Source organism: Oenanthe melanoleuca, chromosome 6 (genome assembly GCF_029582105.1).
Source record: "Oenanthe melanoleuca isolate GR-GAL-2019-014 chromosome 6, OMel1.0, whole genome shotgun sequence".
NCBI lineage: Eukaryota > Metazoa > Chordata > Aves > Passeriformes > Muscicapidae > Oenanthe > Oenanthe melanoleuca.
Genome location: NC_079340.1, coordinates 20,060,772 through 20,198,298, shown reverse-complemented (window position 1 = coordinate 20,198,298; position 137,527 = coordinate 20,060,772). Strand labels below are relative to the sequence as shown.

Here is a 137,527-nt window from a genome sequence, read left to right as displayed (position 1 = left end):
GATGAAGTCTGCTGTGTTAAAAATCCCAGTGCTGTGGACTGAAAAGCCATTACAGAATGTAGGAAATGGTGACTTGATGTGGCTGTTGCAGTGGCAGCAGTCATTTTAATGCCACCGCGTGTATGCATCAGGTAACAGGTATATCAAGTCTGACCTGACAGCAACTCACCTCTCCCCTCATCTTTCTTTGATATTGTTAGCTGATTTCCCTTCCATATAATTGTCATTCACTGAATAGCTAAAACAAGAACAAAAAAACCCACACACACCAAAAAAAAAAAAACAAACCTAAACCTAAACCTAAAAATGAACTAATTCTTTGTCCAAGAACTCAGGGCAGTGTCATATTTAATAATGTACAAAGGAGAACTGTTGTCTGCCTACCTAACACAGAGAGTACAATTACTGAAATTGCACCAAGTAGGGTTAGAAACAAACTTCACGTACATTTTTTCCAAAGGCAAAGGCAATGTCCAAAATTCACAGGTTCAGTTTCACAGTTTACAGAATAGCAAGCTGAGGCAGACAGTAGATCCTTCTAGTCAAAGTAGCTTAACATGTTTTTGTCTTTTCCTAATGCTGTTTCTTTCCAACCTGCTTCCTCACCACTACACTGATCTTCGAAGTTCCTAGTCAAATTAAGATCAGAGCTCAAGCCCACTGTGCAGCACAAAATGATCCAGTTTAGATACACAGCACTTACTTGTATTTATTCACCCAAACTACGCTGCCTTTGACTTCTTCAGTTGACTCCATACATAACTCACCAGCTGCAAGGCTAGTGTGCATCTCTCTGCCAGCACACGTATCAAGAAAATTTATCTAATCACAGAAGCAATTGTTTTTAAGTAATTTTAACACTTAAAACATAAGTTGGATTCACGTTAGGGGTGACATGCCTGTGACATCCATGACTTCTTACGGTTTCACTGATAGCAATCTTCATTTTCACCTTAAGGAACCAGTAACAGAAACCTACCTGGGCTTGCGTACAATTTAAACCCCCCAAGATTTAAATTCCCCAGTCCTCTCCAAGCCTACTGTTTTATTTTGACAGTTTTCCATCAATACTTTGGGAAGCTGGCCATATGGTAAGAGCAATCCCACCTAAGACTGTAACTTCCAGCCTACAGAGATTCATTAAGAATCCAGAGGACAAAGCCTCGAGACATAATTACTGTGGATAATAAGGACCTTCACCTGTATACCCTCAGTCACTGTGGTTAGGAGGTCTTTTGTTTACATGTCCTAATATAAAGACTAAAAACTGTAAAGCATAGTCTCTCTTCACTATCCTTAAAACTGAAAGTAGAAAGTAAGCAGGCTCCTACTGGCTGGTAAAGTAAGTGAAGAATAGCTCAAGCCTTGGTTTTGCCAAACCCCTGGTGCCACAAAAGGCAGTGTAACTGAATAAGCAATAGCAGAAAACATTAAATTATTATAGCGACAAATCACATCCACCTGAAATAGAGATATGATGCAATTGCAAGCCTAAAATGGTGCTCTGCACCTCCCCATATCCTAACCTTCCTATAGGGTTTGTGGCAAGACATCAATATTTTCTATAAATGCTCAAAGCCATAAGCTGTAAACACAAGTTATAGCAAATTTAATAATGACAAAATCAATACAGATTAGGAATGTTCACCATTCTTAAACACCATATACATTATGAATATATACTGTATATTTTCAATCAATTTCATTCTGACTCACCGTATTAACACAATCATAATACATTTTATTAATTTATATGAAAAATACTTCACTAAGAAAGTAGACAAACTGCACAGAAATAGTACAAGTGTCATGTGCATAGCAATATAGCTTAAAGCATTCACATATGGCTTTGTTTAAATGAAACTGTTGGGGGAAATGGCCCTATACGGACCCATGGTTACACAGTCAACATAATGTAAACTGCTTCACATCTTTGAGGCACTTGCTAATAATAGTGTTCAATCCCTGAAAAACAAAATCAAGAGCTAATAAGTGAAAATAACAAAATTCTCAGGATAACAGCTGTGTGTATTCAAAAAGATTTTTAAAATTGGTTTTAGTAGTGCATGCACAGAACTGAAAAATTGGGGGAAGGGTGTAATTTCTGTGCAAGAATTATACCAAGTAACTGAAAAGTATAAAAATATTTACACATTTAGGGATTTTAAGTATGTACAGAACAAAAGCCCTGAAGACTCATTCTACAGAATAAAAATATAGCACGATAGCAGTAATAAAAATAATATATATTTTTATGGAACTGTATTTGCAGTTAGTTACAAGTTATTTAAACCACAAAGTTCTTTGATCTTTCTCAAATCTGATGGCAATAGGGAATACACTCTTTCAAAACACAAGCACTTTGCATACCTTTTCAACCTCAGTTAGAATACTGACATACAAAACAGAATGACTTGTGTATCCTAATCCAACTGATTTTCTTTTTTTAAACTTTCATGAACGGTATTCATTTTCTTTGCTCATAATCACTGCTTTAATGAATTCCAATCTCGAGTGGCCTCCATCAGATGCCTCTGTCCATGTCCTACCCACTTATCCTGATTGTCAAATATTCTACCACAAAACCAGCAGCTAAACTTAGCTTTCAAGGTATTATTAGAGGTAGTTTTCACAATCTGGTAATTGTTTTTGCTAGTCTTTTTCAGTGTCAATTTTAAGACAAATCTTTCTTTTACAGGGCTAATGGGTTTTATTGTCCTGTATCTTTTTTGAGAAAAATCATCAGTAGTTACATCAGAAGGATTGCAGAAGTCTGGCTGCAGAAGAGCTTCAACAGTTCTTTTTGATAATAAAACCTTAAGAACATGTCCCTTAAATTTAGCAATGGTTTTCATTACATTTACAACTTCTGGAGCATCTGCATCAGGATGATTAAGCACAACAACTGGTTGATTTCTCCGGGGGCATTTTACAAGCTGGTTAGAATTAAAAGGGAGTAATTTCAAAGTCCTCACAGTTTTTTTTGATGCCCTTGGTTTGTAAGGGCTACCTGACTCATTAACAATTTCAGCCCGATTCTTTTCCTTACACTTTCTGTGCAACAATGCTTTCTTTCTAGGAGGTTCTGGGCAACTAGCCTTCCTTTTACGTTTGAAGTTCTTGTTTCTTTGCCCACCTGAACTTCTAGACCCAGATTGTTTTAAACTAGATTTTAGTTTTGCAGCTCTGTTTTGGGTGTTCCATGTGGACTTCTGACAACCAGAGTTATTCCTCTTGGTAGCAGTTACTACTTGCGTACTCTCAATAGAACATTTTTGCAACTGAATCCCTGCAGATTTAGCAGAATAAACAGGTTCTACAGGAGGAACACAATATGCTGGTTTAGAGCTTGCCAAAGAGGCATTTGCTGGCATTAATCCACCTGGTAAGTTTAAGGCATCATTAAAACTAAGATTAGTTTGTTTCTGTGCTAGTGCAGGAGTAAGGAACTGCAAGTTATCCACCTGTAGTGAGGGCACCGAGTTTCTTACTGACTGAGTGCTATCAGACAATGTATCTGAAGTAGGAGTTTTAATTTTCAGCAAAAGCTGTTGTTGCATGGCTCCAGTTTTCTTTGGTTGACAATTTTGATGAACATTATCCTGAAAAAGAATTGGTTTATGAACTACAGGCTTGTTTGGTGTCATACATTTCAGAAAAACTCCCTGCTGTTCATCAGGTGAAAGTGCATAAACATGTTGTTCCTGTTTAATTTCCTGTTGTTTTATTGACTCCAAAGAACCAAAGACAGCATCCTGGTGCTCTGATAAAACCTTCACAGAAGAAGCTGCTTTCACAGACGACTCTGAGGAGTTTGTAATTACAAGAGGTGCTTTGAATGGCATACTATTCAACGAGTCATTTACTGTACCACATACTTCCCCATTACAGGAACTTCTTACATTTCTAAAACTGCCAGTTTTCCTCTTCACTTCTGAAGCTGACATGGTTATTTTCCCAAATTCTCTGGATGAAATTCCCCCTAAAACCTGAGAACTATCATTAGCGGCATTTGCAACTGTTCCAACTGTCCCACTAAAAGTCAAAATCATTCCAGGTCCTTTATTTGAAACAAAAGACACAGGTACATCTTTAGTAACATGCCCATCTGATGAACTGGTTGACGGAAGAGATTTTCCTGAAACCACCTGTTGTCTAGACTGGTTGGAAAGGTGGAAAGGAACAAAAAATCGTGACGGAAGGGACCGAACAAAAAGGGCTTTCTTCTGTTCCTGAAGAACAGGCAAAACTGGTGAAAAGCTGCTAGGATTCTGAGCTGCAGACAGTACTTTATCTTTCACTAACTGCTGTGTAAACTCATCTGTAGGACTTTTTAGCAATGTACCAACGCCCGGAGTTCTGGATAATTTGTCCACGTCCTGTGAATCAAGTGACGTTTTAGGTGTCTGTCTTTCTCTCCCGTAACATGTACCTTCATTTGTGCTACATCTTGTGTTCAACTCTCTCTTACATAAAGGGAAGGGTAAATTAGGAGGCCTCTGAAAACCACATGCAGTTGCAGAGCTTTTTAAACACACACAGGCTGCAGTCCCAGTCTCAGGACCAGAAAGCAGCTTATCAGAATGGAGTTTGACACAGTTATTCATCTTGCTGTGGAACTCTTGCTGAGAAGTTGTTTTTACTTTTAACACATCTTGCAGTAACTGGTTTATCTCAGGCGATAAATAATTAGCAGCCTGTTCACTTTGCAATGAGAAAACAGATGTGATTTTAGGCATTAAGAAAGAGTTAACACAATCAGAGGTATTTTCCTGGAATTTCTCAGCTATGTTCTGAAAGCCTTGCTCTGTGTTAGTGTCCAAATACTGTTGGCCATTATGCTTGTCCTCTGTAAAACACTCGCTGTCAACACCACGTTTATACTGGCTTTTAAAAGACACAAAATTATTCTTAGTGTTTATGTGTTTGTAAGTTTTATTAATATTTGATTCGGCTGACACAACTTTCTCTGCTTTTAAATCTTCTATCGATTGTGAATACGAAGATGCAGGTTCAGTTCTACAGTTTTGAAAAGAACCTATTTTGCTAAATTCTTTGTATCTGCCATCTGTTGACGTCCAAATGCTACATGGATTTTCCAAAGAGTCCATTTTGGAATAGTTGTGAAAAGACAACAACCCTTCATTAGATGAATCCACTGAGGTTGAATAATAGACATTATTAGTTCCATTACTATTATTCAGGCCACCATTTTGCATTTTTAGTTCAGGAAAGAAGGGTGTTTCCATAGGGTCATAATGAAGGGTATTGGTAATAGTGGGTGGTAATACCTGAGCATGACTTGAATGACGAAAGCTTTCCCATGAGATACTAGTTTGAGTGCCAACTTTTGTTACCTCTTCATGTGGAGGTACAGTTGAGTCCAGCTTCATTGGCAAATAATTTGGACTTTTTCCTACAGCTATATTAGAAGGTGCTACAGTTTCAGAAACACTCCTACCATACAATATGGAGTTATTTTGTTTTTCCACCTTTGTATTTCCTGAATGAGGCGCAGGACAAGAAAACGGAGGGGAGGTTAACGGATGAACAGAATTGTTCTTCAAGGCTGACTGATCAGTTACATGTGGTATAGCACCTGAATACAAGCCACGGGGATCAGCAGTCTGTAGCAAAGGCGTTGCAGAACCATCTTTAACAGAATCAACTTTCTGACCCAACAAATATTCATTTTGCTTACTTGTAGGTAGTAATTTTATAACAATATGTTGTTTTCCATCTACCATTTTAAAGCCCATAAATTTAGCACTGTAATTTGCTGGAACAGATATTTTATTGTTTTTAACCATCAATACTGTTGGCCCATGAACAGCATTTTTCAAAAATCCCAGGCCATAACTTGTGCCATCATCTGCCTTATTGTATTGTGCAGTAGTAGCAGAGAGCATTCCACTCATGAAATGATGCTTTTCTGTGTATTTAGTTTGATCTTTCTCTTCATTTGTTTCCACGTCTCTCATACACTGGTTCAGCTCCTCAGCATCCGTCTGAATTTTATTCACACTTCTTAGCACTTGTGTATTTTCTTCTCCAGCACTGTCACTTCCACTGCTTATCTTCTTCCGTCTCCAGAGTATTTTTTTTGATGCTCCCATTTTATACCTTCTTAACACAAGTTTCAGTCCTGCTGGAGTCTTTACTACTCTTTTTTCATATTTATCCTTTTCCAGTTTTTCTTTTGCAATGAAGTGGTCTCTGTGTAAAGCTATGATGTGTTTTAAAAGATAATCTTTCCGTGATGTGCTGTAACTGCAATAAGGACAACCAAAAGAAAACATACTGGTATGAACAAGAAGATGATTTTGGAGCTCCTCTTCTGTAAAGTTTTCTTGATGGCATTTTCCACATTTATAGGGAATCTCTTTATGTTTGTGAATGTGCTGAACAAATGTACCCACATCATAGGTAGAAAATCCACATTTTTCACACTGAAAGTGTCCATTTATACAATGCTTTGATATGAAGTGTTTTGTCAAAGCCAACAAAGTGTATATCTGTTCATCATTACAGAGCTCACATTTTACTAAAGTGCTACGATGGATGCGTCTGTGCTGTTTAAATGACTGAAAGTCATTAGCTGAGAAGCTGCACATCTCACAAGGATACAAAGGCAACTCACCATAGTGCAACAGCTGAAAATGTTTCTGGAGGTCATTCGGGCTGTATCTGATGTTATCCTTGCACTTTGTACAAGTGAAATTCAGTATCTTTGCTGCAGCTTTCAATCCTTTTTCAAATTGCACTTCTGGTTTAATTTGCAAGTGGCCTCCTTCTGAACAATTGAGATTGTTTCCACTAATTTTCTCTAGACTTAAGGACTTCCTTGCAGTTTGCTGCTTACACTGAAAAAGTTTTCTAAACCTATCAACTTCATGTTTCATTAATACTTCATTTGGAATGTTCACCTTGGGCAATTCAATTTTCACGTTTTTTAGTCCATAAGCGAGATTGATATCGAAAATTGCTGGTTGAATCGTCATACTTAAAGGATCACTCACCAGTTCTTTTTTCAAAGTAATGTCTGTAGAAAAATTCTTCATAGCATTGTGTTTTAAGAAACTGATTTGCTTTGTGTCACAAAAAAAGTGTTCCTGTTCAGATGACATGACTTTAGGTTTTACTTTTCTTTATGTGAATTCTTGAGATTTAGTTTACTTCCGGCACCAAAAGAGGCAACTGCGCCAAGTTATTCTCAAAGCTCTACAGCTTCCCCATTTCATTCTCCTGAAATTAAACAAGCAAAGCCAATAATTACTTTTAAAACTAATGCAATTGGAACACCTATTACAATTCACTAGAAAAATACCCGCCAATCTTAGAAGTTGTTAGCTTCTACAATATTAATTGAGGGATTAAAAAAAATAAAAAAGAAAAAAAGGATGAGGCAAAAAAAAAAAAAACTATTACACTGTAACCTTTGTTTGTGTTGGAGGTGTTTGTTGGTTTGTTGTTTGGGTTTCTTCCAAAAATATATATATATATATAAAAACTTGAAAAATATGTTTTAAATAACTTCTGCTGAAAGATATATGTAATCAAATTTTGGGTTTCTCCCACCTTCTAAGCATAAAGAAATCCAAAGACCTACTTTTTTAAGTGAAGCCTGTGTTTATTACTCATTTGGGATTTCACACAAATAAAAACTCTCCTTTGTGACACCGGTCACTAAATGAACCTAACTGAAGTACTAAAAACAAGTCCAAATCTACAGAATTTTATATTTTTATTACTCAAGTACTAAATAGCATTGAAGTGCTACTCTATTAGTAACTATTGTGCATAGAAAGGAAAGAAAGTAAAACCAGAATCTGACAAAAGATCTACTTCACTAATGGAGACATGACCTTTACCAACACCAAAAAATCAATCACACTGACCTAGAACAAATTTTTCACATGCCTACCTTTAGTACCACACATGTCTGAAGCAGTCAACAGATAAAAGTTCTCAAGTTTCTCATTGCATGTTCCTAGGTACATGTTAGTATTTTCAGTGCATGACTGACTACAGTACCCCTCTACGGATTAAAAGGCTCAAACAGTTATGGTCAGCATCACTGTCTCGATACAGATTCCATGTCAGTATTTCCATAACAGGCTGCATCAACAATTTATAGCAGCTCAAGTCTATGCTTGATCAAGAATAGAATCCTGCACAGAATGTTGACACAGAATCAGCAGAACTGGAAACAGCAGCAAAATTAACTTAAATTCTGAAAAAGCAACACTGGTAAGGAAGAAGTGTTTCTTCACTAGTATAACACTTTTTACTAAGGAACTTTTTCCATAGTACAAGTCACAAAGTTACTTTCTTCTTTCCTAACAAAAGTGAGTAAATTGTTAGCTGAAATCTGATTAGAGATTCTCTCTCCGGTGCTCACCCTGAAGTAACACAGACTCAGAACTCTTTAGCTCATCTTATCTATTCACGTTCAAACTGAAAGAACGATCACATCCTCTCCCTCACTGTGACTAAGTGCAAGGGCTGCTTCTAGATCTCCAAGCCATCATAGTATTAGCCCTAAGGTCCTTTCAAATATTTTCCCACAGTCCGGGAAAAGGAAGTATCTAGCATTAGACATGCAAATACCTGGCAAAGAAAATGGAGACTGAAAAATTTTCAAGTCCATGATCTTGTATCATGTAGCAAGAAGAGCAAAACACTTTTTTTTAAGAACACGCTTTAATGCATTCCTTAGGAGAAGATACTAGCACTTCTGTACAATACTTGAAAATAATAAACACAGCAGACTTCAACACTATACACAGACTCTAATATTAAGTTAATTCACTTAACTGTGCTCTCCAGATACGAGACCTACAAGACTTCAACTATATAACTGACATCCAAAGCAAAAAAAACCACAAGAAAACAAACCACAGAGACATACACTCCCTCCTCAGAATCTCTCCAAATGGAATCAGTTTGGGTACAGGACTTTTATTTTTCTTGTAACTCAGTGACAAATTCCCCATCTTCTACACAAAAGATTAATATGTGAGATATTATCCTACTTTGAGCCTTGAGAACAACTCATTTACGTTCCATTTCCACCAAAAGTGTACTGCATTAAAATGCATTCTCTTGCCAATGGTACACCTCTTATTTGAATAGAATCAAGCTGAACTTCCACATAAAGAATAAGTAACTAAACATTATTTGGATTTGTTTGCTTTAACAACTTCTTTAATACACAGGTGCAACACAAAGATTACAGGTTGCATGATGCAATACATCATCTTGATGATTAAAAGGTTATACTGCCAGACACTGAAACCTGATGTTTACAATTAAAGCTATAGAAACCAGAAGTAGAAAAAATACTGCAAAGAACAAGGCTCGGGCTTTCAATACCAACCCAATGTGGTCCTCAACTGGGCAACATTTACATTTGGCAAAGAGGCTCAATCCAAGATCTCCTTTAATTAATTAACATAATAACTTAAAACTTAACTTTGTTATTTTTGGGCAGCATGCAACTATCAACAAGCTCCTATAGCAGGACAAATAAAAATACTTACTTGAAACAACCATTAAAAAAAAAAGTATTTTTTTCTTAATGCCAGGGATCTTTAAACGTACATTTTCAAAGAAAACTAACTTACACATTAAGAAAATACTTGACTTCAATTCTTCAACAGCTGGGTTTTTTCCACACACACAGAAGAGGTAAGTATGCAAGACTCAGAAAAGGCCACAGTCAGGAGAAATACTAAAAAAAGTTCTGGAAACAAAAGGAAAGGTATTTTAAATTGTGTAAATACAAGTATAACTGAAAGAATAAGCTGAAAAGCACAAATGCCTCACAAATTTACATTATGTAGATTTTTTAATACATTGAAGACAAAAATATATACCAACTTTTCTCTCTCCCAAAGAACACCAAACGTAATACCAATACTGTATATATACACAATATAATGATGTTTATTATATCTTAGCTTTGTCACTACATCTCAGGTGTTCAGAGCTGGGAAGCATAAACACATGATAACTTAAAAACAGCATAGAAACAAGTGATTGGTATCTCTGTCCATCGAATTTTAACTTGAACTCAAAAGGCACTTATCTTTTCTAGACCAAAAATTTTAGTGGCAAAGACCTAATTGTAAGTTGCTATAAAGTTGTGCAAAGGCTTGGGAAGGAGGCACAATATTACATTCACAGTATCTAAAACAAGTAGATTTAAATGCAGATATAATGAGTACAAACATTGAAAATACCTAAGCATGTGCTACAGTCAACTCTCACTCAAAATCCCCAAACCACTAAGAACAAGAGTAAGTAACCACTTGAGGCTCTCAGCCACAATTTTCTTCCCCTAAAAATGCTGCAATATATCCATATTTTGTTTAAAGAAAGTACAGAGAGAAAGCTTTAGCTATATACTTTGATCTAGTGAGAAATTACAGATAGGAGTTAGACGCTGCTAAATTAGGTAACTTTTACAGTTCTTTCACTTTGAATTACATTCAAAATAAGTATCCTAGCAGGTAGTATCTTCAAGATTTCTGGAAAAAAAATGTAACTTATTTAAATTAAATAAAATTATACTGAAGCATACCCCAGGCCCAGTCCCATTCTACGTGCCTACAAATTTAGAGTGGTGCCTTAAACTCTCCCAAGACCTGGACATGCAGGAACTTTAAAAACTAGATCTTAAGATATTAAGAAACCCATAGAGCAGTTATATACAACCTGACCAGCACAACGGTGCTTTAGTAAATATAAAATGGAATTAAAAAAAAAACCACCGAAGCCCTCTCAGAGCTCACACACACAGACTGCCCGTGCCACAGGGCGAATCTGCCCTTTACAAACTCAGCAGCTGAACGCGGCGGGGACACGCGGCCAGCGCCAGCCCACCTGCGGGCTGACACTGCCTCCGCCCGCCCGGGGCCGCGGAGCCGGCCGGGGGCTGCGGCCGCCGGGAAGCGCCGGGACAAAGCGCGGCGCGGGACGAGGCGGTGGCAGCTCGGCAGCTCCGTCTGACCGCGGGCACAGCAGCGGGCGCTGGCGACACCGAGCTAGGCGCCTCCGTCCCCGGCTCCTCGTCGGGAGCCCCGCGGCAGCGCCGCCCCCGCCCGCCTGGGGCGCCCGCACGGCTCCGGGCGGCCGCGACTCTGGGCGCGCAGCCCGGCGGAGGGATACGGTCCCACGGCCGGCGCGGCAGGGCGGCTCACGAGGCCATTTCTGCCCGGTCCCGCCGCCCCGGGGCGCCCCGCGGCCCCGCCCGCCCCGGCCCCGCTGCCCCGCGAGCCTCCCGCGCCCGGCGGCCGCGGACTACTTAATGTCTCAGCCGCACCACAGGGCACCGTCCCGCCCCGCCGCGGCCGCTCGCGCCCCCTGCCCGCTCCGCTCCGCTGCGAGCCGCGCCGAGCCGTCCCTCCCGCACCGCGCGGGGCCTCCCCGCTCCCCGCCCGACGCCCCCCGCGCAGTACCTCGGGTACCGCCACCGCCGGGCGAGGCGCCGCCGGCCGCCATCACAGTTTCCATCCGGGGACTGCCGAGTGCGAGCCCGGCCGAGGGGCGGCCGCGGCGGAGGGATACGCGTTCACCTGAGGGTGGGCGGACGGCGGCCGAGGAGGCCCAATGGGCGGAGGGGGCGGGGCGGCGCCGGCAGGTCCGGCTGCCATCCTGCTCCTCATCCTGCTCCCTTTCGTCTTGCTCCTCCTTGGGTGTGGGCTTGGGCACATGGGCGCCCGTCCTTACCTTGAGTGGCTGTGTGCTTCTCTGTGCCAAAGGGCGTGTTTGGGCCAATGGCCGCCAATGGCAGTGGCAGGGCGAGCTGCTGCCCCTCACAAAACGCTGATAAACCGAGGCCTGGCCCGCGATGTCTGTGCCGCGCTCCAGACATGGGCTCGCTCACCTGCACAGACCCAATATATAAAGGGCTGCCTGTTGGAGATGTCCAGGACAATATACGTGCAGTTAATTTGTTTTAACATGCTCAAAATAACACAAAAATCCTTACAAAGTGCTTGTCTTGTTAGAGACACAGTACCATTTCTGCTTAGGAGTGGTGCCAACTGACCTTCCTGGTAGGAGCATGTTCTTCATGTTTGTGCCGAGTTTTAATGCTCATGGATGACCCCTCAGAGTAAGGTCACCAAAAAGTACAAAGTAGGAGTGAGAAGTAGGAAATTGAGCTGCTCCACAGCCAGAAAACAGCAAATGTCCATGACAGAAATAGACTGTAAAGATGAATTGTGAATGAAGAGGTCATTGAAAAGGAAATCCTTTGTCCACTTAGGGAACTGATCAAAAATCAAAAGCAAAGAGGAGAAAGCTTGAGCTTTTTACTTTGGGAAACCTAACTAGTGAAAAATTTAGCTGAGCAATTCAGCTAAACTTTTCTCCACAAATCTTGTGAACATTTTACTAGTTTAAACAAGTATTAAACTAGTAAACAAGTATTAAACTATTGAACTAGTTTAAACAAAGTTTAATAAGTGCAGTATTTACTCATGATTAAATATAAGAAGAAGGATGAGTGTTGATGTCTTTGGGTGTGTGTGCATATACCAAGAGTACATTAAACACAAACATATTTTTAATTTCTTGTTCCAATTGACATCACTTATTTTCCTTGTGTCCTAGACTGTAGAAGAGCATTAATAGAAGCCATTTTGGAGTTGATTCCTTGGCACTAAAAAATATCTTCAAGGAAATAATTATAAAATTGATGGTTCTACAACACCTAAATTAATCAATCTGTGCCAAAAGCAAGCAGAGAAAAGTATTCTTCTTTTTATTTTTTCATAACATTTTTCTAAGTAGAAAGGGGGGTTTTACATATCCATAGTGTTTTAGAGGATCTGAAAACTTAACTACAACTGAAGAAAGAAAAACAGCATAGTTCTGACTGAAATCCTAAAGTCAGAAAAAAATAACAGAAAAGAATGATCCATGAAAATCATTAGTCTAACAAGCAGCTACATTATCAAATTGGTGTTAGAATGCCAGTATTCCTAATGTGAAATTTAAATATATATCATATTGTCAGCTATTAGTCCCAATGAATTTACGTGTAAGATGGGAGCAAATATTATATCTGCATTATAAACCATATTCTTATGTACTGCTTGTCAGCTAGAGCTGCTACTCAGTGTTGCCAGAACAGCTGCAATGATCTTGTTTCTCCAGAAGACAGCAATTTCTGAATACGTCCATGAAAATGTGTAAAAGAATATGCCTGTCTTCATGGTAGAACTGAGTGTGCAATATTACAGGTAGCAGAGGCTGGAAATTCATGGAGGAAGGAACTGGGTCTAAACATACTCAAATGTAGGAAAATTATGTTTAGGAATTGACAGGTCTTACTTAGCCTTGTAGGCAGCAGGACAGTCTTTGAATGATTAGAAAGAAGGAATATTTCAAGAATATCAGGTTCACAGGAGTTAAAAAATATCTGTTGTGGTAATAACAATAAGTCTGAGTCATCTTACTGTTAGATGGTTCTTTCAAATTCTTGTAATGACTATAAATAGAAAGTGTAATCTTACAGGTAAATAGCACAGTACAAATGGAGGGTTCAAAGAAAATACATCCATTCTTTCCTGTTCCATGCCACTTCACTCTTGAAAGGTGCTAACTTGACTGTATTAAACATTTTACTGGTGAGTTCTTACATAAAAGCCTTTTGGTGGGGCCTTTGAGTTCATTCTTCAAGTCTAGTATTTTATATTGATGTGCTTAAAAAAATCTCCAAAATATGCTTGTCACTTAAATAAATAATACATTGGCTAGACAGAGCTCATTTCTTTCACAAAGTACAGTGTACTTCAAACAATGCTTATATAAATAAGTTGTAGGGCTGTATGAGAAGCTCCATATTTCTAAGATGAAGCATCAGTACACAGTGAAAATAAGAAAACTGCCTTTTCAAGCAGTTTGTAATACACTACATTATTGATTTTGATGTTGAAGTATTTAGCAATGTATGGTTGCCTATATGTCACTGCCAGTGACATATGTCACTGTAATTTTGACTCTGTATTTCTTGTGATAAATAGCCTACTTTTGTTTAGGGCAACACAGCAGGAAAACATAATGCTAAGGCTTCCTTTTCTAGATATATTATCTTATAAATGTAACAGCCTTAATGATGACAGCTAAAGGTTTCATTATTAGTATCAGAAGATCTATGAACTCTTTTCATGTCTTCACCTGTATGTCTAAAGCAGTAATTCAACAATGAAGGAAGTCAACAATTTCGTTTTCTTTGTGGATTTCATGGCACAAATCAGTCTTGGAGCTATCCAAATCATAATTGTTAAAACTTCAGGAATAAAAGTTTGAACGAAAAAAACAAGAGCGTTCAATCTAACAAGAATTTTAATTAATTTGTCTTTCCACAGGAACAAGGGTGAAATAGAACCACGCCAAAATTTGATGACAGTAAGTTTCTCAAGCCAGCTTGGGAAATAGCAGCATTTGCCATCATCTTCTACAGCTCTGTTGGAATCTGCTTTTGGCCAAATGAGGCTCTACTAAATAGACCCCGTGCATCAGTTCCCTCTGTTAATTATTTTAATACAGCCACCAGATGGACACATCCATTTAAGAGGCCCAGTTATAATGAATATCCTTATTCATACTCTTAATCTCAGCATAGCTTTTTAAGTACAATTTCTGATCACTTGCATACAAAGAGTCTGTTGTACAAGTGAGAACACATTCTTAAGAACTTATTGAATCTTCTTTGGAATCTTGTGGAAAAAGCATCTCTCAGCCTTCACAATATGTGAAATGAATAAGAGACTTTTTTTATTGTTATAATTTGTGAATAAGGAAGTGTTTCCAAACTGCAAAAGGAGTGTAAACAAAATGTGTAAACAAAAAAAAAAATTTAAGTTTATCTGTATTCTAGTTTATCACTGTATTTATAGTTCTACCACATGTGAATCAATTATTGATAATCTGCTGAAAGATGTGATTCACCTCCATGACTAGCTTGAACTAGAAGTTCTACAGATCTTATTTCTTGATTAGGCTATCACTGTCTAATCACTGTCACTGTCCTTGGAAAATGTTTTAATCTCATGAAAACTAAAGTTTGCACGGTTAAGTGAAGATCTCATTTGGCTCATAATAATTTTAGTCTCAATGTTTGCAAGTGTCTTCAGCATCATGAGCAGTCCACGCTGAAACAAGTTCAGACAAGCTAATTTAAAGCAGAAACTGGACCTGGAAAAGCAAGAGGCAAGACCTAGGAACCAAGGCTGAACAGATGAAGGGCAGATTAGGATCTAGCACTCAGTAGGAGGAACTAGGACAAGATCTAGAAAGCAGGAAATTGGATCAGGATTTTAGACAAGAAGTAACACTCAAGAGTAAGATTCTAGAGCACGATTGCAACCAAAAGGTATTAAGGTGTTCACAGAATATCTGACCCTATTTCACATACACTGAGACAGGCTATACCAGCCTCTCAGAGATGAGGCCACTACTCCTCTGAAAAATAGTTATGGCCAGATGACTAATGTAATGGATTAATATAATGTAATTCGTGTAAGAATTATATAGTAGTGTAAAGTAAGCAATATTTGTAAGAGCAAAGTAAAAAGCTAGAACCAAACCACAAAGTAAAGACACAGATCACTTGATTATATCATTGTAACATCCAACAAAAGTAGAATAGCTCAAATTAACAACTTAATAGACCTAGCTGCAGTGGCCCTGTCTAGGGAGGCACCCAAGCTAGGAGGACCTGATAAGCACCCTTGATTAAAGATAATTAACGCCATGGAAAAAAATACATCTGAATGCCCGGTTTCCCAGGTAAACTGAGATCGACAGGATCCATCTCCATGTCGCCTTCCCGAAAGCCAGGGCATGTCCTCATCAGAATTCATCATCTCCCAGGATATGGTTTTGTCCAGCCCAACGCAGTGAAAGAAAACTACATGAATATGCTGAACGACAAGAGAAGACAAAGACCTCTGCTCTGGGCAAGGAAAAACTGTATAAAAACTGGACTAACCAAAGCTGTTTTGTGAACATTTGGGGATTCGGAGCGATAGAGTTCGAATCACTGTGTGTTCACCCGATGCCGACCCCGGGCTCGGCATTGTCCCGTTTGATTGTGGCAATCGGGGACCGTGTTTCGGTTGCAAAATAAATATCGCTTATTTTAATCATATTTAATTCAGCTTGATCTCATTTTTATCTATAACACTAATAAAGAGGTGCCTGAGCTGAGTGTGGGAGATGTCTTGACTTCACAATTTTCAGTGGCAGCTGAGCAAGCAGGATGTCTTGAGTGACATGAGCATCTTCTCATCATCAGATAGTCATGACCCCAACACTTTTTATTGGCAGTCAGGTAACATGTGAGCAGTGAGCTAGATCATGATTGCCCAGATGGGACAAGAGAGGCTGGCAAACCAAAGAAAGTTTGAATCAAAGCAAACTGCAATAACGTTAATGCACATAAATGCTAAGGAAGTGAGATTAACCTCAAGCCTTTCTCAAAATGGGGAAGATTTTACTCTTGGCAGCAAACAAACTAGAAACCACACACCATTGCACATACTGTCCTGATGCAACATTGCAAAATACATCCTGGATACTGGGCTGGTGTTCTTTAGCAAGGCGGGTACTCATTTCCCTTTTGGAAGGTGCAGCTAAATAGAAATATCTAAACCAACAAGTTGTTGTTCTATGCCATAAGACATGGCATTATACATGGCATTATATATTTTATACCACTATAATTTCTGTCCATTTTTGCATTTCTAATAATTATGAATGTCTGTCAGTAAAGCCCTCTCATGAGTTTTGACCATCTAGATGCACATGTGCACACCTGCACACTTCAGGTCAGGCTGTTTACCCTCTCTGCTTCAGTGTGTCCATCAGTTGTGAAGGTGTGCACTCCTGAAGAATTAGATTATTTTGTTTTTCTCAACAGACTAATGGCTTTGTACATTCTTTGATATCAGTTAGGAGTTTCTTTTTCAAGAACTAGGTGACATTTCTTAAACAACGTATTTTTCTCATGAGTATTGACAAGATTTTCTGCATTTTAACCAGAGATACACACATACATTTCATACCAAATTAAAATGGGAGAAGTAAACAACATTCAGGTATGAATGTTTCTTCCTGTTGAATTCTGTGGAAATTGCAGAAGTATCTCCAAGCATAATAGGACAGGACTTGTTTATCCACTGGTCCTTGAACAATAACTTCCATTCCAGTCACTGCTGATAAACCTCTCCTAATAAAATACATACCAACTTTAAATATAATGGGAAACTAAATTCCTTTATTTTCTTCACATACCTTTGTACTTTTTATACCTTTGTTATATCACATTGAATTTTATCTGCATCTTCTAGAAATTGCTTTGAAAACTCATCATAGTATCAAGTTAGATATTGGCAGAAATCTTTCCCAGTTTATCCAATTTTCATCTATTTCATTGGCTCCCTACAAGGTTTCAAATTGATTTTTAATTATTATTCTTAGCCTAAAATCTAGAAATCTGTTTGTTTAATATGGTTTTGAATTCTGAAATTTTGTGTCATCTTGCATCTTGAATCTTAGGCCAGCAGATCCTCTGCTGCACTCCGGGTCTGACAAAGGCAGCAGCACAACACAAGAGTTTCTCTGCATAGCCCCACAGCTATGTAATTGCACTTAATAATCTGTAATTGCACTGCAAATAAGTCCCACTTCCATATTCATTCATCTTTGGCACTTTTGCTGAGATTTCTAATATCAAGTAGTAACTTTTGAAGAGTGGAGATAGAGGTTGAGCTCCCTTTATGTAAGAGTCCAGACTATATAGTACTGGTGTAAATTTGAAGTAGGAACCTACCATGGATAATCCTTCGTGTAGCATCCTCAACCCCTTGGTGAGCTGCATATTCTCTTTCTACCTATTTCAAAAGGTGTACTGGAGACTGCAGGTGTCAGGTTGCCTTTTAATTGTGCTCCATGGCTTTGGATTTCACTGCCTAATGGCAGGTGATCAGTTACACTGTGATGAGGTAGTTTAGCAACAGGCTAAAAAAAGCCATTTTTGTTTATCTAGCTCCTTAAAACATGTGTTGGCTATTATTTTAGTTCTTGCTCCCCACAAGGCTTTCCAAGCAGTTCTCCAGACTTGTACATTGTACCCATTCCTATTTACAGAAACAGGCAGACTGCTGGTGTGAACATGTTCATTGGTTTGTAATGAAGTGACTTTGTGTTGGAGAAACTAAGCCTTTAATTAAAACCAGCTGGCACTATGAACTGTTCCATGCTCCATAATACTGACCATGGGTTTCAGTTAGAGATAGAAAAAATCAGGGGGTTTCTTCATCCTACCTAAAAACTCTGGTTGCTGATTTTCCTCTTGGAATACTCCATCCCACACAAAAGATGAGTAAAACAACTACATTTAACAGTTTTGTATTCAAAATGCTGCAGTATTTACATCACAGAGAGTTTTACAAAAGGCAAATAAACCATGTGATAACCACCTTGCTACTGTTTCTGCATTTACAGTCAGCCAATTTCCTTGAGTAACAATAAAGATAAATAAATGCAGAGTCCAAACCTTTCAGCAAACATCGTGCTCTCAATAGCATACATACTGACAGTTGATAAGGAGGAGAGGCCAGATGTGCACAGTTTTGAAACATAAGAGATCGAGAAGTACAACACAGCCATGACAATAATATCTCACAGAAGCAAACTCCAGTCCTATTTGTTTTCTGTTTCAGTTATGAGTTAGCTTTGCTAATGCTATTTCGTTATTTCCCTCCCCATGAAATCTATTCCTCCAAATTAAGTTTGTCCACAATGTTTTCTTGGTGAAACTACAAAGATGAACCTGTTCAATATTTGCAGAAAGAGACTACAGTGATTAATTAGGCAAAAGATTAGGAGCAAAGCCAATCTGGGTCTTAATCCCAGCTGAGCCATTTATGTGTAACCTTGGGGAAGTTACTTGACCTTCATGTTTCTCACAAACTCTGCTGGAAATTTGATACCAGCTGGACCTCAGAGAATACTAGACATGTCTGCTGAACTCCTCCCAATTAGCATTGTTAGAATAATGGTGAGAAGGCTTGCATTATTATTGTGGAGGACTATGCACATAAATACAGCCAAGGATTAATAACCTCCTTTCCCTTTCCTGGCAGAGATAAACTAATATTAAGAGGTGGTCTGTGAGCTACATATCCTGGTCAATTGTTGGCTGCATCATACATTAAAATAATGGTGATTGTGAGGCAATTAGGCTTTAAAAGAATTCCAATTCTTACCTTGCAACCAGCATTCTCCTGCACTTCCAGAAAGGACATTTATCAGATTAACTGATTAGAAAGATTAGATTTATAGGCCCAGACTCTTAGCTGCATCCATGATGAACTATGTGCAGTCCTTTAATACTCCAGTTCTATGCCACTGGAAAAGACAAGTCCAAGAGTTCATAATCCCTTAGGTGAAGTACCATCTTGGCCACGTTTACCCCAAACAAACCTGCCAATGATCCTATGCCAGTGACTTTATATCATCAAGGAAATTCCTCTTGCTGGATGTATCCCAAAGTATTTTCATGCAACTTGGTTATTTTCCTGATCTGAGCCTAAATTTTCTTCTGTTAATCTTCATTCTATTATTAAATTTAGGGGGGAAAAAAAGAAAATAAGTGAAAGGAACCAAAAAAGAAAAAAAAAAAAAAAAAAAAAAAAAAAGGAAAAAGAAAGCAAAAATAAAGGGAATGGTGAAGAAATGCTTTGTGACTTTGGCAATAAAATTATATGAGTCCCACATAATCCTCAGGGGCACAATATGGGGTCCAGTATTGTGTAACCTCATTAAAGGCTTTGATGATGGGGCAGAGTGTCCCAAACCCTCAGCAAGTTTGCCAGCCATACTTGGGATAAGTGGTAGAACCAGTTGGTTGTGCTGCCATTCAGAGACACCTGGACAGGCTGGAGAAATGGGCAGACAGAATTCTCAAGAACTTCAGCTTGACAAAATCTTTGGACCAGATGATCTCCAGGGCTCCCTTCCAACCTCACCAATTCAGTGATTTTATGAGTTTGAACGAAGTAAATAAAAAAAAAAAAAATTAAGGATAATCCTGTTGCCTTCCTGGTCAATAGTTCTGCAAGAACTTAGAGTCCATAAATTTATGCAGTATCTATTTTTACATATGCTCCGTGGGATTTTATTAGAGATTAATAGCTAAAATTTCAAAGATAATTATGCTTGAGCAGAATTAAACATCCTTGCAGCTACAGATGAAAATAGTTGAACATACCTCTTTTCACTTCTTTCTCAGATGATCTTACAGAATTTCTCTCCATGGATAACAAAAAGCCTTCTAATTGCAACTCTAATTTTGTTCATAATGAATTATCTTACACTGATACCACAATTTGGCATCTTGTTTAGCTTTATAAAATGAAGGTTAAATGAAAATAAAGATTCTATCAATTTTTTTGAGAATTAGGTATCAAACCAGAAGCAGATTCAGGATAAAGGGTGAGTTGAGAAAGACACAAAAGAAGAAAGACTGTCAAAAGCCACTTGGATTTTGTTAGGAGCTACTGGTGGCAGAGATAAACTAAGACTGGTGATTGTTGAGGAATGCAGGAGGGGAACCACGAGCCATGGGTACAAAAGAGCTTTGTGTGATGGGGCATTGTGGTTGACAAATTACTTAGGCAAAGCTACTGAGACGAAAACTCCATTGAGGAATGTGTGAAACAGAGGTAAACTTGCTGATTAGGAGCCTGAGGGTGGAGAGACAACTGGGATGGGTATTGTGAACAAACTGGGGGGCAAGTCTGAGACACAGGGAAGAGTTTGGGTGTGAGACTGACACTACAAACTGATGCCAAAACTGAGTCAATATGTTGCAATCCGATAGAATCATTCATCAACGGGACTTTTAATAAAGCTAGGAAATTATGTTTATAAAAGTTACTTAGTCAAAATTAAAACTAAGTAAAAACTTAAAGAATAACAGAGCTAAGACTTTTAAACATTTTATTTCATCCATCTCAACAAAAATCTGTTTATTAGAGGAGATTTTTTTTTTTAAATAAAAAAGTGGTGGTTTAAACAGTAGTTGAATACAAGCTACTTGCAATCCCAGTGAGCAGAAGCACACAGCAGTTGAGTCTGCCACCATGGCAGTGGAGAACACTGTCAATATGCACAGTGAAATATCGTGCTGAATTCTCTGAAGAGTTACCTTCCAGTTTTATTAAATCAGGCACTCAACATGAATTTCAATTTGATTCTCCTCATGACCTAGATCCACTTCTTTACAAGGAAGACAACCCTTACCTCAAAGAAATATTGTGAAGATCACTGTCAATTAAGAGACCCATGAAAAAGTTCAAATTTATCTTTTGAAAAGTCTAACTAAACTGCAGTAAATAGAGGCAGGAATCCTGTAGGGGAAAAAAAAAAAAAAAAAAAAAAAAAAAAAAGCAAATCTGTTGGGATATGTGATCTGTCCTGCTCCAGCCTCCAGCCCTGTCAGATCTATTTTATATCCTTTCCCCACATGCAACCACATGCAACCAACCCTGTTTTACTCTTGCCCCACTGATTTCCATTTTGCTGACTATATCCTCACTTGAGAGTTTCAGCCTCATTCTACACATCCCTGTTGCTCTCCTTGAACATTTACACCCACAGGGAGTTCCTGGCACTCCCTCTTCTCATCTTTTGTCCTGTCGCCCCTCTCGTTACTCTGTTGCTGTTTTAGCCTTGGCTTGGCCCCCTCCTTTCCCCTTTCCCCTCTCTTCAATGCCGGCACTTTCTCACACTCTCAGCCCATGTTCCAGGGAAGAGTGGAGGCAGTCCAGCCCCGAGTGCTGCTGCTGCAGCCCCAGTTCTACAAGGCAGTCCATTAAACCATGGATTATCCCTCCTGCTGACACACTCCTGGGATTGCCGTGGTGTCTTCCCGGCTGATCCACTCTACCTTCCCCATGCACCCAATCGTGCCACATAAACCACAGTAAAAATTCTCATACATTTTCACAAGAGCCATGTTCTGTTTCACAAAACAATAAAACTGACTTAATGGGAATTTTTGCTTCAGAAGTGTAACTCTTGGAGGGATCAAAGGCTGTTTGGTGTCATTCCCACCTGGCACCCTCTTAGTGTGTTGTAACTGGGCAAGGGAGCACATGTGGTACTGCTTGGGGATGTGTCCGTAGCTGCTGTTAGGACCTATGGAAATTTGGTGTTGTCCCCCTGATATTAAATTGACCCTCAAACCTGGAAAACAGACTTTTTATCTACAACTCATATTATCTTCTTATTCTGGTGACTTTGTCATCCAGATACCCAAACCTCTGGAGTTTCTCAACCAGACTGTAGTTTACTTCTTCCATTTTTACCCCCAGTATAGTGATTTCACTTTCAATTTTTGACTACTGTTTTCAGCATAATTGTTAAAAGGGGGAGGGGGGAGGAAGAAAAAAAGGGAAAAAAGAAGAAGAGAGAAGGAAAAAAGCTGATCCTGGAACCTAAGTAAAGTTGGGGGTCTGCAGGCAGCAGATGGAAAACAAGTACAGACCTCTAGAAACAATGTGAAAAAAGGGTCAGCAGGAAAGTCAATGTAGCTTCCTCTATGGAAAATATATTTGCATTGACTTCGTTAGCTTTGTTGAAGAGAAAAGGCAAACTTTAGGCTGCAGTTTTTTCATTTCCCTTGAAAGTTTGCAAATGCAGATTTAAGGCATTTCATAACTATTTAATTTAAATAAATGACAAACAAATGGAAAACTAAATGTACTATGACTCTTCAAAGCCCCTTCTCAAACATGTATCTATACAATATCCAGCATAATGACATCCTTGTCTGTGACTGGGCATAGCTTCCCATGGCACCTCTCTGTTACAAATAGCAAATAACAAAACAGAAAAGTGACTTGTGAATATGTCCAAAATCTAAATTTAAAAAGTATGGTGAGATTTTACAGTGTAAACAAGTGTCTCAGGAATGCATTTAGATCTCCTCTTGTAAGAATTGAAGTATTTGATCCATCCCTTGCTCCCTCTAGGGTTACTGTCCATGTGGCTGAACCATGACCTGTCCACTGGCAATCATTTGTGTCAATGCAATTTGACACTTCAATTCTGCAGGTAAAACCCTGCAGGTAAGAAGTATTAACCATGGATTTACAGCAGTGAAAGAGGGTGTGTCTATGCATGATGCCTGAATATTGATTATTTTCAGAATGTTTTAGACTGTGGCTCATTTATTTTACTGGAAATAAACACTTACTTATAGATTTTAGCACCACAGTCACTGGGCCTAGTTTAAACTCCCAGTCTACTTTTGTATGCTGGACAAAAATAAACATGAAATTATGTTCCTCCTCTAAATTCTCTGTGTTTTGTGAAAAGGAAAACCAGCAAATCATAACATAATCTAATATCAGCCAGGCATTTGCTTTACAGTATAATAGACTTACAAACTGACAAAAAAAAACCAAACCACCAGAAGCACTTGAAGCACTTGAATGTACAGGAAAAATAAGTGAACCATTAAAAAAATAAAATAAAATAAGAGAACGAAAGAGAGATAAGGCAAAAACCTACATTCATTAAGGATACCCTAATCCCTCTAAGAGGTCTGTGTACCCAGAGAAGAGCAGCAGAAGCATTAAAGATGGAAGATCAATATAAAATAGTCAGTTCTTGTAAGCAGTGACTTCAGCATTTGAAAGTTCAGAGATCCTGGGGGGAAATTAACCTCTATGCAGTGTTCTGTAACAAGGAAATTTTTTTTAAAAATTAGTCTGGGCACGCTGCCTGAAAAAATTACAAGACTGTAACATTAAATATAAAAGTAAATAAAATTCAAAGCAATCAGAAATGCCTACATGTTTTTCCTTCACAGCAGCAACGAGAAATCTCCTCTTGTGAGCATGTAACTGATATAGAAGATAATTCTGCAGATGCTTCCAAGAGTGTAGAAGCTGACTCATGCAAGTAAAAGCTTGCATGAGTTGTGTGTTCAGCAATGCAGGTAAGAAATTCAGTGCATGATAATGAAGACTTCAAACCTGTTGGGCAGCAGAACAGGTTATTTAGGCATCCCTAACACCCATTTCATTTTGATATGCTGCCAAGAATGGATTTACAACAGCTCTCTGGAACTGCTGGTTGTGATACCCACATTGCTGCCACCTAAGTGAGGGTAATAATGTCCCTTGGTTTAAAAATAGCTGAAATATTTGAAAACCACCAGGCCCAGAAGAGGTTCAGGGAAAATGGGCAGTAATGCTGTAGGTGTTCTCCAAGGGTCTAATAAAGGTGGGAGAGGTAGAACACTGGTTTATATGGCAGGATGAATAAGAGATTAAAAGCAGAGAAATGCCCAAGGAACACTCCAAGAGGATAGAAAAGCCATTACACAGGGCTGTCCCTGGAATTTTTCTGCTACTTTCCTTTTGCATAATCTTCAGAAAAGAGACAGCAGAATAGCATGGTTGCTATGAAACTGCTTCCTGCTCTTTGGTTACTTTCTATCTACAGGATGCAAGAACAGGATGGCAGAAAAAGAAAAAAACAAAAAGAAAAAAAACCAAAAACCTAGCCACCTTCATCACCACTGTCTTCTCCTGAGAGTGACAATCTGCAACACCCTGACTATAAGGGTAGCTGTAGGAAGATGAAAGGTTAGCATGGGAAAAGGGTGAGGCTGTTTTCAAGAAAGAAAACTTTGGGCTGTTCTTATAATTTAGCAGGAGGGAAACTGTAGATGCTTGCAGAAAGAAGTCCCTTGAGCACCATGATCTGAAAAAAATTAAGTAAAAGTTGATTATTTCATGGAAGCAATTAACCAATTCCAAAGTTTCCATGGAAAATTAAACTCATTCCATGATGACATTCTTTGCAGGAAAGCAGATGCCATGCAGAAAAGACAAGTTGCATCACCAGTTGGAAGCAGCAAGACAGACCAGGAGGGTGGCCTATATTATGTGGAACAATTTCTCCAGAAAAAGGGAATATCAAAAAAGAGCTTTGGTCAGACAACTCTCTCCTGCAGCTACAGCCATCCCTTCACTTTGTTCAATGGTCCCTTCACTTCCTCTTGACCTCTTTCCACTGGAGAAGAGGTGAGAAGTGTCTGATCAGCCTCAGGAAGACACAGCTCATTCACCTAAAAGACCTCCCAAAACAGGGTTTTCCCAGGGAGTGACTCAAACCAGTGAAACAATATGAACTCCACTGCCTACACCCACAGATGTTGGAACACCTGCTGGTCTTTGTTACTCGCACAATAAAACCTATGGCTGGGAAGTCTCCTGAATTTTGCAGCTGGTTTCTTTCTGATCATTTATTTTGCAACCACCAAGTGGTAACTTGGTCCTTGCAGTTGGTTTCTTTCTGATCATTTATTTTGCAACCACCAAGTGGTAACTTAGTCCTTGCAGTCAGCTGCTCACTTGCTACATTAGGCTGTTGCTTCACAAACTCAGACATCCAGTAATGTCTAAGTGTGAATAAAAACACACTGGAAAGTCTCCTTCCCTCCAGTCGTTTGATTCTCCTTTGGAAGCAGAGCAGAAGCATACACAGCAGAGCAGGGCTGAGCAGTGAGTGCAGCAATGCCCAGCATGTTACACCAACTCTGGGTTTAGCAGTGCTCAGAGCTCCACAAAGCATTAGACAATCGGTACTCTGAAAGCTTGCTTAAACAGACAGCAGAAAATAAGTAGCATTATTCTCATTGCAGTGATGGCAAATGGAGCTTCAGAGAGATTGAATGACCCGCCCATGGTCAGATAAGTGATATCTTGCAAAGCTAACTTGTAAATCCAAATCATCAAATTACCAGTCTAAGTCACTTTTCTTCAGTTTTTTCAAGAGTTTGTCACTGAAGGTGGTGCAGAACTCTAGAACTTTTCTCCCATTATTTCCAGTCCCTCAGTCTTTTGCAGTCGGATGCAGAGAGGCCACAGGCATGGCACTATGCTGCGGGCTCGCAGGTGCTGAGGAATGGGTTCGGAGCAGGTAGCTAGTGATGCAGGTGATGAGAAGGTGATGACAGGATGCCGTGATCTGCCTCTCTTTGCATCACAAAGGGTCTGGGGACCTGTGGTGCCCGCCAGGGGACCGGACACTCAGACGCAGCAGGAGCCGGCGGCCCCAGACTTCCACGTGCATAGATATTAAGGGAATAAAACCTCCAGCGTTTCCTTTGTGCAGGGTCCCTCCTCGAAGGCTCAGTCTCGAGCTGTTATTCTGTTGTCGAGCCAAGATTAAATTGTTTTAAGGATTCGGACGCCTGAGGCTCTGCTGTGGGAAACCTGGTCTGACTGAGTGTGGCGAGTGCAGGGAGCCAGGCGGAGCTCAGGAGAGCTCCCTGGAGCTTTCCTCTGGGAAGGGGGCTCGACCCCAGCTCAGACTGCGACTGCCAGAGCGGCTCCTGTGGTCGGATGGGAAAGTTTCCTTAACATAGATACATATTTCAGTGTAAACCTAAAGACAGATGATTAGGCCAGGCTTTCCATATGAAGAGCAAACCGAGTTTTCAACTCCCCAAATATCGTAAATTCAACACCAAGTCATCTTAGGTAGAACACAACTATGTCAATAGTCAGGATGGAGCAACATAATTTTAAAAATGTGCATTGTGTGATCGTCCAACCACAGCCCCGAGCTCTGAGCTGAAGAGGAATGACTCTGCCTATTGGAAATTTCATTCTGATAATTCTTTTAACTGGCTACAGTGTTTTCTATGTATCTACATAACTACATTTGTGTGCCTAAAGCTCCCCATTTATGGAGGTTTAAGATCAAAAAGCTGAAAATGTAGTCAAAGCATTTCAGCTGCATGTAGGTAGTTATCAAAAGTAAGTAAATCAAAGATCATGGAGATACATTTGGCAAAGAGTATGAGGAAACCGTTCAGAATTTTGCTTGAAAGAGTCATGCTGAAGAGCAAGTTCAGACTAGTTTGGAGAGACAGTAACAAGGAAATCATGCTTGTTCTGTTCTGGATCAGAGGCCAATGAGTGATTTCTCATTTTTTGTGGAAGTGCTGTTTTCTACCCTAACTAATCCTAGCAGAAATTTCACAGCACAAATGCTTAATGCAGACACGAAAATACTGCAGGCACATCCAGACATCATGTAACCATCACACACCATCATCTGAGGGCTCCTCCTGCCCTGACAATGGTGGCAGAGGTCAGACTGGAGAAAAACACTGGTTTAAAGTTGTTTGAACTGCAAATACAAATGATAGAAAGCAGTAACACTGCCTACATGAAGCATGGGTGCAAATGTCTGCCTACACTGGCCTCTGTCCCACAGGGAGGACGAAGAGGGGACGGAGCAGGAGACATTCCAAGCCTGTTGAGAGGGATTTCTCACCACCCTGAACACTACACATTGCCAGTGCCATTCCTGTAAGCATTTTGCTTCCCACAGTTCCTTTCCTTTCAAGGATTTCGTTGTTACTGTTCTGGAGAAGCCTGGGGCGCTCTGTCCTGAGGCGGAGCAGGTTCGGGAGAAGGGGAAGGGGAAGGGGAAGGGGAAGGGGAAGGGGAAGGGGAAGGGGAAGGGGAAGGGGAAGGGGAAGGGGAAGGGGAAGGAGAAGGAGAAGGAGAAGGAGAAGGAGAAGGAGAAGGAGAAGGAGAAGGAGAAGGAGAAGGAGAAGGAGAAGGAGAAGGAGAAGGAGAAGGAGAAGGAGAAGGAGAAGGAGAAGGAGAAGGAGAAGGAGAAGGAGAAGGAGAAGGAGAAGGAGAAGGAGAAGGAGAAGGAGAAGGAGAAGGAGAAGGAGAAGAAGGAGAGCAGCCGCGCTGCCGCCTGCGTGTGGCAGAGCCTCATCTCCGGTCCTGGGCGTCCCTCTAGAGGTGAAATAGCAGCCTTGTCTCCAAATCTGCTTATCCACAGACATCCGTGCCGGGCTGGCAAACAGAGATGGGAGGGTGAGTTCTGAGAAGCTGGCACGTATCCGAGCAGGTCTCACTGAGCTGCTATAAACCACCAGGTTGTTGCAGGAATCCAGTGGCACTGCCATAACCTCACCCAGGAGCTGAGCACAGGCTCTGCTGCTGCGCTGGCCCTGCTCACCCCAGCTCCTAAAACCCCGAGGCTGAAGATTTCAATGTACTAAGTAAGAATGATTATGTTTGATGGGCTATTTCTTTTTCCGTACATTCATCCCTGTCCCCCAAAGCATTCATATCCAAATAAAGGGAAAATAAAATCACTTAAAGGAGGACTGTGGATAAACAAAATGACATTAATAGTGTTTGTTGACTTTTTCATATCATCTAACCTGTTTAATTATGGTCAGGAAAAATATCCAAGTATTTCTAATGAAAAAAAGAAATATACACGTGTGTACATATGCATATAAATATATAAGGAATATTAGATCTTTTGCTTCTTTCTCACAGTGATTACATATTGATCACAAAAAGCTCCTCAAGATAAGAGAGAGCAGCAAAAGCTCTTTGTCTGATTGTTCTGCTGCCAATTGACAGCGTTTCACAGTCTGGATGCTCAATTCCACACACACACACAAATACATTTGCTTCTGCTCTGCAGTCACATACAGTCAGTGGAGCTCTAAACCACCAGCTTGTCACTTACTGTTACTAATGAACTGTGCAGTTCAAATCAGCAAGGCACCCAAGGGAGTTGCAAAGGATTTTGTCATTGCATTTCAGGGGAACTGAGCTGGATCCTTGGTGAAGAGTACAGAAAAAAATGAACATGTACAAACCTGGAAGCCACAGCTGATGCAAGCCTGAGACCATTGCACTGTTCCTACCTAGGCTGTGGCAATCTATCTGGGAGTGCAGCTGCTTAGTCACAGGCTGCACTGCTCCAAACCTGAGTCTTTGCTATCAGCCCTGGTTTCTCACCACAGCCCTTCATTAAATCCCAACCAATCTTAAGCATTGTGGGAGACTTTCCAGGATATATGTTCTGGAGCCAGACATCCATACCAGTCTTTTTCAAACCAATACATGATTCATTATCTAGCAAAATCAAACATTTGTGCATAGGCATCTACTAGACAAATTCATAAAAAAACCCAGAAAATTCTCCAGCCCCCTTTAGCTGAAGTGACTAATCCCAATGGCACATGCAAGATAGCCACAAATGTACAGTTCTGTACCTAGAATGACAGGAATTTCAAGAATCTACCAATTCACTTATATATGAAGATGATCCTGAAACTAAGACACTCCCATGCATTCTCAGAGTTGAAATTACTTTCAACTTTTGAACACAATAATTTCTGTTTCTTTTACAATAGTACTGTGTATATTGTAATCCTGTTTCAAGTGAGGTACTTCAAAATACTTTGCACACAAACCTAACAGGTTTCTTTGCAGCATCCACCTGGCTAAGCAGCACATGGAAGCCACCTGGCTTTTCTTTTACACTGGGGCAAGCAGTTTTAAATCACACTGCATTATCGAGAGCCTGTAAATTACCTGTAATTTGTCATAGCTTCCTATTCAGTAACTCTAAACTGAGTCTTGGAATTTAAACCCCTAAAAAAATATACAAAAAATTGTGGATCTGCATCAAATTACTGTGAAGTAAAAGTTGCCTGCTTTTGCTGCTCTCTCCTTATTCTCATTACAAAAGTTATTCATTACAGAGTGACTTTGGTTTCTTCATGCAACACCTTCATTTATTGGAAACTAATACATGTACATATTAATTTACCCAGCGACTTTTGCTAACAACATTCAATGCCTTCTTTTAAAATATGTGAATGGGGTTAATTCTAGATATACACCTCAAAAGGCTCTGCTAGTAGGATCAAAGCTACAGCAATGATAAAGAGAGTTAGGAAGAGGACTTGAGTTTTGTTTGTTGCTTTTAATAAATTGTTTCCTTCTCCTGTTTGAAACAGGACATAGTGTGAATACTGCTGAAAGAACAGCATCATTAGATACTATTGGAGAATTAGAAAGCAAGTGGCAGTGCTAGATCTGACAGCTCCATAAACAGAAACATTGCACTATCAGGAAAAGGGCCATAGCAAGTTCAGCAAATTTCAGCCCAGAGCCTTCATCATTCTCAGCCAGGGTTTCACAAATAGAAGTCAAAACAGTTCTCACAAATGTCCTTGTCTATGCTCTTCCTAAATACTGATCCTCAAAGTCGCCCCGATATTCTCTGGAATCCATTTGATTCATATTGCAAAAAGCCTGCAGGCAGTTATTGTGACAGTGTCTGGGAACATATTGAGGATGGAAGATGCACTAAAGCCACAAACTACACTAACACAAATAGCATCCTTAGGATTTCTAAGTAACTGCTCGTTCTGTGTCAGGGTGGACACCCTTAGTGATCTGGTAATTGATGTAGTCTCTAAACCTTTTAAATGGCATGCATACAAAATTATTCAATATTCTGTTTCTAAAATATTTATTTTCTTCAATTATATCATTAATATCCCAGGTAAATAGACTCTGTGTGAGAGAGAGTGCTACACTCAGATTACAGCTATTCCTACGACTGGGAACAGGAATGGTACCAGAATTGTTTCTACTCATGTGGCACTGAAAGTAATAAGTTATTTAGTAAAGACTGTACAGGTCTGACAACTTAAGAAAAAAAATTCTCAGTATCAAAACTTCAATTGACTTCAGTGGGAACAGAACCAAACTGTTGCAGTAACTAGAATCAGTTCTAAAAATCTGGATTATGAGTAGCCCTCAGTTAAACCTTGGTGATGATATGCTTATGACATGTTTAAATTATGCCAATACAGCCTTTGAATGTTTTATCAATTCCACTGAGCAACCTGGCTGTTTCCCAGCTGGTTGGAAGCAGGTCAAAATTAGGCAATGCTTCTAGAGAAGGCTCCTGCCAGACATGAGTAATTATCCTGGAATCTTACTCCTGAGAACTCATTCAAAATGATGTCAAAAATAGTCTATGTTGAACTACATTTTCCAAATTGACATTTTCTCTCCATACCAGGCTCTTAGTTAAGTCGTTCGGCTGTTCATAGGAAAACCCAGGCTGTAATTGTACCACTTATTCCTCTTTATCAGAAAAACAGGAAGGCAAGACAAATGCTACGTTCCTCTAAAACACTGCTCAGCTCATTTTGCTGCTCCTCCTGATACAGCTAAATAAAAGTTATGATTCAATGACACTATAAAATTAATCTTGATACATTTATATCGACTGGTGTTGCAAATAATCCAAATTTGAAAGTGGTTGGAAATAGACGCGAGCACTGCATATCCACTTTTCCTGCTGTGGAGATTTATTTGATCTTATGTTGCTGGTTTGCTCCCTCATTTTCTCTGCCTAAAATATGTCTTAAGAAGTGAAATGTGCATTACCATTATTAAATTTTACATCATGACCTCAGTTTTTTCATGAGAAACACAAAATCCCAATCAAAGGGAATGAGGACAGTGAAATAATGTTTCTTCTGTTGTGAGGAGAATGCTGTAGCTATGCTGAAGAGCTCTGTCAATTCACTTTGTGTTCTGCAACCTCAAGAGTATTTTACTGCTTGCTCTTGTTAAACTGCAGACCATTCATCAGTCAAAAATGTATATTTTGGATTTGGAAAATAATCAAAACCACTAGAGAAAGGCCATGAAGTAATATTCAGTATGACCTAATCTGAACCCAGAAGCAAACGCAGTAGATTATTTTATTACTTCTCTTGTGTTTTTTCTTTGAATTCAGTTAATCTGTATAAAAGATTCACAAAGCTGATTAATAAGGATGAAATTTTAACTTTTAAAAATAATTTCAATTTTCAACCTTCTCTGTTAATGTTAAAAAAAAAATAAATCGAAGCCTTCATTGTCTATTTGCTTCTAGTAACTACATTAATAGTTACTCTACCTCATGTACTCTGCCACCTCATGTTATTAGATCTCAATTTATCATTTAGGTGAGTGTGATTTAAGGGATTATTTGCATCCAGTGATTGTCTGGCATAAGTGTCACTCAGTTACTTGGGGCACAGCTAACAGTTTTTACAGAACAAGGAAGTGAAACTCAAATATCCTGGATGCAAATGTTCTTATCCATAGCTAAGACCAGGCTTCCACAGGCACTACCACAGATCTATGGCTGCTAGATCAGTCAGCAGCAGAAATTTGAATAATAGAAGGATCTACACAGATCACATTTAGATGTGATAGAAGTAGTAAGAATATAAATTACAGAGCTTATACTGGTTTATATTTTTACATGAGCTTTCAGGGTCTGTCAGAGGACAGGTGATTCATGTTCTTCTATAATGTGTCACACTAAGAGACAACTGTTGACATGAACAGAACAAGAACAACCCAGTAATTGTTTTAAACAAAGCTGAACTATCAGAGAAACTTAATGCCAGATCAAAGTTTTGGGTTTCTGCAGCAGAACATTTTTAAACTGCTTGTATAAATGCAAAAGCTGAACTTAATATTTTGTTAAACCCTTACCCAAATTGGTTCTAGCATCTGTGACTTCATGTCTGCAGCATTATACCTCTGATTTTCATAAGTAATGTGGTTGAGTTTCTTAATTTCACTTCTAGTTTATCACCATGGAAGTGGTTATCTGAAACCTAAAATAAACATCATTAGGCAGTAAAACCTAAAGGTTGGAAAAGTCAGTCTAATCTGACATGCTTCTTTTCCTCCACATTTAGCTCCTGTGATCTAACAGACATGTTGATCTGGCAATGAATACCTGAAGCTGTTTGAACCACCAACTTCCCCATGATGACCCCAAGCAAGCATAATATCAGTGTCTGAGCATTGCTTTGAATATCAATCTCTAATGATTTACCAGTTCATGGTCAATCCTATTAATCATCTGTTTTTGCTCTTCTCCAACTCCATTCCATCTCATGCCCCCATCCCAATCATATGCAGTCACATTTCACACCATCACTGAGGTGCATTTCCCTTCACCTTCTGCAGCCCTGAGCTCTTACTCCCTTACAACATCATGGAGACACAAAAATCCAGTTTTGGGCAGTAAACACACTAATGCATGCTCAGGATAACTTTAAAAGGCACTGTTTATGTTCATGAAACCTTTAAAGGAAGATCAAAACTCAATTCAATTCTGATGGTTATTTACAAAAAACAACAGTGGCCCAACAATAACACCACTTGGCTTTTACAGCTAAGTAACATGGTAATTTACAAACTGCAGATGTAGTTTCAAGTAGCAAACTCCAAAGAATTCTACAGACATTTTCAAGCAAAGAGTAATTTACAAATTACTCTCAAAAACAAACATCCACAAAACAAACACCCAGCAGTATCAATCAGATTATTTCTTACAAGCAATACCTGCTCTAATCACAGTCACATACTAGGCAAAATAATGATTCAAACATGAAGATTGACTTTTACCATCTGTTTTGAAATTGTTGGACCACCACTTAAAGAAAAAACACAAGCTGGCATTTCATAAGACTGCGGCCATTAGTGAGAAGAGAAACATGAAGTGCTAGTTTGTTTTCTTGCCAAAGAGAATCTTGTACAAATTTAAGATATGGTAGTGTATGAATGTTTCACAGATATTGTTTATTTACCATACTGATATCTCTAATTTCAGTCTGAGATTTATATCATGTTTTCATTCAAAACACTAAGCAAACATGACTCCACTTTGCAAGCAGCACAAAAGAGATGGTTCCTACACATTGTCTTTCAAAGCAATTCTGAATGGGACAGGAAAACAAATATATGAGTACCTTTGAAATTGTGTACATGATCACAGCAATGTTCAAAGCAACTAACAGAACCCACAGATGCACACTGACTCTTGACAGCACTTTTCCCCCAAGTCTGAGGTTGATTAAAGTGCAAAATGAGCAATGCCTCACCAGTTCTTCCCATCTCTTACACAGCAGTTGTGGAGATAGGTTCTGCTCTAAGAGGAGGACAATCTTAAAACTGTCTGCTATTGTCAGAGAACCAGTCAGTGCTGACTAATCTCAACAGAAAAAACACTTTATTCTGAGCCCTTTCTCCCTCGGGTTGTTAACTACTTGTTAAAGGCATTGCTTTTCTGCATGTGTTGATCAAATAGAGTCTAATTCAAAATGGGGGTCACAATTTCAGATGGGAGTACCACTGGCAACGAGCTGTGAAACCAAGCATTTTAGGTTCATTTTACTCTTCCATCCAGAGATCCTTTCAAATGGATTGATCATTTAACAACTTGTCAATCTAGTTATCACAGTGCTTTTAGCAATATCCAAATGGAAGTATGTTTCTGCCTCTTTAATAATGCAGTGGGTGTAATGAGTCACAATGCAATGAGTGAAAATAAAGAGTACTGACTCACGTCTATTAAAACATGTCTTGACTAGATGTGTTGTGACTTGGTGATTACACACTAAATAGCATGAAGATACTAGGAAGCAGAAGTGAAGGTCTGCTTGTCCATAAACCTCAAGAAAGGTATATCCACTCTATCTAGATATGATCTTGTTAATCAGCTCTTTCAACACGTGACCATGTGCCTGACAGTAAAATGTGTCCCAGACATATAAAAATCTCAAATTCTTTCAGCACAGTGAGATTCTAAGATTACATTAGGAGCCCCTGGGCTCTGGCTATCAGAAGCAAAAGTGGCCACATGCATCGGACACTGATGCAGAACGAGATGGCAAATCTCACTGTCATCTATGATCATGTTGGGAATCACTATTCCTACTTACTGCAGCCCTAAACCACAGGCTCATCCCTAACAACACAACTGATTGAGCTGCAGTACTTCCGAATAATGGATCAAGGAGCACAACACTTTGAACACACATAAACCCTGTGAGATTTGGCAGGATTTACCCCAGCCCCAAATCTGCTGAAATTTACCATTCTTCATATTTGGCCAGGTTTTTTTGTTTGTTTGCTTTGTGAACACAAAGTAAGCCATGCTGTGACCCTGGCAAACATCCTGGAGGGAGCACAACACAGACCAGCCAGAACTGCAGGGAAGCTGAAGGCTCCTACAGCAGCAAGATGAACAACAGTCAGCAGTATGCTCTGGCACAGAAGAAGACTGACAGCATTTGGCCTGTGTTAACAGAGCCATAGCAAAAGAAGCTTTTTTACCACTTACTTATCACTTGTTGATCCATATCTAGAATACTGCATCCAGTTTTGGGACACCCTCCTCCCCCCAGTACAACAACGACATTGACTAACTGGAGCAAATCCATCAGAGGGTCACCAAGATGGTTAGAGACTGAAGCATTTGCCCTTTGAAGAGAAGCTGAGTGATCTGTGCTTGTTCAGCCCAGAGAAGATACAGCTCCATAACGACTTTGGAGTAGCCTTCCCTAACCTAAAAATAAATGCCACTCTCTTCACATCTGTGCCCTACCTCTGTGCACAGAAATCCCTACAGATGAAACTAGTTTACCAACTAGTTTCTGAACAGAGACGATAATTTTAGTTACTTTTACTTGCAGCAATTGGCTGTTCACTAGGAAGAAACTGGAAGTGTGAAGTTTTCTACTGGTGCTGCTACCAAGATGGAACCCCACTAGTTAAGTACTTGAACAAGAAGCACCACAAAGACAAGTGCCCCTGTCCCACGTCTGCAGGGAGTTCTCCTCCTGGGCCACCCCTAGCTGACAAAAGCATTAATTTGTGGTGCTCTGCCTGGGCTGGCTCCTAATTTGGCAGTCCTAGATATTATATTAAAAAAAAAAAAAAAAAAAATTCTGTTATAGACCTTAACTTTGAAATGAAAAGGAATAGGCAAGTTTGCCCTACTTAAATTCTGTGGATATAAGTAAATCAAAACATTTGACAGGAACAACTGTGTATTCTGAACTGCTCTCCCTCCACCCCTGAGAGAACTGCAGGACAAATAACCTTTACTAAATTCCAGTCAAATGAGCTGAAACCCTCCAAGCAGGAAGTACATTTGCTTTGGATGCAAAATTCCTCCCATCTTTTTAGTTACTGACAACCATGAGTGAGACTTACAGAAAAGAACACCCTCCAGTACAACTTATATCCACCAACACCCTTCCACTTACATGAATGTTTCCTTCATCCAACACATTATCAAAAACATATACATTTATTCTAATGCCAAAAAAACATTAATGGGTGCACATTTTTATAATAGCTTTCCAGAAGATGAGAAAATACTTAAAGCCAAATTGTTCATTAAAATGCTTCATGAAAAGTATGTATCGCTCAGGCCTGAGCATTCTCAGATGTTTTCTGTCTTAAAAGCCATATTAACAACTCAAGTCAACAGTTCCAAAGGATATTTACCAGCTCAGATCAAATCTATTAATCACATTTCAGTAGCTATTCTGGGAATTCAAATCCCCAGACAACTTTGAAAATCCTACCCACAGAGTACCTTTAGCATTCAATACAGGATTTACGAATACAACCCCAGAGTATTTTCTGTAGGAGACTTCCTTCATTAATCCTTCTGAAGCGTTAAGACTTTTTACCAACATGGCACATTTCATCTACCACTGTACTGCAAAAGGGCTCTGTGAGCAATTACAGTCTTGTCTTCAGGGTGATTCATTCCCTTTAATTAAATGCCCTTGAAATATTACTGCTATGAATGTCATCAGATGCAGCTTTTGTTTGAAAATAAGATCAAGGAGGACAGAACAAAAGCAGAGCTAACTTTCTCAGCTCCAAGAAACTCAGAAACTTTTAGGTTTGAACTTTTTGTCTTTAAATAATTTTCAATTCTACAAAATTGAGATTCCCTTACATTTTTATTCCAAAAACTAAGTCCTTCAAAAATACCTTTTAAGAATTACGTCTTTATTCAGATGAGAATGACCAAGGAGCAACAAAACAAAAGCAAGAACCAATAAACAAAACCGACAATTAACATAGCAATTAAGCCATTATTTAAAAGTTTCCTTCAGTGTTATGTCATCCCAAAATTTAGCTTCCATCCTGGGTGCTGATTGTGTGTTGATTCATCTTTCTGCCAGTCAAGATAAATCCAGACTTCAGAGATGTATTTTATGACAAGGGGCACGGAAGTAGAACAGCGTCAGTCTTTAGAAACGTGTTCTCTGTGGCTGATGTACCATTAAAACCAAGAACAGTACACAAGAAACAGATCCTTTTATACTGGGAGGGGTAAATGGGTTCTACTGTGGTTTGCAGGATCACAGCATTTGCTGTACTTGGCAATTACTTCCAAGTTCTTAATTTGTACTTTAAAAGTCACATTTCTTTTTTCGCAGGCCAAGGAGAACCATCAGAAGAAAACTAGAGGAGGAAAAGGCAGCTTAAACACATAAATACATGCATCAACTACTGAGATACAGATCTAACCTCCCAGTAACTACAAAGAGAAGTCAGCTCACCCACCATGTCTGAAACTGTGTTAGGACTATAACCTGTGAATTACAGGTCCATAAATTGTAAGACTTCTGCAGCATCCTCTTCAGAAAATTCCACAAAAATGTTACAGGGATTTTTAGTCCAGATTTCACAGGTTACATTCTAGCCTATTTTGGACGTAGTTCAGGGTAATAATTTTCCTTGGTGAGTTCCAAGAATAACGGTATTTCTTGCTACTTGGCACCTTTTCAAAGCACAGACAGCAGCTCTCACAGCCAATTTCATTCCCCCCCTGAGACACGCATATTTGCTTAGGTGATCCAGGGTCATTTACAGAAAGAGGATACCAATTTCAAAATGGCTCCATAGCATTTAATTCTGCTGTTTTCTCAGGTTCTATATACTACACATACTTCATGCTTTCAGTTTCTTGCTATGAAAATGTAACTACTGCCACTGAAAGTAATGTTTAATATCCTCTGTTTATTCTAAGGACTCACTGAGCTGGTTTTTGTTCTATCCTGGCTTACATACAAGGGACTAATGTAGGAATACCTAAAGAACTGTACACAGCCTTGACCATTAAAATAGATTAAATCTGGACTGGTTAAAAAAGCTCCACTGGTTAGTACACTTAGGATTGATTATAAGGCATGCAGAGAAGCTGTATTAATCTATTCTCATTACAGTTGTGCTGCTCCAATTCCCATTCAAATCTCAAAATTGTGATCTTGCAAACTCTGAACTCTGAAAACAACCAGCCTCAGTTCAGCACTCCAAGGTTGTTCTCAAATCTTCCAGCTGGGGCTAAGGCATAAGCTGAGGTCATAGAATACCAAGTAAGAAGGGGAGCTCCAGCATCATCCTGTCCAAACCTTCTTGGCAAAAGCAAGATGTCCCAACACCCTATCCCACTGAATCTTGAAATGTGTCCAACGTTGGGGAATCCACCACGTCCCTGAGGAAATTATTCCAATGGCTGATTGTTAACAGCTGATAGGATGTAAGCTTCCTGCAGACAACCAGGCTGTACTTAAGTGCTCTGGCTTTTTCAATAGGATGATTTTCTGAAAGTCTCCAAGATTAGAAAAATGCATGCCAGAAGCAATCCTGGCCTTCAGCAGGATGATGAAGCTCTTTCCAAACCAATGTTTTCACTGCCTGAAAAGCAAACAGATATAACTGTTCACAAGACCAACAGCTCAATTAATGTAGATTATAATGGGAAAAAGAATCTGAAATAGGGAGTTCCACAGCTCACTCCACTTCCAAGGGGCAAGTAACAATGGCATCGTTTTCCTCGATTATATATAAATTAAATAGTTCTCAGAGTAGATAGCTTTATGAGGATGATGTTTCCTATCCAAACATATCTTAGAAATCTAAGCCAGCAAGCACCAGTATTTTTTTCCCTGCTTAACAGTTCAGCACCAGACTAACCCACAGAGTCTTTAAAAGCTCTAAGGGGAGGCAGCACTGCTAATAGCAAGAAGAGAAGGAACACCACTTCCCTGTTTGGGCCCATTGTAACAGGTTTTAGCATGTTGGTGTTTATTAGCCTTCTCTTCGTGCAGGCAACACATTTTTGAAGGCAATAAAGATGTTATAAAAGACAGTGTCTCCATTCAGAATCTGTTTTTGAGACTTATCCTTGAAACACAGTTTGGTATTACCTTTCTTCAGAGATAAACAATTTAAAAACAATGCATCTGCAAATATAAAAACTAGCTTGAGCATGCATTTTCCTATTAAATAATGTACAGAAATGAGACAAAAAGCCATCAGACAAGGAAAATACTGATTTGTCAACAGCTCATAGGTCTCAGCTAATCTAAATAGTTAAAATATTTTTGCAGTTATGCAGAGAAAAAAAAATACTTTTTTTCCCTTGAGATAACTATATAGCATTTTATAACAATATCTGTCATAAATGGAAACTGTCCAAAAATGTGTCCTTAAAAACAAAAGCTTCCACCTATGAGCACACCTCTTCAGATGAAAGGGACCACTGTAGTGTATAGGATTATCCATTAGACACAAAGGAACGGGCTTTTACAGTTCCCACTACAGTCATTAAACTGCTTATGTCAAAAAGTTGGTTTTTATTTTCTTAATTAAAAGGAAAAAAGTCATGTCTGAGCAAAGACAAAATGAGGAACAAGAAATTAAATGTACTCCCTCAACAAAAATTGCACCCAAAGCATTTCTTCTCCATCACTTCGCATCACCTGTTGTATCAGGTTTTATATTCTCATTAACTAGTTGTTTCAGTATTCGTAAATTCAAACATGTAAAGGACTATGAAGCACTGAATTTTATTTCGTAAGGTGTCTGTAGCGGGGGTTACCGGGGCGTAGAAAGCACCAAGGAAAAGGCGCTGTGAGGGCAGAGCAGGTGCAGAGCACCTCCTGCTAAACCAGGGGCAGAGTGGGAGCTCTGGACCAGCAGCCAGGACACGGAGCCCTCCGCTTAGCTGAGACGAATGCTCCTGCAAACCTCCCGCGATTTAACCAGCGGGGAACCAAATCAATGCAATCCTGGAGCCTCAAAGCTCCAGCTGCGGGTGCGCCCCGCTCGGCTACCGGGACAACGCGGGCAGGGCAGGAGCTGAGCGAGGCGCTGCCACCGCCACGGGCTGAAACCTCACAGCTCAGCCAGCGGCAAGGAGCCCGGAGAAATGAGGGAAGGGGGAATAAGGGGAGAGGGAAAAACAAAACAAAACAAAAAAACCCACAAAAACACCAAAACAAAAACAAAACAAAACAAAAAAAAAGAAAGTGATGTCCGGAGCACACGGGGGCCCAAAGACTGCTGTGTTCCGGCCGGATGAGCCCACTAGCCGGGTGAGCCCCACCGGCCCGGCTCTCTCGAGCCCCGGCTGAGGGACGCCGGCCGGGCCGCCCCGCCCGCACCTTCCTCGCGCCCTGAATCCCCCGCCTCCGGCCCGGGACCGCCGCGCGTTGATTGGCGGCCGGGTGGCGCTGTAAAGAGGCCGGCGATTGGCGGCCGTGAGGGCCGCGCTGTAAGGCGGCCGGCGGTTGGCGGGCGGGCGGGCGCGTGCGGGCGCTGCCCGGCTTTGTACACGCGCGGCCCTTTAACAATGGGCGCGGCGCGCGGCGCCGCGTGATGGCGGCGGAGCCCCGGGGCCGCCGCGCCGCGCTCGGGTGTCCCGGGCCGCGCCCCGCCGCCTCCCCCGCGGCCGCCGCCGCCACCTCCGCGACCCCCTCGCCCCCCTCGCCCGGCCGTGCCCCGCGGCGGGAGAGGGCGGCTTAACGAGCCGCACTTGTGCCCCGCATGGCGGCCAGCTGGGCCGGGGGGCCGGGGACGCCCCGCGGCAGCTGATCGCGGTTAACCGGGGTCGAGCCAGAAAGGGGCGAGGGTGGCGCTGCCCGTCCCGCACTCAGCGAGTGCCGCTTCTTCCCCGGTGCCCGGGCCCGGGCGCCGCGCCGCGCCGCCGATGGAGCTGGAGGCGCAGTGGTGGACAGGACAGCTGGCGGCCGATATCCACCAAGCGCTTCGATATAAGGTAGCCCGAGGGAACCGGGCTGGGGGCGGCCCCGGCGCCTTTGTGAGGCTCCGGCCATCGGAGCCGCCGCGGGGACAGCGGGCGGAGGGCGCGTGTGGGGCGGCCCCGCTCGGCCGCCGGGGCTCGGCGGAGTTGGCTTTTGTGGACTCGGAGCTCGCGTGTGTTCCCTCCGTGGGCTCCGGGGCTGTCTGTCCGCGGCCGTGACAGCTGATCCGAGCGGCCGGACTGCGCTCCCGCTGCGCTCCGGACCGGGAAGGGATCGCCGTGAGCCCGGGGCTGCTCGTGAGACGTTTGTGTGGGTCCAGGTTTAAACTGGGAAGAAAGCGTTGTGGTGTTACTGGGACAAAAACACCCGACCAACCGAACAAAAACCCGGTGAAAGAAGCGCTGGGTGCATTAAGAATAGTAGAGGATTTAGGCAATTGCTTAGAAGTAGCTTCGGCAGTTTCAGAGTTGTTCTTCGGGACTATTTTCATAAAGCGTATCTTAACACCAGGGCTAAAAGTCAGTTTACAGTGACTGAATCTACTAAAAACATGCTTTTGTTGCCTAATGATTCTTGATGAGCGGATTACTTTTCCCGGAGTCGTGACTGCTTTACTCTTTTCCGGTGATGGAGGGAAATAAGGGAAGGACAGGATCGTTTATTTGCTACCAAAGTTAGCTTTCCTAAAGCTAAGTTAGTGCTGTGAAAGGTGAATTATAAAGCTTAGGAGATGGGAAGTTTGTTTGTGGGGTTTTGTTTTACTTCAGTAGCATGTTCCAAAACTTTGAATTTACATTAAAGCTTTGAAAAAATTGTGTGACTCTATTCCAGCTTGATTTCATTAAGTTAAATGAATCAAGTTAATTTTCGCTGGAAATGTAATTGTTCTCAAAATCCTGCTTGAACACAGCGTGTGTGTGCACCGTCTATCTCACAAATTTATTCATTCAATTCAGCACTGCTGTTCTGCTGCATACAAGAGGAGGTACTGGCTACTAGGCAGGAGTCTGGAGGGCTGTTTTTTTCTTCCTGCCCGTTCTAATTTTGTATTCAAAATAGATTTTCCTAAATGTGGTGTTTCTAGGACCTTTGTTTGAGAGGTCGTCCCCCCAAATCTGAGTCTGTGTGACCTTAACTAACTGCCTTCGAGCACACTAATCAGTGTTAGTGTGACATCAGTCAGATCGGGTCAGTGTTTTAACATACACATGAGGTGAATGTTGGTTCATGCACACCCCATTCTTTTCCTAAGGTTCAGTTGGCTGTTAAGGGTCTTTTCCTGGAGGCATCAGGAGGAGATTTGGCAGCTCTAGAGCATGCAAACACTTAAGTACAAAGTCTGGTTGTTCAGATTGAGCTGTAGCAAGAAGGGGTTGAGTTAAACTATTGAACTTTGCATTGAAGCAGCTGAGGAATACTTGCATGCCCTTGCTGTACAGCCTTTGCAGCAGAAGTAATACAACAGACATGGTAAAAGCTGAAGTCACTCTGGCTGATTGCCTGAATAAAGGTTGTTAAATTTTAAATTGTTAATGTTGTGCAGAAAAAACCTATTCTTTTGTTGTCCTGTAATACAGGAAATAGATTTTGTTTGCTGAAAAGGGATTGTAAAATGACGGGAACAGAAGGAAGAAGGGCGAAATCCTTTGAAATGAACTTAGAAATCCTTAGAAACCAACTAAATTATGGTTCTAATAAAATTCCCTGCTGCTGTCCATCTAGGAGCTGAAGCTGCCCTCTTACAAAGGCCAGTCTCCCCAGCTACACCTGAGAAGATACTTTGCAGACCTGATTGCCATTGTGAGCAACAGGTTCAGACTCTGTCCTGCTGCACGACATCTGGCTGTGTATCTGCTGGACCTCTTCATGGACCGCTACGACATATCCACACAGCAACTGCACGTGGTTGCTCTTTCCTGTTTACTTTTAGCAAGTAAGTATGTGGCACCAAACTTTAACTAGGCTAATAGATTCTACTGCCAAATGCAAGGCATGTCTCAGTGGGATAGAGCAGGTGGTGGAAATAAAGTGGTTATAAAGGACAAGCAGTGCATATCAGTTTGGCCCAATTGGTAGAGCATTTCTTTAGACTTGTTTTGATTTCTGTTGGCACCTGATGAAACTGAGGGTGGGAAAAAGCAAACTGTGATTAAAGATTAATGTTTATATTTGTAAACAAATTATTCTAATGTGAACTTTTAAGAACTGTGTTGTAGGAACAGAAAGACTGTCTTTTCTAGGAGTGTCTCAAAATAGGTACATCCTGTGCTGGGAATGAGACATTTGCATATCTGTGATAAAGGAAGAAAATTAAATAAATCATGAATGCACTGCACTCTGCTGATGGTGCTGTATAGTTCTAGAATACTCCAGATTTTGTAAATGGCAATATTATTTAAGCAAGCTACTGCTAACATAAATTCTGTATTGTCACATATAAAATGTAATGCAGGAAAAATACATTGGTGAATGCACAGTACTCTGAAGACAGAGTTAATTACAAACACTCATTATGAACAGTGCTGCTTGTATTGACCTCAGCTAGATTCTTGTGGCATGTATCCATCTTTCAACATTTGTCAACCCCTTTTCAATATTTCTGAAAATTATATGGGAACAATTTGCTGAGAAACCTGCTGGCATGTTTTCTTAAACCAATAGATTCAGAGAAACTGGTCCTGACAGCAGAAGTAACTGTTGGATCAGCTTCCGCTGATCTGTTTCTCTGAATCTATTCTAATTTTCTCCAATAAGGGCTCTAGGGCCTCTTTGCTACAAAACTGGAGTGCAGTGGTATTGGACAGTTTTAATCTTTTCACTGCATCCCATGTCCACCAGTACAGCTATTCAGCAGAGCAGTTAAACCAGAAAAGGGTTATTTCAGATTCTTCTGAGGGTAGACTTTGACTAGGTGCCACCAGCTAGTAATCTTCTCTTGGCAAAGGATGTCGTGCTGAGTATGAAAACGTTGCCTCAGAAACCACTGTAATCCATTTAGGAAAATGGATTGGCTTTGAACTAATGCTGGACTTTCAAATTAAATTCATGTTCTGAAGAGAATTTTTTTTTTTCTTTTTGTTTTAAACAAACCTCTGCCATTGTTCATGGCAAGCTGCAAGTAGAGATCTGAAAGCCCTGAGTGTGCTTGCTCTTCTGGGAAACAGTGTATGGGTTGGTTCAGAGAGAAGCAAAATGCTGTTTTAAACTTTTGCCCTGTGTGGCTTAAACAAGCAGTTTAATCAGTGGGTGTATTAAGTTATGACACTCAGATATATCTGATAAGGTTAAAGAAGTAATATGAGAAATTATTATGTGACTCCTGAAGTTCTTATTTCTGTAATTACTGGAGTATGGGGAACAAATCTGATGGACTGGCACTGGTATTGGATTAAGTCCTATATAAGTATCTCAGCTGCTGAAGAAAGTAAACGTTCACGTATGTTCAGTCCTGCAAAACTCAAAGAATGTGCATTTACAACCTATCATGTAGTATTGAATAGAGAGTGTAAGATGGAAAGAATTTGCAATGAAATTGAAATAGCACAACCATATGGCAAACTGTATGGAAATGTGACACTTGTTTCTCTTATTAATGGGTTTTCTACATACACAGTTTTGCTTTAGGCTAAAAACATACAGGCCTGAAGTTAAAAGTCCAAGGAGGGTTGCAACAGTGTATGTGGCAGAGGGGGTTTTCAGATGCACATTGCTGAAATCCACTTGTTTGCCAGATCTCAAATATAAAACTGCACCTACCATAGCAGGCATTAAAAACAACCAGGTTGGCTGGAGCTCTAGCTATGCTCTAATGAGTTTTAGATGCAAAAAGGGTGTGTGGGGGCGGGAGGGTGATTAAAGCCAAATGCTCTTGTGGTTTGCCAAGTCACATCAAAGTGGTATTTAATTGATGATGGGGACACATTATACAATAATTTGGTGATGAAAACTTGCATATGCAATGTCAGTGATGTCCTAATATTCTGCTCTTGGCAGCTGGCTTCTATGTGCCGGCATGGGAAAACCAACAAGAAACATGGCACTGCACAGTATCCTACACAGTGTTTGACATTATCTGCTGAAGTTCAGCCTATTTTAGTGCATACCCCTTTTTGTCTCTAATGACAAAATAGTCCATTTGAGCTTTGCATCTGCAGGAAAATCTCAAGCTTGTTTGACATAGGAGAATTGAAATATGACCAACCAGACATTAGCTACAATCCATTTTATAGTTCATTTGTGCTGAATCTTTTTTTTTTTTTTTTCCCCCTCCTCTTTCTGTTCACCTGAAGGTAAATTTGAAGAAAAGGAAGACAGTGTTCCCAAACTTGAACAGTTGAACAGCTTGGGTTGTATGACTAACATGAATTTGGTACTAACAAAACAGAATTTGCTTCATATGGAGTTGTTGTTGCTAGAAACATTTCAATGGAATTTGTGCCTCCCAACTGCTGCTCATTTCATCGACTATTATCTTTCTATTGCTGTCCATGAGACTGATCTTCATGATGGCTGGCCAATGGTTTGCTTAGAGAAGACTAAGTTATATATGGCAAAATATGCTGATTACTTTCTGGAAGTATCATTGCAAGGTGAGTTACAGATTTCAGATGATGACTTCTTTGTTGTCTTGACAGACAGTGTCAAACTTAAATGAATTTTTTTCTCATTCTTTCTTTCTAGATCATGAATTTTTAAATTATGCCCCTTCTTTAGTGGCTACTGCATGTGTAGCTTCTTCAAGGATTATCTTGCGTCTCTCACCCACATGGCCCACACGGCTGCATCACCTGACTGCCTACTCCTGGGACTTCCTGGTGCCCTGCATTGAGCGACTCTTAATGTGAGTTAACACCAGTAGCTTTTTAAAAGCCCATTTCTGCATCTATTGTTGTGTCTAATTACTGCCAACAGTGCAATTACATTTCTTTATAAATTTCTGTTCCTCTGTTCTAAAAATACTTACGTATTAGGAAAGACATAAGTTTGGTAGATACATATTGTTAGGCAATAACTGGTTTTGCTCTTTCCAAAAGAGAAAACTTAATCAGATCTGATCTCTTTCCTGATCTTTCAACAAATAAACTTCTGCCTTGCATTTCCACTGAACATCTGGGATGCTTTGAGCATCTTCAATTGCATGTTCCCAATCTCTCTAATCTGCTCTGAGAGCAAAGAGATAGTGAAGAGTACCAAAGGCATAGGAGCTTTTATAGGGAAGACTGTATCTCTTGGAAGTTCAAGGCGTGCTCCAAAGAGATGATGGATCAAACGTGCTGACTGTTTGAGTGGCCAGCTTTGGCAGGAGGAAATGACCAGGAGTTTGTGTCTATTTTTGCTGTATCCATTTTTGCACTACAGCTGACATGAGATAAAAATGCCAAGTGAACCTTCCTAGGAAGGCAGGTTACACAATCTGCTTTCCCTCTACAGAAATTTGCTCTTGCCCAAGTTTAACATAGTTGTGATCAGTAGAAGCTCAGCTGTATCTGGAAGAACCACATCAGCCTTAGAAATGTGACATTATCATCCTTGATGGGCTCTGTTGGCTCCACTCATGTGTAGTGAGAGGAGTAGTACCTAAAGCATGCAAGTTCTGTTGCAGAAGTGTTTTCAGTATTGCTTTGGAACAGAGGGAGGGCACCATCAAAAAGGAATGAAATGTGTAGGTGGCATCAGCTTAACCTTAGCCTAGAATTGAGAGTGTGTCTAGATACATTTCAGACAGTTGTAAGTGAGAGGGAATTCAGATGAGCTGTGCTGGATAGGCTAGCAAAAAGGTGAGAGGATGGAAAAAAAGTGGTTTTGCTCTCCAGAACAGGATCCAATATGAATATGTATACAATCTTCAAATGCTGTAATGTAGATACCACAAAACTTTCTGGTATCGTCTTTAGAAAGCTTATGCTCTGTTTAATTTAAATGAGGTAGAAACAGCAAGTAATCTGGCAATTTAGTGGGCTGCTAAAGTACAGTAGCAAACTTTATTGCACTATAATTCTAGATCCTGCTTTATTACATGTATTGTACTTGGCTTTTATCTTTGTTTATTGCTATACAATAAAGTGTAATGCCAAAAAGAGAGACTGTACCCTAACCATATTTTGAAACCTTAGGTGATTGTAAAAGGTAGCTAAAACTATTTTTTTTTTTTTTTTAATCTTTGGAAGCTGTCAGATATTTGCACCATTTTTAGAGTGCATCTGTTTTGATGCATTTTGTCTTTTAAATTTGTTTTAGTGCGCACGATAACGACGTGAAGGAAGCAAACAAGCAGAAAGGACAACAGACTCAGTCTGCCCAGCACACTGTGTTTCAGCCCCCAGCTCCAAGTGCCCAGCAGGCCAGCGCTCAGCAGCACATTCCACAGTATCTGCAGGCTCACCAGTCTTCATTGCAGTACCACCACCCAGCATCCCAGCAGCAAGGCTGCCAGCAGATATTATCATCCACTCACACAGCCTCTTACCCTCTCCAGACTTGCCCTGCTGCCTTACAGACCAGTGCTCAGGCTCGAGGCCACGTCCAGAGCGGCGCTGCCATGTCGCTGGCTGTGCCGCTGGAAGTGAAGCCGTGCATCAGTGTCTCCTACAACCGGACCTATCAAGTGAATGGACGATATTCCTGTGTTACTCCCTGCTTTGAGAGGTGATAAATACAAAACGGTTTTGTGCTTGTTTGTTTGGGGTGTTTAGAGTTGTGTTGAAAAATTGTTTCATTGTTGTGTTAAACCTCAAAAAAGTTTAAGGGCAAAAAGTTGAATAAAAAAAGGTGTCTTCCCAGAAAAAAAAAAAGCAGCTGGATTGGCAACTGCTACCACAGCTCAAATAACAGCCTGCAGACCATCCTCTGAAAAAGAATCTGTATGCTTGGGGATAATACATTCTGACTCTGACACTCAGAATATTCTGCTTCTAATGTGTGTCTATGAAATACTACTCAAAAGAAGAACAGCTGTGGACCAACTACAGACTTATCTTTTAATGAAGGAGATATGCAGTATTATTTTGAAGACATTTGTCATCCCACCGTACAGTATTAACACTTTATACTTACTGAAACTTAAGAATCCATTGAATGCCAGACTTCTACAGGTACATGGAGATCACAGGAAGAAACAAATCTCATGTGACTAACTCCATATTCTTGCCCCTTTTTCACTACTTGTGTTGGTTATTTGCTTTAGGCTAACGCACATGACTGGTATTTTGGCTAGTTTTTTAAGTTTTGTACCTTACAAGACAGACAATATATTTTTGCCTCTTTTATCCTCCCTATCTTTTTTGTGTTTAAAGTAACTCTTTCATACTAACTCAGGGACTTTTCTACTCATTACTCTGTGCTGCTGGTTTGTAATGGGGTGTAACTTGGGGAAGAAAGGCAGAGAGGGAAGAGAATATAGCAAGTGAGTGGCTTTTCTTCAGGGCATCTATGCAGAGTACCAAAGGGATATCTTAGTGTTCACAGACTGTAGATGTGAACTGCTGCCCAGCAGTGTGAGAATTGAAGAAAAGAGAGTTTCAGCTGAACTCGTACTGTACCAGAACCACTACAGTGGGTGTGAATCCTCTGTGTGCACACACAAACACACAAATATTATTAACCAACAGAAAGCATCCTCCAGTTGTACTGACAGTATCATTCCTACAGAAATAGTACAGTTAAATGCTGACAGAAATCCAGTTCTGTCATGCTTACAGTGGAGGGAAATTCTCAGGTAATAAAGGGGCAACTTTGTCTTCTACTATTTGGGAGTTCCAGAAGAAGATACATAGATTTGCTCTTCCCAAGTGGGTGGATCAAAAATATTTTGCAGAGTGAACTGCTTCATCACAAGTAAGGTGCTAATTACATAACTTTATGGAATTACACTATCTCCTGTGGAGTGGATAGTCTGAGGGTAGAAAGCTTCACTCATCTACCTCTTGGATGAAAATTATGGTAGAGATAGTAATGGAGATGGTTTTTGGGATTCTTTGTGTGTTTGTTGGGGGTTTTTTGGGGAGGTGGTTTGTTTGTTGTTTTGTTGGGGTTTTGTTTGTTTGTGTTTGTTTTTTGGTTTTGTTTTTTAAATACAAGAAGAATATCAGACTTTCTCCTGTGGTAGAAGTGGGTATGAATGACAGGATTCTTACTACTTTAAAATCTTTACACTAAGGGCTTATGGCTTTTTTTGGTAGTTTCATTTGTTCTTTTACCATATTCTTCCCTGTCTTAGTGGCAGCACTTAAAATTTTGTACCATCAAATGACACTGAACTATTGTAAGCCTTACAGAAACTATTTTGAAAGCAGGGGCAATTACATTATCAATATGAAGTTGAAGGCTTTATCACCATAATGTTCAGAAGGGAGGGAGGAGAGCTGTGTTCATTCTTTCTGGGGCTAAATTATAACATGCTACAAAAACCTACTTATTGATGAGGAGAAGAAATCCTGTTTCTCTTGTTTTGTCTTTTAAATCTCAGTTTTTGTTGTGGGCTTCTGTAGCATAGATGTGCAAGTCAAGAATAGGAGGGTGAATGGAAAAGATGACCCTCTCCCTTTTATCCTAGGGAATCAGCTTTGAAATAGGCATAGTGTGGTCAATTCCTTATTAAAATGCAAGTTGGTTTGTTTTTTTTTCCCTCTCTTTTCTTCATGTCTTAATGAATATTTCCCTGTATCTGAGGGTAGTGTTAAGTAGAGACTTTCCACCTCATTAGATGCCATGCTTTTTACTCAGCACTGTTACCCATTTTAGAGGGAAATGGACTTCTTTCTGCTGGTTTCATTTTGTTGCAATGCTGTATCCAAGTCCTCAGTGCTCTAACTACCTCTGATGCTATGAATGTACAGTCTTGTAATAGACCATGACTTGAAATAACAGCAGATGCCTGTAGCAATTTTTTTCTGTAAAATCTTTAAGTCGGCTAACTTGTCATCTTTTTTTGTGACACAGCAGTATAGGCTCTTCTTTTTGGAGGTATTAGTAAATTTATCCCATAGGCATTCAATATATAAAAATTTAACTAATACTTAACACTGGAATTATAATGGGTGGGAGGCATATTCAGTTAGTTAATACCACAGATTTACATTTAATAGGGTATTTTCTATTTGACTATTTTAAGACATTAGTTCAATTGTAAAAAGATCCACTACATGCTGTTCATTTTTAATTTATTACTTAGTCTGAGTTTTTTTTCCTGACACTACAGCTGCATCATGACTACGGAGAAAATGTACACTGAACACTTTCAATCTATATTATTTAAAAGGGCTTTATCAGTGTACATTAGAAATACACTGTTCTTACTGTTAGAACCAAAATGTGTTTTTTATGGCATAAATAAGAATGGTGCTTCTAAATGCAAAATGTCCAAAACAATGGAATCTTTGTGAGTGCTATGCATTCAACTTATTTTTTAAAATAAAACTAGTTTTGAGTAAGAAGGCTCTGGTGTGTATTACGCTTTGTATTCTGTTTTTTTTAAAATATTTAAACTGTCTTGCCCTGTGTATGGGCTGAAGCTGTAGAGACTTCTTTTTCTCCCTCCCCCCTTGTTTTCTGTGATATATCATAAGCTTCAGGAACACTGAGACTTCACAATTGAAAAAAAAAATAGGAAGGAAATCACTCAGGAAGGGGCTTTAAAACTAATTGCAGGCACAGCATATGCTAAGTATTGTACACTTCAACAATGAGTCTAGTACACAGCTGTAACAAAGAAATAAAGCACAAAAGAACTTGAGTAGTTCAAGAGCCAGTGGGTGAATTAATTTTGTTCTCATACATAACAGCAACCATCAATACTGGCGATCTCAGATTTCTAATACTAGAAATAATTTTGGAGATGTGGGAATAGCCTCTTGTCAAGAGCTACAAGCACTTGTGTCACAATAGCTGTGAAGGTTCAGTCATGCTGTGGGCAGAATAGAATCACATGATTCATTCTAGCATAAATATTTTTGATTGTTTTGAACTTCTGGTAACTGTTGCTTACTAGAAGAAGTTCTGTTTCTTCCTAAAACTCTGCACATTTCATGTTTGTAGCAAGGCTATGATAATGGCCTGAGTCACAAAATTTCATAAGCTTGCTTAAAATTTAGTTTGTCTGAAGTTAGAAAATGAAATTGTGAGGCCTCTTAGCTATCACCCATCCATTTAGGAATAGACCACTGATACTGAAAACCTTTTTGGAGGACCTAGGGCAGAGGGAGAGCAAGCTGTTCTCCATCCCTGTAAGGAACAAGGGCAGTGCTCCAGTGTAACAATAGCATGCATATTACATGGATGCTTTGATCTGGAAAGTCCTCATTCTTAAGGCAGCAAAAGTCAAGTCTGTCTAGACTGTGGCCTTGAAATCTCAAGTTTTTATATTTCACTGTAATTACAAAATAGGAACTACCCAGGATATATATGTCTCCCCTAACAACTATAAGGACTGCCAAATACTTTACAACATTTCAGTAGAAGTCTCAGCTCCAAATTTGAAATTGCAAGTCTGAAGCTATTTTTGTGTTTGTACATAACAAGAACAGACTTATCTCTGCTTCCCATGACCCAGGTTCATTATTTACTTTAAATGTGAGGATATTTATGGTCTTCCAGCATTGCAAATTTAGCTTAAAATATAAAATTTAAAGTCAACATTTTAGTGACTGACACATCACCACAAATACAAACTTTTTGCAACTCTAATATTGTGGTTAAAATACATATAAGCCAGAAAGTAATGCAGCATCTTCCTTTAATAATTCATTAACTCCACATTCTGAATATTCACAGCAGCAGGAGTCTTGTGAGTAGATAAGGCCTTATCTGAGTGAGTGCAAGTGCCCAGTTGGTCATCCTGTATTAAAAGGCTGTCAACAGCAATTTTTCCAAACACCAAGTAAAGCAGCAATAACAAAATACACACTGCTATTTTTAGTCTCTGTCTCAGTGGTATTTTAGAAGTTAGGGCACAAGTACAGTTGTAAAGCTTAATTAGACTGTTCTTTCCTGGAATTAAATGTAATGTTAGAAATTTCTATAACTTCAATAAACAAGGCATGCATTCCAACAGAGGAAAGCATTTGCTACTGAACCTTGAAAAAAAAACCCAAACAAAACAGTGTGTAACTGAATAATTATTTTCTCCTTAAACACATTTTTCTATGCACCTTCAGGTATTTTATTTAGGTATCTTTATCATATTTAAGAAAATAAAGAATTTATGCAAAGCATTGCTTAGAAACTTTTAGAAAATTAAAACATAAAATTGAATGGAGGGAATTGAAAATTACTGTATGCACAGTCACACTATGGATGTTTTGATACTCGAGCTCACCAGATTGGGCACTTTAACACTTGCCCTCCTTTCAGTCTGACCTATGGATTTATCAGTGAGACTCCATGCAGAAGAGAAGGACAGATTGTCAATCTGCCTGTCATTAACATGATGTCATGAAAGATTTTGACAAATGGTGTTCTGCTTTCCCCTTCCCAACCAATATCAACTATGTTACTTAGAGAAGAGTTCTCTATTTTGTTTGTTTTAAGAATACTAACCAGCAGCAAGGCTTTGCTAAGTGCTGCTGTATGCTTGGATGGAGAGATTTTGCAGGAGGCTGGATGACACTCCAGCCAGCACTGCTGCAGATCTCCAGAGGTGGAGAAATTCTTCAGAAATATCACAGAGCCTGAGTTTCCAGGGAAAGTGCCTGTATTTTGGAGAGCAGTTCTATGCTTCTAACCTTGAGTCCCATCTCAGTGCTCCTATCTTGTCTTAGCTCCTGTTTGCTGTGGTGAAATAAGGACAATCTCCAAGGACTTGGATATTCCATTTCCTTTTAGCAGAGGTTATGAATACCTTGAAGACTATCTGCACTGACAGATGAGGAGTGGCCACACATCCAAATGACTGCTGAATGACAAATGTGAAAATTGGATAAGGCCCTGCTGGGCAACAGGTTCTATAGTAATAAAGTCCCCTTTAGACTTCTATACCTGGGGTTAGGTTATGTGCCCTAAAGGGATCCTCCCACAGCACCGAGGTGGTTGTAAGTCTCTTTGGGGAATTTTTTGGAAAGTATCCTAAGACTTGAGAGAACTAGTTGCTGAAAAGGTAGCAAGCATGCAGCAGTTCACCTACAATAGACCATCAAGAATTTTTTCCACTTCCTCCATCAACCAGACTGTGAGAACACAAAAGTAGCTTGGAAGCACTTCCATTGCCCCTTTCTCTTGGAAAAAACTGCTTGTTTTGTTTGTTTCCATAAGCCATCCCTGTTTATATAGTCCTGTTTATACTTGATGTTAGTACATGCCTTGGGTTTTTTTTAACAGGAAACCATCCTGTCTTTTCCACATACTTAAATTCTCCCCATTCACAAAGCAGTCAGTATTCTGGAGATGATACAGAAATATCAAATGCTTATAACATATCCTCTTGAAATACAGCCCCAGATTCCAAAAGAATTTTTCTAGAGATAATAAAAATGTCATTTTCCCTCCTAGATATAAAAAAAAAAAAAGAATAACAGAAATTATGTGTACTTCCATTAGAAAAGAAAGTAAAAATGCTATTTAGCTTCCTTACATACCTGCAATAATATAAAACACATTTAAAGCAGCACTTTCTTCTGCAAACATTTGCAAGTTGTTCTCTTTCCTTTGGAAAAAAGGTGCAGGACAACTCTGAATAAATCTAAGTCTTTCATATGTCAAAATAATTATTACAGCAAAAATCACAGCTGTCTCAAATACTACTGTATGTTGAAAAAACAGGATAAAAGAAATCAACTTCCATAAGTATTTAATTTTTCCTCACTTAAAATTGCAGTGACTGCACTGACAGCCTGGAAAAAAGGGTATTGTTTAAAAGAAGATTCTAAGACCAAGCAACAGAGGGATACAAAATAATAAGATGAAGGTGAAAATGGTGTTCTTATTCATCTCACCATTATTTAAAAAAAAAAAAAAACCAAAAAAAAAAAAGAAAAAGAAAAGAAAAACAGCAAGGAACATTAAGTAGAACTGAAAAGCTATATATTTAAATAAAAATTAACTAGAACAAATTATCACAGCTTTCAATGAGGGCAAGAGCTTAGTAGGATTTTCAAGAGATTAAGCCCTTACATAGCTAATGAAATCATTCAGGATTTAAGCCAAATACTAATGGAGGTAAGGAAGAAATATCTCGTAATGCAAATTAGTCAATAGTGTCTATGATGGGATTTCTCGCACCTTCCACTCAGTGAATCTGATTATTTGCAGAAAGCAGAGGACTTTCCTAGACTTGATCCAGTTACTTTTCAAAACAATTTTTGGGCATAATAGATGTGTATATTCAGTTCTGCTGAGCACTGCATATGCTATGTGCTTTCCTAGGCACAGAAGTAAAGATGTGCAAATATTTCTTGAATTAAAGACTTACTTCTAAAACAGCCATTCCCAAAAGCACACATTCTTTAAAAAGCATCTTTAGGAATTACAATAAAATCACATTTTACTGGTTCAGCTTCCACAAGTTGTTAATTACAGTATTAAACTGTCAGTCAAAGAGTGGGACTTGATGATCCTTGTGGGTTCCTTCCAACTCAGAATGTTTGGTGAACCTGTGAAATTCACAAATTCTGCTTTTTTTACTGGGTGATAAAATAACTAATTTAAGTTTGGACCAACATTCAAGAGCTCCTGTGGCACATTCAGCACTTTTAATACAGTTCATTACTAAAACTCTTTTTCCCTCCATTGTTAAACCACAAGTTATTATTTATTCTATTTGGAAATTGTGCTTTACATTTCTTTTAGAAATACATGCTCTTTGAAGAACTATTTATTTTAGTATCCTATAAACTAGAACAGACAAATTACTTTGATTTGTAACTTCAAAGCCTGACTACAGAGGAAAATTATGTAGGTAAATATGTGCTCCAAGGCATTAGGAAATAAATGTCTAATTCAAGGTATATCCAAGTAAAACTTGTGGTATAGTCATGTGCAATCCACTACAATTAATTACAATTAACATGTCTGTATTATATAAAATCATTTTAATACAGTGTACGAGATGGTGTTTAAGGTATTAAATCCATTTGATTCACATTATATCACTTGAAATAAATAGAAATTTTAATTATTTATATATTCCTCAAAGGATTCTACCTCCTTCTGTAAAAGGATGCCAACACTTGACAAGAAGAACAGTAGTGGACTTTTCCCAGGAGGACATGTCCTGGACAAATTATCTTGGGAAACCCTCTTCTAGTCTCAGAGAAGTAGAATAGATATCTTGGAATAATGCACTTAAACACTGACAATCTAAGGAACTCTTAAAATTAAATGGAGTTGGCAGTCTTTTCCAACTACATGATTCTATGGTTCTATCCTATCATGTTAAGACATCTAGTATTCTGCAATTGACTTTCCATGACCCTATTCAAATTGAAAAAATTAAAAGACATTTAAAACTTATTTCAAGAAAAGGACTCTAAAACAGCCTATTAAACCTTTTATTGCAAACAGCCATATTTTAAATACCCCTTAATTTAATTTTTTCTTCCAAACTTCCTACTGTGTATATGCTCAAGATAGTCATCAGCCATTGCTGAACAAAGAGTCTGGAGCTTGAATGAAATAGAATCCAAATACTGTGACTGAACTTTCTATTCTTCTTGGAATTCTTTGTGTTGCTCAGACAAACCTCATTTCAGTTCCTCCTTGGGGGCCTGTGCTCTCCTCACCATGAGGGAAACACACCAGCACCTTTCATTGTAGTCATGAACTGTACAAAGAATTGCTTCCAAAAAATGCTTTAGGAAAAGCCTTTTTTTGAATCATGCTGCAAAAGTGGGGAGCTGTCTTCATATCAGCTCCAAGACATACAGAGACACCAAGAGTTCTCACAAACAATAATACCCACTGGAGCTGTTGTTATAACATGTACAATGAGACACTGTAGAATGTCATCTCTATGAAAACCTTATTACCTTACTTTTACAACAACAAAAGCTCGTACAGAGTTTTGCAAATACCATAGAAATGTATTTAATTTTGCATGAATTTCAATAGCTCCAGAGGAGCTGAGAACAGAATAACTGATCTAAGCCAGTTCTTTCTCACATGAATGGCCAATGTGAAACTTAAGCATCCTATCAAAAGCAAAGATGGTATAACTGTGAACACGAAGCTGAAACTATTTGTTGGCAGATTGAACAAGAAACAGCAGTGCTAATGGTAGAAATACCAGAACTGGTTCCTCATATGCTAGCTTGGATCTAGCCAGTTTTCTTAGGTCAAGATGGAGCATAGAGTTGATGCAGTCATAAAATTTCCAAAGCCCACAGTAGTCAGATGTGATTTTCATATATTATTGTACTTTGAAGTAAGCACTGCTGAATCCAAAATGGTGCTGTGCAGATCAAAGACTCAAGAGTCCCAAGCTCAGAGTTCACCTTTTCAAACTGATGCAAAAATGACATCTAGCCAAAGAAACCCACAGAAGATAAAAATAACTATTCCAAATTATAGTTGCACTATCCTAGAGCAACTTTGGTATCAGTTGAAGGGTCCTCAGTGTTGTGAACACTTTCTCATTTCACCACCCCTCAAACTTCCCTTCTCATAGAAAGAGAAACTGTCTGCTTCACATCAAAGCATCTGCAAAGTTCCCTCTGATGACAGATTTGGACTATCTGGAGAACAGCAATATAGCACTATATGAAAAGCTGGTCATAATTGAAAACATGGAAACAGAAGTCTTGTAAAGAGGTCTGGAGATCAGCACAGAGAAAGATGAAAACTTTAAAATATTATGAAGGCAGAGATGTCAGGTTCTGGTTACACAGGTTACTACAATACTAGTGTTTCTCTGCCACCTACTGATACCTTCCAACTCCCTTTCTACCTGGCAGTTTACTCATAAGACATTCTACAGATGAATAGGTGACTCAGCTGCTTCTGACATCTGCTCATGCAATTATAAATTTCTTTGGAAGCACTAGAATTTTTTAATCTACACCTCTTCAAATAAGCATGTGGTGAATAGCCCTGTGCACGGCTGCCACTGACAGGGCAGCACTCACGTGGACACATACGTTTACAAGAAAGGTATAAAATAATTTTATATAATCTAAAAAGATAACAACTGCATAATTAGTCAGGAAGGGATTTTTTTCAAGGTCACCATGCTACAAAGAGTTTGAGAATTGAGATAGTAGATACCTCAAACTAACAGTCTATGTGTCAGTTGTTTTTATCAATCATCACAGTTTTTATTTCCATTTATGTTCTCTGCATGATTCGGAACCCACACCATTTTTTCTGGCCTCATCTGCAACTATCAAGAAAAGCATAAACATTGGCAGGAAACTATAAAAATCTCCATTTAAATGGACCTCAAAAACTAGTAACTCCCAGAATACATCCATTCTTTGCATGAAAGAGTTTAAAACCCATTAATTTCATAGCTAATCTTGCCACAAAGAGCAAGCACTATGAAAATATTAATTACAAAAATAAACTCCCTAATTTAATAGTTCAACGGCTGGGAAAGTTACAGAAAGAGTTACAAAAAACATTTACAAGAAAACTTGCATTCCAGAGAAAGAGTGAAGAAAGCCAATTTAACTTCATAAACACAGAGTGCCACCAAGAGCCTATCAGCCTCTGCACAAGAAGAAAAATTCTAGTCTGGGATCCTGAACTAGAAGATATGGGCACACCACAAAAGAGTCCAGGAAGCTGACTCTTGATAAATTTAAGCTGGATCTACATGACAGAAATAAAGCATTGTGATATCTAAGTACTAGGACAACTCTTCTAGGGGTGTGATAGATATTTCCTCATGATATCCAGTTTTCAAAACAACTAACTGAAAGAGGACTGTAAGACTTTCTAGTGGAGGAAAAGAAAGAAGTTTATATCAGTCAGCTTTTTGAAAAAAAAATTCCAGAGTTTCCACTGCAAAAGTATTTCACAGGATGTCAGGTTCCTTTGGAAACTTCTAAATGTAGCTGAAGAGTTCACACTCTTCAGAATTTTTCCCAAACCAGAAACATTTAAAAGGAATAATGTCCATATTGCTGTAGTGCTACTGCCTTTGGTGACTCTTGCTCTGCCTCGAAGCTCCAGCTGATGATAAATTGTGGCAGCTCGGTGTGAGGGTTCACAAAGTTTCACAGAAAATACAATCCCATTGATCAAGAATGTGAAGTGTTGCAGTCTACAAAAATCAGCATGCTAGATGCAGCATCTAATCAAAATGTTGGTTTTTAACTACATTTTAAAGTTTTTACCCAGAGCTTCACTTTGTGAACATTTGAGAGAAAATGTGTTAATTTTCTTCAAAGGACCATGGAATCTAGATATGTAACTAATACCTTTAAGTAAAATTTTGCAAGCCATATTAAAATTGTTTTTGGGTTTATATCACATAATTTGTACTGGTAACTAATATATCTAATATGCTTTTAATTACAGTTAATCCAAATGTGTTGAAAGTACAGATAGATCTAATTTGGCATTTAGGTTGATAGTGAACAAAATTCTGTGCTTCATAAACATATAAAAGAACAGGACAGATGGATTTAGAAAATATAAAAAAAAAAGTCAGAGATTAAATGTAACACAACTTATCAAATACAAGTTTAAAACATATCTGAATGTATCTGAAACACCAAATTCCTGAAATACTGAATGTTGTATCTCCCTATAAACAGAAGTTTTACTACTGCAACAGCTGGAAGCATTTACACTTTTTAATATCTTCTTCAGTAACAAAGTTAAATTCTTCTTGCAGCTGTTCAGAAGTGTTTTGGAATGGTTTGTTCCCTGGATCCTGCACACAGTGAAAGAATGTAAGGGCAAGGCTGGAGCGTTTTACAAATTGCCTCAATTTCAAAATAACTTTTTTCTTAATTAACCTTTACAGACTTTACAGAAACTTCAAGACTTCTGATTTATCTTTCTGACTAGCACCAGTAGCATAAGCATATGCTAGAACATGGCTTATCTGAGCAAAAATTATTTATCAGGTCTAATTGCAGTGTCTTTTAGTTGTAAACAAATTCATACTTTTTTTTTACTGAAGTGAATTTTTGAAAAGTAGAAAAATATGTGTATTTTTACTTTAAATTGTACATAAATACTTTTCTGCATTACAAAAATTTTCAAAATGTCCTTTTCTAAGAAGTAGTATTGCAAATTAAAGATGTTTCTAACAAAATGCTTTGATTTGTTTTTTCTCTTTTCACCGGATTATCAGATATTATTGATTAGTCACAAGATGCCTCAGACACGTGGAGCACAAGCAGTGAGCTGCACAGGACACACACAAATCCAGCACAGCCCTCTCACTGCAGAACTGCAGCCTGAGCTCTCCAGGGTTAATCTGAGCTCACGCAATAAAGCCAGAGAGTTCAGAACATCCCGGAGCCACCGAGCGCTCACAGGACATCTGCGTGTCCTGCAGAGGACAGGACCTTTACCCCAGCACAGGAGTGACCTCTGTGCAACTGCAGCACAAGATAGAGCTTCCTCCCTTTGGCTATTCTGGTACAAGACCTAATCTCAGGCAACAGTTCTGCCCTGGGGTTTTAAATAACTGTGATAACCACTTCAGTTTGTTCCCATGCTTTGCTTTTATCTATTAAACTTTTTAAAAACATAACGAGCCTTAACTCGGTCTCTGTTATTTGTAAACTTGAAGCCAAAGAACTTGCATGAAAAATATTAGAACTATCTACAATTACCCTGTAAATAAATCTCCTAATACACTACAGACAATATGTATTTTCTTCTAAAAAAACATGTCAAGATACACTATCAAAATCTGCTAAACATTACCATAATCAATTCCATCATATTTTAATACCCTCACACACAAGAACACTTAGAATATTTGGGATCAAACTCAACTGCTTTAGCCCATTTGATAAATTTATCTGTGTCTGAGCCATCAAATTCTATTAGCTATTTCTGCACTGATATTTCTTGGCACATTAAAATAAAACGATCTAGTATTAACTGCAGAACATTTAAAGTTAAGAACATTTTAATTTAAGAATATTTCAAAATTTTCAAATGTTTATTGCAACAGAAATTTCTTATAATGTAGGCCAATTTTAGAATACATTTCAAATTCTGACAGATTAATCAGGTTATCTGGTTTAAAATTATAGCTATTTTAAAAAAAACAACTAGGAAGCACTAAGAAACCCTAAACCAACTTAGAAACAGTTCCCACAGATCTGAACATGAAATTCTAAGAGATGAAAACACTGATAAAACTTAAAAATATACAATTCATTACCACCTGCATCAAGCAGAATTTATCAGCTGTGAAACAGGTGCTACAGGAAAGCACTTCCTCATCAGGTGCCCATGATAAAGCATGCATGAGTTTTCTTGACATCAAAGCATATAGTTTTTTTCTTTTGTCTAGAAAGAAAGATACATCTAAATCAAAATTTGTTGACAACATATAAAAAGGCATTTCATAACACTGTATATATGTATTTTTTTTTAAATATATTTGAAAAGTCACCCCCTCTACCCCTCCAAATTAAGTGAAACTTCCACTTTATTTTAATGGACCATAGAAAAATTATGGGGCTTTCAAACAAAATTTACACTTTGCTACTTCACAGCCATAGCAACTCATCTGCATTTTAACATCTGAATTGCTAATGAGCTTCTATTTTCCTGAAGGAGGATGTTTTCTTGAATTTGGAGTTAATGGAGGAGAAAAAATGAATTCTCTAAAACCTTCAGAAGACATGCTTCACAAACAAATACTTGACAAAACAGTTAGAGGTCAATATTGACAGCCTGTCAGATCAGAGTTCAGAGAGGACTCTCTTTTATAAGGAAACATCATATTCCTTGGTGTCTCCTTTCAGGATGAGGACATGGTGTTCAGAACCCAGCCCAGACTTCATCTGGTTTTTTGAGCTGTCACTGTAGCTGTAACAGAATTTACTACAGAAAGGGTACAGGCAGGGACTCGGGGCACTTTTAGTACAAAGCATGCTACTTTTACTTCAAATCATTTTACAGACTGTAAAAAAATCCAAAAATTAACTGGCCCACCTTGACTGGTGTAATTTTAAAACCACCTAAGCACCTCACAACCTTCCCTGTGGCTGTCCCAGTAACACTTCACCAGTTAATGAAGTGCCAGTCAGCCATTTCAGTACAAAAGAGAAGAAAGATGTACCTATAAAAGCATTAGCCACTTTTATTCAGGCATTAGTCATTTGACTTCTAAGTTATTTTCAAAGTGACTATGAAGAACAGTTATATTTTGTAGACATACCCCCCATTTTTTTAAGTAGCAATGACTTTTTAATGGCTACAAATGCAAATTTTCAAAACTGAGTCATGAAGAGATCTGCACCCACTATGTATGAGTGCCTCTATCCAGCAGCAGACTTTCCTCAGCAATTATTTTAGATCATTTTCAGATAAGTGGGAGGAAAAATACTCAAATTTCAGATTATTGGAAATAATGAGCTGTGGATTCCCCAGTCCTGGAAGTGTTCAAGGCCAGGTTGGATGGGGCTCTGAATAATCTGATCTAGTGGAAGGTGTCCCTGTGCAAGGCAGGGGCTTTGGAACTGTATGATCTTTAAGGTCCCTTCAAACTCAAACCATTCTATGACTATGATTATATGATTCAGACTTACTACTGATTTCACAAAAAGTGCTTCTGTGTGATAACAATTTATCCATCTGGTGACAGTTATATTAATGTCTAATTTTTATCCAAATTTTCACACATTTAATGTATGATTACTGATACTACACACGATAATTCTTCTTGAACTATTATCTGATACTAACACATTAGTATATTAAAAGACATTTAATTACATTTATCAACTAGGTTTCTAAGTTATTTTTAAAGTAAGATTTATATCAGCTGAATAATCATATTCTGTCATTCAGTCATTGATATAATCTCTTATGTTTTCAGTTCTTGAAGGTTGATGCCAGTCCTCCCACAAGCAATAATATTTCTCTGAAACATTACTTCAGGACAATGCAAAGCAAAGATATTCACAGTGTGAGTAAATTAGATACCTGTATTTTAGAATTAAGGTCAATTTGGTACCCAAATGCTAAGTATCTGATGAATATCTGATACTCATCAGATAGCACTTTAAAAACGAAAGAAGATACTGATGTACTGAGGACATGCTTATGTATTTAAAATATTTTTATAAAATACTTGTAGTATTTCCAGTTTATTTGTGTTCCAGCATGTCGTTTACAACCCACATGAGCTAGAGGAGAAAACAAGAGGAAGAGATTTAGTCAGGAAACAGAAACAAATCACCACAAGATGAATGAAAAATGTCTGAGCAGAGGGGAAGTAAATCAACTGGGAATTGCAGAAGACTGAATTTAGTACTGGTCCCAGCTTTCGGGTTGGATACCTGACAGGCAGATGTGCCTAACCTGACCTGGGTAAAAAAAGCACAGTTGCTATAGTAGGCACTGTCATTCTGGATTTGCTCCAAGAGCTAAGGGATTGTGAAGAGAGGTTGTTTAGAGAAACTTAGATGGGGTCAGAGGCTCCAGCAGGACCAGGACATCAGGTTGTCCCAGCAAATTCTACAAACTTCCTCCAACTACTAACACAATGCAAGTGAGCAACCATTTGTATACTTTTTTTCTTCTCATAATATGTATAGTAATATACCTAAATACATATTTCAGTAAAATTCTTCCATGTCCTAAGGAAGACTTGTTCTACCAGATGCTCCATTCAGAGTGGTACCATTAAGTACAGAGCAAGGTACAGAACTGTCAATCTAAATGCACATCATGTATGCTAGACCAGATTTTCCAGTTAATAGCAGTGCATTTGTTTTTTGACACAGCAGAGAAGATGGAAGAAAAAAAAAAAAAAAAAAAAAAAGTAATGGGCCAGATTACAGGTCTGTCTGGGCACTATTCAAAAATAAAAGTATTTACAGAGGTTTGGGAGCATCCCTTCTCAGCAGTAAGACCTCACACATCATCTGGAGCTAGCACTGCTGCTGCTGCCAGAATGAGAAAACCAAATTCAGAAATCTCTACCTTACCATGGGAAATGCCACCAAGTTCAATGGGACTATTCAATATAAGCACGTAAAAACAAAATTAATACATTGCTAACTGACTAGTTAAGTTTGGCTGCACAATAGCAGGAAATAGGTAAATAAGTATTTTTATTATACTACCTTCTTGCAGGTTCTGATTTACAAGTCATTCTACTTGTCGTCTACCAACACCCTCAGTGTCTCCAGCAAGCTATGGAAAACAAATCGGGACAGGCTTCCAGCGGAGCATAAACCACATACAATTTTCCCTATACGCTGACTGCTTGACCAGCTGCTGTCCCGTTTTCACAGGCGAGTGCAGATTTTAGCGAGCTGAAGGCTCGGCGTTCCTGCCCGGGGATGCCGAACCCGCTGTGTCCGCACGCTGCCTGTGTGTCCCCGCCGTGCCCGTGTGTCCCCGCGGTGCCCATGTGTCCCCGCGGTGCCCGTGTGTCCCCGCGGTGCCCGTGTGTCCCCGCACGCTGCCCGTGTGTCCCCGCACGCTGCCCATGTGTCCCCGCACGCTGCCCGTGTGTCCCCGCACGCTGCCCCTGTGTCCCCGCACGCTGCCCGTGTGTCCCCGCACGCTGCCCGTGTGTCCCCGCACTGCCCCTGTGTCCCCGCGGTGCCCGTGTCCCCGCACGCTGCCCCTGTGTCCCCGCACGCTGCCCCTGTGTCCCCGCACGCTGCCCATGTGTCCCCGCGGTGCCCGTGTGACCGCACGCTGCCCGTGTGTCCCCGCGGTGCCCCTGTGTCCCCGCGATGCCCATGTGTCCCCGCGGTGCCCGTGTGACCGCACGCTGCCCGTGTGTCCCCGCGGTGCCCCTGTGTCCCCGCACGCTGCCCGTGTGTCCCCGCGGTGCCCGTGCGTCCCCGCACGCTGCCCGTGTGTCCCCCCACGCTGCCCGTGTGTCCCCGCGATGCCCGTGTGTCCCCCCACGCTGCCCGTGCGTCCCCCCACGCTGCCCACGCGTCCCCCGGGCGCGGTCCCGAGCCCGTCCCCGCGGGGCCGCGCCCAGCCCGCCCCGCCGCCCCCGCAGTGCCCCCTGGCGGTGGCGGGCAGGGCTGCGCCCCGCTCAGACTCCGCTCACCCAACGGAACTGAAAATAATTACTTACTTTCTTTAATATATATTGCTCCTGGCTATTTTGGCGTTCTTTCAGAAATCAGAGTAAAGTGAAGGCTTCGATGAAATACTGTAAATAACCTATCACATTCAAATCAATTTAACATTTCTTGGATCAGAAATACTGAATAGCATCACACTGTACTGCTGAATACAGAACAGAGATGTTTTTCAGAGAGCTCTTTTAACTTTTTTTTCTGAAAGTCAAGGTCACCTTTTCAAGATCTTTGGTTTACAACAAGACTCAGCCATGATTACTTCCTCTTCTTTCAACCTATCAATATAATCAAACTGCCTACAAGCATTCCTCAAAAAATGCCCAAATATTTATTTGTAAAAAGTCCAAGCCAAATCACTATGATGCAAGTTTTCGCTTTTCAAAAACTACTCTGCTCTCAGTTACGGCAATTCAAATCCACACATTCATAACTAAGAGCTATTACTGATCTATACCAGCATTGTTATTAATAAAATGTTGTCTTTTGTCCTTCTCTGTTTCTACTGACATCCCAAAGACTCAGATTAAAATGAACTTCAATGAATGATTTAATTAATTCAATTAGATATATAAGTGCTGATGTTTAGTACTTATGCAAGATTTTTTTTTTTTTTTTAATTGAAATAATGCTAAAAGAAATATGCAAAATCCAAGAGGTATCATCTATCAGCTTGTACTGAGCACCAAAAGGACTCATCCAATATGGAATGCATCACAACGAGCATATGGAAAGGGGATTTGCAAGCTCCATAAACGAGGCACCTCAAAACTGCTGTCCCAAAGCACTTAATGAAGGAAAAGACCGAAGAAAGTCTTTGAGGGAAAAAAGATACATAGAGCAAAGAAAAACATAGCTATCCTAGAATATTTAATGTACTTGCTCCATGAGCCGTGTTAAATACTGTACCAAGTAGAAATAAAAACGTATTAACAAATTATGACGACCAACATTACAACAGCTGTTGTTATCATGGTTTAACTTTTCAGAACGTGCTTCTAGTATTGACAATCGTCCTGGCTGCCTCCCACTGACACCAACGCAGAGCAGTGTGCAGGAGTGCACGGGAATAATAAATCTCCAGAACTTTTAAAACAGAAATAAATCGGCTTAAGCAGGAGAGACGATTCGCTGGTTTGTAAATCTACATCACTCGCACATCCCAGACTGCCGGAGCCGCTCTGTTCCGAAACACCCAGCGGGACAATAACTCCCCGCGAGCGTCCCCGAGCAGCGGCGCGCCCCGTCCCGCGCGGCCCCGCCCCGCGCGGCCCCGCCCCGCGCACGCGCGGAGCCGCCGCCGCCCCTCGCGCCATTGGCCGCGCTCCCCGCGCTCCGCTCCCCGCCCCGCCCGCCGCCGCCGCGCAGGCGCAGTCGCGGCCCTTTCGGGAAGGTTCTGTGTCGCACCAGCCTTTCCTTCCTCCGCCAGGGAAATCCTGTCCGGGTACGGGCCGCCCGCAGCCCCGCTCCTCCCCGTCCCGCCCCGCCGCCGCACGGGCTCTTCCCTGTCACCGTCTGCAGCCCGCGCCCTTCCCCTCACGGCCCGCCCGCCTCCCTCGACAGCCTCCTGCCCGCCCCCCGCAGCCGGGCCGCGACCTCCCCGCCCCGGTCTGTTTGTCCCTGCCCGAGCTGAGCCGCTGTCGGGCCCTGGGCCGGCCCCGCAGCCCCGGGGACACGCGGCTGTGAGGGGCAGCCTCATCAGCGTTATCCGTGCAGCGGGGGCATGGGGGCCGCTCCCCCCGCTGGGCCCCCAAAGGTCGGCGGGCGCCCGGCGTCCAGAGGGATCAGACCCGTCTGGGTTAGGGGGGAGCAGGTGATGCTCCTTCATTGCTGAGGTGCCGGCCTCGCCCTCTTGCAGCTTCCCGGAGGTTCTGCTCGTTGAGACGGGTTCTAACTGGGAGCGCAAGGGCGGAATAGACGGCTCCGAGCCGCAGGAGTGGGACAGAAGGGACTGCCAGGAAGATCTTCGTGCAGCGCTGCTGCCAGTTAGAGAGAAACCTGCCGCCTCTCCTCTCTCTTGTGATCACCTGGAGAGGAGAGGTGAGTTGTCTTTCTCTCTTGTCATGCTGTAGTAGTGGAGGAATAGGCTAGCTTGCAAGGTGCAGAACTTGTTCAGGACGGCTTCAAGCCCCAGCTGGCTGCTTGGTGTGTTTTATTTGAGACTCAGCCCTGTGCAAAGGCCCGCTGATGGAGAAAGAGATTAGCACCGTGTTAACCGCGCGGTTCTCTCTCCTTTGCTGCAGTGCCCACTTTCACCGCTGCCTCCTGCTCTGCCTGCTCCTGCTTTCAGCATGGTAAAGAAGAATACTATCCCTGATGGGTAAGTATCCCTCACACTAAGCGAGAGGCAGGAGCGGGCATCCCACAGAGAGGGGCACTGACTGCCCCGGGCGCTTTCTTGCCTCAAGCATCTTCACCACCTGCAGTCAGATAAGGTAGGTATCTTCTCCAAAACAGGAGCAGCACAGCCATTCAGCCCCCAGGTGAGTATAATGCTCCAACCTGTCTGTGAACACTTCTCCTTCATCGGCCACACACAGTTCCTTCTTCCTAATCTTTTTACCCCCAAGTGTATCTTTACTGGGGAAATGGGAGAGTGGTCCATACTTCTGACTAGTTTGCTGCTAGGAATGGCGGATAAGTTGATAAAATGGCAGCAGGTGGTTGCATGCGTAAGATCAAGGAATATTTTTGTGAATTCAGATCCAGAAACATCCCGTGTTTTTGTTTCTAACAAGAAGACGACAGAAATGTTGTATCAGCAAAAATAATCCCAGATTAACCCAAATGCACTATACAGGCTTTCTGATGATTTGATTGGGAGTGCATATGTGGACCACAAAATGACATCATGTAAAACAGATACAGTTCTGTTCTTAAGCTCTAATAAAGCACAAAAAAGAAGTCCAAGTTAAGCGTTTTAACCCATTGGTTTTGGATTACATCAACACAAACTTTTTGGATAGGAGGGCATGCTGAGATATAAGGGCACACTGTAAAGAGGCAATAACTTGCAGTTTATAAATTATTGGAGGGAAGAATTACATGATGCTGGTTTCAGGGAGAGGGTTAAGTTGGTTTATTAAGAGCATTCTTAGAAGGAGCAATAAGATACAAAAAACAGGCGTTCCTGTAATATTTGTTGGTCTAAAAGGAGTAAATAGAAACAAAAGATAAACAGAATTTAAAAAACAAAGAAGCTGATTTTGTTTATGGCCGACAAACTCAGGGATTAAAATTACAATAAACTTTTAAGAAAAGCTGTTTAAGCATGTCTTTCACTCAAAATCTTTATAGGATTACATGTTAGATAAAAGTGAGCTAAAGTGGGTTAGTTTTTTAAGAAGTGATTCAGAAATCCGAAAACAATTTTTTCTTCATCCTTGGAAATTGCTACTATAAGTTTGAATATCAGGTGCTCATTTCTCCATTCATATCCTCCCGTGCATTAGAAGTAGAGAAGCTTTCAGGTTACATGGATTTCTTAAAAGTACAGTGGACTGTACTTTTGACTTCTACAACTGGAAACTAATACCTTTCAGGGGGAGAAACAGCTACTGTCAACTATTTGGTTATAAAGTTAGTATTAATTTCTGACTTCTGATACTGAAGTACTTTCAAGTTCCTCAGATAGTTCTTATACTGCTAAGAAATGCAGCTAGACATCCACAGTAGCAGGGGTTTGGCAGTAAAGAAGTTGAGGGCTGTGTCAGCCCCTCAGTCTCATACAGCATGTTGTTCTTCAGTGTCAATTCAGTAAGCCAGGAAGACATAGAAGTGAACCCCAGAAGGGACTTAAGGAAGCTAATTTGAGTCTAGGTCATCCTGCACATTCAATTTACTGGCCCTAGAAATAGGTGTTGGCAGAAGTGAGATTGTGGTTCCCTGGAGCATAAGGACAAGTCCAGATGGTGCAGACTCTGGAAGTACAACCTCAATTGCCATGTTGTAATAGCAGTAATCTAACAGTAACTCTTGGTTTAATGGTACTGCAAGAAATGAGGAAACTGACACTACATACCGCCATGTTTGAAGATTGTCTTCCTGTTAGTGCCTCAGTTCTTAACACTTTTAATCCAAATTGCATTATGCTAATTCAAGCAATACAATAAATTGGAGATTTCAGTTAAGGTAAGTAGGAATAACACAACTGAACAAGAAACAATAAACCGCTTTTAGCTCAGGGGGTAATGACTTTAAAGTTGAAGGGGTTTGCATCAGACGTAAGGAAGAAATTTTTCACTATAAGGATGGTGATGCACAGGAATGGGTTGTCCAGAGAAGTTCTGGATGCCCTTCCCTGCCAGTGTTTTCAAGGTTGGTTGGATGGGTCTAATGGAAGATGTCCCTACCTGTGGCAGGAGAGTTGGAACTAGATGATGTTTAAGGCTTATTCCAACCCAAGCCATTCTATGATAAAGATGAGTATTTCTCCTTTTTACCAGTAATGTCTTGGAGCAGAGCTATGGTGTAGTCTCAAACCTACAGAGTAGTGCTGGTGAAGTAATTATGTAGCAAAATGAGACATGAGAGGAAAAGAGGGGTTCAAGTGACCCCTTGCACTTCATTTCCCCATGGAGTCAAGTTCTGGTTCTTCATGGTGTCTGAAACGGTTTTACCCTTCAGTAGTTGGACACTATGATGTTTTAGTGGAGAACCAGACAGTCCAAGCTGCATAACAAGTCATAAAATACCATGATGTTTTTACAGATTTATACTGATTTGTGCTTCAGTATCCAAAATCTTGCTGTGGTTATAATTACATAAACTCCAGTTCAGTTCTGAAGAGCATCTGCAGAAATGTCACCTTCTGGCATGTTTCCCTTGAATAATATAAAATATACTGAGTGAGATCTTTTTGATAGAAGGGCAAAGCTGAATTATTTTTGCCGATGCACTATAAACATGCTTCTTTAACTGTATTTTTCTTGTCCAGACTTAAAGCATCAGCATTTTCATTTAGACAGGAATATTAAATACTGTGGCATAATGGATTGTGCATGTTCAACAGTGAGTGAGAGAGAATGATGACATTTTACTTGTAAACATGTTCCCTCTCATCAATTCTGAACCTGGTATCTATAGAGGTACGGAAGTCACATGGAAAAATCAGGTTGTATGTATTTCATGCAGTGACAGTAGCCAAAAAAAAAAAAGGAAAAGAGGTTCCAAGTATTTTTCAAATGGTCTTGCTCTTGCTAGAGGTGACAGTATTTCAGTAGTTGTTAAAGTAAGTCTTACTATGAACCCATTCTAAACCAGAAAATTTTACTGGAACTTAAAGCTTCCATATGACCTTAACAATGCTAATGTCAAAATAAATTTGTTCCACATCTGGCCCTATTAAAACTTTAAAACCAAAGCAGATAAAATATGCAGCTGGATATAATTAGTTTCTTCGTGTCCACTTGTTTCTCACTGAAGCCTGTGTAGCTCTTAGTCACTGGTACAGGGGTGCTGGTGCCAAGTCTTGTGATAACACCTCTGACTCCTGCCTTTCTTCCTTCCACTCACATTCTAGCAGGATACAAATCACGTGTCACAAGTTTCATTCAAACTTGCTGAAATGGTCATTTAAGTCTTTCCTCCTGTAATTCCTCTACCTGCTGCTCATCTTTGATCATTTCTGCCTTTATGTATACTTGTTCTGTAAGAGTTTGACTTCTTTAGTCCAGGCCATTTTAAATTCCCTGCCACATTCCTTTGTTGACAACAGAATAAATGTGAATTTATTTCCTTAGCTCATCTTTGGTTAATTTCAATCTGCTGGTTTTAATTTTAGTTCTGCAGCAGTATGCTGCAATTTCACTTTAAAATACCATTTTAAAGATAACATGGAACACATACCCTTTATATTTTTGATGAAAAGTGCCCTCTGCTCATTTTCTACTATAGAGCTGTCAGCAGCTTTTGAGTTTCTTGCTGATTGTGCAGATTTTTTTTCTGGGAGGATTTAAATGGCTTTAAATACAAGAGAATAAAACCCCAAGTTTATTAAGGTCTGACAACAAACTGGGTAATCCTGGGGTATTGTTCTGTAAATCCCCTAATATGAAAAAACTTCAGAATTTTTACAAAGCCTTTTTTATATTGTTAATTAAAGAAAATAAGATTTTAAAGCCCTTTTTTGATACTTTCTTTTTGACTTCTAAATGCTCCTATCTATGATAATGGTAGTTTATTTCCACTCACAGATTTCCAAGAGAAAGCAGGTTAAAACAGCGCTGAATTTCTTATCTTGATTCATGTACAATTTACATCTCTTCAACAGGAGCAAATGGAACGTAGTCTCAGATTTTTGTTTTCATACTCGACAGCAAGCATAAAGCTACCAGACTCCAGAGTTTACAAACTTGAAAATTCACTTAGGAAGATTTATCCTGAAAAAAAATTTAGAATTTAGCAAAAGGTTTTATTTGAAACAGCCCTTAGTGATCTCATCTCTAGCTTGCCCTTACATTTTCTCACCTTGTGTGTGTCTTCTACAGACCAGCTATTTGCAACAGCCTTCCTAATGATGAGTTGTTATTACTGCTTTGTTGCTTCATTTGTTGTCCAATAAATAATGTCTGCACTGTGAGCCTTGATCTGTTCTTTGCCTCATGATGAAGATTACAGAGAGTGCTAAAGGAGGCTGTAGGAAATTGTTATGTGATTGATTAATACCAAATACACTTTGGTCTCCCTGCTTTGTGTTTCCTTTGTTACTTCCAAGCATCTCTGAATGGTGATGTCGTTATTTATATACTACAAGAAAAATTATTATAGATATTTCATTGAGAATTTTTTCCAGCCAACTTCTAGTTTTTTTATGGTCTGATATGGGAACTGTGAACAAAGCCAAGTACTCAGTGGTTAGAATATTTTTAAATTAAGTATTTAGTTTATTTCATTTAATGGTGTAGTTTTATGAACATCAGAAAATAATCTAGAAGCTGGTAGATGGTCCCTTCAAAGGGACAGATTAATTTAAGCATTAATTCAGAAAATGGCAAGGGAATGGATACATCTTAAAGAATCTAGTGGAAATGTTTTGTATGTTAATAGTTGAGGTATTGACCAAAAATGCAAAAAGCCTGTGTAGATTTTAAGTCATCCAGCTGTACATTGTTGGGTTATAGAGTTGATTTGCACTTGCAAAGAAGAAATAACAGTTCTAAATTTAGTAAGTTACCTCTTTGAAGGTAAAATTGATCTGCTGATTAACTTGTTTTCCTCTTCAGATAATTCTCTTCATCCTTCTTTAAAAATTGAAATCTCTGAAATATTATATATCGAGAGCATTTTCAGTACAATGTAGAACTTGTACACACCAGTTCTTTGTGGTTTTGGAATTACATGTGTTCTTAGTGTTGTAACAAGTCTTACTGGTGATTTGTGGGAGGTTTTGGTGTGATGGAGTATCCTCTCTATTTTTCAAAATGGTGAGAGAAAATTCTATCAAGACTATTTCTTTGAAAAAGAAGCATATTACAAAGGAAATGTTTTTCGAAAATCCAGATAATTTGTATTATTAATGAAAGTTAACTTTGCATTTCATTGTCAATTAAATGATTGAAGTGTGCTTGTTACAACTTTAATGTGTTTTCAGTTTGAAAAATGTCCACCAACTACAACAATACATTTTTATCTGTTGAATTTTGCACATCTCCTTTGCTTCATTGGTGCTACGTGTTTGTAAATGTAAATTTTGAGGAGAGGAATTTCTTGGAAGTTGAAGAAGAAGAAAAGGAAAAGTATTTTCAAATGTCCCGGTGATACTTTAAAGCTGCTTCATGAAATAATTGCAGATTTGGGGTCCTAATTGTACTGTATGATAACAGCAATTTTTATGTGTTTTGAGCTACAGATGTTTTCTGTTGAATCATGCAGCTTGAAAATATTTAAAAATTAATATTTCTTTCCCTACAGATGGCGGAGTTTGACACCAGTTGGACAGCCTATACCAGGAACGAGATTTATTGCATTCAAAGTACCTTTAAAAGGGGTATGTATAAAAGTAACTGCAAATTGGCTGTATTAGATAAACTGCAAAAGTAATGAAGAATAGGATGACTATACATGCAAATTTCAAGGAAGTTTTAAAAAAAATTATTTATTCAGATTTAGGCAAAATTAAGATTAAGCAAAAATCTTCAGTGATATAGTGGAATGTATTATAGCTAACAAAGAAGCCTTCAAAGATTTCTTCTATTTTACTAATTATTAATTTAAAAGTACTTTTATTATTATTTCCTTTAGAATCTTACTAACATGAAGTGCCATCCTAAGCTATTAAATACACTGAGTTATATCTTTAAATTCTTTGATTCTAAAATATGTGGAGGTTGTATTGTTGAGACTGTTCAGTTCTTTAGTACCTATGCTTTTTGGAGGCATAGGGCAAATTATTGTTAATTTATACAGAAGGGCAAATAGGACAAGTGCTGCATAAATTAACTTTTACAAGTCCTTGCTTTAGATATATAGGAAGGAAAAGTTTCTAAGCACTGTAAAAAAAGTACAGTGGTGTGACATAACTGTAGCAGTTAAAGAGAAATGTTGTATCTAAGCTTTTGTCTACAGATTGCTCTCTAGTATTCATACACAAAATTTCTGGTTCTTTGGGTGTATTACTACCCATTATGTTTTCAGTCATCATTCAGTTCAGTTTTATTAGGAGTGACTGAAGTGAAATGCAGGATTTGCTTCCCACAGCTGCTTTTACAGCTTTAGGATGATGGTTTGGTTCCTTGGACACCAAGGATCTCATGTTTAACATGTTATGTTCTCCAAGATGTGGATGGATTGTACAGCAGTTGTATGATTTTCCAACAAGACTGCCATTCAACAAATCAAGCTGTGAATGTAAAATCCAGTAGAGTTATAATTGGCTTCTTTGCTCTTGCCATAAGGACCACTCCACATCACCATATTACTCATTTCCTGTCCTACTGATCTCACTGGGCGTAGATCTCTGTTCTGGGAAGTTGTCTTGGCCAGACATAAAGTCTGGTACCCAAGGATGTAAAATCTGTAACTTTTCTGTCCCTTCCGTTTGTTCAGTCTCAACTATGCAAGACAGAAATGACAAGTCTGCTAGAGACCGTGTGCTTCAAGATCATGGAGTTTGTGACAGAATACATATAAAATGTGCAGCTGGCTAGACTGTGATGTCTTTGCAGAGGTGGTCAGTAAACCTGTCTGAAAATGCTGATGAAGACCTGATTGGTTATAGTTTGTCAAAAGTCCTTTTACTGAATAAATTGGTGGAACAGACCTCTTAAATATGCAGAAGTTTGCTCCTTTGCTATGTATTAGGAAATTGATGATTGGTGATTTTGCCCAAAGGAAGACAATGTATTTTCAGTATTTGAAGATACAGGGCTGTTGTCTTAGAAGATGTTAGTAAAGATCATGTGTTTACTTGGAAGGAGTTTTTGTCATTCCTTTCAGATCACCATTATAATGGTAACAGTAATATTGTAGTGTAGTAAGAACTGGGCAAGTTCTTTCCCATGCCATTAGGAGGATTTTTAAAATTGGTTTGGATTTCTCACATTCTGAAAGCTCTATTAAACACCTAAACTACTGAATACTCAGCAGGAGTTTTTCAGAAAATTCCAGCATATTTCAAAACATAGTTTTTTGTAACACATTTAACTGTCTACTCAGTCAATATGTTTGGAAATACCTTATTTTTGTAAATTACGTTCCTCCTCAGTTTGTATCATGTCACATAGTAAAAATTCTTTAATGTTCTACCATAGACCTTTTGCAGATTTACCTTTGTCACCTCAATGTTAAGTTCAGTTTCAGATTCTACTAAGAATCACTGCTGAGTAGCAGTGACATAACTGACTTATTTCATTTTGTTTAAACTTCTACAACCTCCACTTTTTTCAGCAGTGCACTGGTGTCTGAAATACATAGGACTGAATACTTTATTACATCCTTTCTATCCTCTCAGCTGAAGCTTCTTAATCACATACCAGCTTTGGCATGACTGCCCTTCTGTTTATTCTTTACTTCGTTTTCCTGTCTATGTTTCCAGCCTCGAGACAAGTGCTTGCTAGCATTTTGCATTAGAATCTGTACAGTCAAAACAAGGAATGGTTAGTTACCCTATAGCATCTGTGGTTCTAAGAAGTATGTGGTCTGTGGCTGCCTTCCTTTCCAATAGTTCTGAGTCCAGTCTGCTTGAATTTCTTGTTGACAAAGGAACTGACAGGTGGTTGAGGCTGCTGCATCTTTTGCCACTGTCTTTATTGGTTCTGGCTGAGCCTGTGTCAAAAGGCTCTCACAATGGACAAGTGCACTGTTCAGAGAAAATCCAGTCTTGAGTATATGAGGCATTTTCATACCTAAAGTGAAGGACACATTTCAAAAAACACAGCTACAGTAGGGTGAGTAAACGTTTTTCTCACTGTTTATCAAATGAAATGAATTATTCATTATCCACCAACACACAGCTTTCTTAGTCACGATATTTAGTCTTATTTAATATTCCCCAGTGCTAAATGACATGCAAGTACACTCTGTCGAGAGATGAAGGAGGTATAAAAATGTCTGCACAACCTTTGTGGGAAGAAAGTTAAACCTTTAGAAATGAACTCTTGTATCAGAATTTATGTTTTATGTGAAATACACTTAGTTTTGAGTTACTGTGCAGGACAAAATTTGTTTGGGGGAAGTAGATTGTAGTGTTTTGCTTTTTAGTGTGTATTTATTTACATAAAAATCAATATATACATGCTGCATTTCTCGGAATTTGTGTGTCTATCAAATTAGAGGTAATTTTAATAATGTTTGTTAACATTGTACAAGCAGAAATGCTCATGTTGTCTTGCATTTTCATCTAAATAGCAATACATAAATTTTTGCTTTCTTTTTGGTTCCGCTTACCTGTATAATACATGGATGTGGTTCTGATAATTATTCTAAATATTGATGTTTCCTAGTACTAATTAAACAGCTGAATATTACAAATGTCTTGTTATTAGAAAGTAAAAAGAAAATATTTCTTTTCCATTTTCTTTGTAGGCAATTAACCAGAGGCTTACCCCAACCCAGAAATTTACACCAAAAGACTTAATTGCTGCAATGAAAGCCCTAAATGTGGAGCTTGGATTAATTATTGATTTAACATATACCACACGATACTATGAAGTTAAGGTAACAAAAGCCTAATAAAAACGTAAAATAGTTACTGCAGCTTTTGTTTTAAAGTGTTTACACATTTACTTACCTTGAATTGGAATAGACAAGCCATCCAGACTAATTTCATGTCTCCAACAGAAAATAAATGTTTTATCAGAGAGGAAATAGCTAATTCTCCCAGCTAGTTACATTTGTGGCTTATTAGTATTACGGTAACTCAGTAGTGGATGAAGACTTCAGTGCCAGGCACTGCACAAAAAGTGCAGAAAAGTTATACCCTGTGTCCTGAAGATATTCTCATTTATTTTTAGGTGGTTCTTTTTACTGATTCTCTCTTAGTGGAATCCACTAAGAAGGTGTACGTTTTTAAACTACCTTATAAATTTAAAAGTTTTTACCTGTATGGTTCAAAAAATTGTGTTTAATCAGCCTGCTGTTGAAAAGGAGAATAAATAGCAATGTTATAACAGAATGCAAATCTTTGAATGCACATGGGCTCTAGGCATTAAGGCAGTGAATTTGTGAGTATGTATATGATTGTGGGTATGAGGGACAAATAGTGCTAATAATTGTAAAATGGGTTAGAATGGAATGCCAAGAATCTGCTTCCTTAGTTAATGTGCAGCCTTATTAGCAGGGATAAATAAATCTTTTGTAGGAAATGTTCCTTGTTTGAGATGGTCTTTAATGTAGAAATGTTACTGGTAGTTTCTGAGAGTATCTCATTACAATTGTGTCAAGATTGCTTTCAGTTTGTGTTCAGGATTTGAACAACTGGTTTACATTTTCATTATGTTAGATACTGCTTAAGGTTTCTCATTGTTGCAAGACTTCAGTAATTTTTACCATTTGCTTTTTTCTTTTGTTGCTAGGATTTACCTAAAAGTGTGCAGTATAAGAAACTTTATACTGTTGGACTTGAAGTCCCTGATAATGCTACTATCCTACAGTTCAAAAAGTGGGTCAGAAAATTCCTTTGGGAAAATGCAGGAAATGGTAAATATCAGCATCCTATGCTGTAAAAAAAAATTACCAAAATTTTATTTCATACTAACTGTGTCCTTTAACTAATTTCAATATTCAGTAAAATTTATGACACCAGGATCTCAGGCTTTCTACAGCACTTTCTGCTTCATTATCATAATAAGATCCATTATGCAAACCAGTACATACCTTTTTTTTAAAATCAAAACATGTTTTTCTCAAAAATGGCTGGTGACTTAAATGCCCTTCCTAATAGTGTTACATTTGTGTTATGTGTCGAAGTAAGTGCAGCAAGGCCTTCCTCTGTCTGTCTCAAATTGTTTACCATCAGCTGAGTGTTGTAGCTGCCAGCCCTTGATGGATGTTTTAAATAGCACTGGGTCCTGATGGCACTGGGCACTGATATGTGTGAGCAGCTTCAGTCCAGTTTGTCTGACGCAGTGTTTTTTTTACTTGTGAGTCTCCATTATTGCCCTCGGATCTGAACAGTTCTTGAAAATCTGATTATGGACCTTTGTCCATATTTGTCAGTATTTCCACAGTGTGGCTGTGCTGCTATTTCAGTGTTTATGCAACAGGACAGTTCTTGCTGAGATTGGATAAGGTGCTTTTTGTGAAAATAAATTAGTGTGTATTTTGCCACAGTGTGTGTGTAGCTTTAAACTTCTCACTTCTTTTGGTAGTGATTCTTTGTTGACAGATTTTACCTGTTTGTTTATCCAATAATAGTGGACCAATCTTTCAAGCCTTTTCATTATATTTGGTGTGGTTCCTTCCTCTGGCATTCTCTTTGAGAAAGTAGAGATATTAACTGCCCAAGTGCATACAGTTTTTACCGTAAAGCATAACCAGGTGTAGGTGATCAACTGTTTTGTGAAAAAGTTCTGACCTAAATTTCAGGTATGAGAGCCTGAATTAGAACTAATGGGAAAATGAAAAAGTATGAGAAAGAGATTTTTGTCCTTGCTCAGGAAGTTAGTTTGTACATTCTTCCTTTGCTGTTTTTTGGCTTAAGGAAATTACCTGGTTTAGTTTTACCTGAATTTAGAAATTACCTGATTATTAGTTTTCTTTTGGTTTGGATCTAGTGTGCTTTTTTGTGTGACAAAGACTAGTCTGTATCTGAATCTGATCTTGAGAGAATCAACTCATGATTTGTTACTGCATGTTGACCTGCAGTTACAGCTCATTAGGGCATTTTGGCAGCGCTTATGCGACTTCTGACTTGGGAGAACTTCACTGCTCAGAATTTGGCCTCTGTTTTAGATAATCCCTAAAATATCTCAGGATTCTTTTTACAAATACTTCCTGAGAAACTGGGGCTTTTTTAGTGTTTGAGTTGTTAGGATATCAACTTGTAATGAGCTTAGGTGGCATTTGGCTGTTGTGATCTGTGGCAAACACTTATATTTTGTCTCAGTTATATTTTATGTCATTCAAAATTTTATCAGTGTCCTGTTTCAGAGACCATCTGTCAATACTGCCTCTGCCAGAACTTTGTTCTTCTGATGATGATAATTTTTCTTCTAAAATCTAGTCTAAAACTCTTACTCAGTTGCACATTTATTCTTACACAGCTTTGCCCTTTAAGTATCATTCTCGTCTGTCCCCACTATTACATTCAGTATCTCAGATTTGATTTTACAGACTGAGACAAGCTTCCTTCTTTTATGACCATCATAGTAGCCCTTTCTATATATACTGAACTTGTTTGTCTTCTTTACATTTCAATATGAATATAAATAGTGTGGATGGGGTTTTACCAGTGCCTTGCATGATGGTATTAGAATTTCCCTATTTCTGTTGGAAGTCTCTCATTTGAAACACCCTAGCAATAGTAAGTTACTCTGCTTTTTAGCCTTTGTCCAATTAGTATAATCTTTTTTTAAAAGAAAATATTTCTGTACAGTTTACTGGTTGCTTTTTTCTGTATATATTTTATAATCCTAAGCATTTCATACTTTCAGGTGAATTATGTTTAAGTTAAGTTCGTCAGTTCTATATTTGCTTGTTGAGATTTGCTTTCAAACCCATATTTTACTCTTTTTCTCCTGTTACTGCAGTGACTGAGGCTAGGTGCTTTCCCTGCCATCACTCTTTCTTTTTTCTACATTCTTCAGGGTAAATCTCAGCCATCACAGTTTTGGTAGTGAGCTAACAGCTGCTAGAGATCCAGCATGAAGAGGTCATGTGTCCTATCTAGATGTGTCTCTTGTATTACAGGCGTGAAAGTAGAATTTGGAAATAGCAAGCATTATTTTTCATTACTCTGTTAGAAAAGCAGAGATTTTTTTTTTTTGGTATTGTGCTAGCTTTCTGTTAATTTCACTTTCTGAATTATTAACGACTCTTTCCTTTTTTGATAGAGAAACTCATTGGCGTGCACTGTACTAATGGAATTAATAGAACTGGCTACCTTATATGTAGGTAAGGCTGTATGAAAGCAGAAATCATTCTTCACAAAAAGTAGCATCCTTATATTACTCTGTATTTCCTTTGGGACAATAACACAGTCCTATTTTTCTCAGGTATCTTATAGATGTTGAAGGCTGGGATCCAGAGGCAGCAATTCAGGGTAGGTATATAGTTTGAACTAAGGCACATGTTGGGTTGTACATCGCAATTACTAAAATCTCACATATACTACAATTCTATTTTAGTATCTTTTCAGTAATTTCATGTGCTGGCTTCTATAGAAGATTTTATAGCTGACTGTTGGTTCTATTCCAGGCAGGACTTGAGCAATAGCAAATTGACAGCATAGGAGTATGTTTTAGCTGCTTAATTTTTTTATTTTTTTTTACTTGAAAGAGTTGTCCTAGTTTGCTACCACTACTAGTTTCAGGGGTTTTTGAAAAATGCTGCAATGATGCCAGCTTGCTGAAATATTTAATACCAAGTTAGAATGGTTTCAAATTCAGCATCTCATGGGGAACAGAAACTTGCCTTTCACATCTTCATGGCTCAGTTTGACCACATTTCATTAGGCTGTATTTTTTTCCTTTAGCTTTTGGCGATGCCAGAGGTCATCGCATGGATGGCCTCGTGTATCTCACAGATCTCAGGACACAGCCAATGCGAAGGTAAACAAGAGCTTTATGTCGTGTGCTTAAGATTTTCCAATGTGTCTCCTCGTGGTTTTAAAAGTTCTGTTCCAGTCCTAAGCCAAAATTAATTCCCTCTTAAACCTTTAATATGAAACTACACATAGATGCAAAATACATGTGTAGTTGTTTGTGTTTTCTCAGATGAATAACATGAAGTGCAGTGTTCTTTTTTCATCGTTTGAATATACATGGTTCAAAAGATCGTTTTTAATCTGACAGCTACTACTGAACATTGTTGTGCTTTTATCATACTGTGACAAGTGTATTGAGTCTGTATTCTCTCAGAAGCTGAAAGGATCCACTGCAAAGATGTCTTTGTAAGCTCTGTGATCTGCCTCCTGTTGTTGGCACTGTAGAACAAGATTTTTTAAAAAATAGAGCAGTTTTAAGAGTAAAAAAATGGGAAAGTGGAACATTGTTCTTTTCCCCTCTGTTCATAGTAATTATAATTCTGATGTTTAAGAATGTGAAGCTTATCATCTTCTAAGAACAGCCAACCTTTACATCTTCCTAAGGTGTTTGTGCCAATGATACCTTGTTGCAGTAAATTGATTTTAAAATTAATACCTGAGTGATTTGTTTCTTTTTAGATTAATTTAAGGTCCTTTGTTTTTCTCCTATTGTTATATAGTCTGTGCAGGATTAAGTTGGAATCAAGTCTGATTTTTAAAGTAAATTTACACAATTAATATTTTCTAAGTTTAATGTAAGTTTTACTTAAAATAAAATTTCTGTCATTCAAAACTGAAGAATATTATGGGAGTGGGTTTTTTCTCTGTCAGTAGTATGCTTTAAAAAAGGGAGCTTATGTGAGATTTTTTTCCCTCTTAGTAACCTTGGAATGGATGTATGGGATGCAGATGAAGATATTATCCCACCACCACATGCGATGGAAGGATCTGTAGAACGGTTCCCAAATGAAGATTTTCAGGGGTAATAGGCAAAACAGAAAACCAACCAACAAAAAAACAATAAAAACCCCCAAAACAAAACTGAAAACAATTGTTTCTTATTGAAAATACTATAGATACCCCAAAGAGATGTTATTAGTCTACTCATGTAAAATGTATTTACAGAACTTGACAAAACAGTAACAAGGTAAGGGTAAGAAAGGGAATGTATGCTGTTAGAAGTCTGTAAGTAATTAATTCATTTGGGAAAATTTGGTTTTACTTTGCCTGTCCTTCTTCATTATTCTGCAATAATCCTAAGTTATTTTTGATGTATTTTGAATCACTGGTTTTGCCTGTTTAACAAGTACTGTAGAATTACAATTGAATGTTTGTCACAGCTTCTGCTTTAGCACTGAAGGTTTTATAGTCTTACATACAGTTTGGATTATTAGTAATTTTGATACCTTCATATTTGCAATGTCTGTCATGTAAATTCTTGTTTAAAAAGGAATTGTTTTCATTAATGGCTTGTAGCACTTTTAAGTATGATATTCAATACTTCTTAACAGGTCTGGGAAAAGATTAAGAATTTATGATGACCACTCTTACAATGATTTGCAAGGACAGATGCAGTTGCGAGATTTTGACTTTGTTAATAAGGGGCCTGGACAAAGACGAAGACCATTTCATGACCATCAAACTCAGGATGAATTAAGAGCATCAGTGCAGATGAGAAATTGGGACTACAATAGGGGACCAGAACAAAGACAAAGAGCCTTTTCTGATCACCAATTTTATGATGATTATCAAGAAGACACGCAGCTGAAGGACCTAGAGTTCAGTACCAAGAGACATGGACAGAGTTTGAGACCTTTTCATGGACACCAGTTTCATGATGATTTGCAAGCAGACAGACAGTCTTTCGACTTCAGCAGAGGCCGGGAACAAAGGCAGAGATCTTTTCCTGACCATCCATCTCCTAATGATTTGCAGGAAGATAGGCAGTCAAAGGATTTTGATTTCAATGGCAGGGGCCGTGGCCAGAGGCGAAAACTGTTCCATGACCACCAATCTCGGGATGAATTTCAGACTCAAATGCAGTTAAAAGAATTGGATTCTGCCAGTAGAGGTCCTGGCCAAAGACTAAGATCCTTCCATGACTACGAGTCACATGAAGACTTGCAGACACAGGTGCAATTGGGAGATTTTGAATTTCTTAAGAGGGGTCATGGGCAGAGGTTTAGACCTTTCAATGATCACCAGCCTCGCAATGACTTAAAATCAGAGATGCAACTGAAAGATTATGATAATAAAGGTCCTGGACAAAGGTGCAGACCATTTCATGACCCTCAGCCTTATGATGGCTTACAGGAACAGACTCAATCAAAAGATTTTGATTATGGTAATAAAGGGCACGGAAAAAGGCCAAGGCCTTTCCACGATCATTCAGGTCGCAATGACTTGCCACGTGAATGGTGTTCAGACAGGTAAAGCATCCTTGAGCTGTAAGAACAGAATTAGAGAAGAAAAGTGGAAACCTCAGCAGTTTTAACTTAAATTTCAAATTAAGTATTTTTTAAAATAAACTATTTTAAAATCAATCATCCTTTTAATATATAAATGATCAGTTCATTGACTTCTCTTGTTTTGACTTGCAGAAGGGTTTGATGTAAGCTGGTGTGTTGCAGCTTCAAAAGCCAGGGTCTCCTTAATTAGAAGGTTGAGCTTCTTTAAAATTTGTGTTTCCTTTACCTTTTTGTCATCTTGAAACAAAACTCTTGTCCCAGTTTGTTTTGTACAGAAACCTATACTTAAAAAGAAGTCCTCTGGGCAGAAGAGGGTATGAAATTTTATTTATGCCCTCACCCAAACACAGATAAACAGGAATGCTATAAGAAAGTTTGATTTGCCTTTGTTTATTCCATGAGTTAATAATTTGTTAGAAATCTGCTTCAGAACTTGGATTATATTCTCACAAATACATATATTACTTACTAGTAAACCTATTGGGTTCTGACATATTTCAAAATACTTTTAATATTGCAGAATGTATTTCAGATTTATTGGACTAGTTAAGTTTGATTTAATTTGTTCCATTATACAGCTAAAACAGATGATCTTACTACAGTGAGGCATATGATTTTGAGGTATTAAATGAGTACAGTTAGAATTTTTATTAAAATTTCAAGTAATCTTTATTAATAAAAAGAAGAAATATTTCATTTGATGTGTATTTCTTTTCCAAATCTTAAAACTGTTGGCAGTCTTCTTAACATGCAATTCTTTTGATTGTTTGCAGAAGTCAGTCCTTTTCTTCCCATGAAAATGTACCAGAACCACATTTCTCCTCATCTCCTTCACTTCACAGGGATTATGGGTCTGATAATGATGACTTTAACAGAAATTACAGGTAAATATCAGATATACATTGTTTTCTGACTTAGCTTTGTAGTATTACTCCCCCTGTTTCCCAGCTAAAAAATACAAATTAACTGCACAGTGTAAAAAACAGTGTTAAGTTTTTTGCAGTTTAACTCATTGGATCTGAGCACTGAGCAAATAATGTGACTAATTTGTGGTCCACTGATACTGGGTTTTGAGTGTGATTATTGCATGAATCACTGACATAATCATTGACAAGATAAGCACAGTTCAAGCTACTGAACTACATAATATGAAAATCAAGTATCAGTAAGCAAAAAAGCAAAATACAGATGCTGTATTTAACTCTTAAGTGCTGTGTACAATGAGCTAAGGACTTTTACTGTGCGGGATGGTCAGACACTGAGCTGGGTTGCCATCCCACATCCTTTAAGAATGGACATAGCCCCTGTACAAACTCATCTAATGAGACTTAATTTGACATGACTCTAGGTACTTCTAGAGATCCTTTCCAGACAAAGTGAATCTATGGTTCAGCAAGGGAGAAGATATTAAAATTTTAAAGATTGTTTTGTATTGGCTTTATACACCACTTACTTAACCACTTTACCAAGTAAGGAAGGTATTTGAAAGCAAAGAGAATTGAAACCTATATGTGTGTGTATACATATATATATATATATATATATATATATAGTAGTATACAGTTTACCCATTTTTAGATTGTTCCATATGTATTTTTTAGGAGAGTGAGTCTTCTATTGCAGAAGAATTAATAATGAAAATATTTTCCTAAATATATTCTAGCCTGTTGAGACTATGTACTAGAGAGTTATTGTTACATATTGTACACGAAAATGAAAACACAGACTTGGGAGTAAAACATCCCCTAGGTAAAGATATCCTCAGTAAACAGGTAATTTTAATTGTAAACAGCACTTGAAACAAAACTTCCTCTAGTAGAATCACTTACTGTAAAGAGCTCAATCACTGGAATTGGAAAATTAATACAAACGAGTTTGCAATATCCATACAGAGAATTTTAATATTGGGGGTAAAAACAAGAATAAGAGTTTGAATTGTTCTTTCAGTGTTAGACACTGTTAATTTCTAGTGGTGGTCATCAACAGTAAATCCAACTAGTTTATTTCTAAGAATTTCACTGTTCGTATTTGTTCTTGCAGTAATCGACCACATTGTCCTGAAGACAATAGGAGACTGCATCCCTCAGAGGAATTTAATAGAGGAAAAAACAGATTTGCACCATACTCTTCACGAACAATGCACCCATCTTCATCCATACATCAAGAAGATAGTTCAACAGACTATGAAAGAAAGCCTTTTCAGGGTGAAACTACCAGAAGCATGGAACAAAGTAAAAGATTGCCAGTTGTAACAGTTGATTACAATTATGGTCTGCCACTAGATTGTGGACCTGAAGAGGAAGAGAGATCACATTATGATTTACCACCCAGAGACCACTACAACTGGAACTGAATAAAAAGAACTATGTTTGCTCTGCTTAGAATTGCTTTATCCCATTTTATTTTGTATGTGGACCAATTTTTTTTTAAAGCAAATTAGTTAAATGAAAATTTCAGTAGTAAAGAACAGGTCTCTATTGTAAGATTAACTTCTACTGATGTTTGGTTCTTTAAATTTATTAGGCTGTATTTGTTAAGTGTCATTGTAGACAATATCTCTGTACACATGGAACTAAAGCAGTCTTTCCTTTTAGTAAAATTGCAACCATGAAACAAACAACCCTTTAAAACAACTTTTTGAGTGATTTTGTTTGTTTTTTGTTTTACAGTTCTTTAAAATATATGTGATTTCCAGATGCATAATAAAACATTGCACTATCAGGTAGACTAGCATTGAAATAATAAGGAATATACTTAAAAATGAATGAATGAAGCCAAGTTATGTCCATTTCATCCTTTAATTTGAAAACAGAAGTTTGAATTATTGCTAACAATCACTGCAGCATCACAATTTACTTCCATATTATCTGTACCATCCACTGAACTGACATAATTGCATTCTTTTTCATAGCAGAATTTTTCCCAGATTGCTAAGAACATGTAAGCAAGTGGAGTTTGAATGTTGTAAATGTCAAACTTGCTTTTCAGTAATTGGAATATCTCATTCTGATTGTGTATTTTTTCCTGATCCCTTAGGTTACCTATGTTTCAGAATAGCCTACTGCAGGTAGATTTCACCAGTTTCTCAGCAACAAATCCTAAGGAAGGTAGGTCATGTACGTCACCTTAGCTGTCTCGACTGGCCAAGGGCACTGGTGCCGATATACTTACACCTCCTCATTTGTCAGTCATATCTGTCCTACTCCACAGTTCTGTTTTTTCAGTAGTTTCTTCTTACAGCAGAGTAATCAGAACAGAAGAGTTACTTCTTGGGGTGAGCTCCTTTTAAGTCACGTATTGAACAGTCTCCTGAACTGCCTGTAGCTCTCACAAAGGTAGTGCACCAAACAGTAACTGAATTTATGCCAGCAGCTGCACAGAAGCACCAACAGCGCCTACTATGGATAAAGAAATCATTCAATAGGATGGAAAACAGTATTGCTATTATATTTGGATAAATTAAAATACCTATATTTTTCACAATTATTACATTTTAATGATGTAATGCTTTAAAAGGCATTACAGTAAATTAGGATAAAGATAGACCATTAAAATAAAAAATTGAATGCAAGCTACTTAACTCATACAATTAAGACACTGCCTTAAAAGCAAAGTTTTAAAGCATCAAGCAAGAGGGTGTACACAAGAAAACTGGGAAAAAAGCATTCATAGCCAAAATCCAGAAAGTATTTTTTGCCTTTTGGTGACAGCATAAAACCCAGATTTCTGAATTTGTGGTTCTGGACTAAAAAGGAATTAGATTGGAGTATCTTAACTCTTGTTTTGTAACACATGCCAACAGTTCCCTAGTGAAAGGACTCTGGATATAAATTCATACTGCAAAGTTCCATTGCCTGTGCAACTGGTAGAACAACTTTGGCTTTGTTCATTGTGCAAAGTAAATAGTTTTCTCATTTTCACAGCAGCTTTGTATTTCCCATTAAATTGTATTTGCCATCAAATCTGATGGTTAGCTACATTCATGTGGTCTCAGGAATGAAGCTCTGTCTATATAAACTGGTTGTGGAACTGAACACTAAATGTTAAGGCATTTGTTCCTTCACTTGCCTTTTTTTTTTTTTAATTGAGCTGTAAGATGAGAATCTTTATCTAGACTTCTTTATTTGGAAGCAAGAAAGATCTGCAACATGGGCTGCTATAGTGCTAGATCCTTTTAAAAATCAACAGAAAAACACCCTGCCATTCTCCAACAGGGGCCCAAGAATTACAGACTGATACTACAAGCATTTGTTTGAGTTTTTTCTACTATGTATGCAGTATTCATAAAGTGAAAAAAGAGCAGCAAACATTTGCCCTTTGTATTTTTGTATTGGAATTTGTTATTTAGGATTGCAGTGACCCTACAGTTAATCCTTTGCTCCTTCAGACTGGAGAGCTGACAAGTTGGTGCACTGGAAAGCTCAGTGAAGAAGATATGTGGCATAAGAAGTTAGGATGAGCAGGAGCTCTTACCAGCCCTTGTCAGTTCCTGCAGGACCCTTTGAGGGTCCAGATGCAAACAACCAGGTGGTGCAATTCCTGTTATCTGACAAAATATTTGTCACTTTCCTACTTCTGTTGAATGTTTCACTTCAGGGAATATTATTAGACATCATGTTTCCACAAGTGGTTTTGAGAGGACTGCATGGAAGTAGACATAGTTTTGTTTGTTTGTTTATAATTTAGGATAAGGCTTTCCACTCTATTGTTCCTAATGGAATTAGGCAGAACTAAGCCCACATAATACATTATGAACTCCAGCTGACATTTACCTCACATTCCACAGTTGATTCATCACTGTATATTCACATCTGTACTATTTAATTGCTAATTAAATTCACAGGGTGAAGAATGAAATTAAATGTTTCTTGTTTTTTAAGGGAATATTGTATTACAGCAGCACTCATAAATAAAACACAATACTTTTATTTATTTCACAGTTGTACAAAAAGGTCATAAAATTTAGCTGATTTCTTTTGTGTATGTTCTCAGCAAACCTAGAACTTGTTGTATCACAGAGCATAAAAAGCCAGATAGTGTTGGTTTCCCTGAATGTGAAATTTTGAAGCAAATAACAAGAATACAGAAAATCCAGACTGAGCACAAAATTATTTAATGAAGTTGTAACAGTTATAATGTATATATGTTGAACTCAACTCTCAGAAAACGTATTTTGATGCTTTCCTGAAGTCATGTTTTCATTGGATTTTTATCAGATGGTGAAGCCTTCGTGCCAGCTTGCCCTGAGCTATGATCATCCTGAGTTAGGAAGTGTTTAGGTTATTCCTGGAAAACACTGAAAGTTCAGGTGAGCTCTGTGCCGAAGACTGATTCCCAAGAATGGCTTGGGAAAAGAAGAGGTCAGCTCCAACAGAAAACCAGACACAAGGATACAACTAAATTTATATGTAGAAATCTGCAATGTACAGTGTTTAGTTTCCTGTGTGAAGAACAAAATTACCTATAAAAGGGCCAGAAAGGTTTGCATGTTTTTCTCTTATTAAAGATAACCCAATGAAGTAGGAGCCTAAGAGCTCAGGAGTTGGTGCCTCAGAGCACCGGTGGTTTAAGAACCTCACACTTGGCCACTGTGAAGAGCAGTTCATTTAAAATGCGTGTACAAGCAAAAAGCAATAGCTTCCATGCTGTCACCAACCACTAGAGCTTGTTTCCTCTCCAGGCTGACTCTTACTCGCTCCAGTTATCAGCAGACTGTGCCTTACTGTTCCAGTGGGACAGCAATTACCAAAGCAGCAGCTCCCTTTCTTCCCAAAAAACGGATGACAAAAAGGAAACAGGTGAGGAAGCAACTTGATTCTTTGTCCTCACAAGATGAGAAGACAATGCAGGGGTTGCAAGGGAAGGACAAGAAAAGATATGTTTTTAAAAAATAAAATTAAGGAGGAGGGAAAATGAAAATTGATGTGTCAGGGGGAGTCACCAGTGTGAGGGAGGAAATGTGCAAAAGGTGCATGTGTAAAAAGCTGGTGAAAGATTACTGGGTATAAAAAGAGGACACATGCTGGAGGGGGAGTTCCTGGCAACTTCTTATCTGGGTCTTTTAAGCTGTGCCTGTGGCTCTGCGTGAACTGATGTAAATAACAGTTATCAAAAAAATACAGGCGCACTCAGACCTCTAATCCTACAGTAAAGTCATGTGGGATCTTAAAACTAATTAAGGCTTCTCTCTAAGCTTTAAATCTAGTCTATGTGTAGTATAATATCCTGTATTCCCTGTAGAATCCAGTGAGAATTTCAGACAGTCAAGTAAGAAACTACTCCACAAACCTATTACACATTGAAAACAAGCTCAGTTTTTACTGAGTATCAGGAATCCCATCATTTGAGGAATCCGAGAATAAAATTCAGTTTGTCTATTACAGTTTGTCTATTATGTCTTATCTCAAATTCAGGACAGCATCAAAACACACTATAATGTTGCTATTACTGCACCCATCACACAAAACTTACAGTTATAAATTAGTTAAAGTGTAACAAACAAATCTGAAGTAACTCTCTACAAAGTACAACAAGCAAGTCAACACAATGCATACTCAAAGCAGGAGACATTTATTCCTTTATGAGGAACACTCAGGACTGAATGTTCCACAAAGGAAGATGAAAGAACCCTCAACATAGATAAACCTGATAAAGTTGTTACAGATGAGGATGTTCCCCATGTAGTTCTTCAAAGGGCCTCTTCTAACATAAACAGAAAGAAGTTTTTACTTTCAGTGTTATATTACCAAAGAAAAACAAAATTAACTCTTTTAGGAGAAGAAAATAGAATTCGAACTACTGTTAAAATCTGTTAATCTCAGTCCATCTTTGAGATGCACAAAGTATAAACTGGTATATCCAAATGCCAGGGCTGATTGATCCTTGTCTGTTCGCTTCAGATGAAAAATGGGACCATCACATCCTGCTATCAACATAATGCTGTAGATACTCAATTCTGACATACAGTAAATGGTAAATTCTGATATTCACACTACATGCTGGAAATCTTTCATAGGCCTAAAGTATATTCTGAGAAACAATATTTGCAAATTAAAGTAAAAGAAAAACAGTTACTGTTTTCTATCACATAAATATAGGAGTTAAAATATATAGAGAGCAAAGGGTACGTGCACCAGACTTGTTTTTAAATCTAATTTAAACTCATTAACTGCTGTAGAACTTGTGATGATGGCCACAGATTAGCTTTCTTTTTTATCTTTGAAAAGCAACAGCTTTTGGAAAGAGCTGGACTGGATGTGAAACCTCTGGCCTTGTTTATTCAGCATTATAGTGTGCTTCTGAATCCTTATGTCCCTGATGACAGAGGTGCTTTTCTATTTATGTTCTTTGTATTCAGTTTGTGCACACTGGAATTATATGCACTTTTTTTTTTTTTAAACTGCACAGACTAATGTCCCTCTTGCATTAGGTCATGAAAAAATAAAGAACAATCAGACTACTGAAATTAAATTTTTAAAAAAGCCTTTGAAACCACACAACTTTAGATTATAGAAAAACTTAGTAAAAGGTCTCTAGTTTTTTCTCTCATGTTATTTTCATGTTGCATTCTTCCACAGGCTGTAGAAAGACCTGCAGACTTATAGGAAGAGTTTGATCTTGTTATTTCCCTTTCTCTTTGTCTCTGGCTCCTTTGTGTCTGTTACCTTGACCCAAACAAGCCCAATTAGGTACTTGACATGAGCTTTTCTCCCCTTTAGTTTTCCTTCTGGATATGAAATATTAAATTCATTTTAATATATGTATGCATAGCTATGTATAAATGTAGGTATATGTGCATTATAAACATATATATATATACTTCTGTGTATAAATGGAGATCTCTGTTATACTAAATGTCACTGAGAAAAAAGGTATAAAGATGCAATTCTCCATGGAAGTTATTATTGTTAATCCCTTAATACTTCAGTATTAAATTTATTTACTGAATGTAAATTTACTTTAGTTACTTTCTTGAAATAGAAAGTGGTGTAGTTCCATGCACAGAGAGGTCAAAAGAAGGAGGCTTTAAATGTAAACATAACAGTTTGTTTGAAAAAAAGACCAGCTGCATGAAATGGATAGATAATACCATTTCCTAAAAAACATGCCACAGAGCAATAAACTACCCAAACTATAAAATATTTATTTAACTTAGGATAGCATGGATAACTGCTAGACAAAACTAAGAAACTTACAGCTTTTGTACATAAAAGGCTTCTGAAGGATATCAGTACTTTATGTTTTTTGTGTTATAAGATAGGGTGGAAAGTAGAGCTGAGTTAGAAAATGGGAAGTTCAGGATCATGGAACTAAATGCTGAAGAAATTAGAGTCCATGGCTAACAAAAGCAAGGTGGTTATACAATCTTGTAAAACAAGGTTGATCAGTTGTACAGAATATCTGTTTAAAATGGAGATGGGTAAGAAGCAACACTTCTGAATAAGTCTGTGCCATCTCATGAGATAAAATCCCCGAGTGCAAAAAATCACAAGAAGAGAATCACAAGTTTTCCCTCTCTATTTGTCATATCACAAGCCTCTCATTCAGGAAAATTGTCTCAAATTGACAATGTTTAATATGATCAGAGGTAATGAAATCTAATGAGATAATTACACAGCTCTGGTGACATTGGGAATCTTTTGGATGTTGGTGATTTTTACTATCTGTTGGTTATTGCAATCCTGTTTGATGTTGAGAAATTGGAGCCATCAAACATTTTTTCAGAAATGTTGCTGCTGAATGTTATGGGTGGCAGTGCTTTGCCTTGATTTATCTCTCAGAATCCAGTACTTCATTGGTATCTCTGAGGTGTTTTAAACTACAAGAGCTATCAGTTAGCATCCAGCCTCCAGCCACCAGCACTTATTGTGAAGAACTTAAAAGGAAGGCCATGAACAAGTTGACTTTTTATTAAGAGACTTTCAAGAAGGTTGTGCAGCTGCTAGAAAAACCTCCATGGAGTAAAAATAAGACAATTAAAAGCCATGACAGTTGGCATGGAAACTAGTGAAAAAATAAATACACCTTCAAATAAAAATCAAGCAGAATAGCAAGAGACAGTATTAGTTAGCAAGAGTTACTCAAGAGATTACTCAAGAAAAAATAATACTTCAGCAATCAGAACTCTGATTTTAACAACACTAGTAAAGAGGGGCCTAACCTACAAAGATAAAATATCAAATAAAAACAAGATTAAATAATAGTTGAAAAAGAAACAGTGAAATATATAAAAACAAATAATAATTTTAAAGTTTAAATATTAGAAATAGTCTACAAAATATCTAGTTAGTTTGCAGACCTCAAAACAGAAAGCATTATAAAGAAATACACGTTGCAAAGAACCTGCATGGTTTACCTGCGTAAATTCATACTGCATAAATGTATCTCAGAGAAATATTTCCAGATTATCAAAATAATGATAGTGATTAAGACACCAGCAAAGAAGCTATCTAAGCAATCTGCTAAGCAGGGGCAAGCTTCTAAGACTAGCTTGTCTTCAGACAAGATTTCCAAGAGAATTTGGAAATCAAATAACATAGACACTAAAATACGTGCAAGCTAATAAGAAAATAATCTTTTTTTATCAGACTAGAAGACAGCAAACGTTATACCTACCACAAGAGAGAGGCTGGTGTGATCCTGAGCCATACAAATCTACAAACCTTCAGGACACAAAAAAACTAACTGGAAGTTAGTCTTCTAAAAGACCAGAACACGTAAAAGATTATGTTATGTCAGGCCTAATCAGGAAGGATTCCACCTGAAAAACAGTGCCTCTGTCATCTGCTATTTGCACAGCTGGAGCACTTGGAGGCTGCACCACTTTTTGCCTGGGCTCTGGCAGCCAACAGGGCACGTACCCAAGCTGCTGTCGCTGTGAACCTGCAGCCCAAGCAATAAGAGTTCACAGGTGAACACAGTTGGCAGGAGGAAGAAAGCAAAGTAAAAAACAGTTGAGATGAATGAAGGAAGTACTGATTAAAACACACGAAAGGAGTGAAAATATTGAGTTTTATTTAATTTAGGAGCACCTTGGAAAGAGTATACTGGCGTACAACAAGATTTTCAGGGGGGATTCTTTTAACAAAAGAAGGAAGAAAATGTATAGGTACTTCTTGACAAATAGGTCAAAAATGAATATGCAAACAAAATTGGTGTGACAGAGGCACTGAACAGATGCATGGACAAAGAAGAATTAGTTTTCAGAGGGTGTAGGGAAAGGGTTGAGCAGAAGATACAAGTGATACAAGTTAAGTAACGACATGCTTTACATAAATGTCACATCAAAATACAAATATATGGTGTGATACTTGAATGAATTGTGTTTGAGTCCAGAATGCCTACTGTAACAGATAATTCTTTCTGTCTTTTGCAGATTGTTTTGCTGGAAGCGCAGTTTATCATAATTTCAGCAAGTACTCAGTGCATATGACCTACCACCAGTATTTTCCCTGCACTTATTTTTATCAGGTAGGAGCTGTTCAAAACTAATTTTATTGCATGTTTGATGTGCCCTCTGCCTTGACTGCTATTAAAACTGTTTTTAAGAAACCTAAAAGGAAATAGGATGTTAGAATTGGAAATATCACCTGAGGATCATTTTAATAATGCCCACAGCAGGACAGGATGGCTGCTGATTCCTGGCTAAACAAACACGGAAATACCATCAGGGATGTTTGCTATACATCCATGTCAACAGCATCAAACATAAAAGAAAAATATCTCCACCCTCAGTCTGCTCCTTGCTGGTTCCTACCCTCCCCAGACACGGCTAATTCAAACACACACGGGACAGGGGTGGGCATGTGCCTGGGGTCATGGTCAGGGACCCAGAAGGTGCACCTGCAACACGAGGGCATGGGATGGCTGAGAGGAAAGTGTGGGGGATTTTTTGAGTATTCTGGTAAGAGGCTCTTGGTCTCCAGGAAAACCCACTGTAGTTTTTATGTGTATTCAGCTACAGAAGGTATATTGAGCTATTTAAAGGTAGTTACTGCATGAAAGCCATGACATGCAAAGGGTCGTTGAGTGCAGCACAGTGACAAAATCCATGTCTACCACTGAAAAACAGGTCTGTGGTTTGCTCTGGCCACACTCTGTGCTCAAAGGCCTCAGGCTGACTCACACTGCCAGTGTTTGGGGCCACTCTGATGCCAGTTTCCAGTTGCCACGGTGCTCTCACCAAAGGGCAGGAGAAGAGACAAGCAGGAAAGCATACTTTATGAAAGGCTGAAGTATAGGCTGGACCTGCATGGATAAGGACAGATTGAAGCATTATATCCCAGTGTCTTTACAGAACTGTCAAAGGACAGTGATAATGCAGACAGCATTAGAATGTTTGTTTGGAATTTGTGCTCATGGGGATGGAATGAGTGAGCCCAAACAGGAAGAGTTAACTCTCTGGGGAAAGGGAGACCAACCAGAAAGGCTGGGGCGAGCAGAAATCCCTCTAGAAGGGCTGGGTATGAAACATTCACACTACTATGGGCTTCAGAGGAAAACTATCATACAGCATTATGCAAATTCATGCATTTATCCAAGTTTATGCCATCACAGGAAAGAAAAGTCAATTATTTTGTTTCCAGCTTATCACATGAAAGGTTACGTACGTCAGCTAACTTTGTGTACCAGTCTGGGACCATTAATTTAAATGATTAATCTGGATCTTAATCTGGATCTGATGGAAGCTGATAGCGAGCACTTGGGAGCCTGGTGTGCCTGCCCGGAACAAGAAGCACTGCCGGGCTGGACTCCAGGGATCTGTCAGCATCGCCCGGGGCCCGCGGGGCTGCGAGGACGGGCCGCTGTCCCAGCCGGGGCGACGGCAGAGAGCGGGAAAGAACGTGGCCCCTCACGGAGGCGCCGTGACTGGGCCGGACCAGCCGCCCCGCCGCTGCCTGGCATGGCTGGCGATGATTATAAACCTTCGCGTATTTCCACCCTCGTGTGCCATGACCCCTCTACGGTACCACCCCGAGTGTCACAACCACCCCTCACTGCGGGCGCCCCACTGCTGCGCTCGCCCACAAGGATGGCGGAGCGGCCCGACTGGGCAGGCGGCAGCATGAGGCATGCCGGGAGTTGTAGTCCCACGGGCACAGCCTTCGCGCCGCAACACCGGGCAAGGCCGATGGGCGGCGGACCTCGGCAAGAGGGGGGTGCGGCGTTGGTTCGGCGAATACCGTCCGCCCTCTCCCGCCGAGCTGGCGGAGGAGAAGGGCCACCACCCAGTGGACTTGGAAAGGAAAGCGTTTACTCCGCGTTCTCTTGTCCCTCTTCTCCCCTCGGAGTGTGCGATCGGGGTGCTCTCCTTTGAGTTCTCCCCCCTCATCGCCCTGCAGATGGAACGCCCCGGCAGAGGCCGGCGCCCCCCTAGCGGGCCCGGCGGGCTCCATGGCCGATCCTGCTCAGTGCGGGCGCTGCGCGCTCCCGCCCTCCTTGCTCTTAGAAGCGCTCCCGCCATTGGTTGCGGCTGGGCGCGCTTGCCAATCAGGAAGCGGCTCTCATGGAGGAAGGGAATAAATACAAGATGGCTGCTCATATAAAACCAGGCATTGGGCTTCGCCCCGGTGATGGGGGAATCGAGGCTTTAACCCGCGCTCCGAGGGTCCTTCGCCGCTCCCGCCCACGCCGCCGCCGCCCCGCCTGGAGGAGCGACACTCCGACCGCCGCCGGCCTCTGCCGCGCTCAGCCGCTGCCCGCGGATCGCCGGCGGGGCCGAGGCCGGGTGCGGCGCCCCAGGCCCGAGCGAGGCCCAGCGCCCTCCGCCCGGGCAGCGCCCCGGCCCCCCCGTCCCGCCGCCCGCCGTCAGCCAGGCCCGGCTCCGGGCGGCCATGGCCGTCTCCAGGTCGGTGGGAGCTGGGAAGAATGGGGGAAGTAGGGCCGACAGCGGCGACCCAGCGCTCCCGGCTCTCCGTGTGGCCTGGGTGCGGGGAGGGGGGAGGAGGGGTGCCCGCTTTCCAGCTCCTTTTGCTTCGGGAGCCTGCGGAGACCTCTCCGCTGCCGCCCCGCTGGGGTCTGGGGGTCTCTGGCGCCTGGCTTTGCTTCCTGGCCTGGGGTGACTGCCGTGCCCCCTCCCTTCCTCGGGCCGCAGGGGCTCTGCCCGGGGCGTCTCGGGCTTTCTCCTGAATTCGACACCTTCGTTTTGTTGGCCAGGCTTTCCTGGGGTGGTTAAACTACTAGGAACTAGGACATTATGATATTGAGTCCCAAAAACTATCGAGAAACCGTTTGTGAATTTCATAGCCCTTAGTTGTAAAGTAACCAAAATAAAACAGGCTTGCATGGAGAAAAGTGATCAGTGTGTTCTGGCTCTGCCTCAAAATGTTGGTCAGTATCTGCTTGCACACATGTGCTCTGGGGTGTGCCAGCGTTTTAAGCATTCACAGATATAGAGGTGTGTCTTAATAGAGCTGTTTTATGAAAACTGCTGAGCACAAATTCCTGCCTTTTTTTTTTTTTTTTTTTTTTTTTTTTTTTTCTGTGTGTGAAATGGGCGGGTTAAGCTTCCTAACAGGATAATTGAAAGGAAACCATAAATCCAAATTAAGCTTGTGATAGATTAGCTCCAAGTCACGTGTTGGTAGTATCTCTACTTCCAAAGTGCTATCTCAAAAGTAAATTCTGTTTCAGTAGCTCTGTGTAAGTTTACAATTTTATGTGGCAAAGTAAAGGTGTGCACATTTGTAATGGAAATCCATTCTTCATCAAAATTAGTGGCAGCAATGTGCCTTTTAAGACTTCTACTAAGCAGGTGTTTTATTTTAAGCTTTGTTATTTCTACAAAGCATCCTTTTGTTTTATTCTATTTTTTTACCGACTTGTTGTATGTTATATGTTTGTTGTGGCTTTTTCTCACCCCCCAAATCTGTCCAGAGGAACATGGAAGTAGTAAGGATTGCTGTAACAAGATTACCATGTACATAAAAATAAGTCCTCATGTAGAGTAGAAGAGTCGTCTAATTACACTAGGTCTGGTCAGTCTGCTCGACCAACTTTGCTAATGTACATGTGATATGGGGGCTAACTGGAATGTCAAGATAGAGCTTTTCAGCTGCATGCTGAGGCTGTGTCTGCTCCAAAGGCTGGTTTCCATTTCAGTTACCAAGGTTGCTTTAGTGGAAAGCAGCAGTACACAGATTTAGTTAGCAGCTTTTTGGGAACTGAAAGGAAAACTAGATATTATGGCTCATTCTGAGATTCAATGTGAAGCATTAAAAGTTGGTATGTTAACTTTATTTCAGTAAAGATGTTACAATACTGGTGAGTTAGTACAGAGTTGTTTCAGCTTCTCATGTAAGTTAGGTGAAAGAATACACATTTTGGAGTACTCTAACATCTTGGCTATTCCTGGTGAACACCAATGCTTCTATAACTGTAAGAAGCGATAATGTGTAAATTTGGCTTTGTGCTTGTTTTTGATAAAGTGAAGCCTGTCTGTGTCCCTTTGAAGTTAGACAACAGTGCCTGATAAATGGAGTTTGCTTTCTGCTGCTGGACCATAGGAGCAGTGATACAGTGTCAGTGCTGCTTCTGTAAATAAAGATACCTTTCTTCACAACATTGAACTTCAAAGGTCCTTTCTTTTCCGACATAATACAAATAATTGTTTGTGCACTTGTGTATATAGCCATGTAACTATTTTTTGTAAAGGTTTAGTTGGTTCAGCTTCTGTTCCAATTCCTTTTCTTCTAGATAGTTACAGTTACTTTTTTTTTATGGACTACCATAATATTTCATTGTTGAATGCCTCTTACCTATACAAGTTTGAAGAGTGAGGAAGAGCTGACTCAAATTAATTTTTCTCCAAAGCCCACAGTCCAAGCATTAATATTAACAGTAATTTCATTAGGGGTAGTTCTATATTGGAACAGCTATTTTAAAAGAATTTTTGAGGGTGAGCTGACTTTTTTTGGAAGTGAGGGCTGAAGTAGTTTTACATTTTCAAAACAATAAATTATTGGGTGGTTGTTTTGCCAGGAAAGTTTAGTTTCTGCTCTTTGGCCAATTGAAAACCTTTCTCAAAACCCTCATCTGTGCAGGGAGAGCCAAACAAACATAGGGAATGCTTTGAGAGACCCCCAAATTAGATTGAGAATTTGCAGCTTTGCTATTTGTAAGGTCATCTTAAAAGTAATTTGAAGTAGTTTTTACATATTGACAAAAAGGTCTGATATTTAATTCAGATTTTAAGTTACATTGAAGACTACCTTCTATAAAGCATTTCTGTGTTGATGCTCTAGAGAACAGACATAAAGCAAAACAGTAGATACTTCATACCAAAAGATATTGCAGAATATTTGCACTGTGTATGTTCCACCTCTTTGGTAGTTTTATGCCAAAGAAACTAATGAATGCCATCCTCCAGAAGTAGGGATAGGTGTGTGGAAAGGCTGATATTCCTTCTGTGATTTGGTAGGCCTTAGCTTCTGTCACCAATCTTAGAAGTATAGATGAGGTAATATAATGCTTACATAGCTCATTTAAAAATCCCAATGTTTTTAATAGTGCAACTGAGAAGGAAAAAAGGAAGTGAAAAGTTTTGGTTTAGCTTCGTGCCTACAAAGTGCATGATCCAAGTGAGCAATTGCAGTGGCTTGCTGATCTTTTGAGGTGCTTCAGAAGGAAAAGTAATACTTCCAAGAAAATGACAACTCATAGATTACTCGGGATGGTAGAGTTTCAGTAGGTAATAAAATGATGATAGTCCTTCAGGATCTAATAAAACTTTTTCCAGTTTCTTTAATGTGTTCAAAGGCACGTCATGTGTTATTCTAACACCAAGGTGTTAATGCCTTTCTCCTGTTTTGGAGTGCCTTTGCAGTGTGAAGGAAAATCAGTGTACTTTTGAAACCCAACAAAATTAGGAAGCTGGTAAGGTGCATTAAGAGTAAACAATTTTATTTTGGTTGGTATATCCTTTAAGTTCTCCCTGAAATACCGTAAAGACAGCCTTTTCAGGGTATGTTCAAGACAGTTCCTTACAGAAATATAAAGAGCATAATTTGCTGCTCTTGCAACTCATTCTTCATTTGATCTGTGTATGATTTTTCAGTGGTTTTGTTTACTTGAATTTGTGTATGACTGGTAGTATGCAGATTAGGTACCTAGTTTTTATTTTAAAATAAATAATGTCAAAAAGCTGTGAGACTAAAGCTCCTGTGAACTAAGCAGGGCTCATGTATTGCTCTCAGCTTTTGAAGTATAGGGCTGTGACTTCCCAAGAACAAGTGGCTGCACTGGCTGGCATCATTACTTATGTAACATTTCAAATTGAGTACTGCATCAAAAATCTCTTATGTGCACTGTATACCTTTTAGAAATATTTTTTGAGGTTATCAGACTTTCTCTATAAGGAATTCAGCTTTTAGCTTCTGTGGAAGCTATTATTTCATGGCTGCTCTTGCATAAAAAGCAGGAGTTAACCTGAGCAAGTATGTGTTCACTACTACTTAAAGGCCTGTGCCCAAAGCATTAGAATAGATGTTGTATAACCAATGTGCTTATGGGAGTTCAGACTTAAAAGTGGGGGAAAGAATAATGTAACTCTTCCCTTGTTGGTGGAGATTAACTTGCAGACCAGAACAGTGGACTGCCTTCTGTGCTGCTCTTAGTGGGAGGGCTGAGACAGTCATGGGAAGGGGGGAAGCAGAGCTAGCATGTGCACTGCTGCCCAAATGAGATAGAGCTCTCAGACACGCTTTTCTAATGGACTGAAGTGGAAATTGGAAGTCAGGATTGCATGCTGATAGAAATGCCAACCTGCCCCAGCAGATGGAATTTGAATAGTCACTGAGGTGCTCACTTTGTAACTTACTGATACACATCTTGTATTAGTCTGTCCTGACAGCTGCTTCAACTTGCAGTTCTCTCTCACAGGTTTCGCAATGTAATCAGTCACATTTTGAGGTGCATTGTTAGTTGTAGATACATATGTAATAGTTTACAAGTAAAACTTCTACAGCGTTAAGTTGTAGATTATACATGAAACATAAAATCCATATGGAATTAATTATACTAATTTTAGCATTTGGTTGGCTTCCATATGCAGTGTATAATAGTGTGACCTGGTGTGGTTATGGAGCTGTTGTTTGATTCCAGATGTTCCTTCAGCTGCTGGGTAGGAAACTAGATTACTTCCTTTTCCACAGTCCCACCTTCATAACTGTTTACACACTTAGGTGAAATAAAATCACAATCCATTCTTTGTGTATCATTGCATTTCTGGGTTTTGTTCTGAATTCTGTTGAGTGGTTTTTTTTTTTTTTCTCATGTCTGATTGTATATTTGAAAGTTGCTTATTTGATTACTTAATCGTTCATGTGAGTGTTTAGAGGTGACCAAGCTGGGATTTCACCAAATGAAGCGACAGCAGAGGACTATCAGGTCAACAAGAAAAGTTCAGACTCCATTAGAGCTTAAGTTGAATTTCACCCTTCTGAAGTCTTTAGTTGAGGGATGTTTTCAAGGTGTCTGGGCTATTTCTGTATTAAGAAATAGTGCCTGGGAGAAAGTTGTCTGGATGTTCAAAATACCAACTCCTAAGAGGATTCTCTTGCCTTCTGATGGGTGCTAGCTGGCAGCTTTTTAAAGAGCTCTAGGCAGAGCTTGACATTACTGTTCCAGGGACTATGCCACTGAGGACTTTTTGTACAGTCACACAATTCTAATGGGTTGGAGGATATGCTAAGGCAGTTACAAGGTGTTCATATCAGATGGCCTTTACTATTAGAGATTGCTCTCAGGACAGTTTAATATGCTGGGGCACAGGGATGTAACATCCAAACAGGTCGTTTCATGGGCAGCGGTGGTCAGTTTGCTGTCTTCACTGTCCCTTTCAAGCCTCCACTCATTGAAAGCTGCAAATTGGAAGTTTCATCATCTGAAGTCCTCTGGGGACCCAGCCCATTTGGAGCACTTAAACTGGGACTGTTGATCTTTATACGGTGCAGTTGCACATGGGTTCTTTTGCAAACATTTTGAAGAGACTGTTACTTACACCTGTATCTTGACATTATTATCCAGCTACTAGCTTCCTAATGCCTCTGGAGCTGAAGTGTTTTCCTTGTCCTATTTCCACAGGAGTGCCATAAGATTCACTTTAAATAGCAGGACAATTGATCCTTTACTTGGGGGCAGCAGCAAAGAACTGCAGGTTAGCACAAAGAACAGAACAGGTCATTTGTTGCAGAATTTGCTTCCTGTGCCTGGGTGAGGGTCATGTGTAATTTGGTTTAATGCTGAATGTGCAGAACTGGTGACCAGAAGATGCAATCACTGTGGTACCTGGAGAGTGCTTAGTTGTGGTGGCTCTTCTGAAGGTGAAGCATCTCAAATGCCTCGTCTTAAGCACCTGCATTGATGTATGTGTCAGAAACATTTCTAGTGGATTTTGTCAGTGTAAAAGGTGTTTCTTAGAAGGAAATAATGGAGTAGAGTGCTGATCATAAGAACTTTGAATTGTTGCTCTCAGTTGTGTCTTTCTGATATACTTCAACAGGAACTAGAAAAATTTCAAATTTCTAAAGTGAGAGGAGGAAATTATTTACCTCTTTGAGCAAGGTAGTGCTTTGTGCTGAGCTCATACAAAATGAGTTCATATCAAAGTCATGTATGGTTGATGAGATGTAGTTGCCATGGGATTGCAAGATAACAGAAGGCTCTAAACTATTGTTTATGAGTTAAAAATTAAGACCTTTCTATTTTTAAGTTCTTAATGCAGCAGTTAAATGCAGAACAAGTAGTTTTAGAGATGTATTTAATTTTTAACAAGCATTTTTAAATTTTCATAGTAATTTACAATTATTTTTCATAATAATTTATCAATCTTAGTTTCAGTATTTTTCTTTCCCGAAGTATTCTTTGTGTTTATTTGCCTGCATCTTCTATAGGCTTAGAACTTTTTTTTTGACAGAGTTGAAGTATTTAATAAGATAATTAAAAATTTTATCTGCATTGTAGAGCATCTCACTCTACCACTGTGCTTCACATTTCTGGGAATGATGTGAGTCATGTGATGTTCTGCCTACAGCACTGTCGAGCATGAGAAGCAGAGAACCACATCCCGCTAGAAAACTTATTTCTCTTTGGCTTTAATAACTTGTTTAGAGACTGCTAGTTTGTTCTGAAAATGAAAACCTTGTCAGAACTTAGGAAACTTTTTTTTTAAACTGCAGGTACTCAAAACTAATTTGTTAGGAATTTTTAGTGGCTTTTTTCATTCTTAATGAAACACAGACTGAAAACTTTAATGTAAAAAAACAAACCAGCTAGCACTGCTGATCATAGACAACTTTTTCAGTGCTACCCTTCCAACTCATGCAGAATTCAGGCTCTGCCATACTCTGCTGCAGCAGCACCAACACTTAATTTGAAAACCTTAATAGTTCCAAAATATTATCAGTTTGGGAATTTTACATCCTTCTGCGGGAGGAAAAGAGAATGGTTAGTGTGACCAGGACTACCGTTAGTCAGATGTTGTTTGCTGTATTTGCTAATCCTGTTTCCATGTATTTTGCTGGAGTTGAAAGCTGAAACCTTCCTGTAGTGTCAGACAAATGAAAGTTTTCTTTTTTGTTTGGTTTGCAGTTGTGTGTAAGTTAAGCAGCTTACAACTTAAAATAACAAATTCCAAACCAAGCACACTGTAGGTTAAAAAAGCCCCAAGCAAGCTGTATTTTGTAGGTAACACAGCTTCAGAAAGTTGTGGGTTTTAGGAGTGAAGATGTAGTGTTGTAAGTAAGTCTGGAATTCAAGTTGAGTTTTTGAGGGTAAGTTGACTTAGTGGTTTCCTCCTGTTTTGACTCATGAAGAGTTCTAGCTGAGGAAGTGGTCAAAGTTACACATTGTGCTTGACTTTGAGATGAAAAAAGATGATTTCATAGTTAAAGGAGCATGTGGTACTAGATGGCAAACTTGAGTATGGAATACTGAAGTTTCAAAGAGAGCTGAAGAATAAAAGGAGTGAGAACAAGCAAGTTGGAGCAAATAGTGGTTCTTCTGAAAGCCACAATGTTTTGTATTGAATAATAGTGACTGCTGCAAATCAGGTTGGGTTGTTATTGTCAAAAGTGCTGAAGGGAAAATACTGGCAACTAATGAGGTACCTGGAATGTTTCTCCTGACTACTCCACTATCAGGGATTCAGAAGTGTTGGATCTGTAAAGCTTTTTTTCTCCTTGACTACACACACAAAACTGCTGGATTAGATAGGTCTGGGGTTTAATTTTTGTGACTTTAAAACAACTTACTAACTAGAAATCATAGCAATTAAAACTCTAGTTTTATCTACAGAAATTGAAATAAGCTCACATATTTTATAGTAGAAAGATTGTTATTTCTAGGATGGCAGCAGAATTGTCTAAAAAGTGAAAATTATTTTAAATACTTTGAGCTAGAATTTTTAAAGTCTAATGAATACTTCATCTAATACCTCCAGTTATGAGAGTATTAGGGTTTTGGTATTGCCTTAGCCCTGCACTGCAATTCCTATTGTATTATGACGACTTAAGGTATATTCAGGATTAAGTGCAGTTTAAGCATGCCAAAGAAAATACAAAACAGTGATGTTGCAAAGAGGTTTTGGTGGTTTTTTTCCTTTTCTTTTTAAATTATTGGAACTAATGTCAAAGGCAACTTACGTGAAATGTAATGAGTAGCAACAGACTCACAAGGCATTTGTCCTTTCCTGTGTGTGCTCAAACCAAGGATGTGTGTTTATAAAGACAGGTTGTTCAGGATACCAATATCTTTATTCTGCCAGGCTGATCTAGATGAGCTTCACTGCTGTGTAAGGTCCGGTTTTGTATTGTTGCAGTTTTTGGAGGAGTGTTTTTATTATGAGGCTGGAAGGAACAATTTTGATTGCACTGTGTGAACAGGTTCTAGATTCATAATCAGTAAGAATCTCATGCTGCCAAATAACTAATGCATAAACTTGGCACTCATTAAACAGCTCTGATCAACCCACTGATAGTGAAGGGAATAATGAACACCTGTAACTTCAGTCATACATTTCAGTATCTAGAATATATGAATATATATGTAAAGAGAAACTTTATTTCTCATTCAGTAACTAAAGAAAGAAAATGAATTGTTCTACATATAGATGGTTGGAGTCTCTCACTAAATACAGTTACTGTGGAAACAGATCTGCTGGTTAAATCCCTGTATTTTGAGAGAAGGGCAGAAGCATCAGATGATTTCCAAGCTGTAAATACATCAAGACATTTGATTTTATGTATTCCAGGTAGTTAGCAGGGAAAAGATGGTGAAAAGTAAAAATCTGTGATCCTGGAGAAGCAGAGTTTGGTGTTACAGATAACAGGCTGTGTTGTCAATAGAAGTGATAATGCACAGTAGGAGCAGCTGAGCACTCTGCTTTTTCTATCAAATAGAATTTGATGATCACTTAGAACGTATTTGTTTCAAGAATGAAAATGTTCTATCACAGAACAAAGACAGGGATGATTAATTTTTTCTTTTAACTGTAGATTTTTTAAAACTAGCATTTCTTACAATTATGCTTTTTTTTTGTTACTAAATTAAATGTGCTTTTAGAACTAAGCTATGCTTACTATTAGAAAATAAGTACATTATTCACCCTGCCAACTGACAGTCTTCAGGCAAGCATCTTTTCTCTTTGAGTTATATAAACTGAAAAATGTGGGGGAATATTAATAGAAATGGGCTAGTGAGCTATGAATAGCATAACTTTTCGGTTTTTGTCAATCACATTTAGGCTTGATCGTCTCTTTATTTTACTGGACACCGGTACAACACCAGTAACAAGAAAAGCAGCTGCACAACAACTTGGGGAAGTAGTGAAACTGCATCCTCATGAACTGAATAATCTCTTATCTAAAGTAAGCATATTTTTCCCTAGTACTTCAGTGGTGAGAATAAAACTAGTTTAAAGGGGTATGCTTCTGTGGGAAGGAGAAAATGCAATGTGGTCTTGTGTTTTTCGAAAGTAAGAGAATGAAGAAAATTAAGGGCTGCTTCTGTTAAAGGTGCTGTTCTGTCAGGTTCTGAAATTATTACATAAGTAAGGTTTCATTTAGCATTCAATATTGATATTCAGCATTTGCTGCAAGTTCAGACTTTTCTCTATAAAGAGAAGCTCTACTGTCTTATAAAGATTTCTGTTCTTGCCTTTAAAGATTATTACTTGTGTGATAAAGCGTTAAAAATGTTGCAGGCTGCATGTCTTTAAAAGGGATGGAAATTGGGAAGAGTTTTCCATTACTGTGAGACTTCAATCTGACCAAGTCTAGTAAAACCACCAAAAATAATCTGCATCTGACAGGTGAAGATGGCTCAGTGACCTCAGTTCTGTTCTTACTGAACCAGATGCTCTCACCACAATTGATGCTGTCATAGAGTGGCCAAGGAATCATGAATATCAAACTGCTTTCAGAGAAAGAAATAGTTTTTCCAGATGTGTGACAGTGATATATTAGTTTAGAAGAGTATAGATTGCTTCAAGTGACCCATGTTTTATCTCTTCTTGGGTTAAATGACTTCAGGGTTCTAAGGTCTGTTAATCAATTTTGAATGCTTCCTTGTAGAAAAAAAAGCCAACAAACCAACCAACCAAAAAATTAAAAATGTGTCTCAAGCCTTGTTCAGTACCTGGAGAAAATCAAACTTCAGCCTAACTGGTTGGACTAAATATATCTTACAGAGTCTTAGGTCTAATTCTGACAAATGTTCTGCTAAGCAGTGAGCGATATAGAGAAGGCTGCTGGCATTTCTTGGATTTTTTTTTTTTTTTGTTTTGAATGTTGTATTAATTCATTGCATTAAAGTAATTGTGTTTTAATGGAGCATAACAGCTGATTGATTTTTTTTTTTTTTTTTTTTTTTAAGTACCTTTCAGGCAAATACTTATTTACCTGAAATACTTATTTACCTATTTATCTCTCCTTCAAGGTGTTAGTGTATTTAAGAAGTACGAACTGGGATACTCGCATTGCGGCTGGCCAGGCTGTCGAAGCAATAGTGAAAAATGTACCTGAATGGAATCCAACTCCAAGATCAAAGCAAGGTGCTCCTTAAATACATTGTGTATAACTCATTGTGTATCTTACTCAGATTGTCTGTGATAGAGACTTTTCAAGCCATCTATGCCATTTTGTTTTTTATGAGTGTAGACTTTTATTTGCATGTAAGTTATTTGGAACAGGGTACTAATAACACCAAGGTCATGGGTTCAGTCCCTGTATGGGCCACTCACTTAAGAGCTGCACTTGATGATCCTTCTGTATACCTTCCAACTTAGAGTATTCTGTGATTTTGTGAAGTAGGACTGTAAGTAAACCTCTTTTTTTTTTTTTTTTTTCCTTTATTTCTTCCAGAATTCCTGTATTTGTGCTTTGTACCTTTATAAGGCTTTTATAAAGAAAGGGAGTAGCTAGTAAAATGGTAAAATGTTTAACCAATCAACTTTGTCATGATAGCTTGCAGAAACCCTTTTCTTCACTCTTCCTTTAATCCAAGCACCTTTCTGAGGGAGGTGAAAGGGCAGCTTACTCAAGTCTGTTCTGTTTCTTTTAATCTGAAATTATCATGTTTGGGATGTTAGTTTCCTTAATTGTTGAGTAATGGACTAAGTGATTTTGTCCAAATCCATTGGTACTGTCGATATTCACAACTTTATGGCACAGGTCACAGAAATTCACTGACTTGTTTAAAAACACACACACTCCCTAAAATGGCAACAATGAAACTCACATCTGTTTGAGATGATCTCATATTTGTTTCACTTATTGCCTCCCGGTTCTGTTGGCTTTGAATTTGACAAGCAAATTCTGCATTTTCTTTCTCCATTGTATTTATTTTTGTAAACCATACTTGCTCTCTTCCAACAACATCTTCATATTGAAAATTGCAGTCCCTTCAGTCTTTCCTCACAAGACAGCTATTTTGTCTTTTAAATAACTTTGTTTTTCTTTGTGCTTTTTCTTCTCTTACTTATGTCCTCCTTGAGATGCACAGAACTCCACACAGTCTGCCTACATCTCTAGAGTACTGAAATTTACACCTAGTGACAAAATTATGTGCTTTGTGCTGTCAAAACTGTCCTTTCTAGTGAGACCCAGTGCTTGTCTGCTCTGCCTTTCACTGCTTAATAAACAGATGAATACAGAAAGCTGTCAGAAATGCCTCCAGGATTTTTATTGAATGCAGTTTTGTGTAGGCATGGTTTAGGTTATTCATTTTTATACCTCATGTACTTATTTGCCCTTTAGTCTGTTCTGAGAGTCCTCCTTGGATTCCTTAGTGCCATGGGCTACCCAAAAGAGTTTAGTGTCACCTATGTGCTTGGAGAAGAGTGCATTAGTGAATGTGTTTTCTATTGATTGAAGAATTGGTACCAACACTGATCCCCAAAGGACTCCAGAACTAACTTCTAGCTTTTAGTTTGTAAAAGGATGTTCTCCCCAGCTCTCTGCTAACTGGTTCTTTTGGTTTATTCTTTCGTATGAATCCTTGCCAAAAGCTTTTATATGTATTATGTTCACTGAATGCCCTCTATCCACATCCTCTATCCACTGTTGCAGCTCTTTAAGGACATTGATAATCAGGTTACTGAAAGGTGTTTTTTTCCAGAGCAGTTCTCTTTCCCAGTAAATCCTATTTATCTATATACTTCATAATTTAGTTACAGAATCACAGAATAGTTTGGATTGGATGAACTCTCCTATTGTATACTCTATCTTACCAAGGATAGAAGTTCATTTCACTTGTCTAGTTCAAGGATTACTTCTGGCATGCCTTTTGTACATTGGAAATGTACATGGAAATTGGGTAACCAACACCTTTTAAAATGCATTATCCGGTTCTTGCACATCTGCTATCAGATTGTTAATGAAAGTGAAAAAATAATTGTGTTTGAGAAAATGGTACTGTTTGAGATGAGCTCACAGCTAGGTGTCAGTAGCCCTTTCTCCCACACCTGTTTAGACCACTCTCCAGCTTTCCTACTTAGGATGCTTTGCTGGTAGGGATATGCAGCAGTGTTGTTGGACTGCTTGTGATACTAATTGTGAGCCATATTTAGTTCAAAACTGTAAGCTGGCTCTGTGTGTACAGAGAAGGCCTGGTGGTAGGTCAGTGTTCAAGGTTTTAAAAAGATAAATTTATCAAGGGAAAAACATTCTTTTTTCTATTAAGGTATATTTAGTGACCTATTTTAGTCTGTCTTTGTGAAAATGGAGCCTTTATACTTTGTGAATCAAAATGCTGTATGTCTGAGGATTCTTTGGAAGAGAGATATTATCTCTTGCTTTTCCTTAATCTTCTGCCAGAATTTTGAACAAAAATTTAATCACATTGTCCTTAATATTATTTTTATTTCCTACCTAGAACCAGGCTCAGAAAGTCCTAACGAAGATTCACCTTCAACAGATCGGTTGCGTTTTGACAGATTTGATATATGTCGGTTGTTGAAACATGGTGCATCTCTTCTTGGGTCTGCTGGTGCAGAATTTGAAGTCCAAGATGATAAATCAGGTATCTATATTTTACTTGCAGACAAGAAAACTTACTGATATCAAAAAAGTTTGTTGTGGCAGCATTATGAATTTAATCATCCATGGATTCTCAGAATGTTAAGAAATAATGACAGAAAATATTCCCCAGCATAAGTGGTTTGTATTTTCATCCTCAAGTAACACGATTTCTTGGGGTGGGGGGGATATTGTTTGTTTGGGTTCTTGCCATAACAGTATTACTATGTGTATAGTGGGGAAGAAGGGGTGGAAACCTGAAAAAGCATCAAAGATTTCTGTAGCCTTTTTTAAAAGGGTCAGGCACTATCACTGCTTGTTCTTCATCTAAACAGTCTTCCCACATAGAGAAGTGTGATGTGGCTGATTTAAAAGCTTGAAGGTTTAAAGTATAGAAAGATTGCATGAAAAGTGGTAAGACTGCCGAAGTCAGAAGATCAAATACCAGTGCCTGTGTGATGTTTTTTGTTTCAAGTGACTTGTCTAATATTTTTCTGTAATACTTTTAGCTGAGAGTTGGTTTGTCAGCATAATGGTACTGGATTATTTTAATCTGAGGGTTTTTTTGCTATTGCTCTACTTGCCTGTTCTTAATTCCAGACCATCTACCAGTTTCTGCACCAAATTAAGTGATGGTATTAATAAGAATCTGACTGCGTAGCTCTGATTGCTTTGTTCCCTGTTTGTGATGGGTTCTGTGTGGGGTACACAGAAGATCAGTAGCTCAGCAAGGAGCAGAACCTGTGGCTGCTGAAACTTGAGCAGTGTTCTGTCTTGCTGAGATGTTAGGAAAATATTTTATAAAGAATGGAAGTTGTATTTGCTTGTCAGTTAAATGCAGTTTAAAAAAACCATACTTATATAGATAATATTAACTACTTGTTACTACTTAACCAGGTGTACACCCGAAATTGTGCCTGTTGGTCATCTGCTTAAAAGTTTGTGCTGATAACTGAAAAAAAAAACAAACAAAAAAACTACCACAACACCAACAAACCAAAACAACAAAAAACCAACCCCTCCTGACTGGTTTCTGTACTGTGCATGTAAAGAGTGAAATCTGACAGCCCTACCAGCTGCAAGTTTTGGGTTATTTGAAGGGTTTATTCTACTTGGGTGCTAAAGTCTTATTTTTTATGTAAATTCAGGTGCTCCCAAAGTCTAGGTGTTCTGTAGTTAGTATTGAAACTTCACACATTCTTGAGGTGTCATCTGTTAATTTCCAAAATGAACCTTTTTTGATTACAGTTGAACTACTTGTGTAGTTACAGTAGCAGAAGAAGTCTTCTTGGGTATCAGAGTGATTTGTTTTAGAATGTGTCAGCCAAGTACAATTTAATCCTGTAAATTTTTGCTTTATGTACATTGAAAAAGTCATCAGTAAAATATCTGGTTGGAAATTTGACACATCTTCTTTTAAAACCCCTTTTTAAGGTGAAATTGATCCTAAAGAGAGGATAGCACGACAGAGGAAACTGCTGCAAAAGAAACTTGGCTTAGATATGGGTGCTGCAATTGGAATGAATACTGAGGATCTGTTCAATGATGAAGATTTGGACTATTCTCCTTCTTCAGTTTTACTAGTAAACAAACAACCTGTAGGTAAAACCTTGGGCTATTTCACTGCAAGGAATAATACAGAGGGTTTGCTTTATTTGAGCTTCTGTGGTTATAATATTTATTTTTTAAATAAGATGATTGGCATCTAATGTGGTATGCTTTAGCCTACTGAGTTCTTACATCCCATAGTTGCTTGTTAGTATTATTTGATATCAAACTGCTGAAATGTTTGAAATGGAGGGTTGGGGAAATTGGGAGTGTTGTGGGTTGGAGAATATTTTAGGACTTCATTGTAAAAAGAATTGACAATGAATGACTTTTCTTTCAGACTCTTCAGGCTGCTGAGTTAATTGACTCAGAATTTCGAGCTGGTATGAGCAGTAGACAAAAGAATAAAGCCAAAAGAATGGCTAAGCTATTTGCAAAGCAAAGATCCAGAGATGCAGTGGAAACTAATGAGAAGAGGTATAATAGTGAACTGGTTTCCTTTTATTTCAGTTAAGCTGAGATTGTGATTTGATTTATCTCTTGAGAAACTTCCTACAGTCTTTGCATCTTAAATCTCTTATGTGCTAATTGTGCTGATGGTGGAAAGTTTGCATGCAGTGCTTGTTCCCAGGAGAGCTTTGTTGAGGACCCATCTTCAGAGGCATCTTGACATAATGGGATGCTACATCTGAAATGTGTGATTTGTCCCTGTTATTAAACATGACTGGAGAATAATGCATGAAAACGGGGGATTTTAAGAAGATTAATAACTAAAAATTTAGGATACAATTTTCTGATGTGTGCTGTGTTCTTCACTGTAGTTTATAGCAGCCTGTTATTGTCTACTGTGTTCTAGTGGTCATTTAGTGGTTAACAAAGTTCTTGATCTTGTTTAGGAATTGGTGGGTTTCTTGGAAAAAAAAATCTGAGACTGATTGTAAATCTGGGACAGTATTTTGCTGTTTACTCACTGCATGTTTTGTTTTTACATGTAAACCTACCTATCTTGCATATTTCAGTGTTAAACCTCTTTGTTTTGAATTCTTGCCATACTTTATGGTAGCTGAAGACTTGTAGATGTAATTACTTCCCTTAAAGCATACTTCCAGTTCATGAACATGTACTTGATCCTTCTCAGCAATGATAGCACTGATGGGGAACCGGAAGAAAAGAGAAGAAAAGTTGCAAATGTTGTCATCAACCAGCCTGCCACAGACTCAAAAACATTGGTAGAAAATACTCAGGAAGAGGTATGATGTATTGTTCTGCTGTTAGCAAGAATGATTGTTCAGTTTTTTTAGCTGAGTAATTTGAAACAAAGTTTCTTCATATGCCCAAATTCTTCAGTCATCTTAGCATTTAGGGAAATAGAATGAAGAATGTCATGGCCGGCTCACTTTTATACATAATGAAGCAAGTGTTACAGCATTGAGGAAGAAAACACATTTAATCCTTTGGTAGCAGTTTGTGACCCAAATTAACACAAGTAGGTGGCTACAGGTGTCAGACCTGGGTGTTAAACTGGCAAACTGTGCTAAACACATACATGGTAGGATTACAACGAGCCACAAATAATTTGATCCAAATGCTTATTTAACCTTTATTTAATCTTTGTTGTACTTTAATTAGGCTTAATTTAGAATTAAGTTTTATCTTTAATAGTTGAAGAGTAAAACAATTACCTTAGTCTTGGAAAAAACTTCATTTGTTTCAAAAGACTGAGAAGCTTAAAACTAAGAAATGTTAAATAGAATATAAATGGTGCATGAAATTTATTTGAGAAGACTTTATCTAGGTAAGTGTGTATCCTACAAAAATAATCTTCCAGTCGTAGTTCAGTAATTAAATTTTTATTTGCATAAAAATGATTGGCAAACTAATCTGAAATATTAATGATAACTACAGGATGCTAACTGTCTTTCAGTTGCTCTTTGTATGTGATGATGTGAACTTACTAATGGTAATAAAAATTCCTTTCCATAGCGATGTCAATTTCCTTGTAGGAAATTTTAGGATAGTTAATATGCTTTGGTATCCAAAAAGTGGAATGTATTTGGAAAAGGGTGTGTTTATTGCTGAATTCATTGACCCAATTTTGTTATGTAGTGTGTCTTCAAACTGAGACTTGTTTATTATGTTCTTTAAAGGCAAAGTTCATGAATTTAAAGGATCACTGGGTAGAGTAAGAAACTTGGCTTAATTTTCTTCCTTAGCACGATTTCTAAAGGAAAGGTGAAGTTCAGAACATCAAAATTAATTCCCATAGAGAAGTTTCTGTTAACAGAAACTTCATAAACTTCTTAAGAGATCCAATGCTAATCAGTGAAGTTTCTGAGCTGGGGAAGATGTTTTTTTCAATTCTGCCCAATAATGAAGAAAAGCACTCTTAAGCTTTTGGGGGGTTTTTATGTGCCATTTAAGTATGTGAAGGCAGCGATGTAAGAAGTGTTCATGATTCCTTTTTTTTTTTTTTTTTTTTTTTCTAATCTCATATTTAATTTTTTATGGATTTAGGCAAATGAATGGCCTCTGGAAAGCTTTTGTGAAGAGGTGTGCAATGATCTCTTTAACCCTTCTTGGGAGGTAAGACATGCCCTATTCAAGGTGGAGCTATAAGTTTTTTAAAAAGGGCTTCAACAGAAATGCAAACACTATATGTGTAGAGCTTAGAATTTTGCCAGATATCAAAACCTAAATCATTTATGCATACAGATAATGTAGCTGAGACAAATTTGCTAGGAAACTTAAATGTTTTTTAAGACCCATTTAAAGGGGAATGCAAAACAGATGTGTAATGTATACTTGTGGAGAGTAGGAAAGATATGAAAAGCCGTCATAAGTGAAAATTATGGGAGTAAAATAAGCAAAATAAAATCACATCAATCTGTGGTTAAGATCAAGTAATTAAAACAAACTTTGGTTCATCAAGACTGAGGAATATTATGTTAATCTGTTGCTGGCAGCAGTGGCATGTTTGTCTAATGCTAAGCTAGTAGAAAAGGAAGGGGAATCAATCCTTTAGTAACTACAAAAGCTTATGTTTGGTTGCTTTGACCACTTATTTTCAAGATTCCAACTGGTTCTACTCACCTTTTTATTATTCAGTCCTTATACAATTTTCCACAAACTTTAGTAGAAATTTCAGGTAAAAATATAAAGTAGCTGATAATGATCTAACTTCCTTGTGCAGAAGGTAGAAATAATGGTTGTCAACTAACTTCATTTTCTTAAGTTCATCTTTTGAAGGGTTAAATATTAACAGCAACTCTAACATCCGTATGTGTATCTGTAGCACAGTCTTGGTGATGTCAGTATGGGCAGAACCAACTTGCTCTCTGTCTTGGAAACAGAGATCATATGCAGTCAGCACAATTATTTTGGTCCCAGAAAAAGAATAATTATATTTGTGTTGCACATCAATGCATCTGAGCTAAAAAGTCTCACCTTATTTGAAAGCAGGCTGTTTGCAGTTGAAGGCCAGGTACACTTCTGATATGTAGACATTCTCATAGCTTTTAGTACATTTGATATAAGGCACATACATCTTTATAAGGGACGTAGATCAATACAGGATCATTATTACAATATGTTCTGGGTGAAAATCAGGCTAACCTGCCTGAAAATGTAGGTTTAAAGTGGCTCTCTGGAAGCATCTTGCAATGTCTAGAGGTCACCTAGGTGACTACTTCAGACTGCTTGCCACACTTACAGGCAGTTGAAGTCAGGCAGGATGAATCCTACTACTGCTATTTCCTTTATGCATTTGTGTCTTGCTGGTTTGTGTTTTCAGAAGCTGAGACATTAACTAGCAAAATCTGCTTCTTTTGACTTGTAAAACTGAGCTTGTGAGCCATCTTGGACCAAATAAACTGTTGATGTATGAACAATTAGGATTTCAAGACAGGACTCTCTGGCTGTGTTGTATTGGCTTGCTTATGGCTTTAACCAACTGACTGTGTCAGCTAACTGAGCTGACATAGGGGCCATGTATATTTGCATTTCATGTAAGATATTCTGAAGAAGGAAGGAGCTACCAAGTACTCAGTTCTACCTGTTACTGCCATGAAATGAAATGATTTTCTGATAGCAGAAAACATGTATGTGAACTGTTTTTAAAAAAAACAGTTAATTCTCTTCTAACTTATGTAAAGGCCTCTCAATGAGAACCTGGTTCAAAACTGTGCTTTTGCAATTTTGCATATCTGCTGAGTGAGCTTTCCTTTAGAAGCTGATTACTAGTCCAGTTAGGTGTCAAAAATAGAAGAAACAGATGTGTCTTTAGTACATCTTTCTACTGGTCTTTTGTTATTTCCAGAACTCTTCCTAGTGTGTTCATCTGTTCATGTTTGGTGAGAACATACAAGTGCCTGTAATTTGCTTTCCCATATTACTTGTTCACATATTTCTGTAATCCAGTCAAGCAGGGCAGGTTTGTAAGTTATGCAGAATAGTAATTCCCAGAAATTTGTTCTGCAGCCTGCAGAATATTCAGTGAGGATCCAAACTCTGTTTAAGAAATACAGAGAGTTATAGAAAAATATTAAACATGAAGTGCTTGAAACTATAGCAATACTGATTTGCTTTAGCTTATAAACTTAATAAAAACAGTAATATCTTCAAACTTCTTTGGCAACTAGTTCCATATAGCCTAGTGAGGCAAAAGTAAAAGAATGTTGGCTGCATTACTGTAAATATCATAATGTGTTAGGAAATAGAAGCAATTCTTAATTGCTTCTGTTTATAAGGTGGCAGATACTTGGGCAAAAGGAGGTTGATTTTTGGATAGATGAATATTTTAATATGTGATTTGATCTAATAATTCCCGCAAGTCTAAGTAGTGCTAATTCTGCATCTCTTAAACATCTATGTTAAGAATACAGTGGTATTTCAAATTTCCAACATGGGTTTTGACTTCTGTTCCCTAATATTTTAAAACTGACTTTTTATTTCACTTTCCTAGGTTCGACATGGTGCAGGTACTGGACTGAGAGAGATACTTAAAGCTCATGGCAAAAGTGGTGGTAAAATGGGAGATAGCTCTTTAGAGGAGGTAAGTTTCCAGTTACGTAGACTTAGTATTTTACTTAAATGAAGTTGAGAAAAGAGAGTCCTTAAAATACTTTGTAACAGGTGCATGATGTGGAGGATTATAAAGACTTTTCTGCTCAGAATGATCTGGATGACATCACTATATCCACTGACAAAGCATTGTTTTTGAAAGGCCTATGCAGAACCCAATACTACTGGATAATTAGCCATTAATATATTAGTTGTGTATAAAGTTTTTAAGCATTAGCTTCCATATTAGCATATATTGTTTTCAAGTCCTGGTAGGTCTGTGCTTAATATTGGCAAGTTGATTATGTAACTCTGGTAATGTCTTAGACCATCTTAACTCTGCTTGCCTAAATAGTAAGACTCTATCAACCTACTGCCTTTATTATGAGAAAAGAAATTAAAATAGTCTCTTTAAAAGGACAACAATTTTTTTTTAAATATCCTGAGAGTAATAGCTTGTTTACTAATAGTGGATTTTATCCGGATTCTTACTGACACCCCTTCTGTAGAAGCAGCTGGAAGAGCTTGTGGCTTAGAGAGTTGAAGAATGAGATGTAAATCAGTGTACTTCAGTGTACTTAGTAAATAGGGAAAGCAAAAACTTCTCTCTCCTTACTTCCATGTAGAATAGTATTTGTTTCATGAAGATGGCTGGATCATAACATAATCTGCAATGATAAAATACTTTAAACCGTTTCTTAACTATCTATGGAAAGTGTGGATGATAATTACATATATATATATATATATATATAAAATAAAGTGTTGATAATGTAGCAATGACCATGACATCAGTGTGGTATCACTATTCTTATACTGACTCCAGAACACAGCACTGTACCAGCTACTGACAAAAAAATAAAACTGTCCCAGCTAAAAGCAGGACACTAGCCTTTTGATAAAGGTGCTGTGTTTTTAGAGAAGAAAACAACCAGGTTATGATGTTTGTAATAATCCAGGTGAGTTGAATTACTGCTGACTACCTGGCTTGTCTCTGCAAGAGAACATTATTGAGTCAGTGTGAACATTTGTTGTCATGTCTTTTACAGATATTAGCTAAAGTAAGCATATTAGAAATGCTTTATGAATAAATGTAGTCAAGGTGTTCAACTTTTCTGTTCTTACAGATGATTCAGCAGCATCAGGAGTGGCTAGAAGACTTGGTTATTAGACTTCTTTGTGTGTTTGCACTAGACAGATTTGGAGACTTTGTTTCAGATGAAGTAAGTTTTAAAAAAGTTACCTTTGCTTGAACAGGTAGATCTGCTGGCTTCTGCAGGAAATAACACTGCAGTAGCTTGGCTGTGCCTTGTGTGGTGCTACTGCACGTGCCTACTATAAATGCACCCAGATGCTTATTAAAAAGTAGCTGATACATAAACTTCACCTTGTTTGTATAGCAGTTTGGTCATCTGACTCTTCTGAAGTCAATTTTCATTCAGAAGTATCTGTTTTGTCATTTACTTTCTCCTAGGTAGTGGCACCAGTACGTGAGACTTGTGCTCAGACTTTGGGAGTAGTATTGAAACACATGAATGAAACTGGTGTTCATAAAACTGTGGATGTTCTCCTGAAGCTGCTTACACAGGAACAATGGGAAGTGAGACATGGTGGTCTCCTAGGGATAAAGTATGCTTTGGCAGTACGCCAGGTAATTGCCCTCATGACACATTGTAGAGAGCTTTGGATCATAAATCTCTGCTCAAAGTAGATGTGTCTGAACAGTAGATAAGTGTGATAAAGCAAGCTTGCTTGTACTGCAGTCTGCTGGTACTGGGTTGAGATGTGTGACTGCACTTTTATATCCATGCTGCAAGTATATAGTGCAAGCTGTGCTTGCAGAAGACATTATAGATGATGTGCCTGCCTGGTCTTGTTGATGCTCTCATGTGAGGTAACAGGACAATTTGTGTTACAAAGAAGTTTAGGCTATCTGTGGTGGTATTTTGCAGACATTGAGCTTTGTTTATGCCAAAACCAAGCTGACTTGCAGTTAATTAAATTTATACTCTTTGCTTAATTTCATGAATGGTAACTTAAAATATTAGGATTGCAGTCTTGGACCTGTAGCATCCCTTTCGAACAGTCAGGTTCATTCACACACACAGGGTACATCTTAGTTGATTTTATCTTTACAAGCTTTTTCAGTTTAAAAATGCTTTTGATCTTTTTGGCAGGACATGATCAACACTTTATTGCCAAAAGTATTGCCTGCAATAATTGAAGGTCTGCAAGATCTGGATGATGATGTCCGAGCTGTTGCTGCAGCATCTTTAGTACCAGTAGTGGAAAGCCTGGTCCAGCTTCAATCTCAGAAGGTGACTGAACTGTTTTAAGTTCACTTTTGGTCTAAGTGAAGAAAATGTGATACTTAGAGGCAGCACTGGTTTTGTTGTTGGTTTTCTTTTTTTAAATTATAAACCCCCTTTGCTTATTTGTGTAGGTGCCTTTTATTCTTAATACCTTGTGGGATGCACTTCTGGAGTTGGATGACTTGACAGCTTCCACAAACAGTATCATGATCCTTCTTTCATCCCTTCTGACTTACCCTCAGGTCCGCAAATGCAGGTAACTTTTCAATTAGTATTGCTTCAGTATTACAGGTCTGCCTGCCCACTTATTTTCATATTGGAATTACCAGTTTATTTCAAATCATCTACCAAGGAGATGATTAATTTAACTCAGTATTTTATTTCTACTCTGGTTTTTCCATAAAGTGAAGGTTACAGCAATGCTTCTATTTCTGTTAAGTTAGTGAAATGCAACAAAAGAATTAAGAAGTGTATTACATGTGGTTTATATGTGACTTTTTTTCCCCTTTTCTCTCTCTCTCTCTGCATTCATCTTGGATGTTTTAGTAAAGGATATTTGCTCCACTCACATGGTGGTCCTGCCCACAAACATCTTGTTTGTTAATAAGGAACCGACAAATCCCAAATGAGACCAAACGGTGTGTTTTAAAACACATTCATGAACCTTTAGAACTTTACTATTTGAACAGCTCTGAAATAAGCTACAAACATAAATTCACATCAATAGTACAACCAGTAATTCCGTGACTGGTTGATGACAGTTACGATCTCTTTGGGACTCTGACAAATTAAAGGAGCTGCATCTTAGCATGTTAAATTTTTCATAATGCACCTGGTAAATTCACAGTACCTGCACTTAAGGTAGATGCTGTACACATTTGATTTTTCTCATCCTATATGATTGGCACTGCTGAAGCTGGTGGTTGCCCAAATCCAAAATAAAGAATGAAGTTTTGTTATTCATGCAGTCTTTAATTCAGCACCTACTACTTGCATCGACTGATAGGCCAGTTACATCAGTTGATATGCCAGCTCATGCAAAAAAGATGCAAGTTTGCTTTTAGTTATTTGTGAAGTCATAACTGCCTAATAGCAACTTCAGAACAGAAACAGCCCCTTGTTTTTTCTGAACAGTTGAACAAAGCCTGAAGTATAATTTGGGAAAAAAACATGGTAAACTTAAACTGACTAATTCTCTCTACCAGTTCAAAAATCCCAAACCACTATTTTCCTGAAACAAGATACCAACTCAAACTGTTTTAAATATATAAGCTGTAGTAAGTTGATCCTTCACTTAAAATCACCAAGCATATGCAATACTTTCCTTTCTTAAAGCTTTCTTATGGATAAAATGAGAATAAACAAAATTAACTTAGCTCTGTGTGTTTTTATCCCTGACCCTGCCTCTACATCTCCCTTTCCTATAGTATTCAGCAATCCCTGACAGTCTTGGTCCCTCGTGTGTGGCCATTCTTGCATCATACAATATCTTCTGTACGAAAAGCAGCACTGGAAACATTATTCACACTGTTGTCTACCCAAGACCAGGTAAGAATTAGAGTTATTAATGTCTTACTGTGGTGTTATTGGAATATGCTTGGTCATGTGATGTCCTTGTTTCAGAGTTCTTCAACATGGCTGACTCCAATTCTGCAGGACATGTTGAGGCACATATTTCAGTTTTGTATCTTAGAAAGCAACCAGGAAATTCTGGATCTTATTCACAAGGTATTTGCATGATTTACCATGTAGATGTAGTACTTGTGTATCCTGCTCTTTCAAATCCTCTGTACTTTTGTGCAGATGAAAAATAGTGTGTTCATATTAAATACTTTGCAATTTTCCTGTGTGATGCTTTACTATTGAGCAAATGAGTGTTCCTGCAGTTTCTCAGCATGTGTATGATCTTATGTAGGCCATGTACAAATTAGTCATGATTTCTACTGTGGTTCTTTCCCAAGGTGTGGCTGGAACTGTTAAACAAGGCATCTGTACAGTATGTTGTTGCAGCTGCTTGTCCGTGGATGGGAGCCTGGCTCTGCTTAATGATGCAGCCATCTCATTTGCCCATTGATTTAAACATGTTGCTAGAAGTAAAAACCAGATCCAAAGTAAGTGAAATGTGGCCTCACTGACAGTTCTGAGGAAAGTAGGAAATTGCTTAGCTGTATATAAAACACATTCTGAGAGTGTTAGAGGGGAGTGATGGTCCTTTTCTACAGTTCCAAATGTAAACTGTCTTACAAGCCTCAAGACTGTAGAACAAAAGGGTTCTTGCCAGGTTATCCATGAGAATTAAGTTCTGTGTAGCGTTCTCTACGTGGGTACTTTATATAGTCTATATTTACATAGCTCTAAAGCCTTCTGTTTGCAGGACTGAGTTAAATCCAAAAGTATTGTGTTGTTTTTGGAAAAATGCTGAGAGGTTTCCTTTTTCCTTTTATTTGCTGTATGTTGAGCATTGACCTTAATATTATAGTGAAGGGATGTAGCATACATTTCATTGGACTACAGAATGCTACTAGTGGACAGGTGATTTATAAGCATTGACTACTTTAAGAAATCTGTTATCCAGGAAGTGTTCTTAGTCCAGTGTTTTAATGGTGTGGTGATTATTTGTATTGTTATGGAATATGAATTAATCTTTTCATTACAAAGACACTTTCAACCTTTCCTTTATTCCATAGGAAAAAGCAGGTGCTAAACTGCGTCAAAGTCAAACCCAGAATAAGGAAGTGATTCAGGAATACATTGCTGGGGCAGATAGCATTGCAGAAGATCCAGCAACCAGGGATTACGTTGTCATGCGTGCTCGGATGATGGCAGCAAAGTCAGTTTACTGGAAATACGAAAAAAATTCTTAAAAGCCATGTATTTTTTTTCTCATAATATATAGTGGTTTTGCCAAAATCTAATTACTGTTTTGGCACCTTCATTTTGAATCATTGATTGCAGAGTCATTATAACATTGAAGTGACTGTTCTTTTTCGTCTTGTCAGGTTGCTGGGAGCACTTTGTTGCTGTATTTGTGACCCAAGTGTAAATACTGTTACTCAAGAAATAAAGCCAGCTGAATCATTAGCTCAGCTACTGCTCTTCCACTTGAATTCTAAATCTGCCTTGCAGAGGATTAGTGTTGCATTAGTAATCTGTGAGTGGGCAGCCTTGCAAAAGGTAGGATGTTTCTGCAGCAAAAATAAATTTTACTTACTATCTCAATGTGCTGCTTGTTCTGTGGTACTTAGTTTGAAATAAGATATCTGTAGGTAAGCTAAAATAGTGTTTATACATCTAAATACCAAGATCTTGAAAGTTAGACAGTGGAGGAATACAGGACTCACTAGATAAATGCTAGCTGTCAGAACTATGAATCAGTAAATATGCTCACATCTTTTCTACAGATAAATCTATTCTCAATATGCCTTTTATCTAAGGTCAGTGATTCTTTTTAAGATGACTGTTTTTTTTACTCACTATATTTCTAGTGGCAGACTTTTTGTTCCTAATCCTTTATCTTTAATATTCTGGGTTATGAATGTTAATAGTCCCTCTGGAAACTGGATTTTTGTAGCTAGATTGAGCTGCCCAGGACTGAATAAAAGAAATTGTGTTTATTCAGAAATGCAAATTGTGTTTTTCTGTTACAGGAGTGTACAACTGTGGCTATTTGTGTTCAACCTCGTTTACTTGGGGTCCTTTCTGAACATCTCTATTACGATGAAATTGCTGTTCCTTTTACACGAATGCAAAATGAATGTAAACAACTCATCTCTTTGCTAGCTGATGCACACATTGACATTGGAAACAGAGTAAACTGCAGTGTATTTACAATAGATCAAGCTAATGAGCTGGTAAGTAGAGGCATGCTTGCCTTTGTTCCAAAGCTGTACTTGTCTTGAAATACACCTTCAGCATAATTATTGCATAGACAGTAACTTGCAGAAATAATGTGATGACCTTTCCTTTTCATGAGATATGCAATGTGTTAAGATTCTTATTGTTTCCCCTGAGGTGTGTTTGCAGTCTGACAAAAATCAAGTGCAATAAAAGGGAGTGCAATGGGAGAATAAAACCGAGTGCTCTGATCCCAGGTGTGGATTCTCTATTGAAATCTACACACAAGAAAACAAACCAGGCTTCAATAGACTGAATTCTAGACCACCTCCCCCCTTGCCCCAAACCTTGTATTCTGCTTTTAATCTTTTTCCAGTGAAAGATTTAAGCAACGGTAGTCAACCAGTTGTGAGTGGGGAAGGATATGGAAGGTTCTGCAAGTACTTTGTTGTGCTTTTTTCTTAGATTTTTATCCCAGTCTCTATCCTCAAAAGAAAATCAGCTGAGAAACAACTTGTTTGTGCACAGGACCTTGCACATCCTTTCTGGATTTTCGTATTCACATTCTGCTTTGCTAATCTGTCACATGCTTATGTATTTCCAGAATATCTGGGTAGAACTGACAGATATGGGACAATCTAAATTTGCAAGAGTACATAAACTGCTCTTGTAGCTTTGAGAATCTAGACTTTAAATGTCTATGATATACCTGATTTTGTCTTTGATCTGCAGTTTAAGATTCCCAGAAACTACATTTTGGGGTGTTTCCTGTTATTTACTGAGAAAATGGAGATAGTGATATTTGTCAAGTGACTCATGTTTTGCCATGAGGATATCTTGTTTTATAGTAAATGAAAGAGATTTGTAACTATTTTTTTCCTTTCCCTTAGGTTACTTCTGTTTTCAATGAGGTGACATCATCCTTTACTTTGAATCCTAAAGTTCTGCAACAGTTGGACAGTAAAAGGCAGCAAGTCCAAATGACTGTTACAGAAACAAATCAAGAATGGCAAGTGTTGCATCTGCGAGTCCATACCTTTGCTGCATGTGCTGTTGTGAACTTGCAGCAACTTCCAGAAAAACTAAATCCTGTTATAAAACCCTTAATGGAAGCTATCAAAAAAGAAGAGAATACACTTGTACAAAACTATGTGGCTTCATGTATAGCAAAGTTACTTCAGCAGTGTACAACAAGGTCTCCTTGTCCCAACTCAAAGATTATAAAAAATCTCTGCAACTCCCTGTGTGTGGATCCACACCTTACCCCGCTGGCAGCATGTCCTGCACAGCCTCAGAGTAGCCAGGAAAACTCCAAAGGTATGATATCTGATAAGACTGCCAGGATTCTTAATATGTCTGCTTATTTCTGAGCTGCTGAAATGAGTATTTGAATGAGGCTTGCTTTCTTTGTTTTAAAAAATGCCAGCATCTGAGTATTTATTAATAATGATTTCATTTAGGTATTTTAAACTGTGTACAACTAGTGTGTTATTTTATATCTATATGGATCTATAAAATACTTTAATTCCAATTTCCAGGTATTGACTCTTGTTTGGTTATTATCCAGTTATGCTCACATTTCACTTACAGATGTTATTGAGTAAAAATGGAAATTATAGTAGCCTGTCAAAAATGTGGCTTGTGTTGCATTCCATAGGCTAATCATAAGATAAAAAGGTGAGGACAGTGTTCAAAATAAATAAAATAATCCTATGCATGCAATGGTCATGGATTCTTTAAATGGCTGTCCATTATTGAAAATGTATGGATTGAATGAACAACCCAGATTAACCCAATTAAGATTTTAATACTCTCAAAGATTCTAACCTGCTTTAAGGTTTGACTGTTGTATGTTTTACCCTTTCTCAATGAATGTGTCCTCCTTTATCTCAGAATATAATAACATTCATATCTGATTGAAAGTGAAGCTCTTAGTATAAATAGAAACATCAACAAATCCAAAGATACTGATGGCATCTTTTATTGTAACACGACAGAAGTATTGAACTGTTTTAAAGGACACAGAACATAAACTGGTTGAAACTTTAGAACATAATGTGCTTTTTATGAAATAAAATTGTGCAAATGTTTTAGATTTGATTGATGTGTTACCTGTGCTTCTTGCTGAACATAATTTCTGGCAGTTTGCACACTGGACTTTTCATTCCAAGTCTGTCATGTGCTTGTAGCACAGTAACTCTTCTCTGTACTGAAGTGCCATTGTCCTCAAGGATAGAAAACGTTAAGGTTTTTTAAAGCACAATCAGCAGATGATTTGTAGGTAGCTCTCACTTCTCCCTGTATGTTAAATTGCAGCTTAAATTGTTGTCAGCTGTTGTCCCTTTTCTTTTAGGGCCCAACTCTGATAAAGATGGGATGCAGCACACAGTCACTAAGCACAGGGGAATAATTACACTGTACAGACATCAGAAAGCTGCTTTTGCCATCACGAGTCGGCGAGGTCCTACTCCAAAAGCTCCAAAAGCCCCTATTGCAGATCTCCCCACAGGCAGCAGTGGAAGCATTCCTACAGAACTTGATGAGGTACATTTCAAAAGCTTGTATTTGCAACTTCACATTCACTCCTCCCTTCCATTACTTTCCTTACAATGGAATTCACTGGAGTTCATACCATTGTAAGTAAGGATGGGCCAGGTTTTGCATCACAAACAGGAGGTTTTGTGATGCAAGCAGCTTATGTTTGATGTTTTAAATGTTTGTCAGTAAGAACATTAATAATTCCTGAAACATTTTATTTACTATAGAATATGAATAACAATACAAGTTCAAGCAGATGGATTTCCACAAAGAGTGGAACAAACACAAGCACTGTGTCCTACCAATGTTAGTATTAGTCCATCTCAATGCCTGCTGAATGCCTTTGAAGTATTAAAACCAGCAGTTGAAATGTGACTGTGTGAAACAGCATGTCTGGGTTGTTTCCATACTTGATGTCCTAAACTCTCCCCTTTTATTAATTTCAAACTTCAGCATGTTTTAATTAGATTCTATGCAGGGCTGTAAACTCCAAAGCAGTGTTGTAGATTTTGTTCTTAATTATTAGGTTTTGCCAAAGAGGGTGGGAGCTAGAGAGGGGGATAAATAAAAAATCAAGTAATGTAAGTTTTCTAGTATAGTACTGTTCTTGGTGTCACTGTATTGGCAGCATCTGAGGTTCTGGGACTGGAACCACTTGTAAACATCTTGTTGAAATGGACCAGTATCAGCCAAGGCCAAATCTCAAATTCATAGGCTTTAAACAATTGGCTACAAAAGATTTTTTGTATTTTTTTACATCTACAAAAAATAGAGTAATTAACTTGGGAAAAAAACCTATTGGTGGATATGTTGTAGGTAGGTATAAACACAATCAGAATTGAATGCCTATGTAATGGGAGGTCACCTTTGACAATAATTGTTATTAAATGTATCTAACCTTGCTACTTTGAATTGGTTAATTCCAGGCTCAAAAACCTTACGTTGTACAGAGAAGAGGAGCTGAATTTGCCTTATCTACCATAGCTAAACATTTTGGTGCTGAAATGGCAACGGGATTGCCACATCTCTGGGATGCTATGGTTGGTTCGTTAAGGAACAACATTCACATAAATAATTTTGGTAATTACACTTCTGATTTAAGCTGGGAGGGGTGGCGGGCTGGAGCCATTATTTCAGTTTAAAACTGAACACGTTTTCTGTTTTTACCAGACCGAAAGTCATTACTGGAAAAAGGAGATGCTCCTGCTCAGGAGCTGGTGAATTCCCTGCAAGTTTTTGAAACTACAGCAGCTTCAATGGATACTCAGCTACATCCTCTGGTAATCACCTCTTCCATGAAACAGTTCAGTCTCTTTGTTGCTAGTGGTTTAAGTCTGTATTTTTCTTTTTTTAGATGTTTTTCTGATTTGTGTGGCCAGGGTGGAGGTAAAATGGTAGTAATAAAGTCAGTTTACTGCCTGGTACTACTTCAGTACCAGACTGAAGAAAGAAAGGCTGCCTGTGCTGAGAATGCAAAAATTATGGAGATCTCAGTTTACCCCCATGTAGACTAGATTTGATCATTTAAAAAACTGTTTCTTTCTCTGAACTGGAGAACAGGAGAGAATCCTGGAGTTGGAATAGTTCTGTGAAAGTATCAGTAAAGTACTAGTTAAAAAAAAAAGGAAGAAACAGAACAAGAAAGTCATCCTTTTGTCTGCATCTAACACAATTTTCAGTACTAGCCTATCTGCAGTACTCTATTTCAGAGTAAGTATTGTAGCTCTGGAAGACACAGAAGGGCAACAGGATGGCAAAAATATGTGACAAGGCTCCCATGTAAGGAATAAATAGGCCAGAATTCTGGAAGGGATGGGTATAATGAAGAGGTATAGAGTTCTGAGCAGATGGAGAAGAAACGTGTGGAATTGTTTCTTACCTATTTTAATAAAATACCAAAGTGATTTTGAGTGCATTTAGCATATGCCATGGAAAGACTTTTTTAATACATGCATATATATATATATACACACACACATAAATGTGGTATCTAGTTATCGTGTAGATTTTGGTGGGGCTAATACTGTATGCAGTTAAAAAAAAATTGTGTAAAATGTCAAAGAGGCTGAACTTTGATGAACAAAGCTAGAATTCAGGGACTTTCAGACTAGGAAAAACGTGTCTGTTTAGGTGTCTGATATGAAAATGTATCTGCACTGATGAAAAAGACACATACCTACACCAAAGACACATGTGTATGCCCTGCGGAGGAGATGCAGATTTCCTTCTGGGTTTCATCCTTGTCACACAGAATTAGTGAGATTCCCAACATGAGTAATTAATCTGCCTAAACAAAGGGAATTGAACAAATTTGCTAGCTGGAAGGAATTCTTAAATCTATGTATCTGTATTTAAGTAATAATGCCTTTTTTAAAGGAAAAGTTCTGAATAATTTAGTACTATATTTTCAGTGTGAAACTCTTGCTAGGGGCTTCATTTGTTTTCATTTTGACTGAAATGCTAAATATTTTGTTACTCTGAATTTTATCTGTATTGAGGTGCTCGATACGTGCTCCAAGTTCCAATTGCCTTTTTCTTCTGAAATGATTTTTGTTTTAAACAATTATATCTTACAAATGAACCATATTAAGTATTCTTAAGTTACTTTAAAAGATTCTGTAGTTTAAAAAAATCACAATTTTGTTTATAATTCATATTAATCTTTACTCCCCACACCTTTTTCTTTTATTCAGTTAATACAGCATTTGCCTCATCTTTACATGTGCCTTCAACATCCCAGCACTGCTGTGAGACACATGGCTTCCCGTTGTGTGGGTGTTATGAGCAAAATAGCAACCATGGAAACAATGAATATCTTTCTAGAGAAAGTTCTACCCTGGCTGGGAGCAATAGATGACAACACCAAACAAGAAGGTGCCATTGAAGCACTTGCATGTATCCTTGCTTGTGTATTCAAAAGTGCAGAAACTTCTTTGCTGTAGTTTCATTTGGGTGAACAAAAACAGTTGCCTGAAAAAAATGGGAGGAGGAATGAAATAAAATATGAAGCTGTTTTTTCTCCTGTGGAAAGAAACAGAAGAAACTTTCAATTCCATTGCCCTTATTTTATCTACCAAGTGACATTTTGGTGGAGGTAATTGTTTCTCAAACCATGCACTTTTCTGGCTGATGTAATTGGGTAGATCAGATTTGCCTACTTCTGCATTGCTTTGTTACTAGAAATCTCATTCACCCAAGTGTAATAATTGATGACTCTTACTTATTGAGTGTGAAATCTCCTGGGTGTGTATTTCAGACAAACCTCAGCTGTTAAAAACTATTTCCTTAATAACCACTCCAGGTGTAATGGAGCAGCTGGATGTTGGTATTGTTCCATACATTGTTCTTCTAGTGGTTCCAGTTCTGGGCAGAATGAGTGATCAGACAAACAGTGTACGTTTTATGGCTACTCAGTGCTTTGCCACACTGATTAGACTGATGCCTCTTGAGGTAAGCTCAAGCTGTAAGTATGTGGAGTATGTGAACTGGCCTTTCCACTCTTTCACCAGCTGCAAAGTCCAGGCTTCCGGCTTATTAAATGCTGAATGAGTAACTGGTTTTATAGGTGTTCAGTCCATAGCAGATGATAGAATATGCACCCTTTATAAGTAAAAGGAACAAAATTGGACCCCGTGTTAGCAATTTTCTAATTTAATGTTAAAATAAAATTTCTCTTTATAAGAAGCTCATTTCAGCTGTATACACAATTAAATGGTAGATTTATTAATTTTGTGTGTAATGCTGCTTTTCTTAGTTTGGTTTTAAAAGTTTTAGGAGTTCTATGTGTACTCTCCTTAGGTATGTGTGTTGCTGAGTATGTTGTCAAGAGAAATGCACAAAAGCAGTACTGATTTAAAAGAAAAATCAAAAATAACAGTAATAGAAATTGTGTAGGGATAAGTAGGGTCACTTATTACTAGTTCTTAAAATTAAAAAGCCCCACCCTTTGTATTTAGGCAACATATTGTGTATTATGATGCAGTAGCATTTAATCAATACAGATCTGCCTCAGTCTCCCACTCCTGCTATAACTTGCATACCTTGGACAACTTCTGATGTTGTGCATCAAGGACTACAATGCCTCTAAGTAACTTAATGTGACCACCAGATGGTAATAGAAGACAGTTTAGAATTTCCACAGCAATAATGAAAAACAATTGTCAGTTTAATGGGGTTTTTTTATTATTTCACTTTTTAATTTAGCATAATGGAACCTTAGAATCTGATAACTAGCAATCTGCATTAACAGGAGCACTTACTTTGTGTGCTTACACTGAGATGTTGAACAAGTTGAAAGTGAGCAGAGAACATAATTTCTAGCATCTTCATTATAGTGGCATTTGTACCAGGACTCTCCTTCATACACATCTTAAACACAGTCCTGTGGAATACACATAGCTTAGGGCTTGGGCAGGGTTAAAGCTATTTTAATAAAATTTAGCAAGAATGTCTTAAAAACATACTTTACTTTTTATTAATTGCATGCATATGCATGATCACATCATTTCTTTTCCATAGTTATGGAGAAAGTGCCTTAAAATTTCCCTTTCTGGTTAAGAAAGTTCAGTATCAGATATTGAACTATATTTAATATGTAAGCACAGAGTGAAGCAGATTAATAAGAGAAAATAATTGTATTGTCATGGAACAGTATTTTATTTAACAAATAAAGGGCATTAACTGACTTGGGACAACTTAACTATGCTCTGCTTCTTGCGTCTTTATGCTGGAATTGATTATTCCTGCAACCATAAAAATGAAAGTATGACTGAGAGAAGGATTGTAAGATAAATGGTTCAACTTAATCAAACTTGGATTGATTAGCAATCCTGCTGCAAGTTGATAGCATACTTGAACCAAATTACCTGGCATACTGTTCATACTGCAGATAAGTTCTTTTAAAAGGGACTGTAGGCAGAGCATTGGACAAGGAGGCTATTCCACATACATGGTGGAATTATTTGATAGAGGATTTTTTTTAGCCAGCCTCTGTTAAGTGATCAGTAAGTTGAAGCAAAGCTGACTAAAGGAGGATGAGGCCCAGAAAAATGGCATGACACATGTTATGGTGGGAAAATAGTAGTGCCTCTGCTGGTACTGTATGTTACTAGCAAACAAGAATGAGCATATCTGGCCCCCAAATGCCTTTTTTGAGCTTCTGGCGTGGTATGGGGACTACCTAGGAGGTAGAGGTCTGCTGTTAAAACCTAGAGGGGTTCAGGTTTTTTTTTTTTTTTCTTCCGACAGTTTGCAACTGCTTGAATTCATCCAATGGATTTTAGTATCCCTTTAGATCTAATTCTACTAAGTAGGAGAAAAATCCATCAAACTTTGGATGGTAGCTTGTGGCTTGAGGAGTGGGTGTCGTAGGAGTCCCTAGCCAGCCAGATAAACTCTGATTAGAGGTAGAATAGCTCAGTCTTTGTGGAGCCTTAGCAGCATGACCAGGATTTTCCATCTTTTGTGTAATTTCTATCAGTCTTTTCAATGTGTCCTATTAGGGCAGGATTTATCTCTTGCACCTTACAACTTTGCATGTGTTGTCCTGCAAGTAATCAAACAAGTATAGCTAAATGTAGTATTTAAATCCTGAGTTTAGATTCAGATATTTGAGAAGACTGCAGATCTTTGTTTTTTTTTTTTTAAATGTCTGAGTGAATATGAGGTTTCTTCTTTTTCTGGCAATTAAGTCCTGTAGCCTTTACGTGACTGTTTTAAAAATGTTACCCTAGGCTGGTATACCAGATCCACCAAACATGTCTGAAGAATTAATCAGAATGAAGGCTAAAGAACGTCACTTTCTGGAGCAATTACTGGATGGAAAAAAACTGGAAAACTATGAAATTCCAGTACCAATCAAAGCAGAGCTCAGAAAATACCAGCAGGTAACAGCTTATATTTGATTTTAAAAGTTCCAGTATATGATTTCATAGAATAGCAGGAGTTTTTCAGATACTGGCATTTTTCTTGAGGCTTTTTGGAGTGTTCTGGTTTCTGTTGCACAGTGTGTATCTTGAACTCTGGATAAGGAAGGACAAATGAAGTCATGCATACTACTTATACTCTTCTAATGCTATTTTTTCCTCTTTCTGGATTTTGCCTTTTTTTCTGGGAATGGCCAGTGATCTGTGCCTTGCTAATACTGACTGTGGCAACCTACCACTGCAAAGCCAGGCCTCACTGTACCATTTGGGTGTTTGTTTTTCCCTTTCTTCCCCCTGCTTTTAGTGAATGAGCTGTAGTGGATGCATTTGTGGTGGGAAACCAGCTCCTAGTTTGGCAGTGCTGGGTCATTAAACATATGGGTGTTTGAACTGAAGCTCAACTAGTAAAAAGCCATTTTTTACTTAAGGCACTCTCCTTTTCTGATTTCAGGATGGAGTGAATTGGCTGGCATTTCTCAATAAATACAAACTTCATGGAATTCTTTGTGATGACATGGGCTTAGGAAAAACTTTACAGTCCATTTGCATTCTTGCGGGTGATCATTGCCTCAGGTAAGCTTAAACAAATAACATTCTGTCTTAGACTTTAATGCTAGGTCTTATGTGTGGTAGTGAATCTGGACATAGTCCTGGGCAGCTGTGACTGTAGGTGGCTGTGCTTGGAAAGGGGGTTTGGACCAGATGGCTTCCACAGGTCCCTTCCCATTTCCACTCTTCTGTGAAAAACAATTTTTTGAAACTCTGTTTTATACTCTTAAAGGGCTCAGGAATATGCAAGAACAAAACTGGTGGACAGTGTCCCTCTTCCCTCCTTGGTGGTGTGTCCTCCTACACTCACAGGACACTGGGTGGATGAAGTGGGCAAATTTTGCTCGAAAGAATATCTTAATCCACTGCACTATACAGGACCTCCTACTGAGAGAGCAAGGTAACCCATCTTGCATTTAAAACTGGTTTAGAGTAAAATATCACAATGGAATTTTTCAATTTACTACTACTACTGAAGCATAGTTTGTGGGCATGGGAACACTTGTGGTATCATCTTTAAAGGCTGAAATAATAACATGTAAGAAACTCTTCAATTAACTCCTCATTTTTTTCTTTAGATTGCAACACCAGGTGAAGAGACACAATCTCATAGTGGCTTCATATGATGTTGTAAGAAATGACATTGACTTCTTCAGGTAAGAATTGGCTTATTTTCTGAGGTTTTTAATAGTTTTGAATTTTTAATGCTACTTAAGTCTATGTTCTTCTTTTCTAGAAATATTAAGTTTAATTACTGCATTCTTGATGAAGGCCATGTAATAAAAAATGGGAAAACAAAGCTGTCAAAAGCAGTTAAACAGCTTACTGCTAATTACAGGATAATTCTTTCTGGGACACCAATCCAGGTAACTGATTTCCAATTTTGGATGAGTAGAGGAAAATTGAAACAAGATAGAGCTATATTGCACTTGCACAGTTTTATTATACATTTTAACAATCATCTTGTTCAAACTATACATTGTAAAACAGCTTTTCACTTCTAAATGCTCAAAACAACCTCTTTTCCCTTTCCTGCTATACCTGTGTATAGGGGAATGAATGAAGGTTTTATGGTATTAATGGGGTTCAAAAGGTTGCAGTAAGACTTTCTCTACCATTTCCTCTTCAAGTGTCAGGCAGGGAAGAGACCATTTCCCTATACCTCAAGTAAAATTAGCAGGAAACTCTGTTCTGAGGTCTTCAGATTTTGAGCTTTGTCCTAATGACTTGCCTGTGCAGTATCTGTCACACCCAGAAAAACTGAATGTGGCTTAAGGTTCTGGACACAGTGGGAAGTCCATTTATACATTCAAGTGCATGCAAAGGTATTTCTGTAACTCAAGTGGACAAAAGAGCCACCAAACTCCAGGAGCTCAGGACTGGGTTGTAGTGTGAGGTTTGTAGGATTTTAAATAAGTATGGAATTTTTTTTGATACCTTGCAATAACTTAATACTTTTGAAAATAAATTATCAAATGTTTCTTTTATCTTCAGAACAACGTCTTAGAGCTGTGGTCGTTGTTTGACTTCCTAATGCCAGGATTCTTGGGCACTGAACGCCAATTTGCAGCACGTTATGGCAAACCAATCCTAGCAAGCAGAGATGCACGAAGCTCCAGTCGAGAGCAAGAGGCGGGTAAGGATCAAATGTTTAATCTTTGGGTTGTTGTTTTAGCCTTTTAAATGAGAACTGCTAATGAAAAGTGTGGTTAGCTCTAACATTAGAGATTGAGGGGGAGCTGAATGTTTTGACAAGTGTTTTTCTTCTAAAACTGGTGCTGTTGTCCTCACTAGGGGTACTCGCAATGGAAGCTCTGCACCGCCAAGTCCTGCCATTCCTGCTAAGGAGAATGAAAGAGGATGTGCTGCAAGATCTTCCACCCAAAATTATTCAAGATTATTACTGTATTCTCAGTCCTCTACAGGTATGCTTAAAGAGTGGCTGAAAGTTTATTTTTCAGCACAGTTAACACCACAAGGGCTTTAATTCTGTATTCATGTGTCAATGTGATATCAGCTCTGACATTCTCTGCATTTACTAAAAGGATTTTGTAGTATGTTTAAAACACTAATTCCAATCCTTTAGAGTATTTCTTGAACTTAATTTTGGGCATTGTTCAGGAGCAACATGTAGGCAGGCATCTGCAGATTTTTCTTCAATAACACTTTCCAAGTTGCAAGAAAATAAATGGCAAGAGATTCTGTTGTTAATGTTTATCTTGTGTTGCTTTCTTGATATATGGTAACTCAGAATTTTACCTTGAAACTAAACTCTGAATAGGACTGTCTATCTTCTGTCAGGAAAAAACACACTCATTCTCTTGTCTGGTCTACAGGTTCAGCTTTATGAAGATTTTGCCAAGTCTCGTGCCAAATGTGATATTGATGAAACCGTTTCTTCAATTTCAATGAATGAAGAAACTGAAAAACCAAAGCTTAAATCTACAGGTCATGTATTTCAGGTAAAAATTTTTTCAGTAATTTTTATTACCTAGTACATACATTTTTTGTAACTGTATTTATAGGTTTAGTAAAAAAATGAAAATCAAAACAGTCAACTTTAGACATTTGGGGTCATATAATCTAAGAGTATTTATGGCTGGAATGCGATGTATAGCTATTATGTTTAAATTATGGGTTTGTCTTACGAAGCGTAACACTGCCTCTTATTTTTAATGTGATCTGCTCAGCTGGTGTTCAGCTGTTTTGTGGATCTTGTAAAAACTGAGTACTAAGAGAGCAAAATCTCAGAATGAGGGAAGTAATTCTGATTGCACCAGCTGTTACACTTCAGCATTAAGATTCTAAAACATGGACAAAATGTTTCCTTAAGGGTAGATCTGAATTTATGAAGGCTCACGATCTTACAGAATTGCAGATTAACTCTGAGTTAACTGGAAATGATTCTCAAACTGCTCCCAAACCAATTTTTGCTATTGCAGACTCAGATGAGAGTAGGGAATGGTAATCCTTGCATCTTTCCTGAAAGAAGGGACCAAGATCGCAATGAGTGTAACAGTGTTTAGATACAATTTGTATTGTATTGAAATGCAGGTTTTTAAATGTGCAGCTTTGATGAAAACACAACATCCAGAATGTGGCCAAGTGACCCCTGTACTTACAGTCAACTCTGTTAATCCTCTTTCTGTAACTGTGTTCTTGCTAATTATTTCTTTGAACTTCATTTCTTAAAAAATTAAAGGCATTGCAGTATTTACGGAAGCTCTGCAACCATCCAGCATTAGTGCTCACAACCCAACATCCAGAATATAAGAGAATTACAGAGCAACTTGCAGCTCAGAATTCATCCCTTCGAGATATCCAACATGCACCTAAGCTGTCTGCTTTAAAACAAGTAAGTGGACATGTGTTGTCCCTTAAATTCCCCAAATGTCTCTATTCCTATTACAGTTTGGGATGTTTTATTTAAGATTTCATCAATATGGAAACTTCTTAATAAAATCCAGTAGCAAATGAAAAAGAATGGAAGGATGTTTCAGGATATGCCCTATTTTCCCTGATAATTCAAGAGGGAGGGGGAAACACCATTTTCATGGCAATGATGTTTCTATAACTTTTTAGAATATGAAAAACCTTATATTTTATTGTCCCTCTTGTTGCAGAAATTTTTCATGTTTATTGCATTGGAGACTACTTCCTTGATAAAGTTAGATTGCATTGCATAGCTTTACTTACAATCAGATTTAAGTGAAGAGAATGTTTTGGGTTTTTAAATTTTTTAATGACTCAAGTTTTTCATAGTTTGACAGGGAAGCCAAACTTTGCCTTCCTGTAATTTTAAGCGACTGTCACATAGATACTTCCTTCTGCAGTTTTTCTCTCATTTCTACTTTTGATAATCAACAAATGTCAATGTTTATATGAGATCTACAGTCATTTTAATGACACACTTTAACGTTCTTTTACTTAAAGCTGCTACTAGACTGTGGTTTGGGGAATGGTGGATCTTCAGAAAGTGGTACAGAAGCTGTTGTGGCCCAGCACAGAGTGCTTATCTTCTGTCAGTTGAAGAGTATGCTGGATATAGTGGAGCACGACCTTCTCAGACCTCAGTTACCTTCAGTTACTTACTTACGACTGGATGGCAGCATTCCTGCTGGGCAGAGACATTCCATTGTTTCCCGGTATGCATGATCCCCTCAGAACCAGTATGAGGCCAACTTTAATGAACTGTATTTATATGATGCAAAATTGGAGTTTTTGTCTGACTCAAAGTAGGTTAAATTCACAGATTCTTTATTTAAATGAAACTTATCATGCTTAACTTCTTGTATGCAGGTTTAACAATGATCCATCTATAGATGTTCTTTTGCTCACCACTCATGTTGGTGGACTGGGACTTAACTTGACAGGGGCTGACACAGTTGTATTTGTGGAACATGACTGGAACCCCATGAGGGACCTGCAAGCCATGGATCGGGCACATCGCATTGGGCAGGTGAGAAGCTCTTCATTCCCCATAAGAGTGGCTTTTCTCTTGCTGAATTTGCCTGATAGAATTTGTAGTGTATAACAAAGTGACATCTGTAGGTTTCTACCAAGCTTCCATTCATACTTATTTCTTGGAAATATGCCTGCTGCTGAAATGTGTACTTCCTCATTCTGCCCCCAACTTGCTAAGTCTTCTGTACTTCCTGAGCTGCTGGGGAGAGGCCAGAGAATCACCCTTAGGTGGAGGAAGAGATGAGTAAGAGCTGAATCAAGGAACTGAAGGGACAACCCACGGGTTGGCCTTCTCTGGTGCTTGGACAGGGCAAGAATGTCTGCTGATAGTCTTCCCCTAGAGCTGTAAAAACCACTGAATTCTTCCAGAGTACAGAGGCAACTGAAGATGCCTCTGCTGTAGAGTGGCATAGTCTTGTGCTTTCCATCTAATGTCTGTACAGTTCCTGAAGGGTAACTCCAAGCCAAATTGCTTCTAGACTGTTCATGATAAACACTAAAAGCTTATCCTTTTCTGAATACCTAAGATTATGCTTACATTGTATCTTACCTAAGATTACACACTTTTTAGCTAAGTGTGCTTTTTTTTCTTTCAGAAACGTGTTGTTAATGTATATCGCCTGATAACCAGGGGAACTCTAGAAGAGAAGATCATGGGTCTTCAAAAGTTCAAAATGAATATTGCAAATACAGTGATCAGCCAAGAAAATGCAAGCCTGCAGAGCATGGGAACAGAGCAGCTTCTTGATCTGTTCACTCTTGACAAGGTAAAGAGACATTTTTATAAATATCTGCCAAAAATAGAGTCAGCTTAGGGAAGAGCTTTGCTTTGAAATATAGAATTTAATCACATGAACGCTTAAGTTGGACTGATGAATAGTAGACAGCTCTCTGAACAGCAGGAGGATGTGATATTTCCCCAGAAGAATTATCTGGCTTTATTAGATTCTTGAAAACATTATTCTGTATATTAACAGGAATTTTTTTTCTTTTGTGAAGGATGGCAAAACTGAAAAAGCAGATACCTCTACCTCTTCTGGGAAAGCATCAATGAAATCAGTACTCGAAAACCTTGGAGAACTATGGGATCAAGAGCAGTATGACACTGAATACAGTCTAGAAAACTTTATGCATTCATTAAAGTAACCATCACATATTTGTAACACAACTGCTGCTAGTTCACATATTTTTCTGCTGATATTCAGCAAACTTCAAAGCATATAGAGTGAACCTTTAGCTTAATGTGTAAATAGACTTACTGAAAGAAGAATCTTCAAAAAACTGGCACAAAGTAGTGTCAGCTGTTTCACTGGGAAGTTATTCTGTCTTAAACGTTTGCACTGTATAAAAACTTTAAATGTAAACATTGTGAGGTGGTTCGAATTTTACTTGTTCTGAACAACTGCAGATTCTTACTTGATAGAAGAATTAAAACAAAGCAGGTTTTTACATTTGTTAACAAGTGTTTCTTGTGTTTGCAGTTAAGTCCACCATTATTTCTTTCTGTATCTATAATAGTTTTGTACAGTTGTTTCAGTGAGTACTTCAGGTTGTTCAGTGTACATTTTTCTTTTAAACACAACTTGCTTTTATGGTGTATTTAAAAAGCAATTTTCAACTTAAGCTTTCATTCAGATCATTTCAGGACTTGTATCACCAGAGGCAAAGCCTAGAAGCCTTGAAAGTGTTGAATAATGGAATGGCACTAGGCCTGTGCACCCACCTTTGTATATGGACTATAAATCTATCACGCTCTTCAGTCTTTTGACACCATCTTGTGAGAACAGCTGACTTGAACTTTTTAATGTAATGAGCTCTATTAAATACAGGTAATGGCCTATTTGAGGCCATGTTTGCATCCTGTTAGCAGGGGTGTACTTTTTTAATTTATCTATAAGGCTAGAATATAGCCACTTTGAGAGATGCATGTATTCCATATGTTTCAATCCTATATATTTTTTGTAACTAAAAGAAGAAATTAAATATACAGACATTTTCCAGAAGTAGATTTTACACTGTCTAGGATTCTAAAATCCATGCTAAAAGTGACTGTGTACTAAACTGATGCATGATTTAAAGCTTCTTAAAGGAATAGGGAGGACTTCTTTTCTTTAGGAGAAAATATACATAGAAATACCTACATTCAGTTTGAGGTAATTGAATAGTTAAAATGGTGTAACAAAGATAGTAAAAGACTTTAATAGCAGTGAGTGAGAATAATATGGCTGTATGTCATGCAGCTTTTTATAAAAAAGGGAGGCAGTAGTAAAAGTGTGTTTCTAGATGTGCATATGTACCAGTATATGCACTTTTTATAAATATTAAATTATAGATAACTTACAGCAGTTGTCTGAACACATAGAATATATGTATAAATATAAAACCTAAGGTTTGTAGCTTGCTGTGTGCTTAAGCATCAGAGCTTAAAAACCACCAGAGACCTCAACTATTGTAAAATAAGATGGTTTTAAAACTATATAAATCAAGACAGTTCTACAGCATTGGAGACAAGTTAATGTCACATTTCAGTAGTTATGAACTGCCAGATTGTAACTAAATTAGCATTCCATGAAAATAAAACAAACTGGGAATATATAAGTTGTATGTTGAGTTTGTCCATCTTTAGTTTTGTTTCTGTAAGGAGGACTTATCTGGCTGCATAAAAAACCTAATGCTTTTGGAAATTGCAGCTGGATTATGAATGTCATATTGGTTAATTTCTACCTTCAGTCTATTTCTGTTGTGCTTTCAGCTGATGATCCAAGCAGGGGAGACAAGATGGGGCTTGGTGGTGTTTGCAGAGAAGTTACAATGCTGGAATAATGCGTACTTGAAGATAACTTGGTGCAGTAATTTGGTGATAGTGCCTAGAAATAAAGAGATATTTGAATAAAGAAACTTCTTTAGTGGTAAAAATTGCATATGTTTTTCTTCAATAGTTTTATTAGGTGCAGTGGTAAGAAACTGTTTGTGTCCTGTTGGAAAAGAAATAGCATAGGGCTGTTTTAAGCCAGTTATTTATCATATTGAGGTTGCTATGCTACCATAATTTTAGTGATGGCTCTCCTGGATATCACATCAAGACTTCTGCACCTGAAAAACAAGGAAAGGCAGAACCTAGAATAATGATTTCAAGATTATTATATGTACTTACTGATCTTTAGTGTTCTGTGAATTAATACTTTGAAGTGTAACCCAACAGGAGCACTGCCTCAACTATATAAAAAATAAGGTTTTATTACCTTATCTAAAGAAGAGCTCTTCTATGCTTTTCAAACTAGCAGAACATTTGCCAAGATCTGGCTTGTTTGTGCAGTGTCCTCAGTGCAGAAACTGGATTCACTTACTGAAAAAAATAGCTCTTACAATGCCTCTAACTGCATTTGATCCCTTTAATGGGTATTCAGCTGGACCAGACCAGGGGAATAGGAAATAGGAAAGTTTCTTGGTTCTCAGCACCAACCATTTTGCTCTCCAGCTCTGCCCCTAGTACAGGTTGTTACTTGCTAATGAGAATATACTCTGAGCCTTGACTGACTGCAGGTGGAGTCACCAGAGGCCCAAAGAAACAGGAACTGAGTAGAACCATGCTTAGGCTCAGAATGCTTTGGCTTGGAAGTGACCCTAAAGATCATCTAGTTCCAAAGCCTTTCCATGGGCAGGAAGGAGCACCTTCCACCAGACTGCTCCAAGATCCGTTCAACCTGCCTTGAACATTTCCAGGGATGAGGCATCCATAGCTTCTCTGGGCAACGTGCTCCACTGCTTCATACTCCAGGCTTGATGCATAGTGTGTAATTTACACTGAATTAAACTAGTCTCTCTCATCATTTAATAACATTGAAAAAGCACTAATAATCACTAAAGCCCTACCTCCAAATTAATGTAGTCCCTGATTCAGAGCTTTCTAACCTATGAAAATGAAATACCTCTGACTGGTGACCACATTCTGGACTAGAAACAATGACTTTGAAACAACTGTACACATAATGCTGCTTTTCAGACAAACTTAAGGACTGCTTGAAATTCTGTTGGAAACTAAATGGAGAACTACATTCTGCAAACATGCACCAGGTCTGCATAAACACACCTTCTGCTGTGTCTGTTGTACTTAGTTTAACAAAGAATTCAATCTAACAAGTCTTTC

At 38.5% G+C, this 137,527-nt stretch overlaps 4 protein-coding genes across 10 annotated transcripts; 3 read left to right on the top strand and 1 right to left on the bottom strand.

Moving 5' to 3' along the window:
- Positions 1-1,586: 1,586 nt before the first annotated feature.
- Positions 1,587-11,581, bottom strand: ZNF518A (zinc finger protein 518A). The gene is made up of 3 exons (XM_056494385.1): positions 11,463-11,581; positions 9,627-9,745; positions 1,587-7,245 (listed from the first exon to the last, which is right to left on the bottom strand). Exon 3 carries the CDS (start codon positions 7,125-7,127, stop codon positions 2,487-2,489), a length of 4,641 nt encoding a protein of 1,546 aa, XP_056350360.1. The 5' UTR covers positions 7,128-7,245; positions 9,627-9,745; positions 11,463-11,581; the 3' UTR covers positions 1,587-2,486.
- Positions 11,582-40,401: 28,820 nt separating this feature from the next.
- CCNJ (cyclin J) lies at positions 40,402-50,251 on the top strand. The gene is made up of 5 exons (XM_056495287.1): positions 40,402-40,833; positions 42,542-42,752; positions 45,109-45,408; positions 45,500-45,659; positions 47,057-50,251. Exons 1-5 carry the CDS (start codon positions 40,765-40,767, stop codon positions 47,466-47,468), a joined length of 1,152 nt encoding a protein of 383 aa, XP_056351262.1. The 5' UTR covers positions 40,402-40,764; the 3' UTR covers positions 47,469-50,251.
- Positions 50,252-65,352: 15,101 nt separating this feature from the next.
- Positions 65,353-86,736, top strand: LOC130254820 (uncharacterized). 7 transcript variants are annotated; one of them, XM_056494825.1, is made up of 13 exons: positions 65,364-65,437; positions 65,852-66,033; positions 66,237-66,313; positions 71,905-71,980; positions 75,016-75,147; positions 76,005-76,128; positions 78,483-78,543; positions 78,645-78,691; positions 79,124-79,199; positions 80,055-80,156; positions 80,686-81,603; positions 82,416-82,526; positions 83,683-86,736. In XM_056494825.1, exons 3-13 carry the CDS (start codon positions 66,285-66,287, stop codon positions 83,993-83,995), a joined length of 1,989 nt encoding a protein of 662 aa, XP_056350800.1. In that variant the 5' UTR covers positions 65,364-65,437; positions 65,852-66,033; positions 66,237-66,284; the 3' UTR covers positions 83,996-86,736. The 7 variants fall into 7 exon arrangements, with proteins under 7 accessions (XP_056350801.1, XP_056350800.1, XP_056350805.1 ...); XM_056494826.1 differs by lacking the exon at positions 65,852-66,033 and having other exon boundaries at positions 65,353-65,437; XM_056494828.1 differs by lacking the exon at positions 65,364-65,437 and having other exon boundaries at positions 65,806-66,033; positions 82,485-82,526.
- A 7,483-nt stretch (positions 86,737-94,219) lies between these two features.
- Positions 94,220-136,310, top strand: BTAF1 (B-TFIID TATA-box binding protein associated factor 1). Its single transcript, XM_056494907.1, has 38 exons — positions 94,220-94,489; positions 103,382-103,505; positions 104,575-104,689; positions 107,011-107,157; positions 108,588-108,751; positions 109,042-109,178; positions 109,840-109,951; positions 111,216-111,284; positions 113,662-113,751; positions 114,887-114,982; positions 115,234-115,410; positions 115,937-116,077; positions 116,203-116,327; positions 117,499-117,619; positions 117,695-117,799; positions 118,033-118,182; positions 118,759-118,901; positions 119,071-119,245; positions 119,719-119,922; positions 120,796-121,222; positions 122,259-122,449; positions 123,370-123,523; positions 123,614-123,723; positions 125,137-125,338; positions 125,745-125,893; positions 128,176-128,328; positions 128,819-128,940; positions 129,149-129,316; positions 129,495-129,572; positions 129,653-129,782; positions 130,411-130,552; positions 130,711-130,841; positions 131,253-131,378; positions 132,119-132,271; positions 132,850-133,061; positions 133,216-133,375; positions 133,977-134,147; positions 134,380-136,310. The coding sequence occupies exons 1-38, from the start codon at positions 94,476-94,478 to the stop codon at positions 134,524-134,526; spliced, it is 5,535 nt and encodes a 1,844-aa protein (XP_056350882.1). The 5' UTR covers positions 94,220-94,475; the 3' UTR covers positions 134,527-136,310.
- Positions 136,311-137,527: the final 1,217 nt, after the last annotated feature.

What these genes read in the sequence shown, in the direction of transcription:
- ZNF518A (XM_056494385.1), bottom strand. Translation starts at nt 7,127, where the DNA reads ATGTCATCTGAACAGGAACACTTTTTTTGTGACACAAAGCAAATCAGT.
- CCNJ (XM_056495287.1), top strand. Translation starts at nt 40,765, where the DNA reads ATGGAGCTGGAGGCGCAGTGGTGGACAGGACAGCTGGCGGCCGATATC. An exon ending in TCTGGAAGTATCATTGCAAG is followed by an intron (nt 45,409 to 45,499) that starts GTGAGTTACAGA and finishes CTTTCTTTCTAG; the next exon opens with ATCATGAATTTTTAAATTAT. An exon ending in TGCATTGAGCGACTCTTAAT is followed by an intron (nt 45,660 to 47,056) that starts GTGAGTTAACAC and finishes AATTTGTTTTAG; the next exon opens with TGCGCACGATAACGACGTGA.
- LOC130254820 (XM_056494826.1), top strand. Translation starts at nt 66,285, where the DNA reads ATGGTAAAGAAGAATACTATCCCTGATGG. An exon ending in AGGACACAGCCAATGCGAAG is followed by an intron (nt 79,200 to 80,054) that starts GTAAACAAGAGC and finishes TTTCCCTCTTAG; the next exon opens with TAACCTTGGAATGGATGTAT. An exon ending in GACTTTAACAGAAATTACAG is followed by an intron (nt 82,527 to 83,682) that starts GTAAATATCAGA and finishes TTGTTCTTGCAG; the next exon opens with TAATCGACCACATTGTCCTG.
- BTAF1 (XM_056494907.1), top strand. An exon ending in ATGCTTTGGCAGTACGCCAG is followed by an intron (nt 115,411 to 115,936) that starts GTAATTGCCCTC and finishes TCTTTTTGGCAG; the next exon opens with GACATGATCAACACTTTATT. An exon ending in CCTCCTACTGAGAGAGCAAG is followed by an intron (nt 129,317 to 129,494) that starts GTAACCCATCTT and finishes TTTTTTCTTTAG; the next exon opens with ATTGCAACACCAGGTGAAGA.